Source organism: Musa acuminata, chromosome BXJ2-4 (assembly GCF_036884655.1).
Source record: "Musa acuminata AAA Group cultivar baxijiao chromosome BXJ2-4, Cavendish_Baxijiao_AAA, whole genome shotgun sequence".
Taxonomy (NCBI): Eukaryota; Viridiplantae; Streptophyta; class Magnoliopsida; order Zingiberales; family Musaceae; genus Musa; species Musa acuminata.
In genome coordinates, this window is record NC_088341.1 from 37,011,793 (window position 1) to 37,128,464 (window position 116,672).

A 116,672-nucleotide genomic window follows, 5' to 3' on the forward strand; every position below is an offset into this window, starting at 1 on the left:
TAAGCAAAATTTTTCTCAAAATATATATTTTTTTACTACACGGGATACAGTGATTTTTTGCATAATTCTTAAGTTTATCAAAAAAAATTTTAATTATGAATCATCATCTAATACGTGTAACACAAGCTTTGGTACGACGATAAGACTACTCATTTGTATATCGATAAGACTAATAGCGACAAAGGCACGTCCCATTTTCTTACTTTTTATCTCAACACGAGTTAGATATGCACAACAATCGATGATGATATCGACTTATCGACCTTTCGCTCTCTCCGTTATAAATAGTCCATGACAATGAATACATGAGACATATGCATCAATAATTGTTATTTCTAGTAGTAGGAAAATTATACTCCCCCGTCTCATTCCCAATCAAAATCCATCGGTTCCAATCTAACTAGGCCACATCAGATTCCAATCTAATTAGGGGGAAGAAGGCGTATCCATGTCACTCGCCGACACCTTTGGAGAAGGTGGGTGGGTGTCTTAAGCGACTCTTCCGAGCCATTCACGTGTCCGTACCCAAGAAGCATGGAGTCGACGTCCGACCCAAGGCGGCCCCATCGCTCGGCTACGCACAGCGGACGTGCGTCACGTTCAACGCCGGAGGTTTCACGAGATAAGAGAGCGGAAGCGGCGTGGGAAAGACCGCACACCACCTGTTCGTCGAAATGTAGTAGCACCGAAGGCTTCCGGTCGTGCGCGCGCGCAAGAGAGAGAGAGAGAGAGACACCGAACACCAGCTGTTTGTCGAAATGTGCGTGTTGTCGTTTGCTGCTAATTTTCTACCGTCACGACTAGTCGTCGTCGACACGGATAACCACGTTTGACTTCGACTCTCTTCCTCGAGTCTTGGTGGTGAGCGAATCACGTGTTAGAGATGGAGAAATAAGAGAAGCAACTTCACGGATGGATGGTTGATGTGTTTTTCTCACTTTTACGCGAATATAAATTTATATAAATGCACAAGTCATTGTTCTAACCGTTACTCTAATGTCAAAGCAGGAAGGGTGGAGGAGACGGAGAGTTCTTCCTTCAATCAAGGCGGAGCCTTCATTTCCCATTCACATTTCGAGCCGGACGCGTTGGTTGGTACGTGCGGTCGCTTTCGTTGCTGTTACGCAATGGAAGAGGGTCGTCGGGTGGAGCAGACGAATCCAAGTGTGGTTGGGGGGGGAGGGGGAGGGATTGGGTGAGAGTTGGACACGGTTGGGCACAAGTCACATTGTCGTTTACATTTGGTTCCCTTCCCCTCTTAGGGTTGTTAGTCCTTTATATTTAAGTGGGACTTTGGAAGTGTGGTGGGTAGTGTGTCGGGATCAGTGGAGATGATGAGCATGCTTTTCTTTTTATAGAGATCGATTATTTTTAGTTCCTTGAAAAAAAAATATATAATTCATCCAAAATATATAAATATTTAAGGGTGATTTTGTCGAAACCACTCTTCTTTTTGATTTTTTTTTCCATACTCAAAATCATTTTTTTTCATTTGGTGTCTCAACGGAGACACCGCGATGGAGACATCCATAATGAGGCAAAAGCGATAGGACTGAGGCAACCAGGGTGAGCGAGAGTGATGGGAGCCTCGTGAAGGATAAGGAGTTGCTCGTAGCGAGGCAAAATTGATAAGGTCGATGCGATGAGACCAAAGTGGGAAGCAAAAGTAGAGAGACCTTGTGATGGGACCTCACGTAGAGGAAGGATGTGGCTATGGCGGAGCCTCGCAAAGGGGAAGGAAGCGACGATGATGAGCGAAAGCGACTTAGATAAAGTGGTGGGGTGAAGGCAATCATGGTGGGGTAGAAGCAAAGATGTGGAAGTATTGAGTTGAAGCCACAGGGCCTCGCAAAGGCAGCCACAGTACAGTGGAAGCATCGAGTCAAGGCGTTGTGACAGAGCGAAGGTGACCAAAGCTTAAGAAGTATGGATTTTAACTAGAGAAGATAATATTCCTTGAGTATAATGTATCCAAGAAAAAAATCTTAGTATATCCAACTAAGATGGAAGTAATTAATAACTGGCCAAGTTGATTATTATATTAAAAATAAAGAATTTTCTTAGGATAGCAAGTTATTACAAATATTTTGTAGAAAGATTTTCTAAGATAATAACACCTCTCATCCAATTAAAAGAAAGTATATTAAAATTGAACAAATTGATGTTGTGAAAATAGTTTTTAAGAACCGAAAAGGAGATTGATTTTAGTTCTAATTCTTGTTGTACCATTCGAGTCAAAAGGATTTATGATGTATAATGATATAGTAGAATAATATAATTATAACTTATGTTTTAAGACAACTAAAATATGAATATGAGATATCGTTTATATATTGATGATATATCGATCGACTGATCTTTCATATATTAACGTCGCATATAAAATCAGAAACCTTTGACTTTTCACATAAGAAAATTCTTATTAAAGAACTATATAAAATATATCAAAGGTTGCTAAGTTTTTCAACTTAATGGTCTTTTTTTTTAATAGTCGAAATATTTTTAGTAGGATAATTAGAGGGAAGTAAGAAAGGCTTTTAGTACGGTAATTAAAGGAAGTTGGAACTTAGCGTGGGTGCACCGAATAATAAAGGTTAGGTTGACGGTGGCATGGCATGCTTTAGCTCGTCTACTGCATCATCACAGCCAAATCTACTACTCTATTCTTTGCCATTTTCATGTACTACAGTGAACAGCACCCAACTACAAGTTGAATGACCACAACTACGAAAAAAATAACCTTTAGCTGATGGAACAGTACCCAACTTATATGTAACACCAACATTTGCAGTTCTAATATATATAATAAAGATCTTACAAAGGAACAGTTGAATGCAATCAATTTGTGGAACCCTTCTTTTCTGTGAATTTTCATTTTATCTTTTGCAGTTCGAAATAAGCAAATATACAGAAAACACGCTAATGTGCATTAAGAGAAGAAGGAACACAAGTTGATGCAGATGATGACAAGCTTTGGAAAATTTCAGAAACTGGGTAAAATGGGTACTGTATTGCCCCTGATGAAAAAATTTCATCTGGCAACACAATGTATCAAACCACTTCATAGCCAGAAGGATTTTCAACTATGAACATCTGAGCTCAAAGCTCTTGTTGTGCATGAAATATGCAGGAAATAGAACATTACAGCTTATGCGAGTCTGTACAGTTCTGACCTGTTTGCTTTTGGTGGACAAGAGACGATCGGGCCTCTCTTAGTTCTGTGCTACTCTAGCTGTTTGGGAATAATGTAAGTTTCGACTTTGTTGCATGTAATCCCTCAGCAAACAGAAAGCTGATGAGACTGCCAAATCAAAACTATATGGCAGAACAGCAATGTCATATGTTTGCTGAGTCAATTACCAGATTCTGTATACCATGAGCAGAGGTGTACTCCACTTGGGATGAAAAATCAAATAAAACCTGTACAAAATTACCAAGGCTCCTGTTGCATCAAACGATGAGAAAGATTAGTTTCTCTCCAAGTATGTCCTAGATAATGATGCTGAATAATGCTATTCCTAAAGATTTAGAACATAATCATGAAATTGAATGAAATAATCTGCAACAATTCAATGATGGATGAGGGATTAAACAATGATGAATTTAGTGTGGTATTCAAAATATGAATCATTATACTCGTTTGTAGCTATAAACACGACAGAAAAGACTAAAACCAGTTGCATATTTAAGCAAGTGCAATAAACCTAAAAACATATAAGTGGAACATGCAAGACATTCTCAATAATCTGTTATCATATGTAACATTGTTCATCTAATGAGAACAAGGGGAAAATATATGCCAGTGAGACATTGAAGTTGATAGCATTTAGCATCTACTTTCAGGTTTCAAACTCATTGCGGTGGCAGTTATTGGGCATGACACGGCAGGTTAAGTCAATGGATAGATAGTTACCAAAAATATTGGTGTCATACTTCACTGTGAGAAGGTATATGCCCCTCCGAAGCTCAAGTTTCTTCATTGCTTACATAATTCCTCTGCAATTGAAAGCTGATAGTCTTAATTATCCTATTTCAAAGCATAAAATAAAGCAAACATTCCAATCCTACCTACAATATGTAAATAAAATAAAGCAAAAATATTCAGCCAATGATGTCATAACAATATCATACCATTGCTATTTGTGTACAACGCTGATCAAGTTTTCTTTAGAGTCCTTGACAAAATTAGTGCAAGAACTAGTAAATAAACTTTAATACAAGTTAGTGCAATTAAAATGCACAGTTGGAAGGAAATACTATTAGATTAAACAGACTAAAATACAAGTTGGAAACCTTTGCATCTAAATGACTTGGCAGTGGGAACTTCCTCTGAGCAGTAGCTTTCTGTGCTTCAGAAGCCAAGGAGAGCTACAATATAAGGGGTAAGCAGTCAGAAAGATAGGCAGATTCATTAAATAATCTATTGGCTATAACAGAGAAACCATTTCAGCTACATATACATCCTCAATAAATCAAGATATTTTTAAAAGACCAGACTTAAGTACAGCAGCAAATCATCTCTTGTGGTGCATGAATCTACCTTGTTGAAAAGCTCATTTAGTGGATTCTGCTGAAACCTTTTTGTTGTTAAGAAGTTAAATTCCTATAAAAAGAAACAAAATAACAAATTCAAACTCAAAGCAAGAAACAAAAGAACTACTAGATATTTCAAAACAAAATACTCAAACCTTGGGTATTGTTGTATCCCGCTTGGTACTTCGGAAAACTCCAATGTCTCCTTTGTTTGCAAGAATCTGTTTAACAAGAACATGATGAGAGATGCTTGTCGAACAGCACCAACAAGAACTTCTAAGTTTCCAATTATTATATTCTGCATCTGAAATGGGTTTTATAGACTATGTAAGCATAAAGCTACCGTGAGAGTTACGTCCATGGCTTCTAGTTAGCTAATGGATAGAAAAACAACTAGAATATAGAAATACATACAGAGGTCAAACTAAGCTTCTAACTGAACCTTTATTGTGCAACCAGAAAACATAAACAGTAATCACTGGTTACCTTTTGATTTAAGGCTTGAGGCCTGAATTTTGTTGAGATGTCTTTAACTTCAGCATCCCTTTTACACTCACTAGTGTGCACAAAATAAACAATACAGGTCAGTACTATAAAGCCATAAATCAAACTAATAATCAGCATGCACATTTTTTGTTCCTGTCAAATTCTATAAAAATGGCCAAGTCATGATTGGCCAGCCCAAATCTGGATTGGGATCAAATGGGCCTACATCCAAGTCAGTTGAGAGCAGTTAATCCAACTGACTTATAGTGAAGCAACAAACATTAGGTAGTGATGAAACTGAGCAGATATATTCTCTGTTTGGAAAGTCGCAACAAGAGACCACTTGGAAGAGCTATGGAAGCACATCTGGAATTGCCTCAACATAATCTAGTGAGTTTGGGTTATAGAAGATCAAATACAAACCATTACCTATGATTGTGTTTCTGAGTATGATGCATACAGTAGAGTGCAACGATAAGATTCAGATGGTATTCCCATTATGATACCATACCATTACATTATGTAAATACATAAAGTTGCATCAATTGCATCACCCATATTCTCTGAACGTTGATGAGGATGGTGACAACCATAATGTATCACATAAAAGCATCAGAATCTATAGTATTAAGCTCAAGGTTTTAAATATACTACTTATGTACTAATATTACTCTTCTTGTTTGGAAAATGATGCTTTGTATGATAGTTGTTCATGACATTTGCATTTAATATGGAATTCTTCTACCAAACTAAATCATCTACGACATACAACAACAACAAGCAAGTGTAAATCATCTACAACATGTTTTATTCAATTTATCATCCTCCTGAGCCAACTTTGTTTCTGTTCATATGGATTTTTGGCAATTTGATATATGTTTTTTATTGTGTTTTCTTTTTTTGACAGAATGATATATTTATTAAATTTTAATTTTTTTGATAAATTTTCTGACAATGGAATCCAACAGATCATGCTGAACTGATGTTAAAACTTTGAACACTGACAAAAAGAATACCTACGTGACCGAAGAAGAAAATAATGGACTAGAGAAACCTTCATAATGTTATGTTCATCAAATAGTTGATGAACATAATGTCCTATTATTTTATGTATGTAATTATAAATAATGGTCGGACAAATAAAGCTTGGTATTTACTGGTCTGACCAAGAACAGAATGGTACATCTAGTTGGGGTTACTGCTCAACGTTCATTTTTAAGTTTATCAAGCAGTTAGGCCGCAAACTGCCAATATATTGGTACTGTATCAGTCTGATAAGTTGTTGACTGACATCTAAAAACTTGAATTGCATGTATATATTCTGGATCTACTATGGACTGAATATAAGCTTAATCATCAAAATGTCAAAGTCATAGTCACGGAGAACGTTAATGCCCATCCATACCAACAGTCTGCCTGCTATGCTAACATCATGTCAGATAATGGCTGCCACAGATGTGACAAGAGGTGTCAAGGTCCTTATTTATGATGTCGCACAAAATTGCCAATCATTCACTTATTATGCATACACAATCCATGGCATTATCTGAAGCATCAAGAAAAAAAATCTCATATTTGAATCTATTAGAGGTACATTAATGGAAAAGGAACAGAAGTAAAAAAATTCCAGAAGAAATTGTGAAAACAAAGGAAGACTCTTAATAAAAGTCTGAAATACTCACTTTTGCTGTAGCTGGTGACCAGAGGTCTGAAATTGTGCCCTTACTGAACTTTTTACATCTCCTGTAGTAGTAGGAATATGACTGCCTGAAGTCTGCAGTATTTGCATACATAGGATTTACTCTTTAGATTGGCATATTGTATGCTATTAAATTGAGTAAGTTTATTATCATTCCAAAGCTTAGATAACTTAAAACTAAAAGAACTCAGTTGATATTTTCCAGCACATATGAACAGTATAGGATTTCATAAGAGAACAAAAATCTAAATTTATGGAACCTACCAAAGTTGATGAAGTTGTACTGTGTAGCAGAGCCCTGCTATGAGTTCTAAAATTGAATTCCTGAAAAGCAAGTGGAGCAGAAAAAATGAGATTTTGAAAATTAAATATTCCAATTGCCAAATATCCTGCAAAACTATTGTAAGATTTAATAAGTTCAACTTAATGCAAATTTCAGGTACCTACTTTAAATTTGGGTAATCTAGGAGTGCTCTTCTGAGGAAGGGGCAGCGAAGGAGCCTCAAGAATCTGCAAACAACTAAGTCCATGACAAACTGTTTCATATATCTACTGCTTAACAATTTTAGGGTACGTACTTTTCTGTTTAAAGGGTGTGCTTTAAATGTGGAAGTAAACTGTGGCATTCCTTCTACAAGACATTTAGCATCAACCAACCTGATTTGTTGATCAGTTCAGTACATATTCATGCAATATTCCATTTAAAAATAATGGAATGTATTTCAAGTACATCACCTTTGCCGTTGAGCTCTAAAACTAAATGCCCTTCTGGCTGTTTCTAACTCAGGCTCCCTGGGTATTGTGAGCCTCAATCTAGGAAGTTGATTATTGGCATCAGAGAGCCCATTTTTCTGGATATCCACAAAATGCAATAAAATCAAATACATCTTAAGAAGATACTTACTAAATAAGGATAAGAAGTTAAGGATACATTAAAAATACATCTTAGACATCAAAATATTTTGGGAAACAAGAATCATTATCCAAAAGCATGTCTTTGCCACAATGAAAGAATACACACACACACACCCAAATGAGGCAAACATCAGCTGTTCGAGCCAGGGTTTAAGAAGACATTAAAATTCATAACTCAAAGGACCATATCAGGCTTTGCAGCAAAAGAATTACCTTTTCTGGGACTTTGTGAAACAAGTTGATTTGCTGCTTTGCATCAGTAACCTGCAAAGAATATAAAAACTTTATTGGAAACATACCACTTAACACCTACATATCACACTTACATAAATATTTCACTAACAAAACCAAAGGAATCATATTGAAGTATGTAACAAAATCAACAAGTCTTGATATTTATCTATTTTATACATCCCGTCGAAAAATATATAGCTCTATTTTATCAGAAACAACTACACAAAGATCAGAAGGATATACCAATCCTGACAGCATAATTTAGTAATACAGGGAAGAAAATGTGGTGGATATGAAAGCTGCTGGTTAATTTATGAGCAGTGATTAAACAGAAGATGAGAAGAGACCAATCACTAAATGCACTAGATTGTCCATTCCCCCATCACAAACGTGTTCTAATTCTAGAATACCAGACCTGTTTTCAACAACAGTAATTACCAAGCTGAAAGGTTTGAATTTTATGTCAGTAACTAACATGGTGACAGTCAAAAATAATTTGTTGAGTTGCAACCGATAAGATTAAAGTTCTAAGAGTAGCGTTTTTTTCCTTTACCAAAAGTTAATTCCAATATAAAATTTAATTTATTTCATAGCACCTCAAAGATGAAGTTTTAGCATTACTAAATAGTACAATATGGTATAGAGAAAGCATAGAATAAGAACATAAAGGTTCTCCAAAACAACAAGATCCTATGAGAAACAACATTAGACCATTCAGGATGAACCAGAACTGTCTGCTTTAGTTATAAACTTATAGGACTAGATGAGGTATGGGAAAAAAATTACCTCCTGGAACTTTTCATTGGTTATTGTTTCTTCTGAATAAATTTATGTGTACTTAAGAGAGATAGAAAGACCTAACAAAAATTTATATGTAGAGTACGTTTGAAAGTCTTATTATATATATATATAAAGCAAGGGAAAGAATGAATTTGGTAATTTATCATGATGTCATTTTGGTAATTTATCTGAAAGCATATTAAGAATGAATTTGTAAAAAAAAAGGAAAATTGTATAGCACCTTGCAGCAATGTCCTTTTTCCAATCTCTGCCTTTTGGCAGCTTGATGAATATAATCATTTGAATCTTCAAATCTCTGTTCTCTTTTAACTTCTAAGGGCTTCTGCAGCCTGAGGAAGGAAGAAATACAAATTGAAACTTATCTTGCACTGAGGGATATAGTCTGAGATATACAGTAGATGACAAGGAAAAGGATTATTACAGAAATTTATACCATAAAGAATAATCAGAACATAAGAAGGAATACTTGAGAGACCAATGGGTATTAAGAGTGAGAAGAAGCAAAAGGTTGAATCTTGTATAAAGGTGAGTGTCATAGTTAACAGAGTAGTAAAGGAAAATCAATGATGACTCTGGACTATAATATTGCAAATTACTTCAAACTGACATGTAAACATCAATAGAGAGCCTACCTGCTGATTGACTTCACTTCACGTGGCCATTTTTTTTTGGCCAATTGACTTGCAGTAGGCTTCATTAAAGTTGATCTTTTTGAGAAACAATTATTAACGGTAGATATATGATCACCTTTTGATACACCTTGCAGTATAGAGCTGTGGAATGTACATCCTACAGGACAAACATTAAAACATCTTATTAAGCATACTGATAACTAATAAAATAAAGAAAACAATGGGAGCATGATTATGTTAACTAAATTGTTAACATGAAAACTAGGGATAATCAAATGAACCAGTCAAATTAATATCTCCTTTTTTTGAAGTTGTAAAATACCAATGTGATGATCATGAGACTAATCATTATTCTTTCTTACTACTTCAATCTGTCCACTCACATTTAATGTGTATATTAAATATTGAGGTGTGTACTTAACTACTTATATTCAAGTTCTAATGCTATACTAATAACATAGTTTTTTGTTTATATCCTCTACTATAAATTCTTTAAAGTTCTCATAGTCTTGTAAAGTAATTTTAAATACCATAAATTGTCAACGAGCGGCTAAAAAAGCATAGCCTTTGAAAAGAAAGAAAACTAGAATACTTGTAAATCCTAACTACAAGCATTCATGGATAGAAGTACCTTTCTCCATTTCCTGAACTATAGAGAATCCAGGAGCGGCAGCATCTGCATGAGCAGCCTCAGGATTTGTATACACCAAATCTTCAAGATTCGGAGCAGTACTTGTATTTGCTACATTGGTATCTTTTTGAAAAATTAACTTTGCTATCAAAGCTGAAAAGAAAGATATGGAACCAAAAAATCACATATAAAACTTTATGGTACCAATTAGAGAATAGAGAGAGAGATGAAAATATACAATAATGGACACATTACAGAAGGAACTTGTATTGAAAAATCATACACAGTCTTTTACAGAACCAAAATATGATATGAAATTGAAGATATTTAAGAGAAAATAAGCAGAATATACCTCTGGAACATGCATGAAACACATACTGCTCAAAAGACAATGATGCTAGTGATCAGTTGTACTAAAAATTGAACCAAGCATTTTGAGTAGTTAATGATCTAAGAGCAAATTCATTAAATAATTGAAAAGACAAAATGATATGATCAAGCTATGAAAGAATGAAAAATCTCCAGGTAAAGTAGTATCATAGATCTTTGTGAATAAAACCAAGCAGCAGCAAAATGCTCATGAAGAAGGCTTACAACAAAAGGTGCTGTAATTTTTTTATGGCTGTCATGATCAAGGAAAATAGACAGGGAATAATTAAATCAAATGCTTTACTGAAGATATAAACAATTGGTCATAAGATAAGCCCAAACCATGGAGATTCATTTACAGAAATTTTGATTATTTTAAAAGTGCCAAAATCACTTTGGGAGTTTCAACTGCAAAAGCTAAAGAAGTTTAAATAAATCATAATAATTTAAAGCAATAAATGTTAGAAAGAGAAGATAATGGAAAATGATGAAGTCTAATTCATCAAAAGATAATTATAATATATTTATTGAAAATAAATAATAATCATACCACACAGAGTTGAATATGATAAACAACTATTGTCTGTCAAAACTTATCCTTTGCAACTTTGAAGATAGTGATGGATGCTCTAGTGCTTCTCTAAGAATGATGCATATGAAGAGCAATGCAATACAAAGGTAAACAAAGAAAACAAAAATTCATGTGAAGGCGATATTTCTTTAATCAGAATCAAATAATGAAATAATGTTTGTGGGACTAACCAAACATATGGACTCCTGGAACTTAAAAGAGGAAAAGGATTGACAAAGCTAATCCAGATAGTTGTTCTCATGCTATGTCAGTAAATTGTGAAATATAGAACCAGATGATGTAAACTTCTCCCAGAGATTGGCTCTCTTTTAGATTTTGAGCATCGGGTATAAGGATTAGGAAATGATCACTAAACTTGGCACCAAACAGACATGAGAAATCTTTGAACAAATTTATCTTCAAAGAAGAGACATGAGAAATCTTTGTCCAGATGTAATTACACTTGCTTTCTGCCACAAAAAATATAAATGAAAATTTTGCAATAAAAAACAAATTAAACATATGGTTATTGTTCGAAGGAAGCCTACATGTTATTCAGCTAGCATAAACATAAATGTGCCATTCCCGACTCAAACGCATAACCATGTCATATTGAAAGTGGAACACTCAGATAAGTTTATCGTTGTATCCGATTTAGATGGGTTCATTAGGAAGTAAACTAAATGTCAACAAACAAAGACAAAAATCCTTCTCATAATGCTAATGGGATTCCAGCCATAAGCAAAACTATTGTTCCATCTACTCTCTGGCTCTTGGTCATGTTAAACATAACTATTAGGGAGGTTTTCCTAAGTGCATCTATGATATCCTTGAAATGTTCTAAGTAGATCAAAAGCTGGGATCAATAGGAAAACCCCCCAATACATGCCAAACTCTGATGAAGCTCGACAACCTACAACTCCCAGATTAAGTTATTTCAGCTATCATCACATCATTGGCAAGAGAGTCATTCACATCAATCGATAGAACTGACCAAGCAGCATATGGAAAGAACCAAAAGCCGCCAAGAAACGAGAAACGGATCAAACTACGAGGGTTTCGCACATCCGGTAAACGATACGTACGAGAGGGAGGGTAGGTTCCAGCGGTATCGAACCAGAGCTCCGCCGCCCGGGCCTCCGCCGGCGTCTCCTCCCGGCCGAGGTCGAAGTACCTTGGCGCGTCGAATTCGTAGTCCAGATCGACCTCGAAGCAGACAAACACTTCATCCGTGGCTTCCGCCATCTCGTGGTCCATGGCTCCGCCAATAGCGGAAGGAAGAAGGGATAGCAGGAGGCTAGATAGAGGACTGACGCCGGCCAACGTAGGGATCTGCTTGTCTGGATGAAGACCGCCGAGAGAGCGGCTGCGAGCGAGGGGGAAACGCAGGGAAACGGCTGAGGGGGGGGGGGGGGGGGGGGGGGGGGGGGAAACGCGGAGAAGAAGGTCGGGAGCGGCACCTGGTAAAATGCGGAGGCGGAGGAATTTGAATGCGGGGTCGGGAGGAGGATAAGAAAGACGGAGACTATATGACGTATTTACCCCCACCTGACCTCGGGAATGCCACTGGCTCCCGTGGTTTCTCCTTGAAACGAGGTTTCTGATGGGGACTTATCGGTCATTTCGAGGAAGAGTTGAACCTTCAAAAAAAAACGGAAGGGGCTCTAAATCATAAATAAAAATTTCTTAGGCGAATTTCCGAAAAAACATTTACTTTTTAAAATTTTTCATAGAGAACCTTCTAATTTGAAAAAAATCTAAAATATTATTTTTTAAATAATCCTTTTATACCTATCAACTATGGTTCGTCCTTTTGCCTCCAAACAATAGTGCGCAAACCCTTGTCATTGACCATAGGAGAGTAGGAGGGGAGCCATGGACTTTCGTTATTGTCTAGAAACCCCCGTCACACCATCAACTATGGGTGAGGAAGGAAAGGAGATAGTCATACGCCCCCATCGTTAGTCTTAGATTTTCTTCGTACCTTTGTTATTGGTCATAAAGGAAAAAAGAGAAGAGGGGCGCACGCTTTCATCATCATCGCCTTGTGTGAGGGTTACGAGCGAAATATATAGTGACTAAGCAAGTAGAGTTAACAGAGACAACCCTCGTAGGCTGCAAATGATAGTAGATCCAATAAAAGAATAAACAAAATAATCTTTTTACACGGTCATTGTATCAAAAAATTTCAAAGTAAAAGTTTTTTCCAACAATTCATCCAAATTTCTTTCCCTCCAACCCACACACACACATGTTAATAAGTAATAAAATCCTAAATGACACTAATATTTTTAAAAGCATATATGATAGCTTATAAATAATTTCAATAAGGTTTGATCAAATAAATTTTTAATGTGTTATTAGCTAACCTAGTTAGTGAAGATTTTGTTAGATAATTATGCTCATCTTTATCTTTTAAAATTATATAATTTATAAAAAAAAATTAATGTTTGAACTTTGAATGATATACATATGCTAAAATTGTATATTAATGATATACATAAGCCATATCAAGATTTGTAATTGTAGATATGTTATTTTCAAACTTAGAAGAGGTAGATTTGTGATATCCCCATTTTGTTTTTTTAATAACATTACAAATATCTTACATTTTAAACTTAAATTCAAAGTGTTCCTTTGAACAATAAACAAAGCAATCTCTACATCAAAATTGAGAGTAACAGTTAAATATAAATAGTTAAATATAAAATAGAATGGACTAAATTCAACATAACAACCAGTGATTTCTGAAATGGTGTTGCATACATATGTCATGTCTTTATCAAATGGTATAAGAACTAGTATTGACTGTCCAAAGGAACCTATTAAAAAGGTTGTGATGGATATAACTATTTATCTAATTAGATTATTTATTAAATTGATTGCTTATAATATTTTAGTTAGGAACATAAGAAAACTAAGCCTCATTAAAACCATAAACTTGGATTCAAGTTCTCCTTTTCAGACAATGTTATCTTGGAATCTTCTGAGTTGGTATTAGGTAGCTCAGTTTAATATTGAGGTGTAGAAGATGTCATGTTTATTTAGATCATGGAGAGTAAATGATTCAGACTTTATTTCTTAGTTTTAGCAACATAATTGACTGTGCCATCATGATGTCACACATTTTATTTATCTTTTAGTGGTTGATTGGTTGGTTGGTTGGTGTGACAACACTTGTGAATTATTTATTCAATACATGTGAGTCTAAAAAAGTGATTTTGTTTAAACATTTGTTTGAACATTTTGCACATTAAATAATGGGTCCATTAATTATACTACCATAGAAATATGTATTTTTGTTTATACCCATCCTGTGTTTGAAATTTTCATTGCTAAGGCTATAAGGATTTCCCAAATTCTTATATCATGGTGATTATTTGATTCATCCCCCCTTCTTATTTAAATATGTAATTTTGATGGGAAAAATAAAGGTAAAAATAGTCATATGGAAGAAATCTTGAAGCTTAAATTTATGCAAATAACACTAGTACAATATAATTCATGTTACTCTTATGATAATTAAATAAACATAAAGGAAAGAAAGTTAAGTCTGAAATTTCTTTATGATTTCATCAACATCATATAAGCTTAATCCAAAGAGCACATCTATGATAAGCTCAACAATAATCCAATTATCAATACATTGATACATTGCTGGGCAATAACATCCATGTCAAAAGCCAATATAAATTATGTATTCTTTCAAGTCCTTTCCAGCAAACTTCATCATACACTCCACCTAATTTTTTGTCCTTGCAAGTATATTTATATTTTTGTGTGTGAGTGTTTTTTTTTTTAAGGCTGAGGGAATGCTCAACATCTGAATGATATCAAAGTGAAACAAACAGTCATTTTCATCTTCCCTGACTTCATCTTATCAACCAAATTGGTGGTGAAGCCCACAGCAGTGAAGTCACTTCCAAACTTTCTTGGCTAATAAAGCCTTTACATAGTTCCTTTTGAGCCATATTTGTAAGAAACATCCACATGTAAGTGTCACATTCCAACTATATTCCTTGGCCTAGAACTATTTTGGAGCATGACATAGATTGGGGGTCTTTATCTTTAATCTTGTTTGAGCCCACATAGCAAAAATTATCAATGCTTTATCACTTGCACTAATCATTTCCTGACCTAGTGCATGATTCCTGGATCATTCCATCCATTGTGTGGTATATGCATAGGGGGAGAGAGAGAGAGAGAGAGAGAGATTACACATGCATTATATGAAACAAATACTATACTACATGCATATTGGTTATACATTATGGGGGAAAGGGTGGATTAGTATATTGGCTACAAAGATTATCCCATGAGAAAGACAAGATTGATCCAAAGTTCTAACATCCATTAGAGGCATCAATTTGGCTCATGACATCCTACAAAATCTTAGCAATATTGTAGCTACCAATTATAAGGAAAGGAGGACCATGACACTAATGCAGCAGGCAGTATAAGTGCTAATGGTAATTAAAATAATATTTGTAAAATCATCAATTAACCAATACAAACATCAAAATAAAATTTGAGTTATTAACCTACCAAAAACTATGATAGAGAATAAGAATATTAAAGGAGACAAGTAAACGAAGAAAGAGCATAATATTAAAATCTCATATGGACTGAGTTCCTTAGGGAAAAAAAAAACTCTATTTTTTTTGCCAAAAAAATGATATAGTTTGAAGGGTATTTTCATACCATTGAAAAAATAGGGCTCTGCACTAAGATAAGATCAGTGATTCACTAAAGCAATAATAGTAAGCTGAATTTGCAAGTAGATTAGGTTGATATGACCCATTTAATCCAATCGAATGTGATCCAAACCCATTTGCAGGTAGATTAGACTTGCAAAATTAATCTGATAGGAGGATTAGATCAAGCTGAATATTGATCTCCATACTTAAAATTTAATCATAGTGATTAATAATACAAACATAGGAAACAATTTTAAAATATTTTTATTTTTTTAAAAAAATTATATGACTACAATAGTAAAGTGACTCTTTTAAGAACTAAGAAAGTAAGGTTTGAGTGATGAAAACAACTTGTCAATATTTAGAGATAGGGAATTACTATTTGTGACCCATTTTCACTATTTTATAATTTTAAAAAATTTAATATATCTAAATTATTACTTTTGTAAATAAATATAAATATCATTTCTTTTTCTTCTCCCTCCTCCTCCTCTTTTTCTTCCTCTTGGAATTAATTTGCTCAACAGAATTTGACCGATGAAACCTGCAAAGATCAATTAAGATTACTTATGCATCGAATTACTAAAGAGACATCAAAGAGGTCAACGGTGATGACGTCTACTCTACTAGTTGTAGGATTGATGATGATCGAAGAGGATCGATAGCAAAGTGCGAGATAGTAGAAAGTAACAAAGGGGAGAGCGTCGGTGAAGGACGAGATGGTGGGGAGCACTAGAGAGGGTGGCATCGGAAAAATATGAGATAACGATCACAATGAGAGAGTATCGACAAAACATGGGACGACAAGAAGCATTGGTCAGAAGAGCATCGATAGAAGGATGCATGGGGTGAGGATTACAAGGGTTGTGGGGAAGAAAATAAGTCAAATCAATATTAGTGAGATTATAAATAATAAAAATATTATTTTATTATTTTTAAAAAATTAATGATAGAAAATAACTCTAAATAATATTTTTTTAAAAGATAAGATTATGTACATCGACTTTATTCAGATTTTTGGTTGGCAACTCTTATATATACATATATGGTCATATATCTTTTAGGGAACATAATTAATCATAGTGATTAATAACTTTCCATATTTAGAAATAGGAAATTACTATTTGTGACCCATTTTGACTATTTATAATTTAAAAAAAATAATATTCCTGTATTATCACTTTTGTAAATAAATATAAAAATTATTTTTAATTCTTCCTCATTTTTTTTCTTTCACCTCCTCCTTCTCTTCTTCTTCTTTCACTTGGAATTAATTCGCTTGATATGATATATGACCAACGAGGCTCATGGAGATCATTTAAGATTATTTGTGCATGAGTCATCCAAGAGACATCAAAGGAGGTTGATAGTGATGACATCCACAACTAATAGGGTCAATGTAACCAATGAGTAATAGCAAAGTGCGAGGTGGCAGGGAGTGATGGAGAGGGGAGTGTCAATAAAAGATGAGATGGTGGGGAGCATGGGAGGGGAGTATTAGCCAAACATGGGACAATGATCATAATAAGGAGTGTAAAGCATTAGTTAGGGAAGTATCGACGGTATGATGTGTGGGGTGAGAATCATAAGGGTTGTGGAGAAGAAAAAAATAAAATAAATATTAATAAAATTGTAAATTTCTTAGAGATAAAGGCTATATACATTGACCTTGACTAGATCTACAAAATCTCATGCATTAATATATATATATATATATATATATATATATATATAAAGTCAAAAAATTGTAAATATATTATTTTAATCTATCTTTATCAATTGATGATAATGATAATACATTGAAACTCAATTTGACTTTAATATAGCTTCATAATCATCAAAAAACCTAAATGATCAAATAAGTAAGGAAAGTAATATAAAAGATTTTAAGAATTAAATTTTAATATATTTTTCAAATTTATGCAAATATTTAATATAAAATATTTTTTTTTAATATATACCCTTAAGCAATGTTTATCCTTATCTATGTCTTCATACAATATTAATTATATGATCTTTGATTACTCTCCATAAGCTCCTAGGATCCCTGGGTCACATATCCAAAGAAACAACACATATTGTCGCTGAATTATAACTTATAATTGCACAACGAACAAAATATTTCATTCATGATCACTCGAAATAGTACACAAGTATTCATGCGACATCAATTACTAAAATAATGCTTGATATTACCAACCACTATAAATTTCCAAGATCATAAATTCACGCATTATTCTTCTCCCATACGAGTGATCGAGACTTCTTCTGTAAGCTTGTCACATACGATTCATGAACGACCGTGACATCGCCATTGCCTGACGTCGCCCAATGTTTATGAAGGAAACAAATCGACATGGAAGAAGACATGATTACGATCAAATCTGATCTAATCTTGTACCGTATCAGAGCAGTGATGAAGGGTCATCAATGTGCCATCTCATCCACCATGTACCCCAAGTTGCATGGATGGAATCACGGGCTTGATTGCCCATTTATGCTATTGCCATTCCGTGACTTGCGGCCCCCCCTATTTACTCTTTATTAGCTAGGCGAGAACAAAACCAGGAGCTCACCATGTGCTCACTCCGTAACCTGCGGCGAAATTGGACCGAACCGAACCGAACCACGCCGGGATATTAAACGGTTTGCTTCTCAGGAAAGAATTTTGACCGGACCGGTCCATTAATGTCAACGGACTCATCTCCGGAATCAGATTACGGTTCCGAAATGCACGCGGGATGAGACGTAAATGCGCAATTTCATCTCGCGGAGGTTTCCGGACGTGAAGTCGCCGATTACCCGAGCTGTGATTGGAACTTACTGCGGGACCCATTCTTGATCTTCAGGTTTTGGTTGGGTAAGTGAAGGACCCCATCTCCTCTACTTTCGCGTTGCTGCCTCGAGTCGAACAGGGTTTTAGCTACGATCGCCGTATAGACAAAGCCCACGTTGACGGGATGCGGTTGAAGGTGGTGGCTCGCTAGCTAAACCCTGTCGGCGTCCGCTTCGCACACGAAGTAAACGACACGACTGCGGCAGCGACAACAGCAACGACGACATTAGAACTGCCTCCGACCTCGCTTCGGCTCTTCCGCCTCCCCAAGTCATCTCGGCCCAACTCCACCTCTGCCGCCCGCTGCCCGCAGGCCCGCCGGCCATCCTCTCCATCGCCATCATTCCACAATTCTTCGTAGTTTTGTTGTTCTTCTACTGTATTTTATATATACACCTCCTACAGCAGCAATAGAAGCTGGAGTGGAAGATATGGAAGATAGCCGCAGCGGCATGATGCAGCGCTTTCACTCCTCCTCTAGCTCCTCTGCCGCGGCCGCCGCTGCCCCAACGTTGCCGTCTTCTTCCTGCTCCTCTTTTTCCTCGAGGCTCCCGAGCCCTTTGGATCTCCCAAATTTCGCTCTTCCGTTCCGCCACTTCTCTGCCAGCTTCAGCCCCGACGCCTCCACCGCTGCCAAACGGCCGGGCATTCCGCCGATTCCCCCTTCCCCGAGCTCCTCCCCCGCTGCCGCCGTCGCGTCACCGTTTCACTCCCGCTCCCTCTCTCAACCCCTCGCCTTCGACTCCTTGCCCCACTTGACCCCTCCTCCTCCTCCTCTCCCCTTGCTCATCGACCCCATGATGGTCGACGACCGGCCGCCTGTGGCCCGGACACCGGGCCCCCGCGACGGCTTACCCCCTCGCCGGGCCCACCGCCGCTCAAACAGCGACATCCCCTTCGGCCTCCCCCTCCCCTCGCCCCCGGCGGCGCAGCCTCCGCTTCACCAGCGGCCCGCGCCCTCCCCCAAGCAGGCGGAGGCGAGCTGCGTCGAGGACGATCTGATCATCACCTACATGGATAGCTTCGACACGTTGAACTCAGGGACGGAGGAGAAGCAGGAGGATGTTGTGGAGAGCAGCAGGCTGAGCGGCACGAGGACGAGCGGGGCCGACAGCAGCGAGAACGAGGCGGAGAGCAGCGTCAACGAGAGCGGCGGTGATGGCAGTTGCGGTAGGGAGAGGAAGGAAGGAAACAAGAGGAGCGCAGTGGGGGATTTGACGGCAATGAATCCACGGCACCGCAGGAGTCTTTCCATGGATAGTAGTTTCATGGGCAAGCTCCATTTTGGGGATGAATCTCCCAAATTTCCAGCTTCACCTGGAAACCAGATGGGGCAACTATCGCGAAGTGGCTCAATGGATGAAACAATGAATACATTCAGCTTGGAGTTTGGAAATGGCGAGTTTAGCAGTGCCGAGATGAAGAAGATTATGGCAGATGAGAAGCTCGCAGAGATGGCATTAGCAGATCCTAAAAAAGTCAAAAGGTGCTCTTTTTAATTCGAATGCCAAGCTCAAGCACGAGTCGTGAATGTGGATTTTGTTTTTACTGACGTTTGTGCTCTGGATGCAAGGATTTTGGCAAACCGCCTGTCAGCTGCCCGTTCTAAGGAGCGCAAGATGCGGTATATCACAGAATTGGAACATAAGGTGCAGATCTTGCAAACAGAAGCGACTACACTGTCAGCACAATTGACCTTGCTACAGGTTTGCTGCCTAGGACTTTCTTCAGACTACCTGCATTTATTGTTAGTTGCTTGTTGGGGAATACAATCATCTGTTTATTTCTCTTTTACTGAAACCTGTTTGCAGAGGGATTCGGCCGGACTGGCAAGTCAGAACAATGAACTAAAATTCCGTCTTCAAGCCATGGAGCAACAAGCACAGCTGAAAGATGGTAATTTTCTTGTCAACAACTTTTGGACTTAATTTTAAATTAAAGAAAAAGAATTTTGAAAAGCCTTTCCCATGAAAGATGAACGCTGACTAGATATGCAGTTGTTGAGGTAGTGTCATGCGGTATGTTTCCTACTGAATGACTCATGCTTTGTTTTAGACACTCACTAAGCATGGCTATTCTTTTAAATGCCCCTTTTGTCGTTGCTTGTGTACAAGTTATATTTGTGGATATTGTGCATCTGTTGTCATGACCCAATATTTCTCAAATTATGTTTACATTCAAGAATTTGTATTTGTCTCATCTACAAAGTAGTCCCATGATTTTGCATTATAACATGTTTGCTGCACTTAAATGGAAACACAACTGTACACTATATGTTTCACTTTCAATTTGCAGTTCCTTGCAATTTTGCATAAATATCCATCTGAAATCTCAATTATGCTGGACAAACTCACCTCAAAATGTTCAACTAGACAAAAATTTTGAAAATTGAAGCCTTCGAATGAAAACTTATGTCAAAAATGTTGTCTTCTTTGAAAAGAAAATTAATAACTTCAATTTGCATGTGTTGGAAGTGACTTGACTTCAAGGTTGATGCACCTAATCTACGAGTTGGTTTGAGTCTTATTGGTGATGAGTTGTATAGCAATGTAGCAGTCAGTCTATACAGGCTTTGTGGTTTAAGCAATAAAATCTTTTACTTACAAGAAAAGGTCAGAACCTAACTCTCTAAAGCCCTAAAAGAAGAAAAGAAAAACATAACTATGTATTTAAGAAAATTTAGAACTAAAATTTAATATACTGATCTGTAGTTTTTGCCAGAACTGTGTGACCTAGTCTGCAGTGGCAAGACACTTCCATCCATACAAGTATTGTATCACAGTTTCATTTTAGCTTAACTTATCTCATTATTATTCTTTATGGTGGAACTCTTACGATGCTAGGATTGATGTAGTACTAATCATGTCATAGTACTCTAGCATTTGGTCTTAATTTCCATTCTCAAACAATATTAGGGAAGGGAAGCTTCAGGAGGCAGAAATTCTGTGATAGCCTGGCAATCGATCTGATGGTCACCCTAAGGATGATTATATATTTGTGACCAAGAAAATTCCTTAGAATTACTTTACTTGAAGAATGATCCCAAAGTTAGTGGAATCTGATGATGTTGGATGAGATTTCTATGTTTAGAACATTAGCCAAATAGGTTGGCTTCTATATGATCCAATTTCTTATTCGTGTTCAGTTCTTATTTAGTTACTAAGTCTCAACTAGGGTGCTTATTAGATATTTAGTTATAGATATCAAACATGGTTCACAGTCTAAGTTGTTCTGGCTTGTTAATAACTCATCTAAGATTTTACAATTTTATAAAATTGAGATGTAAATACTAGATACGATATGTAAATCCAATAACGTTTGTACTTTCCCCTATATCTTATTTTTGTGCTGCTGCACTAGGCAGTTGACTTCATGGCCAGTTCTAGTTCTTTGTCTTCCTAGTTCTGGTTAAAAGTAAAAAAGGGTAGAGTCGTGTGCAATGCGTCCAACAATGCAACTGGAGTATCTAAAATGCTTGGTCAGACCTGTAAAAATGCATGTTTTGGTAAGTATTCCTTATGCATCATTTAGTATGGTTTGGTCTGTGCAGTACTGTAGCTGATAACAGTAAACATAGGAAGGTTGATACAACAAAAACAACAAAGCTGTAAGTCCTAATCATTTGGGATCAGCTATATGAATCTTTTGTCGTCGTTGATATCTGTAAAAAATCATGTGTTAAGTTCAAAGTATTTAAATCTTTATCTATAGTTTCTATGAAAGTCTTTTTAGGTTTTCCACTCTCTTATCGTATCACTAGTATTAATCATTTCGCCTCTTCTGACTATTGCATCCGAAAGTTTCCTACGCATATGCACATAGTATTTTAAACGATTTTCTCTCATCTTATCCGCAGTTGAAACGATACCTAGTTGTTCACGAATATAAATGTTTCTTTTCTTGTCTTTCGTAGTAACTCCACACATCCATTCCAGTATTCACATATTGAGAACACAAACTTTTTGTATATGTTGTTTTTTGACTGTCTAATATATAGACTCATAAAGCATTGTGGTCTCACAATTATCATATAAAATTTTCCTTTTAGTCTCAAAAATATCCGATGACCACACAAGACTCCTAACGCCCCTCATCGTTTTAACTATCTTATTTTTACTCTATGAATAATATCTTCATTGATCTATCCATCTTATTGAATAATTGATACAAGATATTTCTTGTCCATCCAACCTAACTATGTTTTCCTCTTTGTTCCTAGAATTAATAAAATTGCATCTCATATATTCAGTTTTAGTCTTATTTAATCTAAAACCTATAGTTTCTAAGGATTGCCTCCATAACTCAAGTTTATAATTAATTCAAATAAGAGGTATTAAAGTATAAAGGCGGATTTTATTACATATATTGGTATGCCTTTATGGTGGTAACATGTACGCATGGTGATTCTCTGAAGATACCCAGGATGACCACTTCATGCATATGAACCACATAAACATCAGTAAGTTTCATTATTTTAGGACAACATCTGATGTATAAACTGTTTTTAGTTTCCTCTAACTTACCTTTCAACATTGGTGACTACTAACATCTGGTAATTCTGACACACCTTCCAGGTTATGGTCAGGCAGTTTTAATTACCATGAAGAATAAGCATTCAGCAATATATAATGTTTGTTGCTTGCTTTGTGTTATTTGGGTTTTTCTTTAAGGTGCTTTAGTTTTTTGCTCAAAACAAACCATTTTAGGCAATGCATGTCTATTCTTTATTAATTCTAATCAATTTTAGCAATTTGATTATCTCAGGTTCATTTTTAATTGTTTTTATATTTTAAACATTTTGTTGTGTACTTGTCTGGTCAATTTATTTATAGATAAGGGATTGAGTGATCATGAAATATTTAACACTTCACATGTATGAAAAAGGAACAAAGTGGTAAGCGATCACGTTTAAAGAAACAATGACTTCCTCTTATAAAAATCTTATCTTTTGATTGTTCCAAATAAAAATAGTACCATAAGCAATTTCATAGTGCACCTCTAACAATAAATATATAAAACTCTAGCATGAAAACCAAAATTTGTGATTGTATACAACAACAACAAATCCGTATGTCATCTATTTGTGCTCGGCTACATGGATCTTTTGCGCCCATTGAGATTTGTGATTGTATATAACCTAATTTATTTTATGGTATTGAAAATTGAAAAGCGATCAATTGCACATGTTGACATGCATGATTTTGGATCATGAGTATTTTTGTGTATTTTTTGGATACATTTTGGTAGCTCTTTATAAAGAACCCATACATTTTTTTTATCCTTTTAAGTTCTACAAGTTAATTGTAGAATTTGCAATTCGGATACTGTATTTCTAAGAATAACATTTATGTTGTTCAAATTTGCAAGGATTGCCATCTTGTATCGTCTCAGACCAATACAAATCAGTCGATACCGATGTGCTGTTTGTTAGTACAAGTACATATCAATAAATAGAAGAATGAAAAAATAGTTAAAATAAACCTTATTTCAGGATTTTTATCCTAATTTTTTGGCATATATGTTAAATTTAAATAAGAATAAAATATATCTCTCATAAATGAATAGAAATTTTAGGCTATAAGGATTGAAAGATGAGAATCTTATCCTTTTGGATCTACGAAGGAAGAATTTTGTTGCACGATCATCCGTTGAAGTTATGCACGCTGATTTTAAATTACCTACAAAGAAAAGAGTTGAGATGTTGGATTAGGGGTCGAAACTTCAAGATTTGAGCAAAATAAACTATTGATGTAACATGAATATATATATATATATATATATATATATGTATATATATATATATATATGTATATATATGTATATATATGTGTATATATGTGTATATATATGTGTATATATGTGTATATATATGTATATATATGTGTATATATATGTATATATATGTATATATGTGTGTGTGTATATATATATATACACTTATACTAATATATACATGTACCATTGTCATTTACTAAATGATAGGACTCTATGATCAATGGATCGGGGTCCTTATCCTTTGAAATTGTTTATCGATATGGTAGGTTTGTCGGATGTAATATTGGAAATGCTCCCACAACATGTTGTATGGTGAACATGTTAGTAGTTGTTGTCTCATTGTCATTAACAACATGTGTCCTAGGAGCCTCTCTAGACAAGTATGATTGTGGCATAAAGGCTGTGGAGTTGGAGTGCACTAGAAATTCGACCATCAATACTAACTTGCTTTGTGGCATAAGAACGATCAGACTTAGAAAAAAAGGGCATATATCACCATATATATATTGGTCATAAAATCCTTTGTAATATGAAGGTTGCAAATATGTTGTGCTCCTGTTGCATCTATTTAAAGTCAGCGACTGCCTTCTACTTTCCTCTATCCTTCCGACCATGTGTGGTTCCTAGAGTTCAGTGATTTGAATCTTGAGATTGAGCAATTGGAATAATTGAATGATTGTTGTTGTCACCACATCGACCGATGAGTGACCGATGAAATCTTGTTCACATCGCTAGTGACTCCATGAACCTCACAAAGCATGGAATACAAGGGAGACTGTCTCATCATTGAGCTGAAACTATTACTCCTTGGGTAGATGCTCATGATGTTGCTGCCTTTCCCTTTCCCTTCGTATGTTCGGCGGACGGATGTGATGTTGCTGCCTTCCCCTTTCCCTTCGAATGTCAGGCGGACACATGATGTTGTTGCCTTCCCCTTTCCCTTCGCACGCTGGGCGGACGCCTATGATTGTGACCCGCCAATTTGTGGCAGGTTTCAATTTGTGGCCTCTTGTCCATATCAACTTTTGGAAGGACGACATAAAGTGACTCGACTGCTATGATAATCTGAGAGACTAAATCCCACAACCTAATAGAGAGGATGTACATTTCCACTTTCATTTTCATGCAATGAACTTGAATATCAAGAATCGACCCATTCTGATCATGTGAACATTGACTTTAATATCCTTTTTCTTGTTGAATGGACTTTAAAGTGATTAGGTTCATGGCAAATGAGTGATGATCGGTCGGCAGATCTCTCTGTTGTGAACTTTTATATCTAGTAACACCTAGTGATAGTTATAGATGAATTTTGTGATGGATTGTGCCCTCGACATTGTTTTCCTGATCGATGACTGTTGTCAGTTCACTAATATCATTCATCATCAAGTCCATGCAATGTTTACACATGGTGCCTAAAAAGTTTCCTTTAGGCTCCATCATTTGCACTCTAACCTTCTTCTTGAAATTTGCTCCAAATCATAACATGGACAACATACTTCAGAACAATCTCCTTTAGTACCATGTCCATCAAACACTCTATATAGTTTGCCTGCTAAATTTTTTGTTGCAATATATCGGGACGTTAATGATGCTCATTTTGGTGGGTTTGAACCAACTATCATACATCAATATCACACCATATGGGTCCCGTAACTTCTTGAATGTTTTGATAACTGCAACCTCATCGAGATAAATGTCGTGTATCCCCTTCACTGGAGGCGGTTGGATGCAGGACCAGCATTTTGAATAGACAACATAATGCTTTGTTAATTGGTGTTATGGACCTTGGGTTGAAATTTTGTGGAAGTTGAAATCTTTAGTAATGACTTTGCCAATGTGTTCTTTTCCTTCATATATGCATCATTAATCCTTCTTTGTTTTGTTGAGTGTGGACCGATCGTTTGGGGCTATTTGGGATGTTCGTTTGAGCCCCATTGGATCAACGATCGATCATTTGAGGCCTAGAGTGGCAAATGATTAGTTTGCCCATCCCAATGGTCATATAAATAACTAGTTGAGGCTCAAGCATGCATTGACAATTAGACCAAGGCAGGAAACGAAAACAAGAAGTCTCCATGAAGACAACAAATACTTGTTTCGCATATCAATCGAAGGAACAATTGGGACATTGACATTAGAGTGATTGACAATTTTATAATTTTATCAAATTTATATCAATTTTTATGTCACTAGACTCATTACATGTATTGAAATACATCAACTTTTCAAAGTGGCATTATGATCAACACTTAGAAATAAATTATGATTTTTGCTTAGTTAAATTATTTTTCATTAAAAATTAAAAGTGAAAAAAGGGAAACGAAAATGATTCAAACCGGAACTCGCCTTGTGCAGTTTAGTTCTGGTTCCCAAAAGTTAGGAACTGGAACCGTTGGTTCCGAGCTAAAGTCAGGGCCTCCCATGGCCTCCTCATATACATATGGCTGACGCTCCAAGGAGGCATGAACAAGAGCTGGAAGATCACATCATTGTCGTGACCCTCATTAATCATAGATTAATGCCTCAATTTTTTTTCTTATTCATTTCATCTTGGAAATTGGAATTGTCTTCATTTCATCTTGAAATCCGTTGACTATATGTTGATTTAAACAGGCTATTCCATCACCCTAACTGATAGTTGTAAACCAATGATGGTAGTTCTCTAAATGACTAGCGTGTTGCTAAGCTGGATCCCTATTGTCACGAACGGTCGTCGCGCACCCGCAATAACTCCGTTCAACGAACCGTTCGTCGCTCGCATCTACATGTACAGCTGCTTGGCAGCATGTTTTGTCTTGGTTTTGAGTCATTTTGTTTGTAAAAATGTAAGTTCGAATAAGTTGCAGCGCTACAAAGCGACCGCTTATCGAACCGAGCAAAACAGCCCAAAACAGCTCCGTTTTCGTGTGCCACGGGCTGTTTTCAGCAGTCCGCTTCCGCTCACCAAAACGTCAACCATCTCAGCCCCTTGGAACCCCCCAGGTGGCACCGGGCTGGATGGGGCTTCGGTATAGTGTCGGGCGTTGAACAACCTTTCGCAAGTTCACACGTTACCTTGACGGGAACTTGTTGTCGCGCCCGACACCCGATGAGCAGTTGTTTGTGGACTTGCAGCTGTTCATTCAACCCTCTAAAGTCCTTGTTTTCCCCCTCTCCCTCTGTTCTCTTATGCACACAAGGTGCTTGCTGAATTGCTTGTAAAGCTTCCCCCTTTCGCGAGACGTCGGGACTTGTCTGTCGCTCGTTCTTTCGAACTAATCAACTTTCTCTTTTACAGGTCCTTCGGGACCTGCGAGAGGTTGCAAGTGGGCTGATCTTTGCGGAGCAATATCGCAAGGGCGAAGGGCGACTTAGGCAAGGCAAGCTAAGTTCGCGTCTTGGCCGCAAGGGTGCCTCACGTCTTAGGCAATTCTAGCTAAGGCCGTGACATTGTGGTATCAGAGCAGCCAAGCACTTCGAGTGAGCAGCGAAGGAACTTTACAACTTCGCCATGACAAAGCATCGTGGCGAATCAAGCAAGACGGGGCAAGTCGGACCCTTGCCCCAAGTAGCCGCAGATGGGCTGCATGTGCACACTCGCTCTCATGCTGTTGGAGCTGCTCAAGAGGAGCGCGGCAGCGAACATGATGAGCGAGAAGTTGGCTACTCTCCGCGAGTGGAGGAGGCGCAATCTGGAGCGCCAACCGGGAAAAAGAGTTACAAGGAGAGACTCACAACGGCGAAAACCCGCTTGGATGTTCTTGAAGCGAGCGTGGAGGAACTCTACCATGGCCAACAAAGGCTTGTTGGGGTAGAGAGCTCGCAAGAGGAAGCGGAGTCCAGGATCGACAAGGTCGAGAACCTAGATGACCGACTGTCAGATGACACCAAAGACTCCGTGCAACACCTGCAGGAAGTTGTGGCGGAACTCACTTCAAGGGTGGCCATGCTCACAAGAGCACTAAATGCGGGACGAAGCAACAGCCGCGTTGCACCACCACAAAACTTGAGGGCACCTGAGCCTCATAGTTATGGAGGGGCCAAAGATGCCAAAGAGCTCGAGAATTTTCTGTTCGACATGGAACAATACTTTTGAGCTATGAGGCCCGATTCTAAAGATACCAAAGTTTCTCTAGCAACAATGTATCTGAACGGAGATGCAAAACTTTGGTGACGAACCCGCTGGGAGGAGATCCAACAAGGTCGGTGTCGGGTTGACACATGGGAGGACTTGAAGCGGGAGTTGAGAACTCAGTTCCTACCGGAGAACACAGAGTTCGTCGCAAGAAGGAAGTTGAGACAACTCCGCCAGAGTACTTCCATCCGAGACTACGTGAAACAATTTTCTGCGCTAATGCTGGACATATAGGACATGTCCGAGAAGGACAAGCTGTTCAGCTTCCTCGATGGTCTGAAGCCCTGGGCTCAACAAGAACTAAATCGAAGGAATGTCACTGATGTGGTCGGGGCAATTGCTGGTACAGAAAGACTCACCGACTTTGTTTCCTCTGAAGACCCGGGAAGGAGGAAATAATCTTCAAACAATCGCCCTCCAAAATATTCTCGAGGAAAGGAGCTCGGGGGCGAACAAAAAAAGAAGAGTTCCCACAAAGGGCCAAATCCGAAAGGCAAGGCCTCAAAACCTAGAGGATGTTTCTTGTGCAGAGAGCCACACATGGTGAGGGAGTGCCCACAAAAGCAGGCACTCAATGCTTTAACAGCTTCCATCCAGCCCCCCCCCCCCCCCCCGATCGGACAAGGGTAAAGTTATCGCTCTTAGTTCGAGCAGTTCTGAATCTAGCAGCGACGATGAGGAGTCGCAAGGACCCCGGATGGGGGTAATGCGTTTGTTGAATGTCATCCGGGGTCAAGTGGGGGAGAACACGAAGACAAAGTTACAAAAAGCAGGAAGTGGTGAGCTGATGTACATAGACATCAAGCTAAATGGCCAAACGACCCGTGCAATGGTGGACACGGGTGCTACCCACAACTTCATTGCCGATCTAGAAGCAAAGTGACTTGGGTTGATCTTGGTGAAGAGCCCAAGTCGAATGAAGGCGGTGAACTCGGAGGCCAGGTGAATCTCCGGGTTGGCGAAGGGAGTTCCCACCAAGATCGGAACATGGAGCGGGAACACCAACATGATGGCAGTACCACTGGACGACTTCCAAGTGATTCTTGGAATGGAGTTCATGCACGCGGCGAAGTTGGTGCCCATGCCGTTCCTAAACTCCTTGTGTATGATGGGAGGCGATGACCCCTACGTGGTTCCCGTCTCTCGGAGAGGAACCAAGGAACCCCAACATATATCGGCATTGCAACTGAAGAAAGGGGTGCGAAAAGGTGAATTAACATTCGTGGCTACTATGAAGCTATTGCCACTCGACGAGAAGGTTATTCAAGAACCTGCTGTGGTGACGAACGTCCTGAAAGAGTTCAATGACGTTATGCCACCCGAGTTGCCGAAGACTCTTCGACCACGCAGAGGCGTGGATCACAACATCGAGCTGGAGCCAGGAGTGAAGCCTCTAGCGAGACCACCCTACCGTATGCCCCCGCCAGAGTTGGCAGAACTCAGAAAGCAGTTAGGTGAACTGACTGCTAAGCGGTGGTCTCATCCGCAGCTCTAAAGCACCATTCGGAGCTCCAGTTCTCTTTCAGAAGAAACAAGATGGGAGCCTCCGACTATGCGTCGATTACCGAGCCCTCAACAAAGTGACGGTGAAGAACAAGTATCCCATCTCGCTCATCGCGGACTTATTCGACTAGTTAGGCAAAGCCAAGTATTTCTCAAAACTCGACCTTCGGTCGGGGTATTGGCAGGTGCGCATTGCTGAAGGCGACGAAGCGAAGACTACCTGTGTGACCAGGTATGGAGCGTTGGAGTTCTTGGTGATGTCTTTCGGCTTAACCAACGCTCCGGTCACGTTCTGCACTCTCATGAACCAGCTATTCATGGAGTATTTGGATAAGTTTGTGGTCGTCTACTTAGACGATATCGTCGTCTACAGTCAAACGCTCGAGGAGCATGTCCAGCACCTTCGGACAATTTTCAAGGTTCTCAGGGAGAACACTTTGTTCGTGAAAAGGGAAAAATGCTACTTTGCCCAAACGGAGATCTTATTCTTAGGGCATCGAATCGATGATGGCTCCATTCGGATGGACAAATCAAAAGTGCAAGCGGTTGCGGAAAAGCGAACTCCAAAGAAGGTGCCAGAGTTGAGATCCTTCCTTGGTTTCGTCAACTACTATCGACGCTTCATAGCGGGGTACTCGAAGCGTGCAACTCCACTGACGGAGTTGCTGAAGGAGCAGCCTTGAAAGTGGTTTGACAAATGTGAAATAGCATTCCAAGATATGAAGGCTACTGTTCTGGAAGAACCGGTGCTTAAACTGCCGGACTATGAAGAGCCTTTTGAAGTCCATGCAGATGCTTCAGACTTTGCTATTGGGGGAGTACTCATGCAAGAGGGTTATCCGGTGGCCTACGAGACCGAGCGACGGTATCCAGTACACGAGAAGGAGATGACAGCGGTGATCCATTGTCTACGAGTTTGGCAACACTACCTTTTCGGATCACGATTTGTGCTGAGGACAAACAACATCGCTCTGAGCTATTTCCAAACACAGAATAAACTTTCCCCAAAGCAAGCACGATGGCAGGACTTCCTGGCTGAATTTGATATGGCAATGGAGTACAAGCCTGGAAAGGCAAATGTCGTGGCCGATGTATTGAGTCGGAAAGTGGAGCGCGTGAATGTCGTACAATTGGAGGGCGGAGGCCAAGCAAGTCAGTTGCACTCCAACTTCCTTTCCAGGATCAGGAATGGACTGTATACCTAAAAGCCTACCACTCGGATCCGCAAGATGCTTCCCGAAGTGTTCCAACTCGGCTACCCCCCATCATAGCCAACAATGGCTCCTAGTTGGGTCTAAAGGTAAGAAATCACACTAATTAGCTCTAGTTAGCCTTTAATCACCTTTAATTAAGAATAAACTCTTAATCCACCAAAAATTTCATAAATACCCCTACGTACCCCTATTTTGGTCTTAACTTAAGAGAATGATCCTAATTTCATGTTAATTATGATTATACTTCTTAATTATGCAATAATAAGCCTCTAATTAGCTGCAATACATGGTAGAATGAAGTTGAAACATGGTGCAATATGCTTAATTTTTTTAATTACCACTCATTAGGTCTAAATCATGCATAATCTACCTAAGCATGAATTAGTAAGATCCAATTATCCATGTTTTATCCATCAAACATGGTAGAATTAGCTCGTAAATAATGCAAGAAGTCAAATACATGGTCAATCTAATATATTTTTCTTAAATACCTATAGTTAGGTCTTAGTTAATTAATTAGTCCCTAATCAATCAATATTTATCAATATTCTTTATGCTTAGATAAAGAAAACACAGAAGCTAAATATCTTCAATTGGAGAGGCTGGTGTCGATGAATCTCAGCTTGGTACGGTCAAAATCTGATTGGTAATGGTCGAACACATTTTCTGTGTACGGGCCGAAACAGGCTGGTGCATGTCTTAGCCAGCCATCAGACCATTCTATTTTGTACAATTTTGGGTGGTACGGCAGTCCATGCAAATTGGTCTGTCACTTCTTTTCTACTAAAATGTGTTTTAATTTTGAACTGGTGTCTTTTACTGAAACACGAGTTGTTCCTTCTATGTTCATCAAGGATTTCATAAACCTACATCCAATGAAAATTTGATCCTGCACTTGGTAAATGAATTTGTTACTGACATACAGTGGTATTGGTAGCTAATTATTTTTTATTTCATTTTTTAGTTGTTTTATATTGATACATCTTATGAGATCTCCGGTCTATGTTGCGATTGATTTCCAATATGTTCAGAGGACCACTTAGATCTTTACAAAGTTTTATTCTGTTTGGATCCAACTTAGTTTTGCTCTTCTCTCTTTGCTCATCTTTCGCTAGTTCATTTTAGTGCTTGCTATAACAATCACATATGATACAGCCCTGAATGAAGCACTGAGTGCAGAAGTCCAGCGTCTAAAACTCGCTACTGGAGAGATCAGCGAGGCTCAGCTCTCAAAGAGCATAAATCGGCAGATGCAACTGAATCCTCCGATGTCTCAATTGCATCAGTTGCAGCTGCATCAGCAACAACAGAAGCAGCAAACTGCGGAGACTTCTCTCCAACTGCCAGCACCACAGCAACAACAGAACGACGTTTCTGCTAAGCTAGAATCAAGCAAATGCTAGCATTCACCAAAAGAGGAAATCATGCCGTTTTGGTCTGCTTCGTGTTCCATCGTTTAAGATGCTGCGTGAAGTGAGATGTGATCATGCGACTTGATATATATATATATATATATATATATATATATATAACATTTGACTCTACAACAATGTGACTACAGTTGCTATATATTCTACTAAAAAATATAACTTAATTGTGAGCTGGTGGATTGTTTCGATGAATATCGATGTGTTTTGTAAATGATATGTTATGTTGTAGAACAAAATATATATAGAAAAACGGTGTCTGTTATCTTATGACCTGTTCACATGATATTTATCTTCTCTTTCAAGAAATTTGTAGTGGTTGGGACTGTTTATATATCACAATTGTAGGTATTTGGTTTTTTGCTTTCTCCATAAACCTTTTTCTTGTTTTTGATGCAAAGCTGATTGAATCAAGTGTTATGTGATTCAAAAAGTAGTTGACTACATAGTGTCATTTGAACAGGTTTTGACTGCACCCACCTTCATTCGAATTTGAGTTTATTATGAACATAGTAAATTTCTTTAGATGCATAAGTTACAGTCGAATTTGAGCCTATTATAAACTTGGCATTAAAAAATATCTGTGTTCAACAAAATTGAAGTTAGGGGTGACCGAGAAAATTCTTTTCGATCCCTAAGTTAGAGTCGAGAAAATAATAGAAGAAATATAAGATTCAAAGAGTTGGATAATCTATAGCACATACATAGGATCTTTATATATAACTTTAATAGTCGTCAAGAATAAGTGAATAATTAATCTACGAAGAGAATTATTACTAGAGATTTTTAGAAGGTACTCGGATATAAAGGATCGGTCGAATGATCGAGAGTTGCAATTAACTCTGTCATACCGAGTTGACATGTTAAGGTGATGGAATGTTTACATAGGTGTCAATGAGTTTGTAAGTTATATCTCCTTAACATTTATCTATGATTATGTTTTGACACATGTTTTGTCGTATAATTGGAATGAGATAGGAATGATTGAATCATGTTAGAGATAAAGGATGCTTTATCATCAACAGATTCAGCTATATAAGAGATAAAAGATGTTTCATGATTATATTTGATCCTGTGGGATATAAAAGATGAGATAAAAAAGGATAATTCGATTCGTTCTCATTAGAGATAAAAGAGATGCTTTATAGTCATCTGCAGTCATCTGACCTTTGTTAGTTTCTTAGTTGCACTTCTAAATCCGATTTGATTTGATTTGATCTGATGATTCATACATTAACCCTTACACCTAATATTCTACATCTAATCACAACCATCTATGTTTTTGTTGAATCGACAAAAAAAAAAAAAATGCTAAGAGTCAAGCAAACAGTTGAATGGACAAAAAAGCTAAGGTAGGTTGTAACATCCCATTTGTCAATTGTTAAGAATATTATTAAGAATAATTTCAGCTTAATCATTTTGGTCAATTGTTTCGATCAAACGAAGTTAATAAGTTAGTTAGCCCATCAGAGTCATGTCAAACCTTTGTACATCGGATAAGATTAAGATTAACTTATAATGATCTATTATTAACTTCAGCTTAAGCATTTTGATCAGTTACATAATGATCTACACAGCTCATTTGGTTATCCTCAAATCATGATAAAAAATTTGGGGATAATAAAAATTATTTTTTAATTCTAACATGTATGTGGAGCTTCGCATCAATAGCGTAGGGTATTCTTAACCATTGCACGAAGTTCTAACCTAATTCTCGTATAACATAGCTTGTTAAGTTAGATTTTGAATGTCTAATATGATATGTGAAAGGATCAACATTTGAGTCCAACTCTATTTATCGAAAGTTTGGTGTCCAAAGATGATCGAATTCAATAGATGATGTTTGAATGTCAAAACAAGATCAAAGGATCGAAAAAAAATGAGTTTCCCAACTCGACTTTAAATCTTGGGTTTAACATCGATGTTATGATATTCATAACAAATTTCAATATAATTCTCTTAACACATAAACCCTCCTTCTGATATTAATATATTAATATAAATTTTAATTATTCATTCAGGTCCTTTGATTTATCTTAATTCTACTCAAATGTATAATTGAAATATATAGGGATATTCCTTAGCATCGTCTAAGACGTACATACGTTTTCTTTAAATCCATCATTAGATCCCCAGTTTGCATTTCCTGTGGGCCCCTTAGGACGAACGAAGGGCGTGGGTCGCCATGGTGGTAGCCGAAGCGGGTCGGCCTCGCGGGGGTGCCTTCGGCAGGACCCGACCCGAGGAATATCTACTGGATCAATCTGTCCAATCGTTGCTTAGGCATTTTTGTGGGTCCCCGTGTGCACGCAACTTTCCCTGTAGGCCCCAGCAGACGGATCAACCACGACGCACGAATCTTTAGGCACTGTTTCGGGGGGTCCTGGCCCCAATGCGACCAAAAGATGAAACCTATCCGAGTCCAACGAAGAACTCGGCCCAGAACACCGGCGTCGTCAAGCGGACGCTGCATTCCATCCGCAAGTGTCGGTGGCTACAAGACGACTCATGTCACAGTAACAGACGTCGCACCTCCAGACGTTCCACCACTATGGCTTCCTTCTAGTGTTGGATGTGGACCCAAACTCCCTCGCTTGGGATCCCTCCGTTGACGACGAACACCATATAATAGCCTGGCGGCGCCATGAAAGTTGAGCTTGGCGCCATCGCGTCCACCACGTACAGTGACGACTCCGCGTCGGCCGCCGCGGCCAGTTCGCTCTCCAGGATCAGCAACCTCTGGTTCATGGAGAAGGAGTGCGTCGCGAACGACGGCGCCACCATCGTCACCAGGACGCCCTTCTCGCTCATGGCCGCCACAGAGAATCGCAGGCTGAACGGCTTCCCGTAGTTCAACTCCACCGGAGTACCGGCCCAGGTGACCGTGGGTCGGGCGTTGGAGTTCGCTGCTTCCAGGTAGGCCGGTGAGTAGGCCTCCAGGCTGAGGTCCGTCGGGAAGTCGACCCCGGTGAAGTTGTAGAACGCGTGAGGGTTGCTCCCGCCGACGAGCACCCGGCCATCGCGCAGCAGAATGGCGGTGGAGTGGTACATTCGGGGGATGGTGGCCGGGGTTTTCACGTCGAAGCGGCTGCCGGCCGGGTTGCCGTGACGGTAGCTGACCGGCGTTAAGACTGGCTCTCGTCCGAGTTCCCACCCCGAGCTCCCAGCCGCTGCGCCGTTGATGATGAGCACCTCGTCGCCGCTGGGGAGCAGGATCATGTCGCCCATGACCCTCGGCGTCGGCATCGTCTCCACGGACCACGACGGCGAGGGATCGTTGATGCGGATCCTTAAGCACGTGTTCAGAGCCCCCACGAACACCTTCTGCGTCGAGGCTTTCGTGAACGAGCCCTCGGGTGCTCCACCGCAGATCAGCACCTCCGCTTCAGAGCCCGATGGCTGAAGCGGGAGGAGGACGGAGGATCCGGTGCTTGGGTAGTTGCGAGGGTGGCCGTCGGGCACGGTGGGGTACGTCCTCACGATGCTGTTGGTTTTGTAGTCGAGCAGGATGGCGCGGTTGTTGGCGAAGACGAAGAGATTGCCGTCGACGTTGAGGTAGACGAAGGGGTAGAGGTTGTTGTACTCGGCGTCGCGCGTCTCTCGGAGGAAAGGCAGGCTGACGGCGCCCGCGTCGGCCGCGCCGAGCTTGGGAACGAACTCGTAGTTGTGCTGCGACCGGCCACCGACCACGACGGCGCGGCCGTCGGGGAGGACGTGGTTGGTGGCGTACCACCGCGGCGCCGCGAGGCCCGCCGCGTCCTCCTCCCAGTCGCACAGGCGGTCGTGGCAGGGGTCAAGGTATCGGACGGCGCGCTCGCCATCGTTCGCGCCGCCGGTCTGGATCAAGCGGCCGTCGGGGGAGACGGTGCCGGAGGAGCACCAGGGGTCGGTGAGGACGGTGAGCGGGCGGACGGCGTTGGAGGGCACGTCGTACTCGGCGGCGTGGGCGGTGCAGTCGACGGTGAGGGTCCAGTCGCGGGGGTCGTTCCGGCAGCGGCCGCCGGGGAGGGAGAGGTTGGAGGGGCCAAAGTCGGTGCGGTCGAAGACGATGACGCGGTCGTTGGACAAGAGCTGCATGTGCATCGCCGACACGCCGATGCTGGGTTGGAGAAGCTCCCATTGCCCTCCTCCGGACGCGGTAGCAAGGCAGAGGAAGAAGAGGAGGAAAGGACATGCAACCGAGCGATTCATGTCTACAACAGCAAAGCAAGTACGAGCCAGCAGCTCACTGCTCTCTGGTCCGTCTTGCTACCTCTCCCCGCTAACCTTTTTAAAAGGGGAATGAGATGCATACATGCACGAACTTAGAATTTGCATGAGATGAGAGCACGACATACACGTTGTTGAGTTCACGTACTGGTCGTAAAAACAAGGAAGATTGTGGTGGTGCAGGGAATTCATTAGGATGGGGGAAGTGCATAGATAGGGTGGACAAGAGAGGAAGGAAAGACATGGTCCCGCCTGGATTAGCCAGTTTCTACCAGGCAATGACGATCGATCGATCGAACAAGATGAGATTGATTGGCTAAAAGAAAAAGGTCGACTAGATTGATTCTGTAGCTACTGCAGTGAAATCTGGGTTCCATACGAGATGGAATTCGGCTACAAAGCATGAATGATAACGATGTTTGAAGCTAAGACAAAAATCGGACATTTGGGTCCCATTTCACGATAAAGAAAGGTTCCTACGATGCAAGTGCTTCGTACAGCATGTGAATGCATTGACTTCTCAGAACGCAGCATTAAGATATGAGAAGAGTTTTGACACCAAACCTACTAATGTACGTACGTAGCTCGAGTCTTTTATTTCACTTAATTTGATGGTTCATACGTCGTGTCATACACGGTAAAGGTCAATGTAATCACGAGTCAACTTTGTGGTCTTCTACATAACTGTTAGAGCCCTAAACAAGCTTGATTCAACTGAAGCTTAAACCAAACAAGTTGAGAACTTTATATAGAAGAAGGCTAGCTAACGTTGCCAAACTAGATTAAGGACGATGATTAAGATCTGTTTGTGCTCAACACAAATCATATATGCTTATAGATTTCTTAGATACGCCATTCGACGGAAACCTACAAAGAGGTACTCCATCTCTCCTGGAGAGATTTATCAGAGAAGAATAAACAAGTGGAGGTAATTTTCTACTGCAGATATAACTGTTCAAGCCACATAGCAAAAATTATTCCATTGAGTTCTTCAGGTTTAAAGTACATAGAATCATCTTTATTTCATTATAAGTTAATTGGAGATTGTTAAAGCATTAAATGGGAAACCATAAATTATATAAGTTTACCGTAACCCTCTTTTTTTTAATGACAAAAAATACAACTCAATTGTGTTTTTTTTTCTTTTTCTCTTGTCTCTCTTTTCAGCTACAACTCCTAAATTAAGTATCCTAATTTTCCGTAATATGCCTACGGAAGAATATATATCCCGATTATATTTCGAGCGATTTTCCTTCACAAATATCACCAATGAGGCGGAGAGAATATACTTAGGACAATGATCATACTCCTCGAGGTTAAACAATTTATACTCCTTGACAATGATCATACTCCTAAATTAAGCATCTCTTGCCTCTCTTTTCTAACTTCTATTTCATTTTATATCATTTTACCTATTTTTTTATTGTAACTAAAGGTTAAACATTATTATTCCTTCTAACAAAAATAGGCAAAATATTATAAAATAAAATATAACTTACAAATATTAAAAAAAATCACACATGATCACTATCCTAAGCATAATCCCTCGTCTCATGTTGGCGTTTGTGAGAAAACTTACCAAGAGGATGCTCCGACACAAGAAGAATATACAAAATCAAACAAAGACATGTAGCTAGAAAGAGAGATAAGAAAGTAAACATATAAGTTATGATTTTTCCTATTTAATGCTCTAACCTGTAATTAAAATGAAATAGGATGCTGGCTCGGCAATAAAAAAAAAACATATTTATTTATGTTTGATTACGTTGCTAAAGCAACTTGAATTAAATGTCAGATTAGCATTTTAAGATAAAATTATCATATTATTATTGTTCTTGATTGATTATAATCTGATGAGGACTTTCTCAAATAGAAAAATCACCAAAGAAAACGTCACTGATTTATTATTTCTGCCACAAAATAAATAAATAAATAAATAAACACACACTCTGTTCAATCAGTGGAATAACAATTATAAAGATTCATATGGTTAAAGATTATTCCCTGTTGATTAAAGATAGATGCCTATGACTATCAGTATCATAAAGACTTGCACATATCAATCCTCCATTCACGTCACCTACCTACCTGTTTTGAACATATTGCACTGAATTATTGTACTCCCATCTTCCAAGCCATGTGACATTAACCTCTCTTTCCTTTTCATCGATTCCTCTAACAATTAATGGATCTGTTTATATCCGTCAAGCCGCCATCCAAAGCTTCTGTTAAGTCTGTAGCCATGTGCTAATTATTCTGGGGGGGCAACGCTACTGTCAAACAGATCATAGATGTGAGATGCAGAGCGTAGAGAGCTTTGTCTGGCATTGTTATCACCGGGACCATGTCGAATCACTGTCATGAATCCAAATGACGGTGCATGCAACTGCTCCACTGTTCTTTCTTATGGGGACCCTAAATGGTAGAACAGTTTGATGAAGTGGAAGTTTCAGTAAACCACACACTGTGGTGATCGATGTTGTCAACTAAATGATGCTAATCGATTTAAGAAGGGGTTCCCATCTACTGGCTGAGCTAAGCAGCAAGAACTTGTGTAACTCCCTGAGATGAAAATATTGATCACTGAACGAAAGAGAAGACCCATTGTGTTTCTCAACATTGTAGCATCCCTTACATGCTAACTACATTCTAACTTCCGACAAAGCATTGCTCTCCTTTGGACCACTGATTTTAATGGTGTGATGATAGGCCATTTAATACCATTATCAGTACTGGCTAAATTTATTTGTTTACGTACCAGCATTATGGCAGATTGTGAACAGAGGCCTGTTTACTCTTTCTTTCGGTAAAACTGCTTAAGTAATAAGTGGACATACATACCGCACATGAACTGCTCTATATCTTCATAAGGCCGGTTGGGCTTGCTTTGTTCTCAGCTGCACGGAGCTCATAAGCTTCTTCTTCACCCAAGCCCGGCCCAACCAAGTGTTCATTTTCCTGCTCTAGGCCATTATTTTGTGAGCTGGTCCATCGGGCTTGGTCGAGCATCACATGACAATCTAATTTGGTGCGTTTTCAGCCTATTGTTTTACATTCTTCCCACTACGTACACCAATCGAAGCTGCCAGTTACTGGCACAACAAGTTGACTATAGTTTGAACATCCAATGATCCTTAGAGGTTGTATGGCTACTATGGTAGGCTAGAAATGAGGCAACATTCAATAGTGTTATGTGGACAAAACCTGAAGCTAAATGGTTTAAACTAAACATGGATAGCTATGTTAATTCGAGATGCTACTGGTTCTATTGCTACAGTAGGTCTATGGTAAAGCAGTCCGCGGAGTACTGTGAAGAGCCTTGAAGAACAGTTTTTTTCTTTTTATGCTGTCAGAGTAAAGCATGCTTATAGAGAATCTAACATGGTTATCAATTTGATGGTCAACCACACCAATAACCTCTCAAACCACTTGTACTCGCTGATGCTGTTAGGGAACCTTGTACTCGCTGTGCTATCTTTAATTATATCTTCTTCTTATTTGGACCAAAAAAAAAAAAGTGAACTCTAGTTAATTATCTCAAATATCTTTTCATTTTGAATTTAAATTTGGTCGATTATATCCTACCCCAGTTTACGTAATGATGACAAATTATGGAGCGTTGGGTCCTTCAAATCCATAGAATGGCTCGAATAAAACCAACAGTGTCCCCCACCAAAACAAAACCAAGTCTAACAGGGCTGCGGAAAGCAGAAACAGCAGAAAGCTAGATGCTCATACCTAATACAAGTCAGGCACCTCTTAATTTGGATCGAATAAAAAAGTAGCAGCAGCAGCAGCAACAATAAAACGAGGATGCGCCCCCGCCTTCTCTACTCTCGAGAGGGCAGAGGACATCACCATCACCTAAATCGTAGCTGATATTGGAATCTAATGCACTGACGAGTACGATATAAAGGAAAGAAAAGCATAGAATAGAACGGCAGCAGCATGTAGTAGACGTTACCTTGTCCGCCAAGCCCCCTTCACACGCTCAAGCACCGCATGAACGTCCACTCCTCGCCTTCCTCCTCGCCGCACACGCAGCAGCCGCATCCTTCCGAGTCGCCGCCCATCCCATCCGTGCGATCCCCGTCGCTAGCGCAGACAGGGTCGGCGCGGGAGTGGACCAAGTACGGCATGGAGTCAAAGGCGCGGGCGAGGGCGCACGACACGGCGTCCCCGGCCGAGCACTCCTCCGCGCGGTGCTTGAGCGACTCGAACATCACTTCCGGCTCATGCTGCATCGCTCGCAGGACGTCCGCGCACGAGGGGCCAGGCGCCGCCAGCGTCACCGCGAAGCCGTGCGGGCCCTCGCTCTGCGACACCCGCACAACGCTCGGCCCCCCGAACAGGTTATGCAGCCCCCCGAGCGCCTCCTGGTAAGCCCCGCCAAGAAACATCCCCAGGTAGTATCCGCCACCCCCTACACCTCCTCTCCCGAGCTCATGCAATGGGAGGCTCGACTGCCCGCCGATGAACCGGTCGACCTTCCCGTCGCTGTCGCATGTCAGGTCAGATAGAATCCCCTTAACTCCTGGCCGCTGGTCGAGATGATGGATTGGGATTATAGGGAAGAGCTGTCCAATAGCCCAGAAATCAGGCATCGAGGTGAAAATTGAGAGGTTGACATGGTACGTCTTCACCGGATCAGCAACCCCCAGCTCCTGCGCAACCAGCTCGCAGAGACCATCAACAGCCGCCAGATGCTCGAGGCCAAGCATGCCGTCCTTAAAATGGTCGATGGACGTCCGCTTCAACTGATCAGCATACAGAGCACAGGTCTCGTACTCGCCGAGGTAGGCAGCCGCCCTCAAGTTGTGGTAATCAGAACGAGCATCATCCGCAAGCTCCTCCAGAAGGGACGCAAAGTTGGGGCCGATGGACGACAGTGGCTCGGCCTTGGTTGTAGTGGATGACACCGCTTCAAAGATAAGCACCGAGTGGTGAGACACGAGAGCCCGACCGCTCTCGCTGCAAATGATCGGGTGACGCACATGCTTCCTGTCACAGGCGAACATCACCGCCCGAACTACAGCGCTGGCATAGTCATGGAGGCCGTAGCCAACCGACATGTCCGATCCACCAGATCGAGAGCCATCGTAATCAATGCCGAGCCCACCGCCGACGTCGATGACGCGCATCGCGGCTCCTAGCCTCGCGAGCTCGCAATAGATTTGAGCAGCCTCGCCAACCCCATCGGAGAGCAGCGCCGTGGATGGAATCTGAGAGCCAATATGAAAATGCAGAAGCTGGAGACAATCGAGCATCTGGAGGCGCTGGAGCTTCTGAGCAACAGATAGAATCTGGGCGGTGGTCAGCCCGAACTTGCCCTTCTCGCCGGAGGTGGCCCCGAAATGACCAGAATGTTTGGTGCGAAGCTTGGCCCGAAGACCAATCACTGGCCGGATGCCGAGCCTCTGACTGGTCTCGACCACCGTGTCGAGCTCCTCCGCCTGCTCCAGAACAATCACCGTGTTCATATCCATTCTCCGGGCTACGACGGCGAGAGCAATGTACTCTTCGTCCTTGAACCCATTGCAGATAAGCAATGCCTTCCGGCTCGCCCTCGTGAGGCAGCTCATGGCAAGGAGGAGCTCGGCTTTCGATCCGGCCTCGAGGCCGAAGTCGAACGGCAACCCAAACTCCATGATGTCCTCCACGATATACCGATCCTGGTTGCACTTGACTGGATAGACGCCCTGGTAGCAGGCACCATAGCTGTTGGACCGGATAGCAAAGTCAAAGGCGGCATGCAGGGACTCCAGACGGTGCTTCAGGATGTCGGGAAAGCGGACGAGCAGCGGGAGGCGGAGGCCGAGCCCGCCAGCGGCCTTGGGGTCGGATGCCTTCTTCACCACCTTCATCAGGTCTATCTCCTGGTGGGAGACGGTGGCGGCACCGTAGGAGCGGACGGCGATGTCGCCGGCAGCGTTGACACAGAAATAAGGCGCGCCCCATCCGTCAATACGGTAGAGTGCGGCGGAAAGGTCGGTAGACCAGGGGGAGGGGTACTCTGCAGCGGTCAGGTCGCCACCGCCCTCCGTCGTCGAAGCACCGCGGGGGTACGCTCCCGGCGCTGGAAGAGCGCCGTCCCACTCGAAGCCGTAGCCAGGATGTGGCGCTGCGGCTTCTACGCACGCCAGGGCCGGCATCTCTCCCCGGTCGCGGCCACAAACAAAGGAGAAAGCCCTACTTCCTCAGATCTCTATGTCAGGATGGGGGCTTTGCAAGCCGCCGAGGCCGGAGCCCCGGCCACCCCCCCAAACGAAGCAAGAAGGATCGGGTACGGAGAATAAGAAACCTAGCGCACCCTCAGACGATCCCGGAATCCCCACGACGGCCCTTCAGAAGACGGCGGAGGAGAAGAAACCGATCAAAGATCGAAGGGCACGCAGGCGTCGGAGCAAGGCAGAGATCCACAGCACCACTCACCGCCGATCCGTCCGCAACCACGGATCAAGGGAGGCAAAGAGGAGGCCAAAGAGGTAAGGTGGGGGCGGGAAGGAGGGACGGAACCCTAGCGGGAAAGAGGGGGACGATACAAACAGGAGAGAGAGAAAGATAGGAGGGGGAAGGGGGGCGAGGGTTGAAGGCGATGCGAGAAGGGTTTATATAGGCGGGCGGAGAAATATAACGGTTTAGTCCGTCTCCGTTTTGTATTGTGGCCTAAAGGAAACGGTGGTGACGTGGAGGAATCTCGAGGACCGATGTAACGCACGCTTCCTGATCCAAATTTCTCGGGGGGATATATCGCTCAGGCTCGGATTCGGGCCTGACCGCGTCGAGTTGCCGCGTGTCCGTGCGATGTGGGCCCGGCCAGGGGGGACCTTCTGGGTTCGTCTTGTGAAAATATCGCGGTGTGTTGTGGGCGTCGCCCCAAAGCGTGACGGAGACGAGCAGGGAGTAAGACAAACGCAGTCTTCGACGGCCCTGATGTCGCCATGTCATCACAATCCGAAGATCGACGTCACAAAACAACGGCACCCATTCTCTCGTGGTGGAGGACGGCACCCTTACCCTCCTCCTCAATTAATTGTGCGGCGTATGATCTAAATCATAGGAGATCCATACCATCAAAAATTTACTATTAATTTGATTTTAATGATCCTAATAAGAATAATTTCACGAATGCATTTCCATGAGTCAACGATAAGTCAAAGTGACAAGACAGTCCCACATGCATGACATGTGGAACCCCCACGACAAGGTTACACGGAGTCACATGTACTCTCCATAGCATGCATGACCTATTCAATTTTTTAGCGAGGAGCCTGCACCAGAAGCTGCTTCCTCTCTCGTGTTCTTTTCCTTTGGAGAGGAGAAGAGTGTCTATGTCTGCAGCTTCTTCCTGCTGCATGTGAAGAGCCGAAAGAGAGCGTGATATGTCGGACGAAGGAATTCTCTCTCTCTTATTCTATTCCTGTTGCGGCGAGAGGTGAGTTTACTCGTGTTACTTGTTCCTGCTGCATCTGAAGATGATAGCCCAGCATGCTACTGAGTGAAGGATCTTTGATCTCTCGCCCATCTTGAGACAAGAAGAGGATCTACTATTCCTTCTTTTCCTCTTGAGACAAGACGGGATCGAGTCTACCTTCGTAGTTTGATGCTGAGCGCTGAACGTGTTTGCACCGTCTCGCCGACTGATACCTCTCTCTCTCTCTCTCTCTCCAGAGGAAAAGAGGCATATATGCATGTGAAGAGGATGGACGAGCGGCGGCCGAATGCAGATGCTTCCTTGTTCTGGTCGCCTATCCATCGTTGGGCTCTTCTTCGACGCCAAGGGACAACACACCATAAACCAGAAGGACAAGAGCAAGTCTTTTAGTGTAAGGCATCACTGTTTATAAGAGTAAGTCTTGCACATCATAAACTTTTGGTGCAGCTTGTAGGTGCGCGAGGAATTGTTTACTTTGGGTGATTTGGATTGAGCACCAAAGGGTTTTATCCTTTCGGAACTTGTGAACTCCAAAAAACACTTCTGAGAGTAAGGGAGATCAAGCGGACTTATGAGCTCTTGATTCCTATAATTCTCAACCAATGTGAGACTAAATGATCTTATCAACGGAGTATAAAGCTACAAGTATAAGCCATTTAAATGCTTACATTTGGATTCATGACACTTTCCATCTTCGTTTTCTTAAGCTCACATAGCTGAATTAAGTGGGCTTATAATAAGGATTTGATATTTTGATTCTTTTATCGGAAGCTGATCGAGCTAAGTTTGATCATCACATTTATGCTTTACTTTGATACTTTTAATAAAATATTAAAGGAATAAAGTTAGAATATATTTTATACAAAAGAAAACTTGTACCATTCCAACACAATCTATGAACATTTTCCTTTTGGTTAGGAACTAAGCATTTGATTGGAAGTAGAGGGTATCTCGTAGTTCGGCTAGGGTTGGTCGGTCACCCATCTTTATTCTTTATCTTGATTCTAACTTTATGATGAGGCACATTTCTAGCGAAGAAGAAGGAATGAAGATAAATGGAGCCAATTAGCAATCAAAACCCAAACTATCTATCGATCTAGTACTAGTTCTCTAGTTGTGTAACTTGACTCAGGTTTATTTGGGGTTCGACTACGCTGACTCTATGAGAAGTACAATAATAAGAAGAATATATCATAAATGGTAAATGTTTTTATATATAATGTATTACTTTATTTAAATTATTAGCTTCCTTATTTATATAGTATGATTAAGAAAATAATTAAAATCAATTTCCTTAATCATACGAATAAGTTAATTTTTTTATTAATTAATTTATGTATTAATTAATTAATTAATTTATTTTCTAATGTGTGATATGATTTTTAGAAAGTAAATAGCTTAAATTATATTTTTGTGTGTGAACCATAAAAAATAAATGTTATAATTCTATATTTATATGTGCAAGCAAAATAAATATGAATTTAAAATAAACAAAAATTACTACTTATCTTTCGGAGAAAGCTTAATGTTCTCGGTCGAGGAGAGGATTTCCCGAGGAGAGACATGATACTCTACTATTTACTTACATATTTTTATTTAAAATATTTGATATTAGAATTATTATAATTTGTATGATGTATAATAATTATTTTAATTTTAAATTTTTATGATTAATAAATAATGATCATTGAATTATGATGTTAGGATGATTAGTTAAATTAATATTAATAATAATTTTAATTTATTATTTAGACATATTTATGTTTCATTTTATGATTTAATTAGTTTTAATTTTAGAATCATGAATTTAAATTAGTTATTTCATTAGAAAAATTGGGGTTAATTATTATTTTATAATATTTTAAGATACTTCTAAATATATTAAAATTTAATTTTGAGTATGACCCAAGTTAGGTTGATTGATTTGTGCATGTGGCTAAGTATTAAGTACTAATTCTCTAGTTGTATAACTTAACTCAGGTTTATTTGGGGTTTAACCTAGCAAAGAATATGCTAATACTATGAGAAGTACAATAATAAAAAGAATCTATTATAAATGGTAAATGTTCTAATAAGTACAATAATACAAAGAATCTTCTGTAAATGTTAGAAAACCCCTTTTGCATAAGTTTAATCTAAGATCATTATATTCATATTTAATTATTTTTATTATCAAGATAATTTACCCAAAAAAAAAATCTTACTATTTAACAAGGTAGATATGCAATATCAGTATTTCGAGATTGGCTCGGTATGGTACTGACTTGCCGAGCAATACACCGGGTTTATCGAACGATTTCTTTTTACTGTGCTGCTACAGTAACACCGTAGCGCTGCTACAGTATATATACTGTAGCAATGTAGCATGGTCAGTTCGATAGCGGAGGGTTTACGTACCAGTATATCATCATACCGGTATATACTGTTCGTATCGGATGGTACCGATTTCTCCTTGTTTATATGGTACCATCTTATTGAGAATTTATTCAGGAGCTTTTTTTTATTTCAGAAATCTTTGAACCGGTTTAGAACAGTGAACCGGTTCATCGAACCGATTTAGAACAGTACCGGTTCAACCGCGTCGCTCCTCCTCCTCCGCAGCCGACCGGTAATGTGTTTATATCGACATTCGAAAAAGCGTCTCTTGTCATACTTAATGTATGTTTCGTTTGGTTCCGTCTCTGACAATAAGAAAGAGGCCGTCGATGCCCAGCCCGACTCGTTGCGAAACTTTCCTTCTCGGACTCGGTTTCGACGTGCTTCAACCCTTATATAATCTGTCCTACTCCTCCCCCCCATGCATTCCATCGCTCGCCCCCGTCTCTTCCCGCTGTGTTTCCGGTATCTCTCTCTCTCTCTGTGCGTCACCTACGTCGAAGTTGGGTACCTATTGCTGATGATTTCGATTTGGTGTTCTTCTATTCCCGAATTTTCGCTAGAAGATCACGTATTTGGTCGAGAGTTTGGTGCCTCCGATTCTTGATTTTATCTTGATTTAGGGTTAGGTCTCGGTAGATGTTTGCTTCGTCGGTGACAAGCGACATGTAGAGGAGGTGATTCAAGATGAAACCTAATTAGGTGCATAGGCCTGCGATTAGGTTGAAGTCAGTGGAATCGGGAGATTTATCTTGAAATCACGTTTTCATCTACTAACTAAAACCCTTTATGTCAACTACGTCTAGAGCAACGCCTTACTATCTCCAACTGCAGAACCAGAAAAGCATTTCATTTAGGGTTCATATGATATATGTTTGCGTATTGTTGGTGCCTATATGTGGATATTTTTCATGCTTATGCGTAGGTCGTTGTTACTTCGGCTTGGAATTCGCATAACATTAACAGTTACTCAACGAGAATGGACACTTGCTTATTGTAGATTAAGGTGTTTGTACACTTTGATCATGAGGATTCTGATTAGAAGTGTACTAGATCCCTTTAGGTTTTATGTAAATTTTAGTCAGGCTATGGTTTTAATGTGCAAAATATGTTATTAACGCCCTCTGATATATAGTTTTGGCATTTGTCTTTTTGATGTTGCATGGTGAGAAACGGAGGGAGAGTTTTCAGGTAGAAAAGAACCATTTGAATTGTCCTATTGAGATGCGCAAAGGTTTTTAGAATTTGCATATTCTTGAGGCCACTGTATGCTGGGAAAGATAATTTAGCAGATGGAAATTTTACTAAAGTTTGGCCAACTGAGGCCTTCAATTTGGTTTGCTTGTGTGGTTAGAGGTGCACTGGTTGGGAAGCATGAAGGATTGAGGAGAAAAAGTGGACACAAGCTGTTGGTTCATGGGTGACTCGTGCATTACTTGTCACAGTCAGTTACACAGTTATTTAGAAAATAATTTGGCTGTGGTGACTTGCAATATATCAGGATTTAGTTGCTGAATTGAATTAAGTTGCTTAGTATGATAGGATAATATGCCTTTTTTATATACCAAATTGTACATTTACAAGTAATAAATATGTCTGTCCTAAATGTATATTTATCTTTATGTATATAGCACTATCAGTGGAGAACAAAACAGAGTATCTTATATTTTTACAACCTTTGAATGTTACTTGCGAAACACCAGAGTTATGCTGAAGTTAATTGATTGCTAGTGTTGGCTTAAATATTGGTAGTCTGAAAGTTCTTCCCTATATTGGATATGTGCTGGCTAACAATGTCATCTATTTAGGTACTTGTTTCATACTTATTTCAAGTAATCAATTTTGCACATACCTAGTAAAAAAATCAGACGCTTATAGGATACGTATGGTATGTGCACCTCATACAACCGGATTTATCTGTTCTTTATTCGTTAATGGATCCTGACCTTTTCATTGTCAGATTAATCCTGTAGAATCTCAAAATCTACCAAAAAGTTTGTGGTAGTCTTCAGAAACAACCACCATATTCTTACAATAATGATCTAACAACAACTAGAAAAGAGTAAAATAGATTAGAAGATGGAGAGATGAAGAGGAAAGTGGGTACTCAAGCCAATGGGTGAAGAATGCAAAACTAATATGTCATTAGCAATTTATTTATCATCTGTAAAGTTCCTTCAAACAGAAGACAGTTCCTCACTCAAATACAAAACATAGGTGGGAAATCATATGTTATTGAGATGTGTTGCATGTGACTGATGCATGATTTTGTCTACTGCATAAGAATTACTATTGTTTATTTGATTCATGAGCTTTATGATGAATTGATGTTTTTTCATTTTAGACATTTTCATGTTAGATGAAATGCCAATGAAAATTATTTGAATGTGTTTCATGAGTATTGAATAGTGATTTTATGATTTTCAATGGTTCCTACTCAGCATGATTGCTCATATGTTTTTATTTTATATTTATTTTCATAGTAACATAATGGCTTATATTAGATCTAAAGTTTGGGTTGAAAGGGGACTTTTTCATCATTAAGTAGCACTGCCAAGGAGTTGCAGACTTTTTCCGATTGTTAGATTTTATTGTAAATACAATGAACATTGGATTTAATGAAAAGAGTTTCTATAATTATGGATTTCGAAGGGGTGGTTTCTACATGATTTTCTTGGGGTGAAATATATTGGTCTTCTGAAGTAGCCACTAGAAATAAGGATCGAAGTTGTGATGAATTCCCAAGCTAATAGGAGAACACCATACAAACTGAACAAAAACTTGCTGAAAACCATAGGCTCAAATCTGATCGATTAATACCATGTTTGTAATCAATGGCTAGATTTAGAATGACAACTGGTATCAAATTTCTTTCTTTCTAAATTATTATCAACTTTTTGAACATATGTGTAAATTCTTCCTGAATGTTGGAGTTAGAGTTGTTTATTAACTAGTGTTATGGTTTATTATGAACCACAGCTACATATATATCATATATATGTATCTGTGCTGTTATCCGTGTACCATACTTGATATATCAAATCTGTCTTCTGATCTAATATTATTCTGATTCAATGGTTGTTTTAGGATATCTAAAGGGTGCAGCATTTGGATTGTACAAAATGGTATGTCACACATTATGATAATTTCAGATCTAACTTTTCCAACATTTCTATTGTACTCGAACTTTTCAGTATTTATTTAAATGTTGCTCAAGATTCTCTTATGTATAATCTCAGCTGAGGATAGAGCATTTCTTTTGTCCATTGGCTTATGCTGCATTAAATAATTCTTATCCATTGTACATGTTATTTAGTTCCTGGATTCCAAAAAATAGGTATTAGACAAAATCATGATGTGTTCTACATGGATGATTATATTACTAATACGTATATTCTGGCAAGGATGTCCTCTGCACCTGCCTTTCATGCCTAGTGCTGCAGGTGATACTAGCTGAAATGAGTTAAGTACAGTCGATGCTCAGATGCTAACATGAGGTGCCCAAGTTCACTGGTAAAGCTGGCTATTAGTAGCTAGCTTATGTTGACTGTTAATGATGCACCACCAGAGTTTGAAGTCATGAAAAAAAATAAAGAATAAAGTTTAGACCCTTAAAGCATTATAGATCATACATATGCAAGTTATTTCAATGCTTAATAAGCTTTTAGTCTGATTCTTCATGGCATTTTATTTACTGGGTAGGATTAAAGGATAGAAAACAAGAGACGTGACTTAAGTGGTTAAGAATGTTCCTACGTATGAAGAATTTCTGTACAAGTTCCCCTTATGAGTTGCAACAGATTTTTTTCCTTAGCTGAATTCAGTCAACTACATTGAACTTCCACCAAGCACATGGAATGTCAACCCTATTCTACACACAAGCCTTCCAAATTTGATCACTATTATTGCTGTAACTATGATGCAACTATATCTGACATAGATCTATTCTATAGCAGCTTGCATGTTTAGCTCAAGTTGTATGGTTATTACTTATTTTTGGAACTATTATTGACATTGCATATTTTCATTTGCAATTTATTTTATATTTAGTTAGTTTTTTTTTTTCCATTTCCTTACTAGTTTTGACAGTTTTTCTTTTTTTTGTATCAGTTTTTTGAAGGGTTTGGCTATCATAGAGATACATTTGAGCAGACCTACCGATGCTACCCTACATCTTTTATTGATAAGGTTTGAGATCTATTTCATCTAATAGATAATTTATTTTATTCATTCAGCTCGTCTAACAAATTAAATGTTTAAATTCATAAAACAGATGAACCATGGCATATTTTAATAGTGAAAATAAACTTTATTAGGGAAATATATTCCTTATTAAAATATTACATCAGTCTATTCATTGGGAAGATGATTCCAAAGAGGATTTGCCTTTCTTTTTGTACATTGTGCAAACCCTATGATTGAAGTGACACCTCTAACATGATCTTCTCCTGTTCGAGGGGAAATTGCCTTCGAAGCTATCAACTAAAGAAATAAACTATTAATTAAAATAATTGTACTACATAGAAAAAAGAAAATAACATCTAAGCATAGTCCTTGTTTATGATCCTCCTATATGTATGAGGGTTATAGAGAGAGAGAGAGAGAGAGAGAGAGAGAGAGAGAGAGAGATAATCTCGTCATCATACTAAACCATTAAAAGAGACCAATAACTCATGAATCTCAATAGTAAAATAAATTGCATAATTTTACTATGTCCACATCGTGAGTTTAGATCTAGATGGAACAACTTTGAGCAGTAAAATTAGTTACTGAAAATTTTTTGAAGTCTAGTATGAAAAGTATTGAAACATAAAAAGGTCTGCCCTATGACTACTAGAAGTGGTGATGAGGCTTTGTTAGCTCTCTCCTTTCTTTAGTCAACTTCGAAAGACACAGGATTTCCCCACCCATTACTGTCCACTCTCCAAAGTTAATTTGGCATTCTTATTCTTTTTAAAAGCACGTGGAAGTCCTCCTTTGACCAAAGAATTACTACTCCAAGCTAGGCGTGGCTCCTACCTAGTGAAGTTAACGAACAACTGGGCGCTTACCTTGGCACTTAGGTGAGGCGAGGCGAGGCACGACTCGAGCGCTCAATAAGTGGACCAGGTGGGCGAATGCCTAGATGCAGGTGTTAAGCGGTCTAAGTGGTCGTTTGATTTAAATCGGGTAAGAGCGATCCAGATCACTAGATATTGGTCAGACCTAGTTCACTAAATCTGGTTCGATCAAACCATATCAACTAATCTTCACACACCCCCAATGCACGCACATGACACGACAACCCCCTGGAAACCTAATCAGCGAACGACATCTTTCTCTCCTCCTTTGTCATTGCCCACTCCATCGCCACTATGTTGTAGGCGTCAGCATCTTCCCCTCCCTTTCCCCCCACCTTCGTCTAATAAACTGTAATGCCGCCAGCCCAACAGAAAGTTAGGGATGGTACAATGCCGCAATCCTATATATTTTCCTTGAGGAATGCAAGGCTAAACCAAAACAGATAACTTTCATAGAAAATTTATTACATGATCCAATCAATAATCAATGCACTCACAAGACATCTCAATAAATTCAATAGCCCCTTAAGAATTCGTGATATTAACATCCAAATAACATATATACAAAATAATTTGAATGTACAATAGTTTCCAAAACTTAAATCGTTCTTCTGGACATATCCAAAAATGAGAGAAATCCTTGAATCTGAAAAATTAAGAAATGATTATATAAGCAACCACAACTCAGTAAGCACCGTGATTCTGGACATATCAAAAAATGAGAGAAATTCTTCATTACATGCTTTCAAATATGCATGGATATCAATGTACATGCTTTCAAATATTTTGAGTTCCTAATAGTTTGAAACACTATGATTAATTTTAGGTTTTACTTAAGTTGTTTAGATTTTACCTTCACCAGTATTGATATTTCTGTGTATCTCTGCAGCCACAGCTGGAAACTGGTGATAAAAGTAAGCCATTTGTGACCTTGTTCTCTTTAGAATTATTGGCTGAAATTTTCTTCTTTATGTCCTCCTGATTTTAATGGATTCATTTGCTTTCTGTTCTTTCAGTTATAATGCCTCCCTCTGCGCTCGATCGTCTTGGTATGTTAAACTTCTTTGATTTAGTCACTTTGTGCTTCTGCAACAGCTTATGTTTTGTCTAGTGGATGATTTATTTGCTAGATATATCATGCTGACAATTGTACTCTGCAGCTGCTCTGCATATTGACTACCCAATGTTATTTGAGCTGCATAATGTTGCCACAGAGCGAGTTTCACATTGTGGTGTTTTGGAGTTCATTGCAGAGGAAGGCATGATTTACATGCCATATTGGGTGGGTACTACTAAGAATATCTTTTTAGTTTATGCTCATAATATATTTTTTTATGCTGCTTTTTCTGGAAGAAAAGTTTGTTTAATAATCATCTCTTCCATTTGTAGATGATGCAAAATTTACTTCTACAAGAGGGAGATATAGTGCATGTAAAAAATGCCACTCTTCCCAAGGGTACATATGCGAAGTTACAGCCGCACACACAAGACTTTTTGGATATCTCAAATCCCAAGGCCATGTTAGTGAACATGCTTCAGATCAATTTAGATGCATCTGCTGCACTTTTTATGGAATACTAACCGCTGGTACAGTGGAGGTACTAATTAACAATATCTTTTTTGTATTTGTTGCAGCTTGGAAACAACATTAAGAAACTACTCATGTTTAACAACTGGTGACAGTATCATGGTTGCGTATAACAACAAGAAGTATTACATAGATATTCTGGAAACAAAGCCTTCTTCTGCGGTTAGCATTATTGAGACAGACTGCGAGGTTGATTTTGCACCTCCACTTGATTACAAAGAGCCTAAACGACAACGAACTTCTGTCTTTACAAGCAAAGCACCGGCTCAAGGTTTCAATTCAAGCTATCTCTGGCCTTTTCCTCTTAAAATAATATTCTGCTTTTCACTTATCTGTCAGACTCATCCATATCTACGACATCATTTTATAAAAAGACTATTGCCGTTGGTGGTTATACTGTAAATATTGCAATATTTCAATGTAAGTGCTTTATATGGTCACCTTTTTTGTTATCATACTCTTTGTAGGTTCTGTTTGCTTTCAAGAAAGCAATTGTAGAGCTAGTTCTAAGTGAAAACTGCATAGTAGCGATACCATTGCATTGATGGTTTAGCGCGGTTCAGGGAGAATCTGTTCAGGCTCCCATGCATTGTACCTTCATGACTGTGTGGTTTGGACTCTGTTTCATAGCGAGGTATCCGGTTTTATGATGGGGGGTTTCAGCAGCCTTTTTACCTGGTCCTTTTAAGTTTTTCTACATGGTAGTTGTGTGAGAGATACCGTCTCCTGTATTTTAAGATATTGCTTCCTGTCTTTTACTTTTCTTGTTTTCTGTTACCTTTATTTCCTACAATTAGGTCGGTTGTCAGTTAGTCAATGTAGCATCCTAATGTCTATTGTTGGTTGATCTGTAGCGTGACACCTTTTTTGTTCAAGTTGGTCAATTTCTATATTAATTGGAATAAGTTGAATATGCAGGGACCAAAACTAATGTTGCTTGTTGATGCTAAAGTTTCTATCATCTTTTGCTGCTTAGAGGTACTTGTTTTGATGTTTCAGTTCAGGATGCTCAAGATGAAGCTGAAGATGAACACAGGTTCACCCCATTTACTGGCATCCGAAGAAGGTTAGATGGAAAGCCTCTGAAGGACGATGCCCCAACTGTTACTTCTTCAGTGAAGGATCGGAAATCTGAAGCCGCGAACAGCAGAAAGCAGTCAACACCATCCACTTCGCAGAGTGGTTCTTCCCATCAAAATATGGGAAAACTCGTCTTTGGTTCACATTCCAGTCATGCTTCCAGAGAAGCACAGAAGGTGGATGACTTGTTCTTACCTAGTCATTGCCTCTGTTATCTGATAGATAATAAAGGAACATAATGCGAACCGGTTTCTATGTTAAGGATATAGTACCAGTAGTCTTGCTGGTATATGGGATCCGATTTAAGTAATGTGCTTTTGCGAATCCATAAAAGATGTGTTCATGGTGATACTCTTTCTGAATTTATCTAAGCTGAAAAATGTTTTGTTATTTGCAGGATGCCCCTAAAGAAATGAAAGAAGAAGCTGCAAGGAATGAAGAACCAAAGTTCCAGGCCTTCACCGGGAAGAAATACTCCTTGAGGGATTGATCTGTTGTGCTTTCCCCGATGTTCCTCAAAGTTTTCTTTTTTAATCTATATTAGATTACATGTAATCATACAAATATCAGTGGGTATGAACTATATCTTCCTCTACCCCTTCTTGTAATGCTACATCTTTATTATTTTCTTCTTTCCTTTTATGATAGTTTCTTCTGTCACTAACAACCGCATTAATAAAACCATTTTATTACAATAGTTTCAGGAATAGTGTGAGACCATGAACCCTGGGGGGGTGGGTTGAGGGTTTATTCTCAATCAATTATCATTTGAACAGGTCAACCTGCACCCCTCCCCCCATGTCCCTCTCTTAAATGTCAACAGCATAATTTAACTACAATAGTTTTTGGCCTCTGCTCAAATTATTGAAAGAGTTGCTGTGCTACCTCGTGATCTGTATAAATCAACTGTTCTTGGCCGTGGGGAATCATGGAAGACAACGTGCAGGAAAAATGCAGCTTTCCATGGTTAATTTTCGTGGGTAATTTGATGTCGATGCTTGTGGTCTCCTCGACATCGGTACAAAGCAACAGGAACCATGTTTTATCGGATAAGGGATTCCTGTCGTTGCAATCTGCCAAACCTTCGCCATCGACTGCCAATAATGCTGATGCGCCTTAATTAGTTGCTGTTCTTTAGCCCACGCAAAACGTCGAGTCGAGATCCCCGGCATGTAACGTTTGCTTTCTCGCAACCGAGCACGTGACTCGGAGGACGCAACCGGTTCCTACTAACACGCCAATAATGGAGGCAATTTGAGCGCACCGTCGTCGCGTCCGTGGGAACGGAGATCGTTTTGGTCGAGTCGGAGGTACATGCGAACGCATAACTGGTTGTCGCCGTGCTCCGATACCTACCTACGAATCCCTCACGTGACGAAATCCCGAGCGAGAAGCGGTCGCTGTCGAATGAGAAGGTGACAACGAAGGCGACGCGGTGGTCCACCACACACGTGACGAAAATATGGAGCGACGGATTGCCGTCGCACGTATCATAAAGCAGCGCCGATGGTCCCAAGACGGCGACGTTCCACGCACGTGACGAAAATGGAGCGACGGATTGGCGTCGCACGGATCATAAAGCGGCGCCGTGTGGGGTTTCCCCCTGCAGGCCCCCATCATCCTTCCCTTGTCATGTGGGCTCATGGAGATCATCTGGTCTTCCGATGCTCCAAGTGGAAACGCTCGATCGCCGCCAATCGATCGATCGATGTTGGTCATAGATTCGAGAAATGCATATCGTATTAAAATGATAGTACCGACAGAACATTCCTCCTATAAAAAAAATGCACGTCAATCTCATTCTCTTTTAATTCATATTATAAAACTAAAAAAACTTAAATGCATTGGGAAAAAAAATCAAATAAAAAAGAGAATCGATGGTGTTTTCGTTGTTCCAACAGTCGATCGATTTAATTAGTGAACCGTGGTGGTTCAAATGATATAATACGCATTTATAACAATTACATCACGTGACAATTAGGCCTCCGTGAGCACAACCACGTCATGCTTCGGGACCGACGGGCCCCACGATTGCGGCTCCTCCGGTATATGCCATTGGCATATCCTTCCCCTTCTAGAGATCACCCGCCGTTGTGGCCCCGGCGGGGATGTGGGAGAGAAGGGGGCGGGAAAGCTCCCAGCGGTGAGGCCGCAAGCGTATGCGGCGTGGCGGCACTGCACCAAAGGGTACACAAGTTTCTGCTGGGATGGGAGTCCGTGGCTGCTCGCCTCCCGTTCCTCGGCGGCCCTCCATTATTGTATCTGCATTTGTCGTTCTCGACATGGCACGTTCTCCTCCTCCCCCCCATCTACGTCTTGCCACCTCAAAGATTGCAATCATTGTACCGGACTTCTGCCATTCTTCCACCCACCCCTTCCTTGCGCCCTATGCTCGTTCATTATATTGCCAACTCCCTCCCTACCCTCCGTCTCACAGACGTAGCACACATACGACTGCATCGCAGCGCTGCAGACAGCGATGGAGGAGCTGCCCGTCATCTCCCCCTCCTCCTCCTCCCCCCCCACCCTCTCCTTCCACCAGCCGGCTCCCGCCACAGAGCTCCAGCGCCGGCTGCAGTGCCTCCTCCAAGCCCGCCCCGAGTGGTGGGCCTACGCCATCTTCTGGCGCGCCTCCCCCGACCATCGCGTCCTCTCCTTCGGCGACGGCCACTTCCGCGGCGCCCGCTGCCCCACCGACCGCCGGCCCCGTGGTTGCTACGCCGCCGATGAGGCCGGCGCCGATGCTGTCGATGATGCCGAGTGGTTCTACATCATGTCGCTCAGCCGGTCGTTCGTGGGGGGCGGGGCGATCCCCGCGCGGGTCTACGGTTCGCTGGAGCCCCTGTGGCTGACCGGCGCGCATGCCCTCCAGGCGTGCGGGTGCGACCGGAGCCGCGAGGCCCAGCTCCACGGGATCCAGACCCTGGCGTGCGTGCCTGTCCCCGGCGGCGTGCTTGAGCTCGGCTCCCCTGACCTCATCGGCGATAACTGGGTCCTGGTGCACCAGGCCAAGGCCGTCTTCTCCGAGGGTCCCAACGACGCATCCCCTACCGCCGGAGCCGCACTGGCGGCCGTCGCATTCCCTTCGCCTGCGGTGAGGAAGGAAGGCGCCGGCCTCTCGTCGTCGGTCGACTCGGAGCACTCGGACTCGGAGGGCGGTACGACCGTGGAACGCCGCCGGCCCAAGAAGCGGGGGCGCAAGCCCGGGAGCGGCTCCCGCGACTGCACGTCGAACCACGTCGAAGCGGAGCGGCAGCGCCGCGAGAAGCTCAACCACCGCTTCTACGCGCTCCGCTCGGTGGTGCCCAACGTGTCGCGCATGGACAAGGCGTCGCTGCTGGCCGACGCCGTAACCTACATCGAGGACCTCAAGGCCAAGGTCGAGATCCTGGAGGCCGAAGCCAAGATGGCCAAGAAAGAGACCGCCGCGGACCAAGCCGCCACCTCCATCACCAACGCCGCCTCGGCGACGACCGGCAGCCCCCCGACCGCCGTGACGGTGGCAATCGAGATGGAGGTGAAGCTCCTCGGAAATGACGCGCTAATAAGGGTGCAGTCGGAGGACCAGAACCACCCACCGGCGAAGCTGATGTGCGCGCTGCGCGATCTGGAGCTCAGCGTGCACCACGCGAGCGTGTCGACCCTCAAGGACGTGGTGCTGCAGGACGTGGTGGTGAAGGTGCCGACCGAGCTGCAAGTGGAGGACACCCTCAGGGCTGCCCTCCTCGCCATCCTACACAAGAGCTGAGCTGCTAATCACACCACACCGTACTTCGTTCCTGTTAATAATCTGGGTGTATCACGTTTGGCCTCTCCCTGTCAGAATAAGCCATCGGCATCATCAATGCATCAACTTTCTTCCCCAAATGGCCGTTCGATTTCCTCCATCTCACAACCTTAAAACAAGTAGAGAAGAAGGTTTAGGTTTTCCCCCAAAACAATTGGAGTGAGCAGAGAAGGAAACACCATGGCAGAGGAGGAGGAGGAGGAACAACAACCAGTGTTTGATAGAATATGTGGGTCAGATGGGCGTTGTCAGCGTCGGTACCACCGTGAAACCCAAATGGAAAATAAAGATAACATGCATGCCACCTTCGCGTCAACATTTTTGGAGGCCTCTCCGCTTAGGTTCGGTACGCCCTCATGCTGCGTAGCTCATCTCACACACAAAAAGAAGATTGCTTGTCGTGATGCAACATTTCTTTCTCTCACTCCTACTACTATTATTATTATTATTATCGTTTTTTTTTTGGGGTGTGGGATGGAGGCTGAAAAGTTGGGATAAAGGATCCAAGACTTTAGTTGCTTGTCCTATGAGAACACATAAAAAAGAACGGATGAGAAATGTTGAAAAGTCAGACCAATTACACTATAGCAGTCAGAATCAAACTATTCAAAAATCATACACATAATTCATATAATCTAAAAAATTACAAGTATTTTCGATTTCTAAGGACAAGAGATATTTTATTGACGACACAAATATCATGTGTTGGATGGTTGGGAGGATTCAAATGTCATCCGTTCTCGAAAATGAAAACATAAACAATATAAAACATCATGATGATGAGTTGCGTCAATCCGGTCAACGCAAACGGAGAGGCAGTGAGGTGGGTTTCTTTGGATGCAGGCAGGACAACATCAATCAAAGCGGGCAGGTTGGATGCAGATTACTCATCCTTATGTGGAGGAGTGGCATTGAAGAGGGATGGTGGCGTGTCTCGAGTCCCTAACCAGAGGCTACCGGATGGTAGGTTTCCGGTGAGCTGCGTTCGGTGAGCGTGGTTAAGAGTGAGACAGGCGATCAAACCAGATTTGTGTTCTGATGCTTCGACGATTGGGTGGATTGATTTGGCACATTGCTTTGGACCCATCCGACCTGTGTGAATAGTGTTTTCATTAAAATGTATCGATCATCCTTGCGTTGTGACTGGTACACTTTGGCTTGCATGTATTCGGAGATGATAGAAGACATGGGAGAAGACACCCATCATGTGAACTTTATCTTCTCCTTGCCGAGTCCAGCAAATCTGTGTGCAGAAACTACTAAATTGCTCTCGGTGGATCACATGACTGCAGGAAAACTAGTTGTTTGATACTCCTGTTCCTCATATCTTATAGGACAATGATTGATGGTGGGTCTGAGTAGGTCATCTACATTATTTTGATATAAAAATAATAAAAAATGACAAAATAATTCAAGATGATTTGACCAGAGGAAAAAAAAGAAGAGATAGAGAGTGAGACGATGACACCTTTCTGAACATTAAATTAGATCCAAAGACCAGAGACAAGAAACAGTTTACTCCCAATGTAAAATTATATTAGATCTCATGAAGATTTATTGTATTTTATTCTTCTATTGGAAATGCTAATTAGCCATCTCTCTCAGACTTGTGTTTTGGTTTCCTGCACCATCTCTTTCGACGGATGAAGATTTTACTGTGCAGATTAATGCCATCATCTGTGGTTGCTTTCTGATGGTGTCACCCAAGGAAATTTGCCCCCACAGTCGAGGATGCGATTCCAAAACCATTGCAGGTGCTCCATCCCTTTCTCCGAGAGGTTTCCTCCACGGGCGAGAGGGATAACATGTCAACAGGCTTTCGCGACGCATTCAGACCACCTTATGTCTTCTCCTTGCATGCACATCCCACACTCGGATGGTTCTCCCACCGATAATGAACGATCATTTACTGATGATCGAGTAGAGAGATCCTCCAGTTTATTGTCGTAGCACGGTCCTACCCAATTGGTGGCCTGCATCAAATTGCTCCACGTACGTGTGTGCTTCCTGCTGCCTCGTTATTCTCGCGTACACGGATGAACGCAGCAGGCCTTCTTCCGCTCGTTTTATTGCGACGATGGAGCAGCAGGACATGGCAGCAGACACAGTGGTTGGCGAATCGAATGAGGTGGACCATCCATCGAAGCGAGATAGATGGCTACGCCCACAGGCAGCGAGAGGTGGCTGTTACTTGCATGCGTCTCTGTCACCGTCCTCCTTCTGCCCCACGCGAACATGACCTCCACCGGCTTCTGTGTACCTTTCAGTCCTCTTCTTGCTAGTTCCACTTTCGCTGTTTTAGGGTATGGGAAATTTCCACTAGGATCATAGGGAAAACAGTGCATGTTCTTGACATGAAACATTCTCATGTCATGACAAGAGCTTATGGTCACGAACGAGAGAAGACAGACCAAAAGAGATTTCTCTGATTCCACACCTCTTTTCTGTATCCACAAAAAACAAGCTAAATCGTTTCCTATATAAGAATAATTAAATACATGAAACAAGACTCTCTTTTCAGAGAATAAACTACGTGTGATTCGACGTTAATTCATTCTAGAAACTTGAGTTTCAATACGTTGACTGTGGGTCAAACCTACTATCTATATTCATCATTAACTCCTTCGATAAAAGTCTACGCTCTTACTTGACTTGGTATTATATTTCCCGGCAACTTCAACATCAACCCATCTTTCTAGATTCACGAGGCTCTTCAGGGAAGTAGTACAACGAGTCCCTCCAAAACTGTTCATCTCAGCCTTATCTCCCATCTTCATCGATTCTAATGCTTTTTGCTATCCAAAGTAGGGAGATGATTGATCGTCACCGAGGCAATAAGACAAGACATCTTGGAATTTGGAATTCAAGGTCATGACGGGTTACCGAACGAAGCTCGAGGTTAAAGATAAAAAGTCAGTAGGAGAGGAGACAAAAGAGATATTAGGCCGGTGAGACTTGCGTGAAGGATTCCAAGTTCGCAGGTCACCCTCAAGAACATTCAGATTCGTGTTGTTTTAATCATATTTTCTTGAGATTTTTTTGAATAAAAAGTAAATAGAAAGATATTTAATGGCCGGTCATATATGTAATATAATAATCATCCACCAACCCTCGACGTCAGTGTGGGGGCGTACCATAACGTCTACATGTCATGCGAATCGGTAGGATGCTACGTAGGAGGCGACGTGTGGAGAGAGAAGGCGGTCTCGTGTGGAACGGGACGGGCTGTTCCGTGCTTTGACCATCGTGCAAACCATGCACGTTGAGACGTGGCAAGCGTCGTACTGACGAGACAGAGACAGAGACTGAGAGGGACAGGTCAGGACCGCTTCATCACCGTCACCGTCGTCTCCACGTGATTCGTGCCACTTTGTCGTGTCCACGTCGGCGACCTTTCGACGGGACGAAGGGTCACGTTAATTAACAATGGATTAAGTTAGATTTCAATTCACCAACTAATTAAGACTCGTTAATTATTAATAAATAGATTCGATACGTCAGCATCAAATCAATATTTAATTATTATTATTATTATATACTTTATCTTATTTATGTTAAAAAAAATATCAACGAGCATAACCGATAAAAACTTTTTATTCTGTTGTTTTCATTATCCATCTTTTTCTAAAATAAAATAAAATGTTGGGATTCTTTTAACATATCAAATATGGATCAAACAATTGTTTTATAGAATCAAAACCGAATAGATCCAAAATAATGGATTAAGAATGTTTCCATAAAACTTATTTAATCCACTATAATATGCATGAAATCCTACAACAATTGATAAACATATTAACACGGAAGCGTACCTGATGAATCCATTAGAGTATTTTCTGAATTGATCGGTGATTTGGTCTTCCAATTGCAGAGTACCTTTTGAACTTTAGATTTCTCCTTGACGGGTGAAGAGAAACTTCATTCGATACTGCAACCGGGGACCATAACCTTATTTATAGTCATAACTGATGAATCTACAATTATGATTGTATTCATAATTGATGAATCTGCAATTATGCCTCAAGAGTTTCATATTCCTAACTTATCTCGTCATTAAGTTAGGAACATGATGGTATCCACACAATTAATTTTCATAACAATTATGTCCCTTAGCCAAATAACTTTACTTTAATTGGATCACTTTAATTTTGGCTAATCAAAATAATGGCTTAACACATTTAATTATACATGTGTGACCCTTAAAATTCCAACAATCTCCCACTGAGTCACATATGTATCCTTATAAATGTGCTATACTTTATGAGCTCAAAACTGTTGCCATTATTAAACAGGACATACAAAACAATCTCGTCCATTGACCATATTAATATAGGACCAAAGCGATTTTCGCTATATCAATCATAGCTAAACCCATCAATGATCACTAATATTAACATAACCAAATGGCATAGATCAATTATGAAATGTGTAGCATGAAAATTACATGAATGTGATCTGTACATGTCAATTTTCAACTGGTCCAACTTTATCTTTATGAGATCATTAATAACTTTAATAGCCATAATGTACAAAGTATAATAAACTGAAGCTTTATTTCTGATCAGAAAATATCTGTACAAATACAGAATCTGGCATAGAACATATAACAAACATATGACAGGCTCCCACTAAACTGAAGTTTCCTCAAATTCTGATATACCCATATGAGCAGTATGCTCATGAAAGACCTTGGGTGGTAAACCTTTTGTGAGAGGATCTGCCAACATAAAGTTTGTTCCCAAGTGTTCTATAGAAATTTGTTTACTTTGTACCCTTTCTTTCACCACTAGGAACTTGATGTCAATGTGCTTTGACTTAGTCGAGCTCCTATTGTTGTTGGAGTATAAAATAGCTGATTTGTTATCACAGTATATCTTTAGTGGTCTTTCAATCCCTTGTACTATTTGCAGCCCTGTGACAAAATTCCTCAGCCAAATTCCATGATTAGACGCCTCAAAACATGCTACAAATTCTGCTGCCATAGTGGAAGAAGCAATAAGAGATTGCTTGGCACTACGCCAAGAAATCGCCCCACCAGCCAACATATAAATGTAGCCTGAAGTGGATTTTCCTACTGTCTTGGCATCCAGCAAAATCGGAGTCAGAATACCCAATGATCTCCAAATGGTCTGATCTCCTATATGTGAGCATATGATGTTTTGTCCTCTTTAAATATCTCATGACTCTTTTAGCTACCTTCCAGTGATCCATTCCAGGATTGCTTAAGTATCTGCCTAACACTCCAATAATGTACGCTATATCCGGACGCGTACAAACTTGTGCATACATTAGACTCCCTACAGCTGATGCATAGGGAATCTTCTGCATTTCTTGAGTTTCCAGATTTCCTTTAGGGCACTGATTGAGACTGAACTTGTCTCCCTTTGCGATAGGGGTGTCTCCTGATTTGCAATCATGCATGCCAAACCTTTTGAGTACGTTATCGATATAGCTCCTTTGTGATAATCCTAAAATACCCCGGGATCTATCTCGGTGTATCTGGATTCCTAATACAAAAGAGGCATCACCAAGATCTTTCATCTCAAAATTTCTAGATAGAAATCTCTTGGTTTCGTGCAATAAGCCTATATCATTTGTGGCAAGCAGAATATCATCCACATACAATATCAGGAAAATGAATTTGCTCCCACTGAATTTGTGATACACACAATCATCAACAGCGTTCATCTCAAAACCAAATGAGATAATTACTTGATGAAATTTGTGATACCACCGACGGAATGCCTGTTTTAGTCCATAGATGGATTTTATCAATTTACAAACCATTTTCTTTGGGTCTCCTGACACAAAGTATTCTGGTTGCACCATATAAATTATTTCATCAATGTTTCCATTGAGAAATGCTGTTTTAACATCCATCTGATGAAGCTCTAAATTAAAATGTGCAGCTAGAGCCATAATTGTCCTAAAAGAGTCCTTCGTTGAAACCGGAGAGAAGGTATCTTTAAAGTCAATCCCTTCCTTTTGAGTATAGCCCTTCCACAAGACGTGCTTTATACCTCTCCACATTACCTTTAGAATCCCTTTTGGTTTTAAAAATCCATTTACAACCAATGGGTTTCACACCTTCTGGTAATGGGACAAGTTCCCAAACTTTATTGTCTTGCATGGACTTATACTCTTGATTCATTGCTTCAATCCACTTATCCGAATTAGAATCCTCCATGGCTTGATGGAAGTTGATTGGATCATCTTCCATTATACCACTACTTTCTTCATGTTCCTGGAGAAATACCATATAATCATCTGAAATGTCACTCCTCCTTTCTCTAGTGGATCGTCGCAAAGGTGCTGGCTCATGCGGCATAGATTCTTGAGGATGTTGAGTTTGTTCCTCATGAATAATTTCTTCATACTGCATAGGAGTTGAAATGACTATATCTTTTTGAGGTATAGATTTTGCCTTATTAGTAGCAACTATATGAATCGGATAAGACTGAACCAATTCTTCCTCAAAGGTAAAGTCTTTAATCTTATTTCTCCTCCCAAACTCAATATCCTCAAAGAATATAGCAATACCCGTCTCAAAAATATTTCTTGATTTGGGATCATAAAATTTATACCCCTTAGATCGCTCAGAATAACCAATAAAGTAACTGCCTATTGTTCGGGGTTCCAATTTATTTTCATTAGGCCTGTAAGGCCTTGCCTCAGCTGGACAACCCCATACACGAAAGTGTCTTAAACTAGGCTTTCTCCTAGTCCAAAGTTCATAAGGAGTTTTTGCAGTTGCTTTAGTTGGTACTCTATTAAGAATGTAAGCTGCAGTTTTTATTGCTTCTCCCCAGAGTGACTCTGGCAAAGTAGATTGAGAAATCATACTTCTTACCATGTCCTTAAGTGTGCGGTTTCGTCTTTCAGCTATACCATTCATGCTAGGTGACCCAGGCATTGTATACTGAGGGACAATTTCACACTCCTCTAGGTATAAAGCAAATGGTCCTGGACGTTGTTCACCTGAGCCGTCATTTCTGTCGTAATATTCCCCTCCACGGTCAGATCTGACGCTTTTTATCCTTTTGCTGAGTTGATTTTCAACTTCAGCTTTAAATGCTTTGAACACATCCAAAGACTGAGATTTTTCATGTATTAGATACAGGTATCCATATCTAGAGTAATCGTCTATGAATGATATGAAGTATTGTTGACCATTCCATGAAGGTGTTGGAAATGGTCCACAAATATCTGTATGTATCAATTCTAAGACGTCCGTAGCTCTATATGCACCTGATCTCTTAGGTTTGGTTTGTTTACCTTTAATACATTCAACACAAACATCTAGACATGATAAGTCAATGGGATCAAGAATCCCATCTGACACAAGTCTTTCAACTCTATTTCTAGAGATATGACCCAAACGTTTATGCCATAATATACCAGAATTTTCAATTTTACATTTAGTACCTCGCAATTCCGCATTCAAGGTTTCATGATAGGATGCTATAGTATCAAGTAAATATAGATTGTCATAAGTGATAAGTCAACCAGTTCCAATCATATTTGAATTTAAAGACAAAGTAAACTGATTGTTTTCAAATGAACAAGAATAACCAGATTTGTCCAAATAAGAAACAGAAATTAAGTTCCGTCTAAATGACGGTACAATAAAAGTGTCTTTAAATCCAAATAATATCCGGTACATAATAACAATCTAAATATTCCTATAGCTTCCACATCTACCGATTTTCCGTCCCCCACATAAATGCTTCTCTTAGCATTATTAGGCCTTCGGTAGCTTAGGTAACCTTGCATTGATACACTGATGTTAGTTGTTGCACCGGAGTCTAACCACCAAGTGTTTCTAGGTACTAAAGTTAAATTGATTTCTGAACAAACCAAAGTAAGGAATGTTCCCTTTTTAGCATGCCAAGCATGATATTTAGCACAGTCCTTCTTTAAATGCCCAGATTTCTTGCAGAAGAAACAAGTATCATTCTTATTTTGTTTCTTCTGTACTGGGTCCTTATCAGCCTCATTCTTTCCATATTTGTATTTTCTTTTCTTGCCCTTAAAGTTGGTTTTGTTTAAAACCAGTACTGAATTGAGGTTAGCAGATATTTTTATAAGAGAACCTAAATAAGAGAACAACAGATAACCAGAAATTATGCTCATATTTATTACCATAAACTTAAGTAAATTCAAATAATGATTTAACCCATCTCAAGATACCAAGTGCAACATTAATATCTTATCTTTGGACTTCAATATTAATTGCTAGTGGTAGTCTTGTTGTAATGATCAAATACTGATAATAAGACATATCAAATGAAAAACCCATCTTTGGATTGATTTATCATTTACATGCATAACTTTATAATTATCACGTATTTACCATTACAGGTATGTATAAAATCCTGCCAATCATTAACCTTCCTTTGGGCCGGATAATTACCGCATGGATGTAAATACACACTACATTTAATATTTTCATGAGAAATGTTATATATGAGAGGTCACTTTGGCAACTTCATATATTAAATTACTCAATCTAATATTAAACAATCACTAATTGAATTTAGACTATATTAGTCAAATTGGCTTGATCTTAATTTGTTGACTAAAATATTTAAAGCACGTAAATCATTCAATTTATGTCAACAAACAACTTTATAGAACCAATACTATGTTTAATCCAACATAATATTGCAACAATATTATTAAACCAACATAATATTACAACAATATCTAATTAATTAAATTCATATTAATTAGATAAAATCCAAAAACAATATTATTAAACCAACATAATATTGCAACAATATCTAATTAATTAAATTTATATTAATTAGATAAAATCCAAAAACAATATTATTAAACCAACATAATATTGCAACAATATCTAATTAATTAAATTCATATTAATTAGATAAAATCCAAAAAGAATTTAGGAAATTTATGTCTTATAGTGCAAAAATGAATTTTTGCATATTGATGAATAGGAAAAGACACGAAGTGGAAAAGATGATCCAAAATTAAACTGATATTACATCAGAAAAAGGCACTGAATTGAATGTGAAGCATGCTGTAGCATGATTACATAAATCCATAATCTTTTCCAACAATAATAGAACCAAATCACTTCAAAATAGCATTATTACATAAAACTATCATCTTTCCCAACGATGATAGAACCAAATTACTTTAAAATATTGATGAAAACATCATTAAAATTCATGAGAAAACAAGCTTAAATGTTCATCAATCATTGTAGGATGGCTCTGATACCACTTGTTGGGGTTCTTTTAACATATCAAATATGGATCAAACAATTGTTTTATAGAATCAAAACCGAATAGATCCAAAATAATGGATTAAGAATGTTTCCATAAAACTTATTTAATCCACTATAATATGCATGAAATCCTACAACAATTGATAAACATATTAACACGGAAGCGTACCTGATGAATCCATTAGAGTATTTTCTGAATTGATCGGTGATTTGGTCTTCCAATTGCAGAGTACCTTTTGAACTTTAGATTTCTCCTTGACGGGTGAAGAGAAACTTCATTCGATACTGCAATCGGGGACCATAACCTTATTTATAGTCATAACTGATGAATCTACAATTATGATTGTATTCATAATTGATGAATCTGCAATTATGCCTCAAGAGTTTCATATTCCTAACTTATCTCGTCATTAAGTTAGGAACACAATTAATTTTCATAACAATTATGTCCCTTAGCCAAATAACTTTACTTTAATTGGATCACTTTAATTTTGGCTAATCAAAATAATGGCTTAACACATTTAATTATACATGTGTGACCCTTAAAATTCCAACATAAAATTCTTATTATCTAAAATAAAATTCTTTTCTGGAACATTAAGATCTTAAAAAATTTTACTCTTAATATTTCGAGAGTATCTTTAGATTTCTTACGAAAGATACTTATAAATTAATTAATTTATAATATCTAAATTTATTTTCTTCGTACAAAAATCTTTCTATATTTAAATTCTTTATTCTTCAACCAATCTCTCGTTCTACTAATTCAAAAATAATCACAACATATATATATATATATATATATATATATATATATAAGACGACAGACTTCGATAGTTCAGATATAAGATGTAATTAATGCAGATGGAGAAACAGTAGTGACAAGATTGACCGCACAACACCAAAGCCCAAATGAGACCAAAATTGGCTTACATCAATTTTGTTTATTTATTTTATTTCATTTATTATCTTACTTATTAATCTCTTTTTCAAGCACTTTTATTGAACAAAAATTCAAATATATGCCATTTATATTTTTTTTATATAATATAAATTATATATAATATTAAATATTATCAAGTTTATGATCCGACCGTTCATCACCGGTTCGACTGCTGATCCAATGGCCAAATACTTGATTGGGTTCATATCTACCACAGAACTATGCGTCGTCAAAACAGACGCGGCTTTGTGCGTTCATCAGCGCGTCGAGGAAAGATCGGCACCGTCGGATTGGAGAGAGAGAGAGAGAGAGAGAGAGAAAGGGTCCCATTTCGCGTCCGTCGAGCGCACACAACAGCACCTTCCTCTCGTCCCCCCCGGCCGTCCGCGACATGGGAGTGGTGATCGAGAGCGATCGATGGGAGCCGAAGCCCTCCGCCTTCATCGTTCTCTCCGCCGCCTGCTTCGCTTCCGTCTTTCTGCGCCCTTACTTCTCCAAGAGCAACGCCGCCAGGGGATCCGGGGCGTCTTCTCTGCTCGATCTCGGCCCTACGGCCCCGTTTCTCCGCTTCCAGAGGGGCTTCTTGCTGCTCTACTCGCTGGCTTCCGGTCCTTGATCCTTCCTTCCCGGTCATTTATTGTTTTATGAATACGATTAGGGTTTTCGTGGTTTCTTTGCTTTTCGGTAGCGGGTTCTTGGATTGACATCCACAGTTTTGGATCTTGATATGGATTCATCGATTTGCAGTAATGGACGGCCTTGAATCGATGTTTGGTGAGTATGAGTTCGCACTATACGGAATCAGCCGTGAGCAGATGACATGGTATCTCTCCATAGGAGCTGTGGCTGCTCTCGTTTTTGGTACTTTCTCCGGCGTTCTTTTTGATATGGTGTAAGTTCTCATTTTTCTCTTTCTATTTCTCTAGTAGTCCGTCTCAAGTTAACGATTGTTATTCGATGGAGGATAAATATTTAGCTTCGTCTGGGAATCAAATCGACTCGATGGCTGAAAAGGTGAAATTGAACACGAATCAGGTTCTTACAGAGGGCAGGACTTGGTCTGACTAGGCTTTAGGTCTGGTATGATGGTGGAATGTTTGATACGCCTTGGTATAGTTGGTATGACAATTCTTGGTTGTAGGTGACTTCAACTGCAGAAGAAGTGAAATTATGATCCTTCCATAGCTATTGTATGTTACACTCGGCAACTATTTGATGAATTCATGTTAATGCAGAATGCCTCCTAGCGAGGAGTGTGTACCTGCAACACTTGTAATCCTTAGACTCTAGAATATGAATCGGACTCAGTAGATTGAGATTTGAAAGTAATGGACTTTGATGAAAGATGAATTAAATCAAGAAGAGAACCCACTTAAGTTCATCGACAAATGAACTTCTGTAGTTGCAGGCTCTATGGTGAGATTTTTTTTGAGAAGAAACTTACAGAATAGGTTATCTGTAGTGTGTATATTCATGGTTTAATTTATAGGATCAATGTAGAGATTATTTGGAAAAGATACTTGCCATAGGATAGCTCTCTACTTTTGGGCTAAAAAGAATCTTTAAATAAATGTGTTGATTTAGTTAGCTGGTCTGTAACTATTACTAGGAAAAAAGTAATGATATCATGTTTTTTTTTCTTTGATTTAATTAGCTGGTTTGTTACTACTTACTATTACTAGGAAAACGTTAAATTACTTTTTTTTTCTTTCTATTTTTTACATTTTAAAGTCATATAATGTTTCTTGTAATTTACATATCTTATTAATCACCACAAAGGGTTTAATTGCTAAAGTTCAACTTCTTCCCACGCCACTAATGATTTTAGAGCTCTTGCCATGTTTTGGTTTTAAGATTTGTCTCTCCTTAAGATCAGTTCTCTAGGTTTCTGCGTCAGTCCTTGATCCATTTTGTAGATTACTGATGGCTACAATTGTTCTGTATTTAGAAAATATTAGGTGGTTCTCAAATCATTTATAATCATGCATCATGAGGCATCAATCTAGACATGCCAGTGTGTTGGTCATATGACTTGTACACAGTGAATTAAAAAATGTTAGGCGCCAAGGTCCCAAAATGCTCGAGGCGTTAGGTGATCACCCGAGCGAAGCGAGACGCATTGAAATATTAAAATAATAAAATATATAGTACAATTGATAAATATGATTATATAAATAAAAATATGATATTAAATTAAAAGATCTAAAGTACAAAGTCACATTATTCATCGTCTAATAACAAAAATGTCAAAAGACTCAAAGCAATAAAATTTTACATCAAATTCAATCATCATCATAATCAACATCGTCATTCTCAAACATATCATCATCAATCTCTTCCTCTCATCCATCTTCATCGAAATAGGTTTTCTTCTCTTCGACAATGACAAAAGATAAATTTGAGGCTTTTGCACTCATTTTTGCCTTCGTCATGTATCTCGTATATGCTTGTAATTCTCCAACACCTGAGGATCTTACCACATCAGTCCTTGATCCATTTTGTAGATTACTGATGGTTACAACTGTTCTGTATTTAGGAAATATTAGATGGTTTTCAAATAATTTACAATCATGCATCATGAGGCCTCAATTCAGATATTTCTATTTATGAATGTGCTGGCCATATGACTTGTACATGATTGGCAAACTGTGACTGTGGCACATTGTCATGTCCTGTGTCAGGTATTGCTAATAGAGCATCGGGCTCACGCCTCCTTACTAACTACATTCTTACTATAAACCATTATGGTTATGCTTTAAGAAGACTTTTTTTCTAGGATAACTCGATCTGTGGGATGTAGTGATATCTTTTCGATGTTAACTTCCTTTCTTCTAAGGCTGGTTAAGGGGTTTCAGATAGAAATTGTCAAGCCACTGGTTTGTTGTAGCTGTCGAGTTTTCTGGAAATCATCAAGTATGTCATATATTAAAATGATCATTTTGCTATGATATTTGCAAATCAAATAAAAATTTTTTGACAGTGAAGTTACAGGCCAGTCTGTCTTCATCCTACTCTAGTACATGCAGATTCAAGGCTATGATATGCATACTCTAGTAGTATCCTGATAATTTCAAATTGAAGCACATTTCCCTCTTTGCTATTCCAGTTTCTTATCCTTTTCATGTTAGCATAATATTTAAGTTATGAACATCATATCTGTAGATATGCCTATCTATATAGGCATTCAACCTTGATTTTATAAGTAACCATTGCAACTGGGAGCTGGGAAAATATTTGGGTCTATCTGTGAGTAACCAAGTAGTTGTTCCAAATTATGTAAAAATATGTAACTAGGGTATATTTCTTGCTATATTTCTGTAATGTAACCCATCCTATTAGTACATTCTATATCCACACTTGTGTGGTTTAAATTACTGGTTGGATCCATAGGTATTGATTAGTATTAACAAGTCTGACCAAAACACTAATAAAAAATCATACAGTTTGGTACCCTTTTTTTGGTGATACCAAGTTTTATACTGCTTAGAGTCTTCATTTCATATTGGTCAGACAAGTTGTTACAACTGGCGTCAGATTGATATTTAAAACCTTGGCTCAAGGATTCATGAATCTGTAGAACAGATGGTTCATCATTATACTTTTAAGTCTTTATGAAACTTTTTTGGGATAAGATGTGGAGATATATAGAAAATGTAATGGAGACTCTGTTGCGGTGGAAAAATACTATGTAAAATCTACTAATATCACTAGTGGTTTACATGTTAATTTGATAATTTTCCATTCATTGAAATGACTCCATTTCTCTCTATTCATCTCCGTTTGAACATTCCTTTCATATGAAGTTCTATTGATTGTATACTAATAATATAATCATTAAACTGATTTTTATAGGGGTCCAAGAAAGGCTTGTCTGTTATTTTGCATTCTTCATCTTTTTGTTGGTGTCTTGAAGAGTGTGGTCAGGCATCCAACTGTCTGGATATCAAGTATATGCTTATCACTTGCTTCTTCTTTGTTCTCATTCTGTTATGAGACATGGATGGTAATGGAACATGAAAAGGTTCGCTTTCTGCTTCAGCTTTTTTCTTAATGTTGTTTCTCAGGAGCTGGCTGATGTCTCTTCTTTCATTTTTGCAGCAAGGTCACAAGCAAGATCTTCTGAGTGATACATTTTGGTTGATGACCTTTTTTGAGTCTCTATCTCTAATCGGCAGCCAAGGGCTGGCAAATTTGTTAGTTAAAGATCTTAAAAGAAGATCCCTTTCCCCTTATGTTCTGGCTGCCTTATTGGCAATTTTAAGCGCTCTCTGTATCAGGAAACAATGGAGCAGAAGTTATCATATAATTTCTGTTGACAGTTATATAAAATCATTCTCAGCTCATGTTCTTAGAGGTGAGGAACATTTACAGCACAATCTGAGTTATGGATGCAATAATTTTAGTCAACAATTTAAATGCAACAAATGCTATATCTTAATATAGAAAGTTTTACTGATGGATATATTTTTTCTGCTTCAACCAAACATCTGTAGAATTGAGAGCTTAAAGTACATTGGATGTTTACCTAGCAAGACAAAGCTCAGAACAAATTGTTCCATGTATGGTGCCATGGATATTTTTGATGTCAACCAACGATTCACTATACTATCTATGCATGAAATGACATACTCTAACTAGAATAAAATTTACTCTATAAATCACATATCAGTAATATGATCATTCTGGCAGTAAAATATGCAATGGTATTGAAGACTAAGAAAACTATGAATTCACATTGTGTGCACAGAATATATGAATGAGAGAAGTATACTATTCATCTGTGTTTTGAATTTGACATGCACTTCATTGAGTTGGTCGTTTATGTAGAAGTGTATACTTCTCATCCAATGAATTTATCATGCCTTAAAAGCTCAGCGGCAATGTGCATTAGTTGTTTGACAGCTGTAATTCATGAATGCGTTTGTCTTTCTTTCTACTAAAACCAAAGCATTTTGCATGAGTGGATAAGGATTTCAGGATAAAATGTGCTACATGGTGTCATGCATATCAGACTGATCCTGCCTTTTTAGATTATGCTCGAGCTTCGTCTTCTTCCTCCGTGCCTTTCCCATGCTTGTATTCAGTAAAACACACCAATTGGTGTGGATAATAACTCTTTGCTTCTTGCATAGCATATATTCTTTATGTGGTTAATGAAAACTGTAATTTTGTAGAAATTATTAGCAAGCTAGATAGCTTAATGATTTCTCAGGTTCGACATGGTTATCTAGTTTACATATGATAAATTTATTGTCACTTTCCTGCAATATCTGCTATTTTAGATTCATCACATGGAGCGGATAGGTTCTTTTAAGTTATTTTGGCATTTGATTATATGCTTTTGTAGACAATTGACAAACCATTAAGTTTTATGCTTAAGCAACTAGTGACTTGTTAGACGACTTGATCATAATGTTTTTCTGAAGAATTTCTTGATCATAGTATTTGTTTAGAGTCTATCTTGATTTTTAAGCATCTTATTAGTATTTGTTTAGAATCTATCTTGATTTTTAAGCATCTTATTCTGGGCTGTTCTATATTGATTATTCACATACTTGAAAGCATTGTGATAATCTCTATTAACCATTTCTTATAATGATTCTTCCTGCTAGCCAGACAAAAAGATTTTGGCTCTAGCATGGACTCAAGCAAGTATCCATTTCTCCATGTCAGTTGTTTGGATCCTTTGGGCACCGACCTTAGTGGTAGGTCCAGTTTACCATGCAATTTCATTTTTATTTGGAAGTTCTGAAAACATCAGTCAGCATTTTTGAGGTTCACAATGTAAAATTCAGGATGTTCTTCTATACTTAATTATTTCTAGTTTTCTACACAATCAATCACCTGAGGAACCTATTTTTATGTATTTCAATTGGATTATGCAAAATTCATGATTTTCTTTTTTGCCTGCTATGATAGTGCCAAGGAAGAAAGACACTTTTGTCATCAACCGATGAGTTGTTTGTACCATAATAAGAAAGAAAACTTTGGCATGGGCCAATAGACTGGTTAACCATATAAAGAACTTTGCATGTCCTGAAGTTTCAGGTGAAGCTCGTAAAAATGAAAGTTAAATGCCTGTGGAGAGGAAATTTGGTACATCTGAAAATCTTTGCTGAATTTAATTTATGAGACCATGCTTTTTGTTTAAATGGTCAATTGACTAGTTTTGTTGTTTGTTTCTTTCCCCTTTCATAGTAAAAAAGAACATTTCCTGAATATTGAAATGAAGATTCTGAAATACTTGAAAATATGGAAGTTTGTCTTGGCTTAAAAGACTAAAAAAGAAAAAAAAGGAAAAACTAATAAATAGCCAGAAATTTTCTTGTTGTTCTATTTGTTAAATCTTGTGGCCTTTTGGGCACTTGGATGTGATTAGTTTGTCCAATGTCCAGTCATTCTTTTGTGAACCTATATGCTTCACAGTGACAACACAAACTGACCCATTGTCTGATTCTTCATTTTTTTTAATATTAATATATACATGTTATTGTGATGGTTTTATGCTCCCACTTGGAAACCATTTATAATAATTATGATTCTGTGATATGGACTAGCATCCTGCAAAGTCTCCTGCTTTATTAGATGAATTGGGAGTTGATGATTGGAGGCACTCCAGATGAAGTACTTTTGTTATTTATGTTATCTCAGGATATACTGTTAATTTGATTCATTGATGTGTGACTGCAGGCAGATGGAAGGGAGGTGAATCTATCTATGATATACCCATGCTTTATTGGCTCAAGAATGCTCGGGAGCACTGTTTTTCCATGGTATTTTAGTGAGGTAAAATCATTTGGAAATGAGGATTGCCTAACAACCGCTTTGGGGGTTGCTGGTTTAGCTTTGTTCATTGTCGCTTATGATTACCAGGTAAGGAAAGAGGAAAAGCTCCATTATTTGGTATTTTTCTATTTGATTTATTTTTCTAGCTTTCTTTTCTAATATCTCAATATCTTTTGATGACAGGAGATTGGATTTCTGGTTATTCTATTTTGTGTCTTTCATGCTTGTGTCGGGTTTAGTTTGCCTTCACTTGCAAGATTGAGGACAATGTGAGTCATTAATGCTCATCAATTCTTAAATGATTCAATTTCAATTCTCATTCTCCCTAGGCAGGTACCTACCTAATGAGCTTCGTGGGGGGATGATAAGCTCCTCGCTAGCACCGGCTAATGTAGCAATTTTGTTATTTCTGCTCAAGGTATGTAGCTGTGTTTGCAACTTTAGAAAAAGCTTTAAAATCTTGATGGTAAAATGTGTCACGGAAGCTGATTGGAAGTATTTTAAAAAGTTTGATGTGTGAACATTTCATTATTGCTAGGGTGGTTATCATCAAAATCTTGCGAATTCTACAATTATGGCTCTTTCTGCTTTTGGCCTATTAATTGCTGCTGGCTGCATTTATAAACTGAGATCATGGCGAAAGCAGTGCCGTCAAGACTGGCATTATACATAACCACAATAAAAATAGTCCAAGAGCTAATCAGGCACATCTCAGATAGTCTTTTGTTCTATGCTCATAAGCACAGAAAGCCAGGGTTCCTTTCAGTTTGTCGATTCTTGTATCTTGCATTCCTTCATGGATCTTGTTGAGGCTGAGACAACCGTAGTATTGTTTGTTTTAATCAATGTTTTGCAGTGAATTTGAAAGACGTGAGGTGTTGTAGGAATGGGACTCAGTACCAGTCAATTTTTGGCATGTTAGAGGACAAGAATTTACTAAGATGAGTCCTAACATGATAAAAAAAAAGAATAAACCTGTAGAAAGGGCGTTGCTGTTTCTTTCTTCTGCAACAGGAGCCTATCCTAAGGTAACCCAAGCGAGCACCCCTCTATTTGTTCCCTCAGTACAAACTTTTTTTTTTTTTGAGCAAGTTTAATTTCTGTTGAACAACATTGCAAAGTGACTATGTTACATCTCAAGTTAGAAAACGTATGTTCCATTACCTAATTATCAAAGTATTTGAATGATCGATCGGGTTTATGCATGGTTTAAATATCCAAAGTTGAAGTTTAATATGATCTACATGGTAATTCGTATAATAATTTAGACTTGCATAGCCAGAGTGCTGGTGTTTCTGTTACATGATAGTGTCACAGGTTTTGCTATTTGAATGCTTATGCATCAGCCACTGCTACATGAAATGGTGTATCTGAATCAGTGCTTCTCCATCGGTGAATTAATCAAGGAATAAGAAGGTAAAGGTAAGCCTTTGTTTCTGCGTCAGCTGTTGGATTTCTTTTGGACTTTCTCAAGAGCAACTTATTGGACTTTTTCTATGTTGTCGTTTTCTTGAGCCTTCCACGACAGAGGGTTTTATCTTATCGGATCAATTCTTTTTTGCATATACAAGTTAGAATCCATGTGTTGATGCGCATTGTTGAGTGAATACAATATACAGAATTAAGTATACTTTTTCGTGCAAAATACAATGGTCTTTTTTATTGTCTGTACATTTTCTTTATATTATTTCGATTTTCGATTTTTTTAAGGAAAAAAACTTGGATCGGTCTAAATGAACAAATGACCTGTTTTTGTTAGTTTTTAAATGGTAGATAATGAACAAATCCATTTTACCAAATGATTCTTAATATGTTAAAAAACCCATTTGCAATCTCTTATTGAAACCCATTGTTTATGCTATGCATCGAGGAAGGTGAGCCAGCACGCACGCACTATTTATGTTTTAGCAAACTTGATTCTGATTATAAGATGAATTAGTAGTGTTAGAACAAAATGTAAAAGAAAATAACCCTATGATAATATTCATAAGTCAACTTGATATCAAAGTGGAAGATTATGTACTCAAATTTCCAAGCCACTATTCAAAAAAAAAAAAAAAATCTTGGCCAGCATGAGTAAAATTAATCTACTTAGTATATTTGTCCTATATGATCACTAAAAACTTCACACTTCACCCCAAAGATGTGCCTCAGTGACATGAAATCAACGACAAGACAACGTGGATTAACAGTGCTATTATAGCTGTCTCAAGGTTTCCTAAAGGTATTTCTTTTGGTGCACTCCTAATTAGTCTGTTAATGATCTTGCAATGCAAACGTCTCTAATATTTGTTTTTTCTTTAAAACCTAATTTGACTAAGAGAGATGTAGCCTTCAAATAAATATTCTTACATTTATATCACTGTTAGTATGTTCTTGGAATCTCTCTTTTTTGGTTTTTTTTTTTTCCGGAAGGTGTCTCATATTTTTATTTTTCGCAAATGGTGTTTCTATTTACTGTTATACCTATGATGCCCATCATCGTCGCCCGTCACTTTCGCCCTCGCTCTCGTTCGTAGTTATCGCCATTAAGGCCCTCTTTTGTTGTTATTATCATGTTCTCATTGTTATCTCCACCCTCGTCCTTGTCAATGGTTGTCGTTATCATTGTGCTTTCATTCGTTGACTTCGCTCTCAACCTTGTTCGTTTCGTCATTATTGAGGTATTGCAAAGGCTCACCTTGACGGTCTTGCCCTCCTTTGACTCCTTCATTATTGACCTTTGTTGGCGGTTTCACCATCATCCTTCCTCCATCGTCATTGATAGTGGAGGCATCAAGGAGGGCGAAGTCCTCCTGATGGGGCCTTAGCGATACCTCGATAATAGCAGACAAGGGTGAGGGTGGTGGACAAGGGCAAAGGCGATGGACGAGGGTGTGATAACAATGATAGCAACGGATGAGGGTGACAAACGAAGACAAGGATAGAGAAGATGGATGATGAGGGCACGGTGAGGGGGGAGTTGGTAGATGAGGACAAGGTGGTAATGATAGTGGCGAATGAGGGCCTCAGCGACGAACAAGAACAAAGGCATAGGTGACAAAATGATGGGTGATGACGAGGGGCATTACGACTATTACAAAAAATGGGAAACCAAAAAAAAATAAAAAAAAGGAAACACCTTCCGAAACAAGTCTAAAAAAAAAATTTCAACAAAATTGCCCTATATTCATCCTACTTGGACTCATCGGATCCCAAAGTAGCATATCATTAGATCCCAAAGTAGCATATCAAAAACGCATTCTACTTCTTATATCTATAGATGATAAGGGTTAATTATAGCTACCTTTAGCGTTTCGATTCTTACACTTTAAAAAGTTACATTTGGTATCTATAGTTACGAAAGTGAAATATTTAAATCTATTTACCCTAACCACATCAGTTTTATCGATGAAAAAATAAAAACAATAGGCAAAAAGATAATTTTAATGTTCGTTGGCGGACGATGTTGGTGGTGGTGGATGGCGACACCGCCGACGTCGACATCGACGTAGTTGCCTTGCCACCTCTAATGATGATAAGGTCTGCTCTCACCGTGACGCCACTCGCATCAATGAGGAGCATGCCACTTACCTCATCGTCGCCCACCCCGTGTTGCTTTGCATTTGTGTCGACTCTAACACAGTTGTCGAGCGGCAATTGCATCGATATCGAAGCATATGGTGGTGGTCGTCGTAGTGTCTACGATGAGGCAGCCGTCACCATTTGCGTTAATGTTGATGCCGTTGTTGCTTGGCAACTGCGTCAGTGTTGACGCAAATATAGAGTGACATGGGGCGACGATGAGGTTAGCAACGCGCTCCTCATGGAGGTAGATGGTGTTGCGGTGAGAGTGGATCTTATCGTCGTCGGAGATGGCCAACAACTGTGTTGACATCGATGCCAACGACGTCACCGTCCACCACCGAACATTAAAATTATTTTTTACCTTTTATTTTTGTGTTTTTATTGGTAACACTGACGTTATTATGGTAAATGGACCTAGATATTTTACTTTCTTAACCATCTTCACCGTAGATGCCGGGACAGCTGCCACCATCTTCCTCGACGTCGATGTAGTTGCTGCTTGGCAACTGCATCAGTATTGACATAAATGCAAAGCAACACGGGAAGGACGACGATGAGGTCGACGATGCGCTCATGGAGGAGGATGGCATCGCGGTGATAGTGGATCCTATCGTCATTGAAGGTGGCTAGTAATTGCATCGACGTCGATGCCAACGACGTCATCATTCACCATCGAACGTTAAAATTATTATTATTTTTTATTTACGTAGTTTCGTTAGTAAAACTGACGTTATTATGATAAATAGATTTAGATGTTTTACTTTCGTAATTAGTCCGAATGATTAGTTTGGATGTTAATATAATTTTTTAAAATATACGTGGTAATATGTAATTAGCCCGGATGATAATGAATTAAAGTATAGGGATGCCACACGTTCGAGGAACCGACGAAGATGTTTGAAGGCCCCTATGGATCCGAGATCGCATTACAAATAGATGCGATGCCGAGACCAACAGCAGGAGCTCCTCACAATTCCACACATCCCATCATCGAAACCCTCCCGAGTACGTTGCAGACCATGGAATCCGGTCGCCGGAAGATCCCCAGCGGCCGCGGAAAAGCCTGCGCCGCTGCCGCCAATATCGACCGGCCGATGCCGATGGCCGCCACTGCTTGTCTGCTCCTAATCATCCTTCTCGGCGTTGCGCTACTGGTGTGGTGGACTGCGGTCTTCCACCCGGGCAACGAGCAGCTGTGGATGGTGCCCCTCGGCCTGCTCATGGTCGGCACGCCCGCCATGATCTGCTTCGCCCTCTCCTCCGATTGCACCTCGCCAGCCGTGGTGCCCGATCCCGACCCAGAAAGATGATAGCGTGAGCTACTCCCCAGTTATCCTCAACATATACATATCTCTCTCTCTCTCTCTCTCTCTCTCTCTCTGTATCATCATCTTCTTCTTCTCTACCTGATGCTTCGATAAGAACAAGCATATCATTACACTCAATTCTTCCTTACTTCGTGGAGAACTCAGAAAAGCTTGCTGCAAAAGGTATGATTGGGTCTTTCATGCATCATATTGCTGCATCCAAGCATCTAAGCAACCCGGAACACCGGTTGCACTCGCACAGCTGAAGACAACAATGGTAGGTTTAGCATAGCACGTAGACTTCCCCTGTGATGGCAGCCCCTGCGATAGGGTGACGATAACTATTTAGACTCATTCTTCGACTGGAAGAAGAAGGAGTTGATTCTGAGGAAGGTGTGTCCACGGAAAGCTGCTATAGGAAGCTAGTTCATGATCTTGATTGCGCAGAAGCCGATTGAAGCTTTACTCGCTTCCTTGGATATTGGATGTAGAAGTGATCAACAGTGGTCAAAGCTGGAGAGGATGATAGAGTACGAATCATTAGTTCCTCGGATGTTTGGTACTGTCGAAGAACGAGCTACTCAGGGGAGGTGATGAACCAGGGAAGCTTCGGCGTAGGGCAGCATCATCTAAGTGTGTCATTTTCTCTGGTGAGGTAGCATTTGGGGGAACACATATCCCTATACCGGTGTGTGGAGACGTGGTTGCACGCACACGCAACATGGTAGAAAATAGCATGACGGGGCTGCATCCGTCGCTTTTTAGGACATTGTTATGGGTCCTCGAGTGACCATCCTACTTACTCGAACCGATGCATGCTATGGATCATCGTAATAATAAGCATGAACATAATTTTATGTTTTATGGAATTGGTAAAAATATTCAGATGCAATTCAAGTGGACCAACAATTTAAATTTTTGAATGAAATATCATTAATTAAAATTTTAGGAGACGCTATCCATACAATTAATTTATGACCGACGATAATATTGCTCCACGATACTAACAAAAATCTCTTTTTCGGTATCAAATGAATGAAGGTTGAACAAAATTGATTTGACTTTGATTCACAACGACAACTTATTGACGACCAAGTGAAATCGGACGTGAGCAGTTGAAAGAATAAGGTGGGTGGAAAAGCAGACATTTCTGGGGGAGGCGCCTCCATCTTCAATGCTGATACAGATTGGAAAGGGACACACAGCACCAACATCACCATCATAAGTTCCGAGTCTTCATCTAATTCCTGTTTGTCAACTTGTTTGGATCAACACCAACTTGATTGTCGATCTGGGTTTGTGTTTATTGAGAATTTGGATTGTGTGGAAGTTGAAACAGCATCAAACTCTGAGCCCACAAACTCCACGACGAGCCGACTGTATGAACAAGCTGTTGTCGCGCTGTACGTACGACTGCAAATTTACCTCCCGACTCCCCTGCAGCACACCTTAACTATTAGTATCATGTTTTTCCTACATATTAAGACAGAAAATAGTTTCTATTTCAAAATGAAGTTCTCATCAATGTAAACAGTCAACAAGGGTTGGCTACTGATGGCACACGTTGACAACATGGAGAAAATTCAACCATCATAATTCCACATGAGATCTTGAGATGACTATTGTGTATATAACAACTACAATGTTTTCATCACCATCTACATGTTTTTTCTTTTCCAAAGCGAGAAAGCAATCGAGCATCTAAAACATCAATTCAGTTTTGTGGAAGCTCATGCTTGGTTGTTTTCATGTCACCAAAGCATGCAGGAATCTGTAGCTATCTTCATCAAAAAAGTAAAAGAAAAAGAAATTTGAGAGATAAGCATGCAGGACTCACCAAAGCATGCAGGAATCTCTAGCTATCTTCATCAAAACTAACCACAAAACACAAATTGATGTTGTCCGAAGGAACTATGGCTTACATTTCTGTTTAACATGAAGATTACACAATTTCTTGAGTTTACTAGTTGGAAGTCTCGAGTCATATTAGAAGCTCTATGCTTGTATAAGATGCAAAAAAAAAGAAAAAGAAAAAGCAAAGAACCCTTTGGTTAGCATAACCAAACACAAAATGTTTTTGACCAATGTATTTCAGCTAATCGTAGCAAAGTATTCATTTCTAGTGGCCAGATTGTTCAGGGAACCGCAAATTCATCAACCATGACAAGCACAAAAGAAAACAAATCTTAAGATGGCTCTTTAAAATCAGAGATGAATAATTGTCAAGATTACCATTATCCTTCCATGCTCTCCCCTCCAAGCTGAGATCGAGAAACCTTAACTTTACTCTTCGGAAGAGTAATTTGTGAACCATGTTGCAGGGCAGCAGGTGCTTCGTCCAAATCACTACTGTTTCTCCAACTCCTTAATTTCTGTCTGCCAGAAAATAGATTTTTTACCCTTCATCATGTAAAATGTGCAAATAGCATATCAGAAGATGTGGTGCAGATAGAAGAAAGAGGGACAAATCATGCACATACCAATCATGCCTAGCCTCCTTATTAACTATTATTTTGGCAACTTTCTTTATAGCCTCCGTTGCCATCTATGTGATGTTCCTATCATACCTTTCAGGCCTGTTATGCTTCCTTTCAAACTTGACAGTTGAGTCCCTAATACGGATAAGAGTTATTAGATAGTGGATCATGTAATCGAATATTCTCAGCTTAAAACAAGAAACACAGAGAAGTATCACATCAAAATCTCTAACCTGTCATATCCTTCTGATGCAATAACCTATATTTCTTTGCCAATTTCACCTTGTGAGCATTTCTCTTCATTTGGAAATTCTTATGATATTTTGATTGGTGGAATCAGAATATCTGCAGATAAACACTCACCAATTACAACAGAAGGCTAGCAAACAGGAAATTCATCATTATGCATCGAAAGCTCATTTATTCATGCTTATATGTGCATTAGACTTGACGAACCACAACAACATACAATGCATGGAGCGACAGCATCGGTCGTTCCTACACACAAATTGTGAATATATACATATTTGTGAATATCAATCAGAGGCATATGCTATTCTGCAACGAATTATGTATGGCATGGGGATATCTTGTCTCTGAATCCCTATGTAGTTTGTTCTACATATCAATCCCCTAAAGAGGGCCAGCTAACAAATCAGACACCATGTGATATGAACAAAGTTAAACTGCATACGGTTTAATACTAATCCGATAGTTTATCAGTCCAATCCAGTTATACTGTTCTGATTGTACAATTCTTAATTGGATCAGATAACCAACAGCATCAAATCGATGTGCATATGACTAAATCTAATGATCCAATACGTTTTAGATATTATCGCTGAAGTTGGAATCATCCAGAATAAATTGGGTTTTCAGTTTAGGACTCTTGTTCTTAATGGAGATTTTTGGTTAATCCTGTAGTGTTATTGGATCACAATTGGCAGGACACCTGCCACTGCTCTTGATTTCAGAGAACATCTCAATCTTCCTTGATCAAGTATCACTTAGCACCCGCCTTATCATATGAAGGCTGTGATATGGGATCATCGTCATTGTTTTTTATTTTTAAGTAAAATTTCTATTAGTTTAAAGGGTCTTTTACAAATTCTATAAGTTGCCACATGACGACATCTAGAATATTTTCAATTATATTTCCTAGATTAATTATGAAGAAAAAAAAGAAGTATATAAAGAAAAAGAGAACAAGAATCATATGGCTGAAAAAGGAAACCATCGAGCACTAAGAAGAAAAAAATATTTAGTAGACGATCTTTAAAGAAGACAAAAGAGACCCACTTCCTGTGGACATGTTGGTAGGATCCAGCTCTGGTACCAAATATGACATTGGAAAACCTAAAGAGTGAATTTTCTAATGTGATGGGAGAATTGGGAGGGGTGTAGGTAATAATAAACAAAGGGGCAAAACAAATAGAGAAGCGAGAAAACACAATTCGCAAAAGATTTAATTCTTGCAATAGAAAAAATAGATGTTGTAAATTCAGAACTTACCAATTCGGTCAAAGAGGAAAGCCTTAAATCGTCCAACTCGCATGTGTTAATGAGAAGTTGAAGTTGCAAATATACTCCATAATGGTCGAGCTTGAGCAGATGTAGATGATCGACTCTTGAATGAATAGGAATTTAGTTTCCTTATAATGTATGAGTGGTGCGACCCCATAATTTTCCCTGATGTGAGATACAGGACTTGGAGTGGGATCCAAGACCAATCACTCCTCCTTCCTCACCGCTCCTGAAAAGTCGATCATTTTCCCTGATGTGAGATACAGGACTTGGAGTGGGATCCAAGACCAATCACTCCTCCTTCCTCACCGCTCCTGAAAAGTCGATCATCTACATCCTTGTTGAAGCGCAACCATCTAAATCCAACTTGCAATGAAGACTTGTCAACAACACAAGCTATTCAATTGGACGATTCAAGGTTTTTCTCATTGACCAAATTGGTAAACGTTGAATTTGCAGTACTTGTTTTTTCTATTACAGGATTTAAAATTTATGTGAATCAGATTTTCTAGTCTCCTCTCTCTCTCTCTCTCTCTCTCTCTCTCTCTCTCTATTTTGGCCTTTTTTTTGTCTCTTATGGCCTACTTAACACCCAATTCTCCCATCACATTAAACGTCACTCTAAATGTTTTCCTACTCCACAAACAATGGTGATGTCGTAACAACAACAACTAAATAGTAGAAGTTGAAAATATTATACAACTCAGAAGCAAATTTAGAGCACAAAACAAAAAAGAAAAAGAAAAGAACACAGCAAACTACATGAACGTCGATACACACAACAATACAAAGGTAACAGAAGAAATTCTAGGAAGTCCAAAGGCAGTGATCTTGACACTAACAAGAAACTACAGTTTTGAGATAAAAAGTACAAAGAAACAGTGATTGCAAATATAACATGGTTTAAAGTTCGCTAAAAATGTATAAATGATGAAAGATTTTGTTACATGATATCAAACGAGGGTTTGGGCAGGCAAGAAATCCCTGCAGATTATTCTACTTCGAATGCTCATGTCTGGATCATCGTATCCACATGATTCTGATTTTTGAATCAATGGTGTGATATCATGACTAAGTAGAGGCTCCAACAATTCAGATGGGAAGCATGAAAATTGCAGGAGAACAACAGCAATCACACGAGCGAAGACAATTAACAAATTGCAAATCCGATTTGCTATATTACAGAACAAATAAATCAAGTAAAAGCCGACGGCTTTGCAACCCTAGAGAAACCCTAGTGACGGCAACAGAGGATAAAGACATGGAGAGAGAGAGAGAGAGAGAGAGAGGTACCATGGGGAAGGATGGCCAAAGGTCGGAGGTCACAGGAGGCGGCAGAGGACACGCAGCCCATAGCGGCTCGATATCCATATAGATCCACAGAACCCGCGCTTTGGTTTAGAATACCGGTTCAAGAAACCCGACCCACTTGAGCTGCCAGCGTGAGAGAGAGAGAGAGAGAGAGAGAGAGAGAGAGAGAGAGCGATGGGGTTCCTCTTCCGAGTGAGGTTGGCGTCCTTCTTTGCGGGCGCCGCCGCGGCGTCCCTTGCTGGCTTCTGTCTCCTTTACAAGGATTACATGCTCGCCCACGACGCCATCGCCCAACAGGTTCGTCCTCCATCCTATCTTTCTTTACATCCACTAAGCCTTCTATGAACGATGCACAATTTTCTTCGATCCCATGGCTTGTTGATCGATCGATCGATCGATTCACATAGGGAAATTGGACCGATAGCAGGATATAATTAGAAAGCCTAGAGGAGGTTAATGTAAAGGGGAATCCATTCGCAAAGGCCTAAATGTTTGGGACGTGAAATCCTGTACTGTGGAGATGTCGAATCACTTTGACAAGATTTCTACTTTATATAAGAGATTGGTGCTTGGTGAATCGAGTCCATTGTACTTTAATGTGATTGTGTTCGTGATTGGTTCTTTCATGTCTTCTTGAGATGATTACATTAGAGAAATTTGTTTGGAGAGATCCCTTTTCATCTGATATAAAATGAGTGTGATTGTGTTCTTGGTTATGCATCTTTTATGCTCTGGTCCTTTCATGTCTTCCTGAGATAATTACATAGAGAAATTTGTTTCAAAAAATCCCTAGTCTGATACAAAATGGATGTGTGATTGTGTTCGTGGTAATGCACTTTTGTGCTCTGGTTCTTTCATGTCTTCTTGAGATAATTACATAGAGAAATTTGTTTGGAGAGTTCCTTAATGTCTGATATAAGCTGTGACATAGAGATAGTCAACGATCGAGCTTGTCTATTCTGATATGAGATCTTTCTGCTTTGATGCTTTAATTGCTGAATTTCCTCTGAATGATATTTATGGCCAAAAGATAATCGTATTTAGTAACAAAAAACAGTTTTTTCATCCTATGTGAAATAAGTTCAATAAATTTCTGTAGTTCTTTACGGAAAATTAAGCCCTTTGAGCTTTCCATGGTTATCTTTGTTTCTTTTTCTAAGCACTGTCTCTAAATCCATTAAGTACTATCCAAGTTATTATTCATGATTATTCTACTTTGATATCAGTTCTATTTTAGTTACTTGTTCATCTGTCAGACATAAGTTTCCAAAATTGGAAAATCTCTTGTCTCCTTTTCTTTCTTGTTTTCTTAGAGACATCCTCAAATCAAAGGGGTGCATTCTCTCTTATTCTTGCTTGAATGTATTGGGTTTGTTTACTGTTACATTTTGTGCTTGATTAGTAAACTGTCTAGTATAGCAGGTCAGAGAAGGATATATTTTCTGTCAAAGAAGTTTATTTTTTAGTATTTACATTATTGTTTCATATACAAAAAGTTGATAATGAGAAAAGTTATCTTGACCTTCTAGTCGACCGTATCGGATTGGATGAATGGAAACAAAATGAGATTTCCTTATAGCTCATCTGAAAAAATTATTCCATGATCTAAATACATTTATACTGTCTTTTTTTATTTTATTTTATACTTTATGCAATACAGACAATCTAATATAAGAATAACAAACCATTCTCTAAGAAGAAAATTCACAAAAGTGCATCAAACAAAAATAAATAACACTGAGGAATGAGTCAAAAGTCCAAGTATAAGACATGAGCATAAGTATGGATGGTACAAGAGTTATATGTCTTGAGCAACCCAATATGTGTTGAAAAGTATTTGAGAAGTTTCGATGTTGACATGACACTGATATGGCAAGTATCTTGAGGAACCTATGCTTCGCATATTTTCTTAGTTTGAGGAAAAAATAAAATGGTTCAGATCCTTAATGACAAATAATTGGAGCTCCCAAGATGAGCTGAATGAGAGTTGGATACAATTATACAAGGATAAAGAAGATGGCATCATTTGACATAAACTGTATGGGTTTGGTTCCAAGCGATCAGCAGCCATAGTGGAATAATGATTGTTATGGACAAGCATATGTCCGCCAAAAGGTCACTAGTAAAGTCACATGCTTCCGTTGTTGCCTAAAGGAACTCATAGTTACATGCCGAGATACTATGTTTTGGAAGTGATCAACAACAAAGGTATTAAGTATTTTTGCTCATAAAATAATCATGTTTTGTTGGAGATTACAAAGATATAAGGTACTTGTCGAGTTTGCATGGACAGCTTCGTGGGTATAGGCCTTCATTGGAGGTTGTTTCTAAGTTTTTTTTTCTAATTTACAAAACCATCTTTCTATAATGGTTGAACCCTGCATATATGTAACATGCACAAAGGTTCAATGCTATTATGACCTATGACGTTATAAGGAAGTAGGAATCATTGACAAAACAGTTAGAACTTTCATCGAAAATGTATTTACAAGTCCAACACCATGCCCATGTAAAAACTACTTCAGGAAAAATAAATGAGAAAGCACAAATAAGGCCAATCTCAATGACCAGTAGCGAGAGGTCAATTTTGCAGAAATACTTTTATGATGCCCCTGTCTAACTTCATTTCAGTTAAAATAATTTCTGTTTTTCGTAGTTGACCGTATCACATTTTTGTTTCTTCTTGTTACTTTACATTAGCTGATAGTCATACTTGGCCTAAATCCAAACTACAAAATCCTGCTTCCAAGGCTCTTAGTTCATATTCTTAACTATGGCCATATTTTTTGATCGATCAAGTTGGTGACAGACCTGAAGTTTGAAATTGATATGTCAAAGATGGCTTTTGTGATGTCAAATTTGCTTGGAGGTTCAGACTTAAAAAGGTGCACAGTGATATGCTAGAAACAAATTCTTACCACGTTTTCTTTTGTAGGTTCTGCTACTTTTTGCTTATCTATTTATTGCAGTCGCCCTCAATCTATATTATTTTACTTTAATGTTGCCTGTTATTTAGATGGTTTTATAAATTGTTTTAGTAATAGTGACTCATAGTTACTTGCTTCTCCAGGCTAAAGGTGTTTATGAAGATTTTGATGAACGATTTGAATCTCTTAACAAGCGTGTCACGGCATTGGAAAATCAGAAGAAATCGGAGACCACAAAACCTGCAGAGATTTTTGACTAGCTAGACATGTTTGTTGCTTTTCAAGCAGCCATTTTGCTTCCTCCAAGATAACGATGCTGAAGAAATCACAACATTCGATTCGAGTTGGATGTAAAAGAAGTCTTAAAAATTTTATTCATGCACTTCGCAATGTTGTTTTGGTGTTCTTCCATTTTTGTACAAGGTGCAGCCATTTCAACTAATCATCGATGGCTGTCTGTCATAATTGCTATCGGACGCATACCACACGGTAATGTATACATCCAAGAAGATTGGTTTTTCGCTGTGTTTCGGTGAGTTTGGTATCGAAATCACCGGTTTCAACTCTCAAATCATGCTGCCTGCTGTATGCCAATTCCACTGTCCTTGTTTTCTAGTTTAGCATGATGCATACTAATTACATGTTCTTGATTTTGTTAGGGTTGTTATTCTACACAAAGTTGAACAGCAAGAAAAAGATATAGCAGTTGAGAGTACAATTAGATTTTTTCCCTTTTAGAAGACTTTGATACCAAAAAGAACAATTTAGAGAATCAACAAAATTTTCTTCGTTCCACATGTCACGGGCCACAACCTGCTCACGCAGCAACACTCAAAGACACCGGAAATCTCGGACTCCAAATCTAACTCTTCGATCTGTCTATCTGCTGTTCCTGTCAACGAGAACAACAAAACCTTTATGGCCTCCAACCCAAATATTTTGCTTGCTCAACTCAATCCCAACCTAATAAGTGGAGCCTCGAATCGGTCGATCAGATAGTTTAGAGTGTCAACGGATCCAACATTTTGCTTCCTCAAACTCCAACCCAACCTCACAGTGGTCACAACTTGATTCATTGTATATGTTGGTGTAAACAATTTTGAGAGCCGTGGCCTCGGGGCCGACGCGGCTCGGTTCGGGTCCGGACGTCGGGGATCTCTCCGGGGTGTGCCTCGAGCCCGCGGGGTTGGTCCGGTGCGATGGTCCGATCGGGACGGGGTCGTCGTCTCCTCCGGGCAGGGGCTCGTCATCCGCGCGGCCGACGGGGACCCTTGGCTTCGCACCTGCACAAAGGTCGGGTCGGGAGGCTCGACCCAACCCCTCCGACGATTAAATTAGCAGAAGATGTGGAGGGGGTTTCAGAAGAAGAAGTGTTTGTATGTGTGACCCCCCCCTTCTCTAATGAACGAGAGGGTATTTATAGGGAAGCATACTGTTGTTTGATGTGCTCGCTTGCAGGAGACAGGCTGATAGCGTCTGACATGGGCGCTGGCGTGGCGTGAAGAACCACGCCTGAGTAGGCGTTAATGTGCTTCGGTCGGTATTCCGGTTTGATTGACTGAGTGCAGTCACACCGATCGAGGCGTGAGGCGTGAGGCATGAGGTATCGGCTGACGTCAGCCGAGTCTTATCGTAATAACCATCCTCATCAGTATCTATAACTCAATGCAAGCAATTTATCATTGAGGAGGCCATGACAAACCCAAACCACATTACGAGCCACCCGGTGGCTCGTGACGCTCGCACCCCACCGTGCCGCTCCATTAAGCCGCCCCTCCAAAGTCACAACCCGAGCGGCGACATGTCACGGGCACGGAAGCATTCCTTGGGACCTCTGCGTCTCCCTCGCCTGTGACACCCCACGAAAGCACATGGAATCCTATGCTGCAGCACTACGCATACATACATAGCAGCCTCTCCTTTGCCACTGTTCTTGAGCTCCTCTATTGCTTGAGCTCTTTCTTCTTTCCTTATCTTTCGCATGTGATTTCACCCCCTTTATTCGTCCGTGACTTACTACTACCGGACAAGGAAGTATGAGGAAGTAGAGGACAAGGAAGGGCGAAGGGGGAGAAAGAGTGAGATGAAATGTGTGCCATATCATGGCCGTGATAGCCTCAAATTACGGCGTTCGACGGCCCTCGTTACCGCCATCTTATGTGGGCGTTGTCCGCTGAGGAAGACGACTCGGCTTAACCCGTCCTTTTCTCTTCCAGTTTCTCACCTTAAACGTGGGTATTAGTCTTACTTAATTCGTCGAATTGGGTTTGAGTCGTGCCGTCGTTCTCAACGTGTCAATCCGTGTTCCGGTTTCACGCAGCTAATCCCGTGACCATGAACGCCTCCCCCAAGCCGACGCCGTCTTTCTGTTACCTCCAACGAACAACTGCCGGAGACCCACCTCCTCGTTCCCCTATAAAGCTTCTCCCAGTAGCCACCATGCTCTCCCCACCATCTCGCAACTCAGCGTAAGCAGAATGGCCGCCAAAGGCTTCCTGTTCTTGTCGCTGATGAGCCTCAGCTTGCTCCATTCCCCTTCTCCGGCCTCCGCCTTCAACTATGCCGACGCTCTCGCCAAGTCTATCCTCTTCTTTGAGGGCCAGCGCTCCGGGAAGCTCCCCGCTAACCAGCGCGTCACATGGCGTGGCGACTCCGGCCTCTCTGACGGCTCCTCTTGCAATGTCTGCACCTCTGACAGCACATTTGAGTTCCTGTCGTTGCCGTGCTTACGAAGGCTTTGCATGGGCGTGCGTTGCAGGTGGATCTGGTCGGCGGCTACTACGACGCCGGGGACAACGTCAAGTTCGGCCTCCCGATGGCCTTCACGACGACGATGCTGGCGTGGAGCATCATCGAGTTCGGCGGGCTGATGCATGGTGAGCTCGGAAACGCCAAGGCCGCGCTCCGCTGGGGCACGGACTACCTCCTCAAGGCCGCCACCGCCGCCCCCGACGCTTTATACGTTCAGGTGATCGACGAAGACGTCGAGGCATGGGTTGCTGCGGCAGCACCGCGTCTTACTCCTTTTCCCGTGCATTGCAGGTGGCGGACCCGAACCAGGATCACCGATGCTGGGAGAGACCGGAAGACATGGACACCCCCCGCAACGTTTACAAGGTGACGAGCCAAAACCCCGGCTCCGACGTCGCGGCCGAGACCGCCGCCGCGCTGGCGGCGGCTTCCATTGTCTTCAAGGATTCCGACCCAGCTTACTCTTCCAAGTTACTCCACACTGCCACCCAAGTAAGCGTACGAGGACATGGCGGATTCCGATCTGCCTTTTAGTTCCATGATTCCATCTGACGGTGAACGATTCCCGCGCTGCAGGTTTTCGATTTCGCTAACCGGTACAGAGGGTCATACAGCGATTCACTGAGCTCGGTGGCGTGCCCATTTTACTGCTCCTACTCTGGTTATAACGTAAGAGGCTTGATCTGCTGCAAGCTACGAACTTGGCCTCGATTGACTTCTGCAGCAACTGCTGACTAAAACTTGATGTGCAACCAGGACGAACTTCTATGGGGAGCTTCCTGGCTTCACCAGGCGTCGCAGGACGTCTCCTTCATGTCGTACATCGAGTCCAACGGCCACACTCTGGGAGCAGAAGATGATGACTACTCCTTCAGCTGGGACGACAAGCGCGTGGGCACCAAAATTCTTCTTTCCAAGGTAGTGACGATGAAGTCTTCCTCGGAGAGCTTCCCTTCTTGCTAGCTCAGCGTAAAGAGACTTGAGTTCTCCGTCTGGGTATCTGCGCAGGGATTCTTGCAGAACGGGATTGAAGTGCTGCAGTTGTACAAAGCGCATTCGGACAACTACATCTGCTCACTGGTGCCAGGAACGAGCAGCTTCCAAGCCCAGTACACACCAGGTTGGTGCTGCTCATCACCCGTCTTCCAAAGCCGTGTCCTCGAGGCCAAGACTAACCATATCACGTTCTTGTGATTAGGGGGGCTCCTCTACAAGGAAAGCGGGAGCAACCTGCAGTACGTGACATCCACCGCCTTCCTTCTTCTGACCTACGCCAAGTACCTCGACTCTAACGGGGGATCGGTCTTATGCGGCACGTCGAAGGTGGCCGCCGCCGACCTCGTCTCCGTAGCCAAGAAACAGGTGCGTTAAACAAGGATCAGAAGTTGGAAGCAAGAAATGTAAGCTTCGGCAACCATGCAGCTTGCTGACGTACTGAACTTCGAAATGGCAGGTCGATTACATACTGGGGAACAACCCGGCGAAGATGTCGTACATGGTGGGGTTCGGGAGCAGATACCCGCAGCACGTCCACCACCGCGGCTCGTCGCTGCCGTCGGTGCGCGCCCACCCGGGCCGCATCGCCTGCAGCGAGGGGTTCCAGTACCTGTATTCGGGGTCGCCGAACCCGAACGTCCTCGTCGGCGCCGTCCTCGGCGGCCCGGACAGCCAGGACCACTTCGCGGACGACAGGAACAATTACCAGCAATCGGAGCCGGCGACTTATATCAATGCACCGATGGTGGGAGCTCTGTCCTTCTTCGCGGGGACGCCGATGTAGTGGGCTTGGATAGTATGCAGCATGGTAGAGTGGGATTTAGCAGTGTCAAGCTCCCCTGACCATGCAACCAAATTAGCTATCTTGTCATCTACATAACCCAGATGCTTGTACTATGTTATCTTATTATGATCACTGCAACTCACGACCCACTGCACTTCGCTGTTGTTGTACCTAAATACTTGTGATACGAACCTAATCGTTAAACAATTGGTAACTAATAACTAATGGAATCAGATACACCTAAAACATTGACAATAGATTGAGAGTTCAACACACCATCCGATAATAAAAATCTAATTGTTTTTACCATCAGCAAACAAAGGCCTTAGAATCGAGTTCCATCATCTGACAAAATAGATATTCATCTTGTCATCTCATTTAACAGTAGAAATTAATTTGATCATAAAACTCAGAGCTAGCATATGATGGAAATCATCACAAACGGTATGATCCGAGAACAGATGGCCAAAACCAGTCAGGTCAATTATCGCAAGGCATTCTGTGCAACCACGCATCATATGAACTAACGAAGTAAAATAAAATTTGGCTTTGGCAGGAGGAAGATTTTAGACCTCCAACTGCTTAGTGGAAGCTGATAGGCGAGCATGAAGGAAGCCTTTATCTAACTGATAACAACAAAAAAAGACACTTCATACTTCAAATTAGATACAATTTGAAGTTTAATCGAGATCTCCAAACACATGCATGTTTACTTCGACAAAAACACTAGATAATCACGGAAAAATGTCAGCCCAAGTTCTAACCAGCAGCGTTGATGCTAAATTTTCTTTTAAGTAGGAAGAGTAAAAACTACATGGAACTTACAAAGCAAAAGCTAAACCTTAAATATCCCTGTGTAGTTGTGTGTATATACTGTCAAAAGTCACCACATGGACCTTCAAGACTTAATACATGGTCACGCGAAGTGCTCGTGGACGCACAGGAGTCTTCGAGGGGCTTACCCTAAAAGTACAGAAAGGAACAACATTGTATTTACGAATAAATATTCAAGGAAATTAAATGATGCACAGCGTATAAAAAATGAATGAAAATATCATATAAAGCGTACCTTATTGGCAAGGATCCTAAAACCACACCACTACAGTTCAGAGCAGCAGTTGCACTATCAGCCTGAAATTACAAGTTCCACATAGTGAAATCAGATATGCCCAGGAATCAGCGTTGCAGTTAAATTTACATAGTAGTAATTTATCATGTTTACAACAAGCCATAGTTTCCCAATTATTTAGGCATTTATACTATGCAAACAAGAGATAAGACAATGAATAATCAGAGAAAGATCAACGATGTTGGCGATAGAAAATAAAAGAAAAGGGAAGGCCAACAACAGAATATAAATCAGTAAATTCTAGCTCCATGTACATTAGAAGATTCTGTTAATGTTTAATTGTTTCCATTCATGATAAATAGGTTAAAAATGATAGCTAGTTGTTATATGTAGAATGATATGTAAGACTGCAGTCAAATGTACATGGTGATACATATACATTGCAGAAGTATCTTCTGTTTGTATCTATGTATCATATACCAATTTTCCAAGACCCAATGTGATCTTTTATTATCAGTATTTCATATTTGCATCCATGCTTCATAGAACTTCAACCAACACCATTTCGCTATCATTGCGATCAATTCCAAGCCCCTTTAAACGATTTTATCTTTTATAACACAATAGTGTGCATTCATAATTAATTTTTCTCAGGTGAACCTAAATTTTTCAGGTAGAGCAGGCTTATGTTGACCCGAAATCAACCAGAACATAACCTGACCACCTCTGTCCGAATTATCACACCAAGAATTTATCAGACAACACAAAAACCATGCTAAACTTGACAATAGAAAGTATTACACGTTCTCTACTCTTTGCAGTCAACCTTTCAGAGAATGATTTCTTGCACCCAACATCTCGCATAAATAATGCTGAATCGCATAAGTTTTCATAGCTCCATTAGAAACAGGACTTCAAAAATAGATGTGCTACTTATCATCCATGCAGTACTATTCAAGCATATACAAGGTATCTAATTTGTCTTGGAAATGCAAAGAACAAGTTTGATCAGCAAAGAACTACTTGGGCTCACTCTGCTAGTCCAACCTCTTTTATTCCAATGACTTCTCTTTATATGACAGATTAAAGTAATCAAGTGTGACAAATACCCTTTTATATCTCACTGTACCTTTGCGCTGCTGACATCAAGTTCACAGGATAGTGATCAGAATTTAGGTTATACTACCTGGGATCAGGATCAGTGAATGGTAAATGGTAAAAATTAGCATAAATAGCAATGCAATAAATGGATTATCTGCAACTCTTCAAGATGTGATATTTTATTGCTTTGGGCTCAATTTTTAAACAGCAACAAAAACAATAGCACTTGATAAATGAACTAAAAAGATGCAAAGGAAATTGGAAGAACACAATATAGCAGCAACACCAGATATCTAAAAGAAAGTTCAGCACAAGGACACAACACATTACATTTTGGGTTTTCACAATTGTGTTTCCCATAATGATCTTATATTAAGTGGTCAAGAGAAACTGCACATTTATTTTCCTACAAATCCACTGTCTGACTCTAGTAAAGACATTTTTATATGTGCCGCCATGTGGTTTTCCATTTTTGATGCATGCACATAATAAGTTAATAACATCTGATTTCTCATTTAGCAGGTATAACCCTCAATCTAGCATATGTATCCTTCCTGAAAATTTGCCAGAATGGTAGGTGTATATCCAGATTACAGACACCCTAACAGGGATTGGCTCCATTAAGTATACAGTATTCTTAGTAGACAGTATGGCAGTGATTAGTTTGATTTGACAAAAGGTGAACTAAGGTGCCTACAGAAGGAGTGCTACAAACAAAGACACTAGAAGGCAACTTTTTTTGTCAAAGATACATGTTTATTATTTTTTTGGAGATGACAAACCACCTTAGCATGAATATCGTGTGTATATGCTGATGATCTGAGTGCCTATTGATTTGTTTTGAATGAAACTCCTCTTCTAGATGATGAACAATAAAAAGAAGGGAAATTTAAAGAAAATATGACATAATTAAGATGAGTTTATGGAGCTAAAGATTCTAACCATCACAAATTCAACAAAAGCAATCCTTGTGGAATGATGATAATCTCCAAGCAGTCTTAGGCGATAAACCTGTACCATATGATTTGCGCTGTTAATTTATATTACAAAATTTACTTTCTTATATCAGAAGATATAAATTTGTATCTTAGACCACATGGAAGAATCTGATGAAGTGAAATAACAATGAAAAGTGCGACCAACCTCTCCACAAAGAGACTCAAAGAAGAGTTTAAGATCTGCTTGAGAAACCTATAGGAAAAAAAAAAGTTATGAAAGAAGATTGCAGTAAGAGATAAGAAATTTATTTAGACACAAACAATAATAGAATTGAATAATAAATACTATCATCAACCTTCTTGTCAATATTTGTACAGTAGACAGTCCTTGAGCACATCTCCCGTTCATCATCAGACTTAAGGCACAGAAATAAGCAGATAGACATCGATGAGAAGAATTCAGACAAGGCCTAAATGTCATTCACCAAAGATATACCTGATGAATTCATAGCTAAGAAAAAGCTCATATTTTCAGTGCTCTTACCCTAGGCAAAAATGTTGGGTTGACAGGTGCAATTGCAGTTTTTGAAGGAAGCACCTTTACTGGGTAATACCCAAGAACAGTTCCTGACAGATTTAAAGCAGCTCGTGCACCCTCTGTTTTTTAATGAGTCCATGGCAATGACCAGTGATGTGAAAAAAAAAATCATTTAATTTGAGAGAGACCAACTATGCAGGAAGGGCTTACCCTCATCAGTGAACTCTATGAAAGCAAAGCGAAGAACTGTATTTGGGTCACCACACATGCGACAGTCAACAACCTGAAGCAATACATGTAATATATTTAGAAGCATTAAGCACTCTGACGAGACACACAAGGACATAAAGGTAATGCACCTGTCCACAGTTGATGAAAAGTGCCGCAAGCTGTTCTTCAGTAACCTAAATATCAGCAGAAGCTACATTAATATTCCACTATGAAAGATTTGAAAGGTTAAGTAGGTGCTATGACAGTCACATCAATCTAATAAATATATTACTTCTACCTAATAATATTGTTTATGATACCTGTTTAAGAGTCTCAGACTCTGAACTAGTGCAGCACATAAGGCTACAATTGATTAAAAAAAAGCACAGAATATCTATCAATTACTTAAAGCCAGCTATTGCATTAGGTCATATATTAACATTGAATAATGCTACTTCTGAGCATCCAGGACTCTCCTTATGATAGTAAGGCTCATCTATCCACAAATCACATATATTAGATGCAATACTTAGTCTAACACTGTGGATTTGGTGACTTGGATGAGGGTTGGGCTCTTCTGGAACATGTTCAACATGGATCTGAGATGAACCCTACTGTAGAAATATTTGATGCATATGGTTGTTACTTTTTGCAAACAATGATCCACGACTGACTTGTAAGCTAGTCTAGAGAGAGTAGCTACTTTTGCAAACAAAAATAGCAGGTAATATTCCACCAAAATATAGAGATTTATTGAAGAATCTTAACGTTGAATTTGCAAATACAATAAGAAAAAATAAACTTCACTTTTAAAACAAATTCAGGTGGCACTATGTGTCAAAAGCTTGTAACATGAAGACTTTCTTATTTACCAATTTTTGGCAACGAAAACAACTATTATCAAAAAAGTTCATGCATCCAATTCTGAAACTAAAGAAATTCTTTGGTAATACCAGTCTTTGCCTAGAAAATTTATATTTTTGTGTGAAATTAGATTTGGAAAGTCATCATTCCTTAAGAGCTACCAAATTTATAAAATCAAATACCATATATATTTTTTCCTTTTCCTATTAAGATGTAGAAACAAATAAATCATTCCTATTATGAAAATGATCATCATTGTTCAACATGCCAAAATGATTCAAAATATATCTTTTGCATAATCAAACACCAAACGGCATTGTACAACAAAGTACACTTTTTAAGAACCTAATATTTATATAAATGTGAGAATAGCCATATCTATGTCAGCTCAATAAGCCTAGAATGTGGAGTTCCACCTGAACCAGCTTAACTAATCCCCTCCATCAATCTTATGTTTTGCATTCTACAACTTTCAAATCATACATGCATGTGACAGAATAGTTCTCAGTTTCAATCAGTTATCTACAAGTGTATAATGGTCATTCATGAGTTTCCGAATGTTAATATGAAGTTATAGATAAGTGAGTTGAAAAATAAATTAAATATCTGACAGTTAAAATCAGGTTAAAGTCCAGTGGGTTGCAAAGTAAACTATCTTGAACCAAAAAACAATAATAATAACTCAATTAGACATGTCAGTTGACTAAGTCCTACAATCAATATTAAACTAAATCAATTATTGTAAAACCAAAAACTGGGCAAACAAAAGACACCTTAAAGTAATATAATCTTCTACGATGAAAACTAGTGGAAACAAAGAACAGAATAAAGTTTTGCATCACTGAAGCTCTCATCACTCACAGAGGTGCGGACCACTCTATATTTCCTTTTGCTCTTTGGAATTGGGAAGAGTTCTAGAGACAAAAGTTCGAGATGTGTATATGGACTCAAAGAAATATATGAAAAATATCCTCACAAAGACTTTAGAAAGCTGTGATTTGAAATGGCCGACCATGCATGATTCATCTGTTCATTGCTTTTCTTCACCGTCTTAGGTAGGCACATATTCAAACATTTCAATCTAAGATTACATTAATACATGATATACATGCGTGCTGATCATATTATGCCTTGGCCTATATACAATCACCCCAAACCAGAATGCCTAAAGACCATCAACACATCAGCAAAAAAGGAAGATATCACGATATGAAAAAGACATGGTATGATCATTTACAGTATGGAACAACACACATCTGTAAAAGAAGGCATATATCAAATCAAAAGTACACGAATGGATGATCCTCCTTACCTGATGATCAATGTCGGAGACATACACGGTTCTCCTTATCACCTCCTCTCTCTGCGCCAAACTCGTCCGACTGTTCATCCTGCGCTTCCCCTGGCCATATCCGTTCTTCTTCTAGTTGGAAACACCAAAATGTGTCAGCAAAGAACGAAGATGTAAGACATCGAAATGAGAGGGGAAATAGATTCTAATCCGAAACCCTTACCCGCCTCTCACCATTCCCAACAGCGCCGCCGTCCCCAACCCCGTTGCTCACCTCAAAACCACTCGCATAAAGCCCTCCACCAGCGGCGCCGTACCTGTTCCCCATCCCGGCGAGAGACGGAGGTACGAACTCCTCCGCCATCGGGTTCAGCTTCGAGAGCAGCTCCTCCAAATCCCGCATCTCCCGCTTAAACCCCTCCCCCTGTGACCCCACCACCGCGGCCGACGGTCCGTCTCTATTCAGTCCCAAGGCGAGCGGAGGCTTTGCGTGGAAGGAGGAAGCCGCCGGGGCGGCCGCGGAGGGGTCGCGGTGGGGGCGGAAGGCGGGGTGTCCGGATGAGGCCGAAGTGGAAACCAGATCCTTGGCACTGCGGGGGTCCGCCGCTCCACCGCCGGTGATGGAGGGGCCCGCGGCTACCGCCAGATCGACGCCGTTCGCGCTCTCAACCACTGCCATGATCACAATGCCGATCGACGAGCTTCTTCTCTGTATATTTATCTCCTCCTTCCGCTCTGGCTTACTATATACTGAGAAGAGGAGAAGGTAGTTGGGTTCTGGGGAGGGAGGGGGAGGGTAACCTCACCGATCCGATCGGATGAGTCCCATCGAGGAGGGATCGGGTAAGGGAGACTGAAGAAGGCTTTTCTTTGGTAAGACAGGAGGAGCAGGGCGGTCACCGGATCCCTCTTCCCCCTTCCCTTTCCAGGCCCTTCACTCTGCTTCTCCTCCTACCACCACCACAGTCTCTCTCTACCTTCTTTCTCTTTCGCTTCCGTCTTACATTGACGGTTGGATTAAGCTTTAGGATCCGCGAACTCTTTAATCCGACGGATGAGAAGCTTTCCGAGTACATTACCGTAGCGTCCAACCACCAAAAGCCCTATGATAAAAAAGCAATAATTTAGCAACCGTGGCGGCAATCGTGGGTAGGAGTACCAATTGGAGAATCTACTTTGGGCCCACAAGGAGCCACCACCGCCACTCAGGCCCAGAGAGGCGGGTAAGGCTTCGTGTTGATCTAAGGAAAGTTGTTCCTTCTGGGTTATGTAATGAATGCCATGGCATGCAAGGATGTCGTGTGGGCGAGAGATGATGACATAGGACGGTATCCAAGGGCGACGCGTGGAGGAAGAAGGGTTGAATGCGCGCCACGTGTTAAATGGTGCAAATATATTGGCCAAGAAATACTCATTTATTACGATTTAAATCAAATACACAACCAACGTTTATTTCCACGTATGCATCGAAACTTCTCTCTGGAATAATGGCTATCATATGGTCCACCCACCATAATGATAACTCGAAACGTATCTCGTAACTTTACGTGCTTCTACAATAAATGACGATGCTTTCATGGATACATGTCCTATACGTGATCATGATGTGCATTGCGATTAATATCGGGTTACTTAAGTTCGACATGGTGTCAACGTCACACAACAAACAGCAGCGATTACAGCCTCCAAAACCTCAACGACTCCACAATTATCTCTTCCAGTGACAGTTAAAATGCCTGATTCCCAGTGTCGTTTTCGTGTTCTTTTTGACTGCCAGAAGTAAATTGCTCCCAATAAAAATAACGTGTATACGATGAATATTACGATTCTTGCAGTCCCATTTGGAAGATTATAGTAATTGTCCACGTGTATATGATGAATATTACGATTCGTTTTCTCGTTGCATTTTTCTTGACTCGTTCAAATAGACTTGTCCACTTGTGCTTTTTATTCACTTTTGACATTACTAAAATACCCTTAGATCACAGAAAAAGCAGCGCTGATTGACCGCAAGCGTGGCGGAGATTATGGGTAAAAAAGTAATTTTGGCTATTGGTCGCGGGACGGACACGTGTCGAGATGGCAGATCCGCAACGGCTGTTCCTCGTCGTCGTCGTCCTCGACGGCTCCAAAGGAATCGTTCGGTGACGTGGCACGATGGGCAGTGGATGCTTCCGGCCACCCTCGAGACGCCACCCGGTTTTTCCACCACTGCGAACCCCCGAAGCTGGGGCCCGCACCTTCTCGTGGTCCCATACACCAGCCCATTAACTCACCCGGAGCAGCTTCCAAGGCCCCCGGGTACAAATACCCATGCGCCCATGCTCTCTCCCAGGACTCTCCACTGCAAACTGAGGGAGTGAGGGAAAGAGATAGCTGAAGTGACGTGAGGTGACTTCGATTAGATCGAGAGAAATTTCTTTGTGATTTTTCGTTAGTTTTGTTACGAGAAGAGCTACCGCGGTGGCTGATTTGTTTTGGTTCTCTGGCTTTGGTTGCATGGTTTCGTGTTGAAATCATGTAATATGTGTTACATGTTGGTTGTTTCATGATCTCTGTTGTTAGATCCCTTTCCTTCTTCTACATTCCAGATTTGAAGACCTCTTTTTTCTTCTTGTTTCACCTTTAATTCTTGTTGGCGATAGATCGAAGTAGTAGTGTTGTTTCGAAGAATGATTTGTCTTCAGGTTATACAGTGACGTCTTTGGGTAGGGAGATGGATTACATCTTCCCACGATTTCCTCGAAAAATAAAAAAGAAGTAAAGATAAACAATGATTTTTATCGATCAACCTTAACAGAATTTAAATGTGAAGTATCAAATGAATAGATCAGTTGGTTTATAATTGTTTGCACAGAGGATTCTTCAATGGTCTATTGTCCAATGCATGTGGATGTTAAACAATTTCTTAAGCTATACCGTTGTTTATATATAGTGATTCTTTTTTGAAAAATGAATTGCAGATGTTATTGAGATTATACAGAAATTATCTGATTGAAAGTATCTTTCTTTGCAGTGGACAATTCTCAATGGCTGCTGTAACAAAGTCACAATTCATCTCGAAAGGCTCATGCGCTGGCTATGGGGGTGTCGTCGACTCTGAGCCAAGGACCTTCCTAAACAGAAGGGTTCTACACTTGAGGAACCAAACCACCGCTTACGAAGGATTGAGATCTCGAAATGTGGTTGATTTGATTCAGATGCCGTCTAATGCCAAGGTGATTTCAAGGAAAACTGTGAGGGGAACTCAGAATCCTAGTCGTAGACCTTGGGCTGTTGTCATTTGTGGAAAAGGGATGAACATAGTCTTTGTCGGCGCTGAGATGGCTCCCTGGAGTAAAACCGGAGGACTCGGTGATGTTCTTGGAGGACTGCCACCGGCCATGGCTGTAAAGTTTTCATTCCATACTCCATTAGATTGTTTCTTTCTTGCAAGTTTTTACATTTGCTGCTCTGGTGTATAATGTTCTTTTGGTACCTTGTGTAATCTTTTTTTTATTTCCATGTATTATGATTAAATTTGATGGCCTCGATCCTCCTTTAGGCAAATGGACACAGAGTGATGACTATAGCCCCACGCTATGATCAGTACAAGGATGGGTGGGATACAAATGTCCTGGCTGAGGTATGTTGCCAGGTTATTGACACAGGTTCATCCTGCTGCATTTGTTAATACTTTTGGCAATATTATGAAGATCATAATTGATGTGTGTTGTTATATGCAGTTAAAAGTTGGAAATGAAATTGAAAGAGTCCGCTTCTTCCACTGCTATAAAAGAGGAGTTGACAGGGTTTTCATTGATCATCCTTTGTTTCTTGAGAAGGTTCATTTAATATCTATGATAGAGATCGTTTCCCTCTTTTTTTTTTTCCTGATGCTTTGTTTGGCTTATCAGTTTGAGTGGCATAGAACTCACTGGGAATGTGCGTGTATTAGGTGTGGGGAAAAACTGGAGGAATGATATATGGTCCTGTCACAGGAACGGATTATGAAGACAACCAGCTAAGATTTAGCCTTTTGTGCCAGGTGAGTGATTTTACTAATGCCAGAGAAGTTTGATTATTTTCTGGATCAATAACATTTTTATTGTTGTGATACTCGAATGAAAAGTTTGTATGAATCATAGGATTTTTTTTTTTTTTTTTTGGCATAAGTCTTCTCCCTCTATCTGAAACAGTATTGCACTGTTTTCTATATTATTGTTTTCTGATCTATCACTATGGAAACTAATTAATATGACAATCCTTTTTTGCTGAGACAAATGTGGTCTAACCATTCCATGTTTTGTCATTAGTTCTGATGAATGCTTAGGCTATATTTGGTGCTTGCTTAAATCAATGGAATTCTTGCAAGTGATTATCTTTATTTGATAACCACTAATATGGTATACGTTCTCAGATATCCTCCATTAGGAATTAGAAAGGCCTTTTCTAATGCTTACTGGATTTCAATTTGAGTAGCCCAACAATCTGCTGGTCTGGTTGAAGCAAGATTACTTGCTGTGCTTAACCATTTGCAAAACTCCTGCTATGTAACCCATGAGCATCCTTAACTTACAGCTAAGATTTAAGGAATTCCAAGATTGTGTGAAGTATATCACAGTCAGATTAGTAATCTGCACACATGGATTTTTTTTATCACCATATCACCACTTCTTAGTCATCATCATCTATCCTTCTTATTCGCTAAATCAGAAATTACTGCTTGGGTTTTCATCTACAACATAATTTAACAATGCAAATCCATGGATCACCATTTTCCAGGCAGCTTTGGAAGCTCCAAGGATTCTGGATCTTAACAACAGCAGATACTATTCTGGACCATATGGTACAATTTTCATTCATTAATTTCCCAGGCTTTCTTTGGTCATTTACACCAGTGATTATGCTGTTACCATCATTATCTTACAAGCAGGGGAAGATGTGGTGTTTGTTGCGAATGATTGGCACACTGGTCCTCTTCCATGCTACTTAAAAAGTATGTACCAATCTCACGGGATATACAAGAATGCCAGGGTAAGACCTCAGTGTAATTCAATTTCATTTTTCTTTCTCTAAGAACTACAAATGATGGAGGCAAGTGATAACTGAGACAGGGTTTGACTTGATTGTTAGGTTGCTTTCTGCATTCACAACATTTCCTACCAGGGCCGCTTTGCATTCTCAGACTTTGCGCTGCTAAATCTCCCTGATAAATTTAAATCTTCATTTGATTTCACTGATGGGTATGCCCTCTTCTCTTACAGTCATACCAATTAACTGGATGTAGATGAATATCCTGGTGATGCAAAATCTAAGAAAATGTAATTTATTTTGCAGGTCTAACAGGCCTGTGAAAGGAAGGAAAATAAATTGGATGAAGGCAGGAATTATAGAATCAGATAGGGTTGTTACAGTGAGTCCGTATTATGCACAAGAGCTTGTTTCAGGTGTGGAAAGGGGGGTTGAGTTGGAGAATGCCCTGCGCATGACAGGCATAACTGGAATTGTGAATGGGATGGACACTAACGAGTGGAATCCCTCGATCGACAAATATATTTCTGTCAATTATGATGCAACAAATGTGAGGACCTTCCAAAACTTTTTATCTTACTTAATTCAGTGCTCATTATAAAACTCATCAAAAATGATTTCAGGTGATGGATGCAAAGCCTCTGAATAAGGAAGCCTTACAAGCTGAACTTGGTTTACCTGTTGACCGGAACATCCCTGTTATAGCCTTTATAGGGAGATTAGAAGAGCAGAAAGGCTCGGATATTCTCGCTGCAGCTATTCCTGAATTCATTGATGAAAATGTTCAAGTGATAGTGCTTGTAAGTATGAAGATCTGCAAATAAAATTTGCTGTGTTTGACCTATTATTTATTTGAAAAGCGTAAAACTCTACTTTGTTTGTTCTACAGGGTACTGGGAAGAAGCTGCTGGAGCGTCAGCTTGCACAACTTGAAGATATGTTTCCCAATAAAGTGAGAGCACATATGAAGTTTAATGCACCTTTGGCTCATGAAATCATGGCTGGAGCAGATCTTCTTGCTCTTACCAGCAGATTCGAACCTTGTGGCCTTATCCAGCTTCAGGGCATGCGATATGGAATTGTATGTCTTCTGTTTCACCCTTTAGTATCATATTGATCAGTAACTTTGACTTTAGCTAGGTTTCGACATGTTTATCATTTATACAAGGTTTTAGTTTTCTCACACCAAGCCTTTTCTAGCTGACCAAAGGTGTAGTACATGAGATAGCATGTTCTGACCTGCCCTGTCATAAACCAGCATGGTGCCATGGACAGACTCGTAAGCGGCACAGTATGTATGGCTGGTATTTGAAGCAGAGAAGCATCATACTAATACTTGAAGTAACTTCTAGTATGATGTTAAGGGGTTGAGGTTGATTGGGCAGCAAGTGAGGATGGCATCTAGCTTGAACAGTTTCTTGGATGGAATTATCATTATCAGGGGATCAGAAAATCTTAAATGGAACATGGTTTTAATCAAATGGCATGCATGATACATTTGTGATTTTAGCTAGGCATTTCGTTCCTCTGAGAAAAAAATGAGCATTTTGATTTGTAGATAGCAATAGAATTAAGGTCCTCATTAATTCCCTTACAAAGGGAAAAACTAATCATTTCTAAATTGTATTGTAGCCCCCCATGTGCGCAACAACTGGTGGACTTGCTGACACTGTCATAGAAGGCATCACAGGGTTTCATATGGGTCCCTTCAATCCTGATGTAAGGATGTTCTCTGATTATCTCACCCTTTGATGCACTAATATCACTCGACTGAGCAACAGTTCTGTTTCTTTTTCTAGTGTGATGTTGTCGATAAAGATGATGTACAAAAAGTCATTCAGACAGTGAAAAGGGCCCTTAAAGTCTACGGCACACCTGCATTTGCTGAGATGATACAGAACTGCATGACTCAAGACCTCTCCTGGAAGGTAAGCCATAATACAATGAAGTGTTCCATTTCGTTGTGCACTGTTATATGGAAGTTCGGAAGAATGCAGTGCAAAATTTCATTTTCTTCAGTATCGTCCGCATGCAAATACTGCAAGACTCATGTTTCTTCACACTAACATAATGCTCCAGGGACCTGCTAAGAAGTGGGAGCAATTTCTCCTAAGCTTAGGAGCTGCTGGTAGTGAAGCCGGCATCGATGCTGATGAAATAGCTCCTCTTGCAAAGGAAAATGTGGCCACTCCCTGAAAGTGACTACTGTCTATGTTATAGTGTTTGAGTTTGATCCTCCTGAATAAATTGCTATTATGCTCCAAGTTTAGTGCTGTCAGTGACTGTTTTCTCTCTAGCGAGGAATAAATATTGTAAATGAAGTACTATTGTACATAGTTTTGTGCTGCTACTTGAGAGAAAGTATGACATTTCACTCTAAACGATTGCTTATGTGAGAGGAGGTCCAATTTACTGCTTTTAGTCTCTCTCTGTTGCTGTTTGTTTCCATGTCATGTGATACAATGCATTATGATCTAAGGTTTTAATTCTCGAATGACTAAACTTGTGATAATATTGATCTCAAAAGAAAAAAATGCACTGATATTTCCCTCAAGATATCATCATTCAAAACTATTTGTTGAACCCTGTGAATCACATAGGTAAATTGGAGGTCAAAGAGTTTGAAGTGTTCTTGACAGAAAAAAGAATAGTAAAAAATCTTAATGAATTGAATTTGATCCATGGATGATCTCTTTTAATTTCCAGAGCTGAATGCACCCAATTCATAATTGACAAAAGATGAGACTAATTGCATACATAGCTGAGTGATTAAAGTGTCCATAGAGAATAATTTAGAGCAATTTGCATTGATTAACTCTAATATGATGCTTTGCTTCAACCCTCTTGGCACAAAATATATGAACTTTATTTTAGATGATTTTTCACTTTCCAAAGCATAATAAAATATAAAATATACATTCTTCAACATTTTAATTATGTGTGCTAATGTAATTTAATTATTGAGGGAATATAGGTAAACTTTTATTGATTTTATGTGACCTAAATAGGTCAATCGATCTCATGATCATCGTCGAATGCTCTTTGTTTCATCATCCTTCGAACATCGATCGTCATCTTCTAACTTACGCCCCAACATCACTCATCGTCCCCTCGATATTAACATCCTTTTAGAAAAAAGAAAAAGATGATAAAGGAGAAGAAAGAATACGAGAGAAAATATCTATATTTATTTATAAAAAATAATATTATAATATTTTAAAAAAATAGAATAATGAAGAGAGATTGTAAATAGTAATCTCTGTCTATTAATAGGTAAGATAAAATAACCGTAAAGCGAGGCGGGTTAGACAAAGCCATCCGGAAAAATCCGAGTCACTTATCCTAATCGACCCACTCGAGCACAACCCGCAATTGACTTGGCTTGAGGTTAATCTGACCCGAGTTGACCGAACCCAAACCCAGCCCGATCAATCTTCCCAGATCTATTTATCGTTCTCCTCACATCTCTTCGTCGTCACAGCACGCGCTCGAGCCGGCGAGGTGTCGAAGAGAGCCACAGAGCGAGAGAGAGAGAGAGAGGGAGAGAGAGCGACGGAGATGGGGGCGGAGTGCTGTTACGAGGTATCCCAGATCGCCTACATAAAGCTCGTCCTCCACGCCCTCAAGCACCGTTCCGCCGCCGTCAACGGCCTCCTCCTCGGCCGCCTCCGCCAAGACGGAGGCGCCACCGCCACGGTCGAGATTGCCGACACCGTCCCCCTCTCCCACTCCCAGATCGGCCTCCTCCCCGCGCTCGAGCTCGCCCTCATCCAGGTACCCCGATCGCCACGGAACTACTCACTTCTCTCTCTATCTCTCTCTCTCTCTCATCTAGGGTTTGTTACATCCGTGATCTGGCCTGTTCGTGCCCGATTGGGGTAGATCGAGGAGCATTTTGAGGCACAGGGGTTGAGTGTTGTCGGTTACTACCACGCCAACGAGAGGCACGACGACGTGGAGCTCGGCAACGCCGCCAAGAAGATCGGGGATCATATCTTCCGTTACTTCCCTCGGGCCGCCGTTCTCCTGGCATGTCTCATACCCTATTTTTGATCCCTCTAAAGTTGTCCTTGGCTTTTTTTCTACTTTCCTCCTGGATGTTGATTGTTTTCAATGTTTTGATGTAAATGGCCCAGTTGGATAATAAGAAGCTGGAAAGGCTGCAATCATCGAAGGGCAGGGATCCTGTTGTGCAGGTAATCGCCCATTTATCTTCACTGTCTAGTATAGGTTTTATGAAATGATAATAATTGACTGTGTGAAGGTTTCTTGCTTTCCTCTATGATCTGTACTCGTGAATGTGTTATAAGATCATTGAATGTGACATTTACTATTACATCCGATTCAGATCCTCCTCTTTGTGTCCATATCTGTTGCATATGCTATTTCAAGGACGAGTATTAGTACAAGAGTAAGGGTGAGGAGGGTTGGAATTATGAAAACAACCTCTTTACTTATAGGGGTAATTCCAAGACTACATATTGGCAGGAGCCTCATGCATTGAGTTCGCCCATGTCACCTTTTTATTTATTGCCTTTTGGGGTCATATTCTTATTTATTATAAACAAATATAGCTGTATTATTGTCTGGTTAATATCCGTATAGTTACAAATATGTTTTCTTTCCAATATCTGAGCAGTATCTCATCATTTTTACCCCTAATTCCAGTTGCACCTCTATCTGTAATGGTAGATTTGTTGAGCATCTGCAATTTATCAGGGCAGAAGATGATGACACAAATAAGACAGCCCACAAGGATGCGAGTTATGTCAGTTCCTTGTTCTCAATTTCACTAATTGCCAAGATGATATCCCTCAAACATAAGGATGAGGTCGCGAGAGTGACAAGCTGTATGTTTGATGTTATATTCCTGGATATAGGGCATGAGTTCCTGATTTTTTGAAATGGACTCTAATTTGTCTTCATCAATAATGTTCTGCTTATTTTTCCTTGGTGCATCAATCTGGAACCATGTTCCTCCAAATGCCTCAGGTGTATGTTGTGTGGTGTTATTGCTAGGTAGCTTGCCTTACTCTGCCTAGATTATAGTCTATTGGGTGGGCTTGAGCAATCTTTTCTTGCCTAATAGGCTTGGTTGGACCTAAAAAGTAAAACCAAATTGTTTAATGCATTTATCTCTAAGCCAGGGTTAAATGTTACAATATAATTAACTAGATATTGTAGTTGTTAGATCATATCTTGGTTGTCCGAGCTGGAAGTTGATTCGGATTCAACCTTGTTCTTCTTCAAGCTGATTTCAAAGTGAAACTCTTCGAGTCAAACATTTGAATATTGTAAAACGATGTCGAGAGGATTCTTCACAAGGCCTCTTCGATGCCTAAGTTAGTAATATAGTTGGACAAGTCAGGCTAAAATTGACTTTTGTGTGTAAATGTACTTGTGCGTCCCCTTTTTATGGTGGGCATTTGAGACCATTACGCCCACCCATTATGCGGTTTGTGTAGTAATGGGGGTGCCATAATTGCCATTCACCAGTGTTGGACTGTTACACCCGACTATCAGAACCATTACACTTGCCTACTAGAACCGTTCCACTTGCCTATTATGCTCTCTATGCAGTTATGGGAGCACGAAGGTCGGCCATAACTATTCTCCAGTTGGCATCTACTAGACGTAGCTATGTAATGCTAACGTGGTGACGAATGGTGGTCTAGGTGGCTTGGCCATGGCGACTATGCGGGGCTAACACGTGGATCTTGTCAGTCGTACGCGGGGAGTCGTTATGTCTTTTATGTGGAGCCAAGGTCTCAAAAAATAGAGCTAATAGGTCGATATGTGATGCTAATAGGTCAACCACGCCATTCATACCATAACCCCTGTCCCCCACTTCCCGAGCTAGAGAGCATAGCAGAAATTGATCGGGAAGTATTGTTTGGTCGATCTCTGTTGTCGACGTTACAAGCAATAGAATGACCAACATAACGAGTGCTGACATGGTATATCGTGGTTTGACACTATTACCAAATATGGTGGCGCACAATGGGCCGACACGGCCAGGTGCGCTTATGCACAAAGGGCCAACATGGCCGGGTGCGATGGCATAGAGGGCCGATAAGGTTGGATGCAGCAGCGCATAAAGGGCAAATAAGGTCAGGCTAAGTGGCGCACAAAGGGTCAGTAAGGTTGGGTGCAGTGGCGCAGAGGGTTGGTAAAGCCGAGCGTGGTGACACATAAAAAGGTCGGTAAGGTTGGGTGTGGTGGCGTAGAGGGCTAGTAAAGCCGAGCGGTGGCGCACAAAGGGCCGGTAAGGTCGGGTGCGATGACGTAGAGGGCTGGTAAGGCTGGGCATGATGGCGCACAGAGAGTCGATAACCAGGTGTGGTGGTGTAGAGGGTCAGTAAGGCCGGGCATGATGACGCACAAAGGGTAAGGTAGGATGCGGTGGCACAGAGGGCCCGTCCACATAAAGGACACGACTCCCCGTGTATTACTAGCAAGATCCATGTGTCCAATCGATGAGCCTCGCGTAGTCGCCACGGCTAAGCCACCTAGACCACTTCAGTATTACGTAGTTGCGTCCAGTAGACGCCAACTGGAGATTGGTTATGGTCGACCTTCGCGCTCCCATAACTGCACAGAGAGTGTGATAAGCAAGTGTAATTGTCCGACGCTAGTGGATGGTGGTTATTACATCCCCATTATTGCATGCCCTCATAATGGGCGGGCGTAACGATGTCGAATGCTCACTATAAAAAGGGGGTGCACAGGTACGTTTACACACACAAGATAATTTTAGTCCGACTTGTTCGACCATATTACTGACTTAAGTACTGGAGGGGCCTTGTTGGGAACGCCTCCGATGTCGTTTTGCAAGATTCAGATGTCTAACTCAAAGAGTTTCACTTTGAGACTGGTTCGAAGAAGAACAAGGTTGGATCTGAATCAGCTTCCAGCTTCGACAACCATAATATGCTTTAACAGTTGTAACGGCATAGTGTGTTGTTAGAATGTAGGTTTGAACCTACTAAAAAGCTGAGTAGAGTTCAAGACCCAGAACCGACCAAGGATTTATTGTGGCTAGGCTTGTGTTCACATTTGTAGGTGTATATCAGTGTGTGTTAGGCTTTGCCTCAAGCCTTACTATACTATTTTATTCTTATACATAGGGCTGTCCTGGTCCTTGCGGACCAGAACAAAACTGCACATACTTTTGTCATTGATATGCCATCTGAGCATTCTTTATATTTTTGTTGCAATGAAAAGGATTTACTGGTTTTTTCTGTTGAGATGGGTCTAAGCATTTAACACTATAGTTGAGGTGGAATGTCACAGTGATCTCAGTTCCTTTCTAATAAGTTGGATTCCTGATTCTTCAGTTTCACAAGCGCTCAGATCGATTAGGATGAACAGTATCAGTACCTGTCATTTGTCGATGAAGTTTATCTGATGGTCTTACCGTTTGGGTTTGGGAACACACCTTTTCTATTATGGGGCAAGCTACTATTCTTGTCCCTTCAAGGAATGAAGTTTGTATGTTTTTCCATTGAAAAGTTAAAAAAATATGTATCTCCTTCTAAATTTCAAAGATCATCAATTGATTTTCCTTATGGGTATATATGATTTGATCGGAAGAGAGATATGTATGATTGTTTTTATGTTTTAGAGGGAAATACATACAAATTTCAAGTTTCAGAAAGTGAGAGCTACATACAGTTTTAATTTTCAATCCATATATTTGATTACAAGATCTTTTGCATTGTGCATATTTTGTATTGCCCGCAGAAATGTTTATGCAGCAAATGGGTTATTTGTACTAGATAGCTGCATGTGGACCAAACATTACCTTTTTTAGTTGAATGGACAAAATTTTTTGATGAGGGAGGGTGACGAAGCCATCACGTGGGGCCAAGTGTTCTATAACAGTAGGTCAGTTGCAATATACCACATGCATCACTACAGTGTGACCTGTTTATGCATGTATGCTGTCTTCATATACATCCATTTAGTAACAATAGTGGAGATGATTAGAATTATGTTTATATTATTTATTTATTCTTCATGATGAATATAACTTAGTAGAATCATCCTTCATGGCAATTAACTTGGCAGTATAGACTCTTCAGATCGGTGCAGCCATGGACTCCTGACTATATTCTCAAACTGGACTGATTATGTACCAATTGTACTGAAGTTAACACTTCCTAATTCTTCATTACCAACTATCATCTTATATGCAGCTATACACAAGGGATTCATCAAAAAGTTGGCGTCAGACTGGATCAGATGGAAGTAACCAGTTGACTTTGAAAGAGCCAGCAGCCAATGTAGTGTTATTAGATTATATTTCCTCTGAAAAATGGCAAGAAATAGTTGACTTTGATGATCATCTTGATGATATTAGCAAGTAAGATTATCATTTTGTCAGGTTCTGCATTCCATTTCGTTTTTGTAATTTTACTTTTGTTTCTAAGGTACAACATACTCAGCCTAAAATTATCTGCATTTAATGTTTTGCAGGGACTGGCTGAATCCGGGCTTGTTCAATTAATTCGGGTGGTTATTTATTACTTATTTGTTATCGTTAGACATACCACCAGCATCAATTTTCATAAAGTAAATTTTTGTTTGCTAATCTTCCCCCCACCCCCCCCCCCCCCCCCCCCCAAAAAAAAATTGGTTCCTGCTGTTGAGACATGTATGCGTGCTCTGCTTTACGCACAAAGAACTGCTTTTACTAAACTAGCTCGAGTGCCATGACTGTCATGTCTTCATAAGGGACACCGTTGCTGTTGAAACCTTGGTAATTTTTGCATGTGATGGACATTTTACTTGCTTCTTCTCCAAGGACTGACTGTAGTCTTCTAGTAGTTGGTACTCAGATCGAAGAAATGGAAACTAGAAACAGGCTTCTCTATCTAATCGCACATTTGCAAACCCACTGATGTCCCTGTGACCTGTGCTTCATTTCTGCCACATTAGGCTGTCGAACTAGATTAACCTATGTTCACTTTGTTCGTTCAGTTGTTATTCTGGCATTCTGTGCTGTCCTTTTTTGATGGTGAAATGCTTTCTTAGGTGTTTATTCTGGTAACCTTCTGTTTATTGTGGATGGATATGCCTCGTCCATTACCAAAATTGCAATTAGCAGTAACCTGTAATTGTCCGTGCAGCCGTCAGATATCATTTTTTTGTGATCTGATTTGTGCATTAGCCTTCTTTGAACTCATAGCGATAAAATTTCCAAGCATTAGAAACTAGCTAGATTTAAGGCTTACAGATGCCAACAATAACGTAAATTACATATTAAAATCGACATGAATGGGCTTCAAGGTGGGTACGGATAGCTTGAGTCGGCCTATTAAGGGCCCAATTAGGAAGTTTGACCAAACGGACCGTACCTCACCAGTACTTGCAATCCGCACGTGCCGAACGTGTGCTGCAAAGTGTTGTAGACGCCGATAAGTTCGATGGCCGATTGGATCACAAAGACAAGGTGGGAAATGGAGTCGCTACTTCGTCTCCGCAACCACCATCACTGCCATTCTCGCCTTCGTCCTCCACCTCTTCTTCCGCACCACCACCGCCTCAGGAGATGTATCCTCCTCGTTCCTTGCCCCTACCACCTCCGAGGATCCTCTCTTATCGCCCGAGCAGAGCTGCCACCTCGAGAAGCCGGAACCGGGCAGAGCGCCGGCGAAGCACCTCTGCCCGTCTCTTCTCCGCCGCCTTCATCTCCTACACCTACAAAGCCGGAAGGAAAAGGGACCGGATTCGGTGGATCGCCCGCTTCCGCATCGAAGAAGAGGAAGAAGAAGGGCTCGGTTGTTCGACGCTCTCCCATAGACAGGAGCTCTCTCGTGTATTCGGCGAGTAAAGAGGACCAGTTGCAGCAGCCGGCTGTGAACGAGAGTGCCTTCCTTCTCACTTGGTTGGGCCTGGGCGTGATCATCCTCGTTGAGGGCCTCGGGTTGGCTGCGGCAGGTACTTCGCTGTGGCTTCTGCTCACGTTGTTGCTCCTAAAGCAGTTCTTTCTAGCCCTTTTTGTGCTTAAGTAGTCAATGAATAACAAATGCTACAAGTCTAAGATCTGGTGATTCTTTTGCTCTTTCTTCCTCTGAAACAATCTGATATTACAACTGATAACTTGGATTTTTGTGAGGTTTAGTTTTGATTCATAAATGAATTCATGGAAATTAGAGAACAAATTGACAGTCGTTAGGACCTCAATTTATTTCTTAACTGTATGTCTTAAAAATGAATTGGAAATTGGAGGAAAAAATTGAATAAAGGACCCGAATTAGTTGTTCCAAGAAAAGTAATATCTTGATGGAATAATTGACCTATTAGTTTTGTTGAGCTTGAATCACTAATCTCATTCTTATAAACCAATCCAAATCTCCTAGACTGATCCAAGGTATTATAAAAATTCTGTTTAACATTGGATTCATTCTCTATGGCCCTGGTGAAAGTGGAGTTTGAATGTCCATTTAAGCCTTTATTTGATCGCCAGTATCCAATCGCCTTTATTTGATTGTTCATCTACCACAGCCATTATTTCTTGGTCTATCTGTAGCTACAAGACTTGAGGGACTAAAGATTCTCTACGGCCTCTGCATGGAAAGTTTAACATGTTTGAGATTTAAGCTGTGGAAGATGCTTTAGTCTTTATAGTTGTTGACCTATTAATGACCCTTCTTGTTATTGCCAGAACTAATTGTGAATTAATCATCTGTTAGTAAGCCAAGCAAGAGAGCTTAAAACGATACATACTCATAATTACTGGTTATCATCACACTATCTCCTGTGGATGTCACTTGCAACCTAACTCATGGACAGTTTTTTTTCACTAGGCCATATATGGTATCTCTGATCTCTCTGCTGAAGATGATCACTCCATCCATCTTGGTTGGTGCATAATGAGTCAACTTCCGATAATTCTTGGACAAGTTATGATTCCTTATCAGATCATATCCAACTACATTAATTTTCTTGTACAGGGCATGCTGGGACCATTATGAAATGTTCTGCGTTGCATTTGTGCTTAGCACTGAAATTTCTTGGTCAATTGGCATTAATTAAGTTCCTACCTTCCGTCCTAAAATAAAAGTTAGCTACATCTTTAATTTTTGTTATATTATCTCTACTTCATCTTCTCCATAGCTTGTAAAGCTCAATAAGAAATACTTGGATTGATTCCACATTGACCTTTGCTTGTCTCTCGTGCAGGCTTCTTACCAGAGGAGTGGGATAGCTTTTTTGTGAAATATATTTATCCTTCCTTCACTCCAACAGTCCTCTTGTTTCTTGGTGGTACCGTTGCTTATGGGGTCTTCAAGTACTTTCAGGCTGAGAAAATGAAGAGCTAAGTGGAGAACAAATGGTAAAACCAGGGAGTTGTTCTGTCGTTGTATCATACGAATCATTTGTGATTATTACATCTGATCTTGTTGGTTAATTTTGTTGCAATGTATTTTAGTCAATGTCCACAGGTGTTCAAACTCCTTTTTCATATGGGCAAAGGAGCTAACCGAGAGTGGCTTAAGATGGGTGGATCACTACCAGGGCCTACCCCCCGGTGTTTTAAGGATGGTGCAATACATTGAGGCATTTGTCATGTCATATAGCACCATTAGCATACAGTAAGCTGCTACATGTTTCATCTGGTTTGCGCCCCCATCAAACGCCTCTTAGGTTGGTAGCCAAAGGCTCACAGGGATTTGCTCATCTTGGATTGCCTAGATAAATAAGGATTTGGTCGAGGCGAAGTCAATTAAATCTCCCCTATAGCAATATAAAATTCTCAACACATGTTCTTGAGGTGTTGGTCCATCTACTACAGCTTTGTTCTAAGGGTGTACTCTGGTAGAGTCCATGGATTGGGCCTCTGACTCAGGTATCGTTGATTGTGGACGATGTAGTTTGCTGAACTCGACTGTGGGAGATGGCAGCATTCCATTCGTCAAGTGGTCATCTATTGATCGTGGATGGTTTGAGGTGACAGGTGTCGGGGTTGGTCAAGGCACCTCGACAGGTGTTCGAGGAGCAGTTGGTTGTTGTAGGGTTGGTGTTGCTACCGACTGAGCCAGCTAGGGGAGGAGGGAGATGATAAATTACATCATCTCAATGAGTGTCTGAACCTACTTGGTGAGGTTTCAGAAGACCTTGATCAAGACCACCATATGGGTTGGGCTCCCTATAGTAGAGAGAAATCGGGATCGTTGAACAACTATCAATACTATATTGGGGTTTGCAACGAGATGGAAGTGCCAAGAGATGTCATTGTCGACGGTGGAGCATCCTTGCTCGAGCGCTCATTGAGTCGATGGAGTGATATTTTTGTAACATGAGCCTTCCTTTGAGTACCAAAATGATGTTGCGGATCTCGTTTATGTCCATATCAACTTGGCTCAGTTTGGATCTACATGCGCATGAAGTCGGACTTGGTTGAACGAAAGGTTCGAGCATTAGTTTAGTTGCCAACTTGTATGAAGAATGAGATCTAGTAAAGTCCTCGACGAGGTCCCTCCGAAGCTCTAGTTAATTTCGAGATAGAAAGTGAGAGTTTTGAGTAAACAATAACATACCTCAATCGTTGTGGCATATGGGTTTTTTTTATACGAGGCTTGACCCAAGGGAATATTATATGGTATGAGCAAAATAATTCTTATGAGATTTTATATTGAACTGATATCTATGTGGCTTAATTGTTGACTGGGTTTGTTTCTACCGACTAATTGTACTGTCATGTGTTGAGCAGAGATTGAGGATAAATATTTTTCATATCAGTATTGGTATCAAAATTGGTATTAATACAAGGTATTGGTAATGATATATGGAATGATAATGGTATTGATATTTGTATGGGAAATTATTGATAATTATAATGAAATTTGTAATGCTGTTAGTAATGGTAATGATATTGGCAACGATAATGGTATCGGTAATGGCTATGATATTGATATTGGTGATAGTATTGGTGTTGGTAAAGATAATAATAATGTTAATGCTATTGGTATTTGTATTGTATCAGCACTAGCACTGGTATTCGTATTGATATTGATATTGGCAATGGTCTTAGTATAAGTA

The 116,672-nt window shown here is 40.0% G+C and overlaps 11 protein-coding genes and 2 long non-coding RNA genes across 24 annotated transcripts; 8 read left to right on the forward strand and 5 right to left on the reverse strand.

The window, feature by feature from the left end:
• Nucleotides 1-2,908: 2,908 nt before the first annotated feature.
• LOC103978977 (protein TPX2-like) lies at nucleotides 2,909-12,272 on the reverse strand. 7 transcript variants are annotated; one of them, XM_018824605.2, is made up of 17 exons: nucleotides 11,957-12,272; nucleotides 9,932-10,084; nucleotides 9,301-9,457; nucleotides 8,889-8,997; nucleotides 7,847-7,897; nucleotides 7,454-7,569; nucleotides 7,297-7,375; nucleotides 7,166-7,228; nucleotides 6,983-7,042; nucleotides 6,702-6,793; nucleotides 5,020-5,089; nucleotides 4,689-4,754; nucleotides 4,541-4,603; nucleotides 4,294-4,368; nucleotides 4,132-4,175; nucleotides 3,934-3,996; nucleotides 2,909-3,442 (listed from the first exon to the last, which is right to left on the reverse strand). In XM_018824605.2, exons 1-15 carry the CDS (start codon nucleotides 12,126-12,128, stop codon nucleotides 4,137-4,139), a joined length of 1,365 nt encoding a protein of 454 aa, XP_018680150.2. In that variant the 5' UTR covers nucleotides 12,129-12,272; the 3' UTR covers nucleotides 2,909-3,442; nucleotides 3,934-3,996; nucleotides 4,132-4,136. The 7 variants fall into 7 exon arrangements, with proteins under 7 accessions (XP_018680150.2, XP_018680144.2, XP_064961497.1 ...); XM_018824599.2 differs by having other exon boundaries at nucleotides 3,914-3,996; XM_065105425.1 differs by having other exon boundaries at nucleotides 4,132-4,197.
• Nucleotides 12,273-18,696: 6,424 nt separating this feature from the next.
• LOC135610649 (bZIP transcription factor 29-like) lies at nucleotides 18,697-32,613 on the forward strand. The gene is made up of 4 exons (XM_065105426.1): nucleotides 18,697-19,890; nucleotides 19,978-20,110; nucleotides 20,216-20,300; nucleotides 32,169-32,613. Exons 1-4 carry the CDS (start codon nucleotides 18,836-18,838, stop codon nucleotides 32,414-32,416), a joined length of 1,521 nt encoding a protein of 506 aa, XP_064961498.1. The 5' UTR covers nucleotides 18,697-18,835; the 3' UTR covers nucleotides 32,417-32,613.
• Nucleotides 32,614-34,790: 2,177 nt separating this feature from the next.
• Nucleotides 34,791-37,037, reverse strand: LOC103978961 (aldehyde oxidase GLOX-like). The gene has a single exon (XM_009394936.3). It carries the CDS (start codon nucleotides 36,629-36,631, stop codon nucleotides 35,003-35,005), a length of 1,629 nt encoding a protein of 542 aa, XP_009393211.2. The 5' UTR covers nucleotides 36,632-37,037; the 3' UTR covers nucleotides 34,791-35,002.
• Nucleotides 37,038-40,388: 3,351 nt separating this feature from the next.
• Nucleotides 40,389-43,117, reverse strand: LOC135610650 (arginine decarboxylase-like). The gene is made up of 2 exons (XM_065105427.1): nucleotides 40,614-43,117; nucleotides 40,389-40,513 (listed from the first exon to the last, which is right to left on the reverse strand). Exon 1 carries the CDS (start codon nucleotides 42,799-42,801, stop codon nucleotides 40,633-40,635), a length of 2,169 nt encoding a protein of 722 aa, XP_064961499.1. The 5' UTR covers nucleotides 42,802-43,117; the 3' UTR covers nucleotides 40,389-40,513; nucleotides 40,614-40,632.
• Nucleotides 43,118-46,751: 3,634 nt separating this feature from the next.
• Nucleotides 46,752-54,891, forward strand: LOC103978941 (uncharacterized). Its single transcript, XM_009394916.3, has 10 exons — nucleotides 46,752-46,925; nucleotides 49,548-49,585; nucleotides 50,571-50,648; nucleotides 52,410-52,434; nucleotides 52,537-52,569; nucleotides 52,681-52,802; nucleotides 52,910-53,040; nucleotides 53,156-53,379; nucleotides 54,108-54,364; nucleotides 54,586-54,891. The coding sequence occupies exons 1-10, from the start codon at nucleotides 46,790-46,792 to the stop codon at nucleotides 54,676-54,678; spliced, it is 1,137 nt and encodes a 378-aa protein (XP_009393191.1). The 5' UTR covers nucleotides 46,752-46,789; the 3' UTR covers nucleotides 54,679-54,891.
• Nucleotides 54,892-56,570: 1,679 nt separating this feature from the next.
• On the forward strand, nucleotides 56,571-58,055 carry LOC103978932 (transcription factor MYC2). Its single transcript, XM_009394903.3, has one exon. It carries the CDS (start codon nucleotides 56,668-56,670, stop codon nucleotides 57,934-57,936), a length of 1,269 nt encoding a protein of 422 aa, XP_009393178.3. The 5' UTR covers nucleotides 56,571-56,667; the 3' UTR covers nucleotides 57,937-58,055.
• Nucleotides 58,056-68,430: 10,375 nt separating this feature from the next.
• Nucleotides 68,431-75,826, forward strand: LOC135610651 (uncharacterized). 2 transcript variants are annotated; one of them, XR_010486271.1, is made up of 9 exons: nucleotides 68,431-68,779; nucleotides 68,919-69,063; nucleotides 72,024-72,192; nucleotides 72,270-72,525; nucleotides 73,788-73,876; nucleotides 74,862-75,044; nucleotides 75,141-75,226; nucleotides 75,287-75,375; nucleotides 75,496-75,635. XR_010486271.1 is itself a non-coding variant. In XM_065105428.1 (9 exons), exons 1-9 carry the CDS (start codon nucleotides 68,563-68,565, stop codon nucleotides 75,628-75,630), a joined length of 1,365 nt encoding a protein of 454 aa, XP_064961500.1. In that variant the 5' UTR covers nucleotides 68,435-68,562; the 3' UTR covers nucleotides 75,631-75,826. The 2 variants fall into 2 exon arrangements, 1 of the variants encoding a protein (XP_064961500.1); XM_065105428.1 differs by having other exon boundaries at nucleotides 68,435-68,779; nucleotides 75,291-75,375; nucleotides 75,496-75,826.
• A 5,037-nt stretch (nucleotides 75,827-80,863) lies between these two features.
• LOC103978909 (uncharacterized) lies at nucleotides 80,864-85,256 on the reverse strand. 3 transcript variants are annotated; one of them, XR_010486274.1, is made up of 6 exons: nucleotides 85,126-85,176; nucleotides 83,821-84,061; nucleotides 82,542-82,653; nucleotides 82,312-82,443; nucleotides 82,064-82,207; nucleotides 80,864-81,268 (listed from the first exon to the last, which is right to left on the reverse strand). It is a non-coding gene; the product is annotated as an uncharacterized LOC103978909 (long non-coding RNA). The 3 variants fall into 3 exon arrangements; XR_671188.3 differs by lacking the exon at nucleotides 83,821-84,061 and having other exon boundaries at nucleotides 85,126-85,256; XR_010486273.1 differs by lacking the exon at nucleotides 83,821-84,061 and having other exon boundaries at nucleotides 82,064-82,231; nucleotides 85,126-85,256.
• LOC135610653 (uncharacterized) lies at nucleotides 85,218-88,596 on the forward strand. Its single transcript, XR_010486272.1, has 2 exons — nucleotides 85,218-85,440; nucleotides 88,214-88,596. It is a non-coding gene; the product is annotated as an uncharacterized LOC135610653 (long non-coding RNA).
• A 1,911-nt stretch (nucleotides 88,597-90,507) lies between these two features.
• Nucleotides 90,508-92,776, forward strand: LOC135610654 (endoglucanase 1-like). The gene is made up of 8 exons (XM_065105429.1): nucleotides 90,508-90,751; nucleotides 90,829-91,038; nucleotides 91,113-91,313; nucleotides 91,398-91,490; nucleotides 91,578-91,739; nucleotides 91,830-91,941; nucleotides 92,020-92,183; nucleotides 92,275-92,776. Exons 1-8 carry the CDS (start codon nucleotides 90,548-90,550, stop codon nucleotides 92,599-92,601), a joined length of 1,473 nt encoding a protein of 490 aa, XP_064961501.1. The 5' UTR covers nucleotides 90,508-90,547; the 3' UTR covers nucleotides 92,602-92,776.
• A 469-nt stretch (nucleotides 92,777-93,245) lies between these two features.
• Nucleotides 93,246-99,572, reverse strand: LOC103978874 (polyadenylate-binding protein-interacting protein 12). Of its 2 annotated transcripts, none has more exons than XM_009394835.3 (10): nucleotides 98,836-99,572; nucleotides 98,634-98,741; nucleotides 96,607-96,651; nucleotides 96,458-96,530; nucleotides 96,254-96,366; nucleotides 96,066-96,125; nucleotides 95,915-95,962; nucleotides 95,714-95,782; nucleotides 93,671-93,732; nucleotides 93,246-93,564 (listed from the first exon to the last, which is right to left on the reverse strand). In XM_009394835.3, exons 1-10 carry the CDS (start codon nucleotides 99,289-99,291, stop codon nucleotides 93,507-93,509), a joined length of 1,092 nt encoding a protein of 363 aa, XP_009393110.1. In that variant the 5' UTR covers nucleotides 99,292-99,572; the 3' UTR covers nucleotides 93,246-93,506. The 2 variants fall into 2 exon arrangements, with proteins under 2 accessions (XP_009393110.1, XP_009393103.1); XM_009394828.3 differs by having other exon boundaries at nucleotides 98,634-98,744.
• A 1,178-nt stretch (nucleotides 99,573-100,750) lies between these two features.
• On the forward strand, nucleotides 100,751-106,046 carry GBSSI-2 (granule-bound starch synthase 1, chloroplastic/amyloplastic). The gene is made up of 14 exons (XM_009394816.2): nucleotides 100,751-101,003; nucleotides 101,629-102,001; nucleotides 102,157-102,237; nucleotides 102,338-102,436; nucleotides 102,550-102,639; nucleotides 103,377-103,440; nucleotides 103,528-103,628; nucleotides 103,728-103,837; nucleotides 103,932-104,175; nucleotides 104,249-104,425; nucleotides 104,515-104,706; nucleotides 105,258-105,344; nucleotides 105,425-105,553; nucleotides 105,705-106,046. Exons 2-14 carry the CDS (start codon nucleotides 101,642-101,644, stop codon nucleotides 105,819-105,821), a joined length of 1,851 nt encoding a protein of 616 aa, XP_009393091.1. The 5' UTR covers nucleotides 100,751-101,003; nucleotides 101,629-101,641; the 3' UTR covers nucleotides 105,822-106,046.
• Nucleotides 106,047-107,086: 1,040 nt separating this feature from the next.
• LOC103978846 (ER membrane protein complex subunit 8/9 homolog) lies at nucleotides 107,087-115,041 on the forward strand. Of its 2 annotated transcripts, XM_065105432.1 has the most exons (6): nucleotides 107,087-107,399; nucleotides 107,508-107,654; nucleotides 107,762-107,821; nucleotides 111,824-111,990; nucleotides 112,104-113,567; nucleotides 114,813-115,041. In XM_065105432.1, exons 1-5 carry the CDS (start codon nucleotides 107,184-107,186, stop codon nucleotides 112,132-112,134), a joined length of 621 nt encoding a protein of 206 aa, XP_064961504.1. In that variant the 5' UTR covers nucleotides 107,087-107,183; the 3' UTR covers nucleotides 112,135-113,567; nucleotides 114,813-115,041. The 2 variants fall into 2 exon arrangements, with proteins under 2 accessions (XP_064961504.1, XP_009393069.3); XM_009394794.3 differs by lacking the exons at nucleotides 107,087-107,399; nucleotides 107,508-107,654; nucleotides 107,762-107,821; nucleotides 111,824-111,990 and having other exon boundaries at nucleotides 113,035-113,567.
• Nucleotides 115,042-116,672: the final 1,631 nt, after the last annotated feature.

What these genes read in the sequence shown, in the direction of transcription:
- LOC103978977 (XM_065105424.1), bottom strand. Translation starts at nt 12,128, where the DNA reads ATGGACCACGAGATGGCGGAAGCCACGGATGAAGTGTTTGTCTGCTTC. An exon ending in GAAGTGAAGTCAATCAGCAG is followed by an intron (nt 8,998 to 9,300) that starts GTAGGCTCTCTA and finishes TTCCTTCCTCAG; the next exon opens with GCTGCAGAAGCCCTTAGAAG. An exon ending in CTAGATTACCCAAATTTAAA is followed by an intron (nt 7,043 to 7,165) that starts GTAGGTACCTGA and finishes CTTGCTTTTCAG; the next exon opens with GAATTCAATTTTAGAACTCA.
- LOC135610649 (XM_065105426.1), top strand. Translation starts at nt 18,836, where the DNA reads ATGGAAGATAGCCGCAGCGGCATGATGCAGCGCTTTCACTCCTCCTCT. An exon ending in GATCCTAAAAAAGTCAAAAG is followed by an intron (nt 19,891 to 19,977) that starts GTGCTCTTTTTA and finishes TCTGGATGCAAG; the next exon opens with GATTTTGGCAAACCGCCTGT. An exon ending in CACAATTGACCTTGCTACAG is followed by an intron (nt 20,111 to 20,215) that starts GTTTGCTGCCTA and finishes ACCTGTTTGCAG; the next exon opens with AGGGATTCGGCCGGACTGGC.
- LOC103978961 (XM_009394936.3), bottom strand. Translation starts at nt 36,631, where the DNA reads ATGAATCGCTCGGTTGCATGTCCTTTCCTCCTCTTCTTCCTCTGCCTT.
- LOC135610650 (XM_065105427.1), bottom strand. Translation starts at nt 42,801, where the DNA reads ATGCCGGCCCTGGCGTGCGTAGAAGCCGCAGCGCCACATCCTGGCTAC.
- LOC103978941 (XM_009394916.3), top strand. Translation starts at nt 46,790, where the DNA reads ATGCCCAGCCCGACTCGTTGCGAAACTTTCCTTCTCGGACTCGGTTTC. An exon ending in AAGCAAAGCACCGGCTCAAG is followed by an intron (nt 53,380 to 54,107) that starts GTTTCAATTCAA and finishes TTGATGTTTCAG; the next exon opens with TTCAGGATGCTCAAGATGAA. An exon ending in CTTCCAGAGAAGCACAGAAG is followed by an intron (nt 54,365 to 54,585) that starts GTGGATGACTTG and finishes TGTTATTTGCAG; the next exon opens with GATGCCCCTAAAGAAATGAA.
- LOC103978932 (XM_009394903.3), top strand. Translation starts at nt 56,668, where the DNA reads ATGGAGGAGCTGCCCGTCATCTCCCCCTCCTCCTCCTCCCCCCCCACC.
- LOC135610651 (XM_065105428.1), top strand. Translation starts at nt 68,563, where the DNA reads ATGGGAGTGGTGATCGAGAGCGATCGATGGGAGCCGAAGCCCTCCGCC. An exon ending in GGCGTTCTTTTTGATATGGT is followed by an intron (nt 69,064 to 72,023) that starts GTAAGTTCTCAT and finishes TGATTTTTATAG; the next exon opens with GGGTCCAAGAAAGGCTTGTC. An exon ending in TTTGGGCACCGACCTTAGTG is followed by an intron (nt 73,877 to 74,861) that starts GTAGGTCCAGTT and finishes GTGTGACTGCAG; the next exon opens with GCAGATGGAAGGGAGGTGAA.
- LOC135610654 (XM_065105429.1), top strand. Translation starts at nt 90,548, where the DNA reads ATGGCCGCCAAAGGCTTCCTGTTCTTGTCGCTGATGAGCCTCAGCTTG. An exon ending in TACTCCACACTGCCACCCAA is followed by an intron (nt 91,314 to 91,397) that starts GTAAGCGTACGA and finishes CCCGCGCTGCAG; the next exon opens with GTTTTCGATTTCGCTAACCG. An exon ending in CCAAAATTCTTCTTTCCAAG is followed by an intron (nt 91,740 to 91,829) that starts GTAGTGACGATG and finishes GTATCTGCGCAG; the next exon opens with GGATTCTTGCAGAACGGGAT.
- LOC103978874 (XM_009394828.3), bottom strand. Translation starts at nt 99,291, where the DNA reads ATGGCAGTGGTTGAGAGCGCGAACGGCGTCGATCTGGCGGTAGCCGCG. An exon ending in TTTTCATCAACTGTGGACAG is followed by an intron (nt 96,531 to 96,606) that starts GTGCATTACCTT and finishes GTATTGCTTCAG; the next exon opens with GTTGTTGACTGTCGCATGTG. An exon ending in ACCCAACATTTTTGCCTAGG is followed by an intron (nt 96,126 to 96,253) that starts GTAAGAGCACTG and finishes CTGTGCCTTAAG; the next exon opens with TCTGATGATGAACGGGAGAT.
- GBSSI-2 (XM_009394816.2), top strand. Translation starts at nt 101,642, where the DNA reads ATGGCTGCTGTAACAAAGTCACAATTCATCTCGAAAGGCTCATGCGCT. An exon ending in TCAATTATGATGCAACAAAT is followed by an intron (nt 104,176 to 104,248) that starts GTGAGGACCTTC and finishes AAATGATTTCAG; the next exon opens with GTGATGGATGCAAAGCCTCT. An exon ending in ATGTTCAAGTGATAGTGCTT is followed by an intron (nt 104,426 to 104,514) that starts GTAAGTATGAAG and finishes TTTGTTCTACAG; the next exon opens with GGTACTGGGAAGAAGCTGCT.
- LOC103978846 (XM_009394794.3), top strand. Translation starts at nt 113,054, where the DNA reads ATGGCCGATTGGATCACAAAGACAAGGTGGGAAATGGAGTCGCTACTT. An exon ending in CCTCGGGTTGGCTGCGGCAG is followed by an intron (nt 113,568 to 114,812) that starts GTACTTCGCTGT and finishes TCTCTCGTGCAG; the next exon opens with GCTTCTTACCAGAGGAGTGG.